Genomic DNA, 144,179 nt, shown 5'->3' with positions numbered 1-144,179 from the left:
AAAACAAATTAAAGTAGAGGCCAGTGTCCTCCAAGTGTAATTCCCTGTGCCCCGACACATGGTGACGAAACTCCACCACCGCTCCAACCCAGCCCCCACTGCAGCCCACCCCTTCCTCTCACCTATCTAGTTTACAGACATCCAGTCCCTTTCGTATAATCTACAGAGCACACGCCAAAAGAAATTGCTATGTTAAGAACCATACTTCAAAAAAAAAAAATCCTGTCTTTGAAGCAACCTCTCCTTTTTCATTTCCTTCTATGTCAGACACCACCTCTGAGATCTGCCCCTTTTCATTGATGTCAGCAAGAACTGACCTCTTGTCGAGCTATCCTGGATCCCTCCTGTCAGTTCGCCTTTGACCAGAAATACCTCTATAAGCAAAGAGGGAAAGAGAGCATTTATCTCTTTTAAAAAATTCCATGTTCTGTGTTCAAGGTCAGTTTCCCAAAGATCTACTAGAGGAGCTGGAGGGGGGCATTGGGACAACCTGCCAATGGAGTCGGGTAGAAAGTAGACAGATGAAATGCCACTTTTTCACATGCGAACAGTGGCAGAGGGATTTGTTTATGCCTTGTCATGACTAGACACCCCAAATACCATCAAGCCTGCATCAGCAATTAGGTCTGGGTTTTGTCATTGTCAGTCCCTCTGGTATTCAGAAGAGATGCTGGCTCAGGAGGGCCAGCAGAGTTTAATTTCCAAATGCATCTGAAATCCTTTAAGCCTTTTGTTGGAGCCGTTGCAAAATCAGAGTGGCTATAAGCCTTTTTTTTTTCCCTCCAGTGGTTACATCATAGTCACCAAGACGAACACAACTGACTCTTTCTCCAGAGAAACGTTGGCATTCGTGGTCCAAAGGTTAAGCATGCTGGGGCTTGGCTGGTTGAATTGCATTTTATTTGAGAGCACAAGTGAGTGCAGGCTGAGCTCAGCAGCCCGCTGGGGAGTGGGAAGCAATTGCTGGTTGTTCTTTCTCCAGGGAAGGCAGGCAGCATATGGTGTGCTGCCTGTGACACAAACGGTTAATTTCCACCAGCTTTTCTGTGGTTTCAGCAACTCTCTGCATTAGAAGGCACAGGTTCTTTACAATTCCTTCCAATGTCTCTCCAAGTTACTTTCAAAAGTCTCTGCTTTTGTTCTGCTGATTCTCTTTCAGTGGCTTTGTTTTGCTGGGGAGGTAAACACTTGGCTTGGGATTGAGGGGGGATTTAGCTGCTGTGGGTTCCTTGCTGTCTTTATCCAGGGTCTCTGGAACAATTTTTCAAATCTTAGGATAATCTTAAATGTTGCATACTCTGTATGTATATGCAAACAGTGCACCGTGGTGTGTGTGCACACGCATGCACACTCACCCCCTTCCAAGTAATGTTCAGCAATGATTGTAGAACTATATTGGCCCATATGGAAAAAAGATCAGCTGGAGCAAGGACAAAATACTTGGTGATGGTGGTGGTGGTGCATGTGTGCGTGTGTGTGTGTGTGTGTGTGTGTGTTTGTGTGTGTGAGAGAGAGAGAGAGACAGAGAGACTAATAGCTGTCATTTCTTGAGAAATGTGTACACATTAGATGCACTGCTAAGTACTTTACCTGAGTTCTTTCATTTGCTTCCAAACCTTGCTATCCTCATTTTACAGATGAGCAAATTGAGGCCTAACTTACTCTAGATGTGAACCCAGATCCAAGCCAGATTTTTCTGACACAAAAATTATGCCTGGTCATAGTGTTCTTTTTTTTTTTTTTTTTTTTTTTAAAGGAGATATAAAAATCTTTTTTTTTTTAATTTTTATTTATTTATGATAGTCACACAGAGAGAGAGAGAGGCAGAGACACAGGCAGAGGGAGAAGCAGGCTCCATGCCGGGAGCCTGACGTGGGATTCGATCCCAGGTCTCCAGGACCGCGCTCTGGGCCAAAGGCAGGCGCAAAACCGCTGCGCCACCCAGGGATCCCCTGGTCATAGTGTTCTAATGCTGATCAATAGCATACACTCTCTTCTCATTTTCTCAGAATTCTGCTTTGTTAGTTTTTTTTTTTTTTTTTTTAGTTTTCTTAGAGAAAGAAAGGGTGCAGGTGTATGTGAGTGGGGAGGAGGTGTTGAGAGGGAGGGGCAGAGGGAGATGGAGAGAGAATTTCAAGCAGACTCCCCACTGAGCATAGAGCCCAACATGGGGCTCAATCTCATGACCCTGAGATCATCATCTGAATGAAACCAAGTATTGGATGCTCAACCAATGGAGCCACCCAAACGCCCCAGAATGCTGTTTTTTAAGAAGATAACTGTCATTGCTTTTGCATGGTAATAACTCCTGAGAACAATGGTAATGATAATAGCTATGCTGATTGGTACCTTGATGCATCAAACACAACACTTGGAGCTTTATACTCAGTATCTCACTTAATGCTCATAGAAACGTGCATGTATGTAAAAAATAATACACATTATTCCTACTTTACTGATGAATGAACAGAGGTAAGATATTATGAGTAAGGAACTTACCCTAGGTAACACAACCAGTAAGTGGCAAATTGGAATGCAAACCCAAATCAGCTGATTCTGAAGTCCTACGACTTCCCAGAGCCTGTTCCATGCTTTCTTGTTTTCTTAGGGTAAGAGACCAAGAGGAGCATAGTTGCTTGATGATTTTCCAACTTATCACTGTGCGTGCCAGTACCTCATTTCTAATATATATACAGATTCATGCATCTGACACACAGCATCAGGAAATTTGGAAAGATAAATGCTTCAGAAAATGAGAAACAAGCGTTTACTGAACTTGTGCTGTAGGCCAGGCAAAATGCTGGGTTCTAGGAATATGAACATTCAAAGGAACCCAGAGTATCATGGAGAGACTGACTCCAGGACAGACACTTCCAACAGAATTAGTAGTGAGTTTAGTGTGGGGCTACAGAGCACTTTCCCAGACACGGGGCATGTAATGCAATTGAGGATTCGGGATGCCCTGGTACCACATTCTCATTGATTTCAAATGCTCAAGTTTTGCACAGTTAACACAATTTCAGAGGGTAACAATGTTTTTGGCACCTCATGAAACTGAGAAACAGAACAACTATAGAAATAAATGAATGAATGAGTGAATGAACTGGACCTTCCTACTCAGAAAGTTTCCCAGGCCCCTCTGTTCCTGCAGAATGGAGCTAGCTACTCAGCCAGGCCATCTGTGTCACAAGACCCCACTCTGCCGGCCCCTGGATTCCCTTTCAAGGACACCTGCACAGTTTGCTGAGTAGGCGATAATGTTGTAATGCCTCCCTTCCAGCCCCAGGTGATTTGACTATGGTGGATAAGGAGACTAAAGACAGCCATTGAGAGCCTCTCCCTCAACACTTCATCCTCTGAGACCCAGGGATGCGCATCTTTGCTCATCATCAGATTTGAGAGACAAGTGGCTACACTGGACTGGGCCCTGAGAACAATAAACAAATAGAGGAAACCAGTCAGGGAAAAAGAAGGTAAAGCAGACAATAGAAGTAGAGCTGGTATCTCACTGCCCCTGGAAGATGAAGTAGGAACCCCCAAAATATCCTGATTTCCTACAACAAGGTTCAGTGGGACCCAGTGACACAACAAGTTTCAGTGAGACCCAATGAAACTTCTGGAATTCTCTGTAGTTCCCCTCTTTTAGGTTAACCAATCCTTCCATGTGTTTTAGCTGGAGTGGGTTTCCTTTTCTTCCTACCACAAAATCCTTGACAAGAATACCTTCAAGTCCCTCTTTAATTCCCTATTTTGCCTGAGAAACCAGACCCAACCAGAGCTATTCGTTACCCCCACAAACGCATTTAGCCTTTTGCTGCCTCTTCATCTTGGTTGATAGATTATCTCCACTCAGAACTCTCAACAGCTGCATGTCCAGGTGTCCACATCCCAGCCAGCTTTCAGCCCCAGCTAGAAATTTCCTCTATATGGCTCCTTAGAACCCTCCTGGCTCACAAGTGATCTCTCACTTCTTCAGTGGGCCTTGTATGCATGTTTCCTGGACCCTTCTTCAGTGGGCCTTGTATGCATGCTTTCTTCCCTGGCATAGAGGTATTAGTGAACCCAGTTTATCTTTCCTAGTAGATTGTAAGCTGCTAGGGGCGGAGACTATCATCTTAATCTTTCCCACACTTCATCAAGATTTAGCACACAGTAGATGCTCAAATGCTGGAGTGTGTTGAATAGTGAATTAGTGAATAATACAATAGAATTAGTAAATAAAGGAACAAACTCAATTTACCAGATATGAACCCAAAAGCATAGTCAACTAAAAAGTGTCAATGTTCCAATTCTGCAGGGAAAAAAAAAGACAAAGATTACATCAATCATATAATCAAAATACAGTTACAGTATGTCAGAGATCAGTACAAATTCAATCAAATCTTGAACATAATCTCTAAAGTCTCTTCCACCACCACAAAAAAAAAAAAAAATCTGTACCTAGATGATTTTATATTATATAACCTACAGTAGTCCACAGAAAGACCTGCGGCAAGGTATCAAGCCCTGAGATGCCATATATTTTAAGTGACTAAAAGACAATCCAGTTAAGAAATACTGGAATCAAAGAATTAAATTTTGCTTGACCAAGAAAAAAAAATAAGACAATCTTCTTATCCATTCAGCAGAGTACTTATCACCAAATGACTTGGTATATCATTATTTCTTATGTCTATTTGCTTATTATCTCTCTCCCACTGCAATCGGGGATCCACCAGGGAATAATCTTTCTTTCAATCACTAGTGTATCCCATGTACCTACGTTTGACATAGAGGTGACATACAATAAATAATTCTTGAATGGATGATTGAATGATGAATGAGTAAGATATATAAAAACAGAGAAGATGTAGCCTCTGCCCTCAATAAGCATCCAGATGTCTTTGGTGCAGAAGACTCTTTCATGCCCTGCCCAGATCTCCTTTACCAATGGTACAGCTGGCAGCTGCCTTCTTCTTCTGAGAATTGCCCTTAGTGGATGGGAATACCTCTCCAGAAAGCCCTAGGAGGATGCACACTAACTCCAGAGGTGGCCTGTAGTCAATGACTGACTGATAAAGGAAACCAAAAAAAGTATCTCCCCTTGCCTCAGCATGGGGAAAGTTCTGTGGTGTCATTTACCATCTAGACTTTCTCATGGGATCAAGTGAAAATTAGCCTTCAGCTGAATACATATCTTATCTGTTCTTCTTCATCCTGCCTCTCTTACTCACTCCTCACAGCCATTACCTGAGAGCATTCCCTCAATGAATGCCCACCACAAAAATTCCTATCTTGGGCTCTGCATCTCAAGAACTAATGCAGAGCCTGAGGTAGGGATTATCTTCTATCTACTATGTATCATGTACCGTTTTTTGAGATGTTATATCCATATTGAAATTTAAATTGATTTAATCTTACTTCACAACCAATTTTTATGACAGTTACTATCATCTGTAAATTGCTCAAGCTGATAGAGGCTAAATAATTTGCTTACATACATTCTATGTGGTTAAGGTGGATTTGAATCCTAATCTACCTAACTCCAGAATTTCTGTGCCTCATATTATACTCCATGAGTTCAGGAGTTCATTCCCATGTTTCAAAAATATTTTTAATGACAAAAAGAGAAATAAGTGAGATTTTGTGGCTGACTCTCTGTTGGCCAAGATAGGCAAATAATCACAACTGCCCAATCTTTAGAATTCAAGATAACCAGGTCATCTCTCTTTTCCCAAACTGGCTCCACCTTCACATTCTATTGAATCAGACTTAGGAGTTGACACATTAAGAAGTTCTTCAGTATTTTATTGCATCAGACTTTTAAGTAAATTCCCAACACCTTGGGAAAGCAGTTATCCGTTGATTAAGGCCACATAATACATCTTCACCAGAAGGAAGCATTTCAAATTCTTTACCTATGCCTCAGACTTTCAAACTGTTATCTTGCATGGATCCACAGCTTTTGTCCTTACTGGGAGAGATGAATCTCTGATAGAAACCTTGTTTTGACTCCTGTCTGATTCTACTGACCCAGAATGAGGCAAAAATATGTGTATGTGAAGAGTGAGCATCTTTGTTTGCAGCCTCATAGACCATGTTAAAAATGGAATTTGGAGTTGGGGTGCCTGGGTGGCTCAGTTGGTTGAATGTTAGACTCTTGGTTTGGGCTCAGGTCATGATCCCATGGGTCATGATCTCATGAGTGGTGAGATTGAGCCCTGTGTGGGGCTCCACACTCAACACAGCCTGCTCAAAGATTCTCTTTTTCTGTTCCTCCCCCCACTCATTCTTTCTCTCAAATAAGTAAATAAATCTTTTTTAAAAAATGGAATTTGGGGTAGATAATATGTAGAATTAAAATCACTAAAGTATTTAAAATTGGGAGAAGTGGGCCATTTGGACATCTATTTTCTACCTGAGATACTTGGACTGCTTTACTTATGGAGCCCATTTCTTTTGGAGGTGTACTTTATTTTTATAAAGGATATTTTGAACTTCTAAGCACTTTTAAAATTTTTTGCTAGTTAAGAAATAAGGAATAAATAGTAGGTAGATATATTACAGTCCAAATGTGGGGTAGAATGATAAAATATAAACATAATACCCATAGAATGGGAAATTATATTAATATTATGGCTCAAAGATATTTCTGATCCTTTCCATGGAAATAATAAAAAGGAATGTAAGTTCAATTATGGATTTCTGTACACTTTCTATCAGTGGTATTCTTTGTTTCTACCAAAACAATACTCTAGATTTTCAGACCCTATTGAGACTTGATTTGCACTTGGCAACAGTAGACTTCATATCAAAGAAGAGAATACAAAAAGAAGATTTCAAATATGTCTCTAGTATAAAAAAGGAAAATTGCAATGTGATCCTGGTATATAAAAAACAAAATTCGTAACTATGTCCTATTAATAGATATGGGTGTTTTTCCTTGTTTTGAACAATTCCATTCTCTAAACCTGAATCTCCCAAAACAAAGATTCTCAAGCACATATTTTTTGTTTTAATGAAGGACATTTGGCTAGTAATACCTCAAATAATGATTGTAATGTGAAACTCAAAAGACAGTGTTATAGAGTGAAGGGCTCAGTGCCCCTGACCTGGGGGATGTGGCTTCCAGCTCAAGACAAACTAATTTTGTGATACTTGGCATTTTACTTATTCTTTCTTGGTTTCAGTTTCTACAATTGCATTTTGAGAGGACTGAGCCAGACAATCCCTAGGGTCTCTTCCAACTCTATCTTTATTTGAACTCACATGTATAACATTAGTTTAAGTACATTGGAGAAACATATCATAACCTCTGTAATAATTTTTCCAAATAAAGTGGTTTGTATTTCTCAGAGCATTTCTTTTTAGGCTGTGGCAATATGATAAAGCATAACTTTTCCCCCCAGAAACATATGTCATGCTAAGGTCTGCTCATAGGAAATATATTGGTATTGTTATTGAAAGTATGTTGAGGCCAGATATGTGAACGATAAAAATATTATGGACAGAGTGAAAGGAAATTATACAAGAGCAAAGATCTGGGTAGCAACTCTGGAGAATTACTCGAGACTAAAAAGATGCACAGATGACATAAATCTGGAGAAGTCAGAAGTCAGGTCCAAACCAATCAGCCAATGCAGGAAGGTTAGATCAAGAGCTCGTGGTCAGAGTAGACAGAGTCCAGAGTCTGAGATCAGAGAATGGATATTAATAGCACTGAAAAACAGAAAACATGAAGGAGAAGTCAGATTTTAGGGCTTTTTAATTTATAGTTTATTTCCTCTCTAGGCTGTTTATATTTATAGGTAGCTACGTCCCCATGGTACTCATTGTAGTCAGAATAATGTGAAAAGTACACTGATGAAGTAAGACACTCCCTCAAGTAAAATACTGACAAAGATTTTGAAGGATTGATTTCCATCAAAGAGCATCAGAAGAGTAAGCTGATTTAGAGATACTGGAGGTAGGAGAAGAGATGAGATAAGAAAGGAAAAAGCAAAAAAATAAATAAATAAATAAATAAAAATGAAAAAGAAAGGAAAAAGCAATATGTCTTTCTTAGACACTTATTTTGTCCTAGTCCTGTATGGAAAACAAGCCACTCCCTACTTCCCTTCACTCTCAAACAAAGTGAACCAGTTGAGCTAGCACCAGGGAACATGATCTGGGTAATGAAGGCTAGGCCACAATCCCTGTGCTTATTTGAGGACTCCACAGAGTAGCTGGCACCTTCTTCACCTCTTTCACAGACCCTCTTAGACTGTCCACCAGAGTAGCATAGAAGGCCATCCAGATAAGAATTCTCTCTTACCATCTCCATCTGGCTCTGTGTGCAAATGCTCTGGCCCATCCCTAATTCAAAAAGAAAGGCTTAAGAGAATAGTTGTTATAAGAAGTACTTGGCAACATAGAAGGCACAGAGGATGCAACTGAAGTTCCTTTTTCTGAAAGAGAATTCTGCTGCATCAATTGGCTATTTGGAGAGGGATATTCTCATTTATATTTTAAATAAATCTTCTAATTGCCCTGTGGAGAGTCTACTTCAGGAGGTAAGAATGGAAGCAGAGAAACTAGTTAGGGTGCTTTTTCAGGAATTTAAGTGAGGGAAAGTAATGACTTAGAATTCTAATGTTCACCTATATCTGTTTTCCTTACCATCCACACACGAAAGAATGATACTTCCTTATCCTCTTTGCACTTGGATGGTACCACCTGACTAGTTCTGGTCAATGGATTTGTGGCAGAAATGGTGTGCATCACTTCAAGATCAGAACAGTTGATTGCTGGGTGAGACCTTCCTGTGACTCTTATCCTCTGTAACTGTGGCTGGTAACATTCTAGATTGTGCATCCTTTTCAGTGAGGAGCCTGCAGTGAGGAAGAAGTGGAGCAGATCTCTCTGCTGAAATGCAATGGACATGCACCCAAGTGAGAAGTAGACATTGGTTTTTCAAACCACGGAGATCTGGGGGTTGTCACCCCCGTAGCATAATGTAACATATCCTTATCACTACAGATACTAACAGTAGAAATCGTGGAAATGGAATCAGATTTGGGATAGCATCCAGAGGTTTGACAGATGGGACTTTCTGGCAGATTAGAGATAAGGGGCCAAAGGAAGAAAAATTAAGGATGAGCACAGCACACTCATGAGCCCATAGCTGGCATCGTGAATCAATTATAGCTCCATTCCCACTCAACTCAGCACAGTCTCACAATCCCTGTGAACATAATGCCATAGAAATGTACTAGAGTAAGAAGAGATGGATGACATAGCTTGCTATAGCTGGAATTTCATGGTCTCTTGCACCTTCTAGCTCTAACGGTTTTCTACTCTATGAGGGACTTAGAGACAGATGATTAGAAATGTTTTATCATTGGGTTGGGACAAAGCAAACACAACCAAGGTCACTTCAACCTCTCCAAAGGGTAAAACTGAGGACATTTCTATACCATCACTAAGAAAGTCAGGAAATAACCAAAGCATTAAAAGAAAACTACCTCAATAAATATTTAATGATAACCAGAAATCAGAAAGAAAGATCTAACTCTTCTTGCATAATAGCTGTTGGTAGATTTAGGTGCTCAAAATACTTTACCCCCAAACCAGTGTTTGATTGGACTAGATTTAAAAGGGAATTTCCAAAGTCCTTTGCTGAAAACTCTTGTTTTCAAACAGGACTATGGCTCTGATACAAATTGTGTGACTTTGGACAAGTCACTCTAACCTCTCTGAGTTTTAATTTAGTCATTTATAAACCAAGAGTAATACTGAGGGTTGTTTTGAGATTTAAATTAAATAATGTGTATAAAACTCTTTGGAAACTCTATATTGTGAATCTAATATGCAAAATTATTAATATTTTTAAAGAGTAGACTGCAGAGGGGTTTTCCTTCTCTTATTTCTGAGCCCTCATATAATCATGATGAAACTACAGAGGAAACACCATCAATTCTCAAATCATGAACAAAGGCATTTCCAATATATCACAAGCCCTCTGATCCCACATAGCAACTCATGTGGGAGAAATTAAATCACTATTCACTCTGCACATTATCAGAACTAACGAAATCAGTAGAGCATGCTCTCATTAATTCAAGTATTTGTTAAGCAGTTTGTAGTAATAATCACATAGACTAATCTTAGCTGCATTCACCCCACCCCCAAAAAGCCCTACTTCCAAGAGGCTGAGAGAAGAAATATATCTGAACTTGGTTCCCAAACTCACTCCAACACCAATTTCTCAATTTTCTAGATTTTAACAATGAATGACAGCTGAACACCTAAGATACAAAGGTGTTAAACGAAGAAGAGAAACTCACCATAAAGAATCTCTGAGTGACTTTTCAGATTAACCCAAGTACACAACAGCAACTGAGTCACAAAGTTATATAAGACGTGCTACAGCTCTGTCACAAGGCTGCCATGAAAAATAGTATAAACTGGTGAGGGTAACCATTTAGGAACATGTTTAAATCCAATAATGGGTGTGATACAATTTGAAAGAGTTTCTCTAATTAGGTTCTGAACAAATATGACCACATCTTGACTTCCTTCTCTTTAGGATATTCAATAACTTAGAGAAGATGTGTAATGTCTAATTATTGAAGTCATTTGTTTTAATTAACAGCTAATTGAGTCCTGTTTTTTTTTAATATCACATTTCCTCTTTGCATCTATCTCCAGGTCTACACAGCATAAAGCAATTTAAAAAGCAGAACAATTATATAGCTGATATGGGAAAGTTAACAGATAGGGCACATCAAACTCAGATCTACTTCACTGAAAATTATCTGAGGGCCTGTTGTAGTACGAATTCACGTGACAGTTTCTGGTTCTCCATTATGACAATGGTTTCAAGAAATACTTATTGGGCACTTATAATGTACGAAACTCTTGTGTTAGATACTAGGAATGCAAAAATGATTTAAATTTCCCTTCTTTGGGATGCCCAGGTGGCTCAGTGGTTGAGCATCTGCCTGTGGCTCAGGGCATGATCCTGGAGTCCTGGGATCAGGTCCCGCATTGGGCTCCCCTCAGGAGCCTGCTTCTCCCTCTGCCTGTGTCTCTGCCTCTCTCTGTGTCTCTCATGAATAAATAAATAAAATCCTTTAAAAAATAAAATAAAATAAACTTCACTGCCGTTAAAGTACTTAGAGTCTAATGAGAAAGACAGACACAAACACCATATTGACACAATGTAGCAAGTGTTTAGAGATCTACAGGTGACACACAACTTTCAACACATCTTGGCTTCCTCAAAGAGATGCCACCTGAGCTGATTTTCCAAGACATGAGAATTAGCCAGGTGAATAAAGAAGGGAAGAACATTTCAGACACGGGGAACAGCCTGATGAGAAGAAAAGTAAGAGCCACAAACTTGAAGGCAATGAAGAGCTCAACTTTGGATGAGTTGTGGGAGAATGAAGTGAACCTAGCAGACATATTGATGTAAAAAACAAAAACAAATTTCAGGGGAGAGTTATGGGCCAGGCATATAGATTTGGGGATCATGAACTGCTGAGGAGGAAAGGAAGCCAGAAAGACACGTGAAAGGAAAAGATTAGCAACCTGAGGAATACCCAAGCTTCAGGGGCAGGAAAAGGAGGAAGAATTCTCAAATGGGCAGCAGAGAAATGATCCGAATGACAGAAGAATGGCAGGAAAGAAATCTACCCCGTTGAAAGTATCAACTAGTTTCAGCCTAAAATAATGCTCATTCTGTTAGCAATATAAAGATCATTTACAATCTCTTAGAAAGGAATTTCAGTGGTGTGGGGTTTGGAAGAAAAAGAAGAGGAGTGAATTTGGATTGTGTTTCTCAACTAAGGAGAGAAACGAGATAAAGGAACACTAGGTCAAAGCAGGATATGATTTTAGGCTGGAGAACTTAGAGGATATTACAAGATAAAGCTTAAGAATCACTAGAAAGTAAGAGGTTGAGTATGTAGAGAAGACAGCAGATGGTGGAAGGAGTGGGAACACTTCTAGAAATGTGAAAGGGTGAGAGCATGGCCTCAAATATGATGATTCTCTGAATAAGAATGATGCACTGTAAGAAATGCATCTCACCCAAGACCCAGTACACACACACAATCATAGATGTAAAAGTTTAGGAGGCAATATTTGTCCTTACTACATGCTACATACCCTGAAATTTTCTTTTCTGCTTTAGTTTACTTCATTAACAGTTGCTGGTCACAACCCACCAAGTTGAGTCATGCCCTACTAACTGATCAGGGCCTAACATTTGAAAGGACACCAGAATGAGAGAAATAGCTTTCCATCTCTAACACGTCAATCTCTAAATCTCTAAATCTCCCCCAAATTAGAAGAAGATAACCTTGGAAAGAAATGAAGATAAACCTATAGTCACACAGAGGTCGGTGAGGCCTTTCAGGTCTTAAGGCTTCATATTTCTTCAAGTAGGAGCTGAGGTGGTCTGTTGAAAATGGGGAGAATGAAGTCAGGGAGTGGAGGGTTATACCAGGGGTGGTAGGAGGTTTAAGGAGAAGAAAGAAGATTTAGAGAAGTCACCAAGGAGAATAAAGGGGGATGCTCTGCCAACAGAAGGGAAAGGCAGCCCAGCAGCACTGGGGGATCATTGAAGCCAGAAACCGAGCATTTTCTGCGTCAATGAGCTTTGGTGGTTCTACTGATCGGACTCTCAATTCCACCGACTTGTCTCACTTACTACTCTTTCACAAGAGAATCTAGCAAATTCTCAACAAATTGTTACTGATTGAATGTTGGCTCAAAAATACTCTATTTAGACGAGCTGGTTCACTGCCTGAGTTAAAAATGTCACATTGGCCATTTCAATTCCTGTCTCGTGTGCAGAAAAGATACAGGGCACTTTCTTCAGCTTCTCCTCCCTACCAGCACCACCATTAAGGCTGTTCTCAGAAGCTTTTGCACTCAGAGAATTGTTCAACTGTCAAGTTGACAGCACTAAACATGGCACTTGGCACCCTGTAGGTGCAAATTGTTTATTGATTGGCATCTAGTTTGCAATATATTGTGGAAGTATGCTATATAACCAGCCTCTGTGTTTATACTGTTTGTCCAACAGAACAATACTTTGCGATGAAACTGTGACTGTTTGAAACAATCTGGCTCCATTCATTCATTCAAATATTTATTGAGCACTGACTACGTGCCAGGCACTATTCTAGGCATGGGGATGGTGTGTGGAAAAAGAACGACATGGTCCCTGCACTCAAGGAGCTAACATTTTCTTCCAGAGAGGAGAGATGTGTTCTATTTTGCTTTGCTTCGCGTTGTTTTGTTTTTTGGTGGGGTGGGGTCAGGGTGGGGTGGACAATAAAGGTACAGGAGGAGAGAACAGCCTGTGCAATCTTAAAACTGGGTACAACACGGAGCTTGGTGCTGGCATGTTCCCGGAACTGAGACAAAGCCAATGTGGCTACAGCCCAGTGACGGAGAGGACAGGCCCAGATTGCGGGCCTTATAGACACATCAAAGATATTCATCTCTCTCCTAAGAGCAAAGGGAAGCCATTTTAGACAGGAGAATGATGAACAGATTGCCATTCCTGGATGCACCTCAGAGTCTGAGTGCTTATCCAATTGTTTATCCTAGTGAGGCATCTCAGCTGGCAGATTAGTCCGAGATCTGGTTTCCGCTTTGCTTTGTTTTGCTTTTGCCCCAAATGCAAGTGTTGCTGAGCAGGGTGGCATTTTGAGCCACTTCCCTTCCACCCTCACATTTCACTTTAGCTGCCTGGGGCCCTTTCTGCTTCTACCCACTCCAACTTTCAGAGTCTCTGGGGGGGAATTTACATCACTTAGAGCCTGGAGTTTACAGAGCAGATACCACTGAGCACTCCAGAAGAGTTTTTAGAGGCCAGCTTAAATTTCAGCAGCACAACATAAAATGGTATGGATACATTTCCCTTTGTCAGAGTGGAGGGGTTTTGCCTCCACGCCACTCCACAATGCTGACTGAATTCCAGAGGCAAAATCTTGGAACTAACTGCATGTTGCCTTCTCAGTTTCCTTCTGATTTCCTGTTGCCTGGGAGCCTCAGAATCCACAGGAGGGGCTCGCTTCCCTTCCCTCAGCTCCAGAGGTGCCTGCAGCTCTAGGCTGGTATGCAGAAGGGCCCTGGGAAGCGTACTAGGCTGCGTGTGGCAAGAGAAATGCAAGCCCCTGCATCCTGCACAGGGCTTGTGTCTGGTAACTGCAAATCCCCAGGCTTAATGATTAATTAGAATGAGAACAGAGTCCTGCTCAAGGTGGTTGTCAGTATTCTAGCACTGCTTGAACTCGGGGGAGCCCACCTGCCTGTGGAGGAAGGAAGCTATTGTCACCTTAGGAGAAAAAGCAGGGCTGTTACTTTTGTAATTAACTCCACTCCACTTGCTAACTTTTCTTTTTTTTTTAAGATTTATTTATTTATTTTAGAGAAACAACAGAAGCAAAACGGGCAGAGGGAGAGGGAGAGAGAGAATCCCAAGCAGACTCCACTGAGCACAGAGCCCAGCACAGGGCTTGACTTGGGACCCGATCCCATGACCCTGAGATCATGACCTGAGCTGAAACCAAGAGCCAGACACTTAACCAACTGTGCCATGCAGGTGCCCCCGCACTTGCTAACTTTTGATCTCTGCCTCTTATACATTCTGAGACTATCCCTAAATTCTAGGAAGTTTTGCATTTTCCCTCAATCCTTTGTACCTATCAAACCAAATGTTCTTTAATCTTTAAAAAAAAAAATTTCTGTGATTGTATCAAAATGCAATTAAACCTAGCAAATGGACCTGGCTCTGAGTCCAAGCTCTGTGTTTTATGGCTTTGGAAATCTAAACCTCATAGAACTTTATTTTCTCAATTGTATAATGGTGGCAATAATAGAAGTCACCTCACTGGGATGTTCTGAGGATTCAATTAAGTGAGATAATGCAGGGTGCCTGGCTGGCTTAAGCGGTAGAGCATGTGACTCTTGAGCTTTGGGTGGTAAGTTCGGTTGTAGAGATTACTTAAAAAAAATAAAATCTTAACCAAAATAAAAGGAAAAATGAGATAATGCAATGTCTGGCACATCATGTGTACTCACTAAAGATTAACTGTTATTATTGCCCTCCACTAATCTATGCAGGAGGGAATTATCTGGAGGTCAATCTTCTATAGAAATCTCAGACACTTGGGGCACCTGGGTGGCTCAGTCAGTTGAGACTCTTGATTTTGTCTCAGGTCATGATCTCAGGATCCAGGAATCAAGCCCCGCATCAGTTCTGCTCTCCGCAGATCTTCTGCTGGAGGATTCTCTCTCTCTCTCTCTCTCTCTCTCTCTCTCCTTCTGGCCCTCCCCCTACTCGCTCTCTCACCCTCTCTCCCAAATAAATAAATATATATATTAAAAAAGGGACAAACACTTGAAAAAGATCCAAAGTTTGTACACTGCAGCTCAGTTCTGTATATTTGTTGGTAGTGCAGAACTGAGACAGGGTTTTTATCAGTTCTAACAGGCAAAATTAGGAGGTATGGATAGGGCTGAATGCCACCTGCTAGATCCTACTCTGTGTTATGCAGATGTTTATCAGGACTGTGCACTCTTCCAAATAAATGGATTCATGTAATGGAAACACCAATATCCTTTATTTAGAGTCAAAATGCAGGGTAAGGCTAGTCACAAGCCAGTAAACCCAGGGTTCCAAATTTCTAATTTCCTAGAATCTGGTGAAATCCTCCCAGACACTGCTGGTGGGTAGGTTTGGAAACAACACTCTAATCAATCCCATGCTCCATCCTTGTCTGTAGCTAATTCCACAGCCGAGTCCTCTCCTTCCTGTGGCTAAAAATCTTCTCACTGGGCCTTCTGGATGCTCATTTCTCACCCTCCATTGCAGTGACTCACAGCTTGTTTACTGAACATTGGATGGGCTTCTGGGCTCTGTGGAAAGTGTTCCAGAAACACAATGCCTGTCCTTAAGTTCCCTTCAAATCTTTTTGTTAGTAAAATTTTACTTCCCCCTGTCCCCAAACATACCTGGTTCTTCCCTGCCTCCAGACCTTTGCTTGTGATGTTTCCCTCCCAGCTCCCAGGAATACCATTCCCATCTCCTACTCTCTCTCCCACTGCCCATTATTTCTCCTTGTCAAGATTCCCCATATGGATTTAAGCTCAATTCAAATGCCATTCCTCCTAGTAGAATTTCCCTTATCCTCCCATATCCCTCTTCCTCCTCTGAATTCTCAGCTTAGAGTCCTTACCTCCTTCAGAGAAATACTTGCAGTACCATTTTCTGTGTATACACTTCTCTGCTCTAATTCAGTACAATGCACTAGGAAGAGTATCCATCGATCCATCCTTGTGTCTCTCACAATGCCTACACAACTTAACAATAGACACTGAAGGGTGAGTGACTGAGTGAATTCATTCATTCAACAAATATTTATTCACTGCCCACTGTGGACCAGATACTGCTCTAGGTACAGGGGATATAGAGGTGATTAGACAAAGTCCTTGTCCTTGTGTTCACATTCTACATGAATGATTTCCAAAATTGTTTAAAAGGAAAGACATAGGATATATACATCTATTTTAATCTATAATAAAATAGATTAATCTATTTTAATCTATAATAAAATAATCTATTTTAATCTATAATAAAATAGATTAATCTATTTTAATCCATTGTTTGCACAAGACAATAAAGTATTGCACCTTTTCATTATTCCTATACCAACTTTTCCATTAACTAATACTTAGCTTAGACGACTTACCATTTACTATTTACTATTTGTTGGAAACTCTGCTAAGTGTTTAACAGAAAACATTTCAGTTTAGCCTCACAACAATGCTAGGAAGTAGGAACTATCATTACATTAGAAGAAACCATGACTCACGAAGACGAAGTAACCTACATAGGCACAACAAGAGCATAAGTTACTGAGGAAGCTGTAATTTGAACTGCACTCTACCTGTCTCCAAGGTGTGCTAGCTACCAACCACTGTGTTATACCACTATAAACTTTGGCACAAGAATTTCAATGCCAGCAGAGTAAACCATGTAACCCACAGTTTGCATTTGCTGGTCTTCTACCAGGTACAGGCTCCCTGAAACCAGGCTTCATTGCCAAAACTTTGCACACTTCTTTTGATATACGTTGTCAACATTTCCTCCATGAAGGTCAACAAGTTCCATTGCTACTTGAAATCATATTTAGAAAAACATGATTCCAGCAGTTCCCTTCTCCAAAGGTCATGTAATTAGGGGAGTGGCAATCGTTAACTTGGGGTTCACTATGTCACACGGAGGGACTGCTTAACCTCTTGGCGAGATTGCCACACCCCACATACCAAACAGTGCAAACTACTTAAAGTGTTTCCATTCTCCACACACTGAGTCAATGATTAACTTGTAAATTACATTCTAAAAATTCTCACTATTTCAACATAGATGTCACGACTGATTTATTTTGCATCATCCCTTTGCTAACCAGACCAGGGAGAATCAGTTGATCTTAGAGACAGATTCAAACAGTCCTTAAAACAAGGTACTGGACAGTGAACCTCCTGAGTAAAAAGACTCTTTCAAATGTGTATCTTTACTGACTACTCTATGTCTAGAACATGTCTAGAACACACTCCTTGGTCAACAAATGTCTATTAAATAAACTGGATAAATAAATTATTTACCTTTTTAAGTCGCTCTGAAAATAATTGAATATGAGATATACAGTGTGCCCAAAAGAACATTTACCCTGCAGGTTTAAAAAAAAAAAGTTTTATTCCTTCCTACTTAAGACCTGTGTTGCATGGGGCATCTTGCCCATGAATAAACCCTTTACAGTTACTGAATAAGAGGAATGATGCTATTTGGTTTGACTCTGTGAAGAAAAAAATAGGGTAACCTGGTGGAGCACCCAACACAGTGTTGTACATAGTAGGTCCCCATTATGTTTCTTTCCTCCAAAAAGGAAAATCCACTTGTTGGATTGCATTTTTTTTTTATATATAAAACATAGATCAAAAGAGTTAGATTACATCGGGGATGCATTGTTATTATTCTTGCTTGAAAATTTTTGCCTTTTGGAGGCAAAGGGTTATCTGTAATTTTTTAAGTCTTTGATGGACCAGTGATAAGTGCTTGCCAGGTAGTTGGCCATGGTACATTATCTAGCAGTATAGGTTCTTATGCTGCTTGAAACATCTGCAGGACTCACAGTAGGACTGGGTGTAAGTCAGTTTGGCCCTTTAGCTCTGAAAATTTCATAATGGAGGGAGTTTCAAGTAACCAGAAGTTCCAATCATCCCACAGAGGTGAGTGTTATTCTCACTTCCCATAGCTTTTCATCCAGTGATCTGATCTGTTATTTCCAGATATCTTGGGGTCTGAATAAAGGGGAATAAAGAAGCAAGATACCAAGAAAACACTCTGGAGTGCCTGAAACATAAGAATACAAAGTCAGTTCATTTGGCTTTTCCACCCATTTCCGTGGGCTTTGCCATCAAGAGTACCTTGAAAGGCTGTAGGTAAAGCTCTGGGTGGAGTTGTCCGGTACATAGCTGGCTCTCACTAAATCTTACTTCCTCTCCTCACTCTCCTCCTATAAGAGATCCTCATACACACCAACAGTATTTGGGCAAACCTAAAAGTTGATCAAAGAAAGAGAAACAAGAAAGTACAGTGCAGTGGCTTTAGCAGCTGTCAAGCTATGTGGCTTTGGATGTTTTTCACTTGAGTTATTGAGTGACAACCACTTGCAAGTTAATTATCTCTCTATATCCGTTTATCAGTTCTGTGAGATGGGGCTTGTTATCCTCACAGTTACAAATAAGGACAATGATTATCAGGAAAGTTAGAAAGTTCCCGAGATCTACAGTTTATGAGTGCAAAAGCTTGATTAAAATCCAAGGTCTCTTTAACTACAGGTTATGGTTCTTCTCTCTATACCTCCTGATCTTGGCTCTGAAAGTGGCATCTTTAAGATCTTGTCCCAGCTCTAAATATCTACATGGTTTATTACTTAATTCATTTAAAAAATAGATGCTCTACTATGCCAGCTGTAGCTGAAGAATCAACATGAAATTTAAGATCTATGTTGACACATACACACACACAATAATCATAATGCAGGACGGAAGCAGGAACAGTCACTAACTTCTGTACAGAGAAATTGGTCTTGCTGAGCAGACCAAGAGAGACTTCCTGGTGGCGGAACAACAGGATCTAGACCTCAAATGTCTGCTGAGTGTTCAAAGCAAGAGATCCTTCTATTTCCCAGGGGCCGAAGCTCCCAAGCTTTTTCCATTTCTCCATTAAGGTTAAGAAAATTCCTCTGTGAATGGAGAGCTTAATATTATTTTGGACAATTCAAAGGCAAGAGAACTCCAAGTACCCATAATAAAGTGATTTCCAAGTCTTGATTTTAAAGGCCACAACATTTAAGGTTCAATTCATCTCAATTCTTTCAATTCATCATTTTTCTCATTTCTTCTATAAATTACACATACATCAATATTCAAGTAATACTGAGCTTACTGTCAAGACGTTCCTCTCAGTTTGTGAAGCAAAGGGAGAGAGTTTAGATTTCAAACCTTTGTCAATTAACAGAACTCTACTTGGTTAGAAAGCATACAAAATTAGCAAACAAGAGTACCACTCACCGTGTGCCGGGTGTGGTTCTAAGTGCTTTACATATATTATTCTCATTTAATACATACTATCATCCTATGAGATAGATACTATTAATATTTACATTTTACAGATGAAGAAACTGAGACTCCATGAGTTAAATAATTTACCAAAGATCACTCAGCTATCAAGTGTCAGAGCCCGGGTGTAAACTAGCAAAGGCTGGTTCTAGAGAATGTGCTCCTCACCATTATTCCACATGATAGGCTTACCCAAATGGATTTACCTGGTTTATTGCTTTTAAGCAATAAAAGGAGAAAAATTAGCATGATTCTAAATATTTGGGGAAAACCAAAAGTGTTGTTAGTTTGCTTGTTTTACTATAAACTTTTGGCTTCCCAAATAGTCAGTTTAGTGGTCTAAATTTTGTAGGCTGACATTTGAAAATTATTGTTAAAGTATTTATATTGTTCTTTTCCTAACTGTAAATGTAAATGAAGGTCATTATAGAAAAAAAAATTTTAAATATAGACTAGATAAAGAGGGAAACAAGTCACTTATGAGATAACCATATTTACATTTTGGAGAATTTACATTCTTGTCAATTATTTTTTCCTGTGTATATCTAGGTCTTTGCCTTCTGAATACACAGATTGAAGATCATGGTATCTTCAGCTCAGCACCTCAAGTTTTGTCCATGTTGTGTTTTGTTACTAAAATTTTTTTCTAAAGACTCATCTCTTTTTCTTTTTAAGATTTTATTTGTTTATCAGAAAGAGAATGAGAAGAGAATGAGAGACCACAAGAAGGGGCGAGCTGCAGAGACAGAGAGGAGAAGCCAACTCCCCACTGAGCAGGAAGCCATATGCAGGGCTCAATCTCATGGTCCTGGGATCATGATCTGAGATGAAGGCAGCCATTTAACTGACTGACCCTAAGGTCTCATCTTAATAGTAGAAAAAATATTCCACCAAGCGGATATTCTAATTTATTTAATCAAACTTCTGTGTTAGGCACTCAGGCTATCTCTATTTCCCTTGTTAAAATAAATGCTTCCATAAACATCTTTGTACATTTTGTTAACAGCATGACTTTTTTTAGGCTCTATTAGGATTGTATCCTATTTACTTACTTACTTAAGTAATTAATTCTGCAAATACTAAATACCCATGATAAGCCAACCTGCAGTCAAGGGGCTACTGTACTATGGTGTTACTGGCTCAAAAGGGTGGAATATGGTTACAAATCTTATACGTGTGGGCAACTGCTTCACTTGAAAATTGTTCTGGTAATTTATCCTACATAAACTGCTGGAGACTGCATTTTACTGAATCCTATATGGATTAAGGATCATATTTTCCAATTTGAAAGGTGAAAAATTATATTTCATCATCGCCTTTGTACTTTTTTTATTTCTAGTAAGGTTATACCTCTTTTGTATATGTATTATTCATAGATGTTTAATTTTTAAACTCTTTTTCAGACTTGGTCTAATTGAAGAAATTTCTCATCTCATATTTCTTTATAGCTGGAGAAAATGCAAAAATACTCCCTGAAAGCCTTAATGTTGCCTTTTAGTACCCATAAAAATCAAGGTCAGGCTTTTAATACATCTAGCTCTCAGGAGTCTGGGCTATTGGAAAACATTGAAACAGACCCACTCTAGAGTTGAGGGGCTCAGAATGACATGGACAGGGGCATTAAACAAAATTGGGCCAAAGGTATAAAATCTGTTGGTCTCTGGGAAGTTAAACACATGCTGTATCAACAGTTGGAGTTCTTCTTTTTACAAAATATTTTTAAAATCCCAGGTTTGTCTCTAGGGCTAACTGCAAGTTGACATAACTTAATTAATGTAGTAATGTTACTTAAGTAATACGTGTGTCTTACTGAATCCCATATGCATAAAGTACTTCAAGGTACTTTAAAAAGCATTTTTGTAACCTATTCTCAGAAATGACATCCCTTCACCTCCACCATATTCTATTAGTTAGAAGTGAGTGGCTGGGTCCTGTGATCCCAGGAGGACATGAATGCCAGGAGGTAGAGGTCGTTAGAAACTGTCTCAGAGGCTGCAAATTACACTTTAGCCTTCACGGTCTTATAAGGGACTTTGTCTGTCTTGTTTGCGACATCACCCCTAGCACCTCAACTTGAACTGGCATACAGTAGGCATTAAATAAATATTGTTTAGCTAATTAACATATTAATCTGATAGATTACAATAGACTGGAAAAAAGCAAAGTCTGTGAAGTCAAACAGACCTGACTTAAATTCTCATTTTTGCCACTCAGTAGCCATGTAATCTGAACATATCCCCTCAATGTCCATAACTAGAAAGTGAGGGTAATAACTCCCTTGCAGAATCTTTTACAATTCACTTTGATCATATATACACAGAGGTATACATATCATACAGATTCACTTCATATCATCTCTATCTATCTACCTGGCTTTTCAGTTTTTTTCTCCACCGCTTGCCTAGCACTTTCCTTAGCATGGAGTAAGAGCTTGATGAGTGTGAACTGTAGGAAGGAATCTTTTATTCTTTGTGACCCATTTCATATGGGTCATATATACACAGAGGTATACATATCATACAGATTCACTTCATATCATCTCTATCTATCTATCTGTCTATCACCACAATTCAAAAAATAATTCTTGGGACACCTGGGTTGCTCAGTGGTTGAGCATCTGCCTTCGGTTCAGGTTGTGATCCCGGGGTCCTGGGATTGATTCCCATATCGGGCTCCCCACAGGGAGCCTGCTTCTCCCTCTGCCTGTGTCTCTGCCTCTTTCTCTCTGTGTCTCTCATGGATAAATAAAATCTTTTAAAAAATTAATAATAAAATAGGACACCTATAACAATATACTGTAATAAATGTTATGTGAATGTGCCTTCCCAAAATATCCTACCATGCTGTACTCCACCTTCTTCTTGAGATACTGTGAGATGCAAAGATGCCTGCATGAGGAGTGGAGGTGAGTGACACAGGCACTGAGGCAGAGCATTAGACTACCATTGGCGAAAGGTCAGAAAGATCATCTGCTTCTGGGGGGCTGTGTGATCCCTGGTAACTTAAGCTGTGGGAGAAACTGCAGATAAGAGGGGACAACTATAACAAACCTGTGGCAACACAATGGGGACTCTGAGGAAGCTCCTTAATTCAGGCACTCTGCTTAGGTAAAAAACTCTTTGAAATGGGTCACAAAGAATAAAAGATTCCTTCCCACAGTTCACACTCCTCAAGCTCTTACTCCATGCTAAGGAAAGTGCTAGGCAAGCGGTGGAGAAAAAAACTGAAAAGCCAGGTGGTCTCATGGGAAATAACAGGGTAGGGCGAATAGATGGGTGTGGATTTCAGAAGAGGGAAGTTCAAGGCTTGGTTAGGAGCTAGTAGCGTGGCTAGAATATATAAAGTGCAGGGATGAGGGGACCTTGGCAGGGGTGAGGGGAAGTAGGCCAGAGGGAACAGGCTGGGTCCTGATGTGAAGAGCCCCACGTGCCAAGCTGAAATGTTTCCTCAGGATTCTGTGGGCAGCATCAAGCTGTCGAGGTGGTATGTAGAGGGTTGATGTTATCAGATCTGTGTCTACAAAGATCCCTCGGGCACTTGGGTTGTACATATAGGTTGAAGAAGAGCACCATGTGGCAATTCTTTAGGCAAGAAATAACAGAGTCCTGAATCTCAAGGGCAAGAACAGTGAGAAGATGGGGAAGGATTTAAGAACTAGATGGGAGGAAGAAGCACTATAAAATAACAGGGATGCCTGCATAGTCCCAAAGCATATGTAGACTCTTCTGAGTCACCTGCTCTACCCCTATTTCACAGGTAAGAAAACTTTCTACTAGAGAGTTCAAGTAACTAGTCCAAGATCACACAACTGCCAGCTTTACCTGCTCTGAAGTAACACCAGTAATTTGGATAATTGCCATACGGGTTAATTTCTCGGGGCCACTAAAACAAAATACCACAAATTAGGTGGCTGCTGAAAACAAGAGGCTAACGTCCAGGATCAGGGCGTCAGTAGGACCACACTTCCTCTAAAACCTCATGGGGCACCCTTCCTTGCCTCCTCCTAGTTTCTGGTGCTTTGCTGTCAATCTTTGGCATTTCTTGGCTTATGGATCCTCTTCACATTATATTCTCCCAATCTGCCTCTGTCTTTGCACTGTCCTCTTCTTATAAGGCTACCACTTCTATTTGGTGGAGGACCCACACTTTTCTGGTGGGATCTCATGTCATCTAATTACACCTACCACAAATCTGTCCTCAAAGAGGTTCACATTCGGAGAGGCTTGGGGGTCCTGGGGTACCTAGGGTTCCATTCAATCTCCCCACTCCTCCCTTAGTGGGTAGGGTGGGGAGAACACAATTCAATTCAACCTGTAACACCGTATCAGGTTGTCTGCTGCAAAAGGGCATTCTCTTAGAATAAATTGGCTCTCCTTGCCTCAATACAGGTAAAGATCTCTTAGGACCTATACACCTATACATGGAGGTCTAGTGCTTCAAAAATAGGCAGGTCTTGACTCTAGTAAAGGTAAATCCACTTGGATTCAAAGAGATTGGAATAACAGAGGAAGACTGAGGTAATCTCAGACTCTGCTTCAGGGTTTCCCCCTCAGCATTCGCACCCTGCTGTCCTAGCACCGAGGGATCTCTCACAGGTCCCCGCGCCTGGTCACAAGCTATTAGTTTATCTGTCTGTAAAGTGGGGAGAAGGTAGCTTCTCAATTCTTTCTCCATGGTGCAACAAGCCTTGGGTGAACAGAGAATCCGTGACATTTTATCTTCCATGGCAAAAGCATTTTTCAGGAGTAAGGCCCAGTGAAAAGAATCAAATCTTACCCTTCTGTAGTCTTCTTGACTGCTGACTACTGAGGAACAAGAGTCTAAAATAGCTGATTTGGCCGTGAGCAGGAAATGCACTCCCCCACTTCCTCCCGCCTCCCTCCTCCTCTGGGCACCACAGCTGCTCTGACCTCTAACCTGCCCTGGGGCTTTCACATCCCCACCCAATCCCAGCCTGCCCAGTCTGCAGAAGACCTTTCTCAACTCCTCTGGGCACCAGGAGCGTGTCCCCTTGAAGGGTGTTCAGATGCTGAAGGGGAAGAATGAAAATAGGATGAGTTCAGATACTTCTCAGTTACATCTTTCTTGTAAAGAGTGCCAGGGCATTTATAGAAGTATTTGGAGGCCCACTGTGTTCCTCTCAAGGCTCCCAGAAAAGTGGAACTTAGATCACACCAAAGCACCTTCATCTGAGCTTGGGGTCATTCAAACAGAGCCTGAACAAAATTTAATTTTGCTCTGGCGGTAAGGATTTGCGGAGCAAATTAATGCTGGAGTGTAAACAAGGCGTCTTGAGTCAGCCTAAGAGACTGTAAAGGACAACCTGCTTTCAAAGCTTGGAAGCAATCCTTTTACATGCTAATTACAAACCCTTCGGTGTTTGTGAAAGCCAGTTCCTCTGGGATTTCTATTTGCCAACAAGTTGTTTATTTCCAGTTTAAAGGAAGGGAAGGGTCTATGAATTATTGAGCAGCGACCCTGTGTTTTGCCTGTACTGGATGAGAGATTGCTTCTCTTGGTTTTAGAGGCCATCCTTGGACCTAGCATTGCCCCGGTCCGCACCTGGGGAATGGAGATGTGACCCAGGGTGCAGAGCTGGCAGGTCCTGGAGCTGGATTTCAAACCCGGGCAAGCCTGGACGCCAGAACCTGTGGGCCCATCTTCTGCATGTTATCAACCTTCAAACATAAGTCTGCTTCTTCGGAGAAGGACAATCATCATATGGTTTCACTCATACATGGAATATAAGAAATGGTGAAAGAGATTATAGGGAAAGGAGGGGAATTGAGTGGGAAAAATTAGAGAGGGAGACAAACCATAAGAGACTCTTAACTCTGGGGAAACAAACAAAGGGTTGTGGAAGGGGAGGTGGCTGGGGGGGATGTTGACTGGGTGATGGGCACTGAGGAGGACACTTGATGGGATGAGCACTGGGTGTTATACTACTATATGTTGGCAAATTGAATTTAAATTAAAAAATGCAAAAAAAAAAGTCTGCTTCTTTCTAAAGTATATTCCCAAATTCAGTGTTCTTAGTATTTCAGAATGGTCTGCCTCTAGCCCAAATTAGCTAGCTCTTGTAAACTCAGCTTTCATTTCAGTAACAAGGAGAAGGAGGCATTCAGCCAAGAAGCAAGCTGTCAGAGGAGAGGGAGATTGCAGGTCTGGGCCAACACATCCTAGCCTGTGGTGCTTCCTGAGCTCTACCAACCACTCTGCAAGAAGATGCAATGGAAAATCACTCCCTCTTTGTTATATCTTTTTTTTTCTTTGGGGAAGATGTGTTTTCAGCACTCACAGGAAAGACAGACTGCCTGTGGCTTCATGGTGCAGGCCAGGCAGGCGAGGATCCTGCCTGGGAACATAATAAAGTGCGATGCCAATGCCAATGCCAGGTAGGGAGGTTTAACCCTTTGTGACCTTTCCAGTACTGCTGGCACTGTCTATGAGGTCAGAAAACCCGACAACAGTCAGAAGATTACAGCATGGTTTTAAAACTGCTACGGAGGTCTACCCTCCCCCACCATGAGGCAATATCTACAAGTCATATCCTTAAACTTCCCACTTAGACTTATTTTTAAACCATACACCAAACACATTTTAGTGAAATTGGAGAACTGGAGCCTTTGACCCAGAAATGAAACAGCCCTTGGCTTCCAGACTGCTCGTCATGAGACAGAAGACTTGAAACACCAGAAGCAAGTTCAAACCCTATAATGTGCAGTATCACTCTTTAGATGTGCCAGGAGCTGCCCAGCAGCACATAGTGCATGAGACAAAACAAGTTTCAAACAATTATAAGGCGCAACATATAAATCAAGCATTTAAAATATTTATTGATCCAGAAATGTTTGAGGCAAAAAAAAAACAAAAACAAAAACAAAAAAACTTGCATCCTGGGGCTCTTATTACCCCCATAGGACTGTTTGGATGCAAATAATCTTAACTGCTTGCACACCCATTGGTACCCTTCACCTAAGGAGCCTTTCAGCCTCAGCTTCAAGTGCAGGGGAAGTGCAAATAGCCTCTGCACTTCAGAGTGGAGTTTGCTTTGCTAGGAAACCGTTGAGCAAAATCCCAGCACGCTCTGATTCACTCAGGCTGCTGATTGGCCGCTCTCCTGGCCGCTGACATCATCCTGTTGCTGGGTGGAAACTGCTGCACCGCCGTCCATCCTGCCTGCAGATTCTCGAGAAGGCGACCTTGTACTCAACAGCGAAATCACATTGTAGCTCAAATGGAACGCTCTCCTTCTGCGATCCTTTCCATCACCTTAGGCCTCTTAAATGAGAGCACGCCTGCAACCCCCACCCCCACCCCATAACGTTGCAAAAGCTTTTGCATGGCACTCTCTCCTCCAAGCTACCCAACCCAACCCCCTTCTAGAATACCTTCCTTCTTTGAGGGTAGATGGTCGATGTTGTCTACATCTCCCAATGAGGCTGGCTTTCTGATCGGTGTATGTTTACTTTTATCAACAGAATTGAAGTCTGTTCTTAACTGCTACTGTGGATAGTGAGCAGTACTTCGGACTTTCTGTAATAAATGCTTCCCCAACTGTCATTCTCCTAGTGTTCTGTGAGCCATTGATAAAGGGGGAAGGGATGGCAAAGGCCAACTGGGGTATTTCCCTTTACAGTTTGCAAAGTGCTTTTTACATTCATCCTCATTTGTCCCTCACAACAATCCTATGACTAAGTATATGGCTTCCTCCCTTTTATAGATAAGGAACCAAGCCCCCCAACATTAAATTCTTTGCCAGCCACATAGTCAAAAATGACAAAGCTGGGACTCTAACCCAGGCTTTCTGACTCTCATTTCTGAACTTTGTCCACTCAGACATAGCATCTTTCAGCCCAGGGAGACTTTAGTGGCTTGCAAAGGTCAGTCCAAAGTGGCTAACCCAGTGTCAGAACTGACCCAGCAAACCTCATTCTCTGCGCAAGACCCTTTCTTCTAAACCTCTTGTGAGCTCTCAAGACACCATTATTCAGGTTTTCTTTAGGGATGCTCTTAGATACACATTTATTTTAAAAATCCCTAGGCTTTCACTTATTAAGTGAAGCTTTAAGGGGAAAAAATAGCAGGCTAATATTTCAGATGCACATTTGCATACATTACATAAGACTTCTATAAGGGGTAAGCTTTTCTAGTTGCAAGGTTTATTTTAAGTTTTAATGGAATGATTTTGACAGAGTAGAAATAGCAGGCTTCATACCAGCTCAAGTAACTTAGGTGGCAGAGGCATTTCTGCCGTGGAAAGTGGGGCTCCTCCTCATCTCATCTCGGGAGGAAACACTGGATTTCTCTTGTTGATCTCCAGCTGGGATGATTAACCACCATTTGCCTGGCTTTCATCTTGCCTGGCCAGGGCTTTGCTTTCATCTCATTCATTGCTCCAAACCCTTGCTCTCTTCAACTTTTTTTTTTTTTAAGATTTTATTTATCTTTCTGAAAGAGAGAGAGTTCGAGCACAAGGCAGGGGGTTGAGGCAGACTCCCCACTGAGCGTGGATCCTGACTTGGGGCTGGATCCCAGGACCCTGAGATCATGACCTGAGCCAAATTCAGACACTTAACCCAGTTAGCCACCTGGGCGCCCCCTCTCTTCCACCTTTTATGCACATTTGAAATATTTCAGCTTCCCTAAGTTATTTTACATAGGCAGAGAAAGAAACCACCGAGTTACTCCTTGGAGCCCATCACATCTGGTTTGCTTAGGCAAAAACAATACTCCCTCAGCCATCCTGAATTTTAAGGAGACAGACTCCTTCCACAAGGACTTCAGAGACTTAAATGTTGGAGGAGGGGATGAGAAGCGAGGGTACAGATGACTCAGACCTGAAACTGTAGGCGTTTATTTTCTATCTTGATCTTTTGTGACTGCAAGCACAAAAACATAGTACTGTGACTTCTGTTCTACAATTTAGCTGATCTCCAGGTACTGTGAATGCTTCCATCTATCCTCCCAATAGTTACCTTTCCTCCCTTTGGGTACATTATGGGACTATGTGTCCCACTTAATACTCATGTATCCTGACTCCTGTGTGCAACTTCCGTATACATGGGTCAGTCTCTGAAATTGCTTCATTTTACACTGCTCCGATGTTCAGGTTTTCACTACCTGTGGAAGTACAAACTTACTGATGCTGGTCTTTCTGTGTTATTTTAAGGTAACACAATTTTTCATATTGAACAATAAAATCTTGGTCTAATGAACTCTCTGGAGTGAACCTGGGCAGTCTCCACATCCAATGCTTCCCACTCCCTCAAGTGAATGCACCACACCTTTGCTCCTGCTGTCCCTTTGCAAGGAACGTTTGTCTTAAAAAAGGCACAGAGTTAGCACTCAGTAAATGTTGAAGAAAAAAAAATCCTATGGCCACATAGCTGGTTGGTGGTGATTAAAACTAAAATTAGATCCCAACCTCACTTAAACAAATATTTTTTTTGATAAAGAAACACATTAACGTAGGTTAAGACATTTGTACAGTATCTAGCCCATTCTAAAGCTCCAGGCCTGAAAACTCTCTCCTAGGATTCCAGGAGCTGGATCATCCCTTTCTCTTAATCCACCCAACTCCCTCTCCCTGCCTTTTGATCTCCCCTAGGAGATTCATTTTGCCTAGAAAGTGACAGATAAAATCAAGTCAACGAGCATCCATCATGTTCTGAGCTAGATGATCTCCAAAGGCACTTCCAGCATGGCCCCCTGAGTCCCTGGGCCTTGCAAAACTATACTCAGGCTCTGGAATCAGGTGTCATTCAAACCTCAGCTCTGCAATATAGGAGCATGCTGAGAAGAGGGACAGACCCCAATATAAACGTGCAGATCATTTTACCTCCCCCCATCTGTTTTATACTTTTATTTACAAATCAAGAGTAGTCACAGACGCACTTCTTATATAGATGAGGATTAAAGAGGGTGAAGTCCATATCACAGAACTGAGAAGTGGGATGTAGAAGAATCCCAATAAGTGTTACTGAGTATTTTCACCAAATGGACAAAAGCTCAGAGGCCGGAAGGGAAAAAAATCAAGGTAACGAGGAATAAAATGAAAGCAAATTTCAATAATAAGTGAGTATCTGTCATGGCTCTGTTAAAGAAAAAAAAAGTGAAATATGCTGAGATAGTATGAAAGATTAGATGATTAACATCAAAAAGAAGGATTTTTGTTGCTGTTGTTAATGAGCTTTGCCAAATAAAACTGTGGCTTTTATTAATTTGGTAAGCCGGTTAATTAGAGTCCTTTTGGCAAAATCCAGCCCTTTTGATATACTCTAGAGATGAAATTGGGGATCAGTGATATATAGAATCTCTTTTCTCCTGACTTCACTGCATCACTTCCAGAACCTCTAGGATAAACTAGAGAGACAAAAATCTTTCACAGGATATCAGAAAATGTTTCCTTAGAGTGAAGCTTGTGATACGGTGGCACTGACTCTGGGGAATGAGCAGGAGCCGGCATTACTAGCTCGGGTAGACCTGGGAAACGTCTGAAGGGCTAAACTTCATATTTAAATCCTGGAAACTTATCAAATGACCTGGCTGTCTTGGATAGTTTCTGCAAGTCCATAAAAAATGATACAGGTTAAGTTCCTGAACGAACGTGTACTGAGTGAGCACCACACACAACACACTGTGCTCCATATGGGAAATCCAGTGAAGAGTAAAAGAGCTCTTTTACCTTGTTGGGTACCCGACAAGGGTAAGGCACAATGTCACAAGTACAATGTCACGAGTACTGTGATCCACAGGTGCCATGGGTTCCTAGCAGTAGTGTACTCCTCTCTGGTTACAAGCTATGGAGGTGCTTCCCAGGAAAAAATACCTCCTGGTATCAACACGCATTGATTAATCAAACAGTAATCACCTAGAAGGGAATCTCTAATACAGCCATGCCAAGGGGACTCAAAGTTCCTCAGAGACCTGTCATCCATTTTAAACGTAGAGTCTTAAATTAGCAAAGAGAAGACATGTTTATCAGATCTGCATATTGCATCAAGTTGGGAGAATGCTAGTGAACTGACGACTACAGCAAGATTCAGAAAGATCTAGCAGGCTGGGAGGATGGCCTGAAACCAATAAAAATGTAAAAATTTGTATTAAAAAACCAAATATATAAAAACAGGAGGAGAGAGAACTGACTTGGAAGCAACCTGTGTGAAAAGACATAGGGAACGATGAACTGGAAGCTCTTCCTTTGACTATAAGTTTCTTTAGCTAAACCAAATGTCATTACTCAATCGTTAAGGACAGGGATCACATCTTAAGTATTTTAATCCCTCCTTCGCCCACCATAGGGTCAAATACAGAGTACCAGCTCTATAGAACTTTCTTTAAAAAGGGTCAAAAGGGAAAAAGCCTAAAGCAATAGGGCTTCACAAAGGAGTGGGTTGTGGTTGAGGCCACCAGAAAAGGCTGTCGGCTCTCTTCTTCTGCACAACCTTCCTGATGCTGCTCTGGGCTTTCTCCTCCTGTCTCCTGAAGCTGAGAATCAAAAGCAAAATCCTCTCCATGTTGCTTTAACTTGCTCAGGGAACCATCCCCTGAACCTCAGCCCAGACCAGAGCCCTCTATCACACACTGCTGGTTCCGACCATGTGGGAACTTTCTAGCATTTACTGCAGTCAGTTAGCCCTGGCACAACTGTGTGCCATCCGCCTCCCTCGCTCCAGTGTGCTCCCTGTGAGAGCCGGGGTGTTGGCCATCCTATGTCTTCACCACTGTATCCCAAGTACCCAGACCAGTGTTTCTCAAACATCAGTGCCCAGTGCTCCTATAATAAAATGTGTAACTGCATTCAATTGTCCATTTTTTGCACGTAATTTAAGTTGGTTGACAACCATTGGTTATTAAAAACTCCCAAGCAGAGGCGCCTGGATGGCTCGGTGGTTGAGTGTCTGCCTTTGGCTCAGGGCATGATCCCAGGATCCTGGGATCGAGTCCTGCATTAGGCTCCCCACAGGGAGCCTGCTTCTCCCTCTGCCTGTGTCTCTCCTCTCTCTTTGTGTCTCTCATGAATAAATAAAATCTTAAAAAAAAACAACACAACAACACCAAAGCTCCCAAGCCATTCAACCCACATTTTACTAACCTAGTAAGAATTCACTCAACCAGAGGACTTTTGTACATTGACCTTCTTTATTCGTTCTTCAAAAAAAAAATTTATTGTATTGAGGATATAACAATCAGAAAAACTGTCCTCATGAAGCTTACAATCTCATGGAGCAGGCAAATAAGTAAGAAAGCAATTGCAAAGCAGGTGACAAGCATGTGAGGAAATAACCTAACTCCATATTACCGCATCCAGATATAAAAAGATCAAGCGAAAGTTTCATCAAGCTTCTTCACAACATATCAGTTTTCTTTTTTAACTCAACCGGCTGCCTCTCTGAGTGATGATACAGAGGGGCAGAAAAACTACTTTTTGCTGAAGTAATCTCAGTGTTTCCTTGGCCCGCAGAGGAAGTGACCCTATCCACTGGCTTGGAGCCCTCAGCTGCAAACCTAGCAGATACTCATGGACGTCACATCGTGGAAACAGTGGTCACCGCCTTCAGAGCATGGAAAACAACAGATGTTTTCAGATGAGGTGAGCAACTCCTGATAGGAGCTGGATCTATAAAGAATAAAGAAGGAGAAAGTGAGGAGAAAAGCAGTATCTCGATTCCCACACCATTTAATTCCTTATGTCACCCAGACTTCCGACGATGGTCTTGGGTTGATGTTTAGTTTCTACCGTGATCCCTCAAGGCGTACAGCCTCTCAGATGTCACCTTTGCTGTGACACATTCTTCTCCATCTGCAGTGACATGGCATACTGTCCTTCAGAATCCGCCGTAAGTGACGAGGTGTGGGTGATACTCCTCTCTCCGGCAGAGAATACCAACACTCTATCTTGCTTATCTCTCCAGCCTTGATCCTATACGTCAAGTTAGTCAGGTCCCGAATGATGCCAGTGGTAGTTGGGTTACAAAGCTTACCAGAATTCTGTTCTCTGCTTTTCACCTGATTTTTAAAATCTTTCCTGTTGCATATTGAAATCTTAGGTGCTATGAAGACACACACTGCACTTACACAGAGTCAAGGAACATCTAGGAAACTGCTCTGGATTATTTTGTTATCCCTTTTATAGGAAGCACAGATGTGCTACACTCAGGTGATCTAAGAGGTGAGTGGTTGCATTGTAATTGCCCACATTGTGGACCCGGCCGGGCTGACATTTTAATTTGTCTCTTTTGTGGCTTCCATTATCCTGGGGACCAAGGTATGAACGTGTCTGGAATCACAATTTGTGGAAAGTTAGTAAAATTCTGGAACAGTGCCAGTACCATTCAGTGCTTGGGATGGATTTCTTGGAGACTCTCCAAATGTATGGGTTGTCCATTTGTGCCATGTGGCCAGACTTGAGTCTAGAGGAGACAATTAAGATGAAATTATGTTTACTGCAGCCTAGTGGCACAATGGAAAAAAACTGAGGTGAGCGGTCTGAAGAGGGTGGCTTCTGTGTTTTAGAAGACTTTAGAAGGTTCCACAGAGGAATGCTGCATGCATGGGGTGAAGCTTGCAGATGCTTAGAAAGCAGTTACTATATAAATATAAAAGATGATTTAAAGGGCAAATGATGGCTGAGGCTGGAAAGGCTCTGGGTTTTGGCAAATGTGCTGTCTACTGAAAGTGAAGGTAGATCAGTGTGATAAACAAAAGCAGGCATTCTGGTTCAGCCTGGGCTGGTAACCCAGCTTCACCACTTGTTGGCTGTAAGACTCTCAAAACGTTCACTTCTTCTCAGAAAAGCAGCAGCATCTTGAAGTTAGGGTTAAATTAGGTAATACATACAAAATGGTTAGCATAATGCCTGATGCTACAAAGTGTTCTGGGAGCCTTATAAGGAGGCAATCTAAAATGTTATCTAAATCCAGTGGCTTATAAGGCTTTTGGTGTCTCAAAGCTCCCTGGGAACTTGATGAAAACTATGGGTCCTTGTCCCTCAGGGGGAAAATGCACATTTACAAAGTTTTCATGCAGTTTTAGAGAATTCAAAGTCACAAGGCTGTACAACCATAGATTTTAGGTTAAGATCCTTTGTTCTAGGGCTAGGTCCATTCCAAAAAGAGGGAGAAATTCCTCCATTTTATTTATTTTTTATAATTTTTGATGATTTATTTTTTTTTATAATCTTATTTTATTTTTAAATATGTCATTTATTTATTCATAAGAGGCACAGAGAGAGAAGCAGAGACACAGGCGGAGGGAGAAGCGGGCTCCATGCACCGGGAGCCCGACGTGGGACTCGATCCCGGGTCTCCAGGATCGCGCCCTGGGCCAAAGGCAGGCGCCAAACCGCTGCGCCACCCAGGGATCCCCAATTTTTGATGATTTATAATCATAGTTCCCTAACTTTTTAGATGAGGAAGGGATTTTAGCTCATCTAAGACCCCTCCCCCATTTTTTAGAACAACAGCTTTAAAATCCTAAGAAAACACTTAGTGTTTCAGATAAACAGGGAACTCTATCAATTTCACATTTCTATAATTTAAAAAATAAGTTTTCTTTTTATCACCTTCATTTTGAGATACTCCTTAAGATGTATTGTATTTCCCTTCTGTTCCTAACCCTGTGCTCTGAGATACATTTATAGCCCTCAGAAGCTAACGTTCATTCAAAGCCCCATGATGGATGCAATGACCATTTTCTCTGGGTATTTTAATATCAAAACCTAGGCTGCTGTACCCATTTGATATTGTGCTATTTGTTGGACTATACTGCTTGAATATAATTTTATCAGGTAGGAATTTGTATTATCAGAGTTACCAAGCTCCTATGATGGAACAGGCTCTGTTCCTTCCTCCTAGGATCCGTGATTGAATAGAGGCCAGACAGAGACATGTGCCCTCATGCAGGTTCTAGTCTAATGGGCAAAATGATCTTTTCTTTTGGATGGATATGACTGGGGTTGAGATTCTATTCATGGGCAGGAACAGAGGTAACCTGCCAGTTTTTAGCCAAGTGAATGTCACCAAGGCCTCCATTACCATACCTCAAGGACACCTGCCTTCATATACTTAGACAACAGTCAGCAGTACGGGCAGCACTAAACACAGAATAGCCATGTGTGTCTGGGCAAAATCCCACCCATAACTTTGCCTGGCAAGAGCAAGAACTAGAGCAGTAAATAGGCCATATTAGGGAGGTCATCCCTTGGTTTTTCACTGCAAAATGTTTTTAAGCACTTCTATTTTGCTTCCAGGATACTTTGGGTGACTTTTGAGGAAAATGTGAACAACAGAGCAAAGATCCTCGGGTTTAGCAGTTTGCTGTAGTGAGAACAGAGCAGGGGATGTGGCTGACAATATGGAGAAGAGACGGATTAATTCAAGGGATAGGAGCCTGAAAATGAAAACCTAGAAGTAGCTCAGATAAGTGACAGGGCAAAAGGCAAGAGACATTAAAAGGCTTTGAAATCCTGTAATCTTGTTCAAGTTGTTTCCGGAGCCCCAGAAACAGTGTGACACAGTCAGTGTAGCTAATGTGTCGCTGGGATCCAGGGGCTCTGGGCGATTCACCTGATGTCACTTAGAATAGGGATAGGATGATGTTGTTGCATTCCAGAAGGCAAAAGACAAAGACAACAGAGTTGAGGTGGTGCTGGCAGGTTGGGGCTAGAGCCTCCATTCACCTCAGCTTCTTGTCTTGTTTAGGGGGACAGACAACTGGTCTTCATTCTGAAGCTACTTTGGATGGCACCAGGGTGCTCCAGAAACTATGGCACCAACAAACCGACATATCTGCCTTCCCTTCTCTGCTTTTTCTACCTAGAAAAATCTTACCCATTTTTGTTAACCTCCACATCTAGAACCTTACCCTTGCCTGGCTAAGTGTATTCCTTAGTTATTTGGGAAATAGGAGACAGTGCTCTTGGCATTATCAGACTTTGCCTCATCCCTTTTTTACCTGAGATGTCACTGCACAATGGGCCAAGAATGACATTGAGAAAGCAAAATATGTTCATGACATCTGAGGAAAGTGAAATCAACCTCAATGAGTTGCATCATTTGCTCAATCACTTACCTATGACTTGGTAATACAGTGGCCTTTCTTACATGCACCCATCATTTGCAAGCCACAGTATTTTTGGCAGATGATTTGCTTATCTCTTGTCCCAGTGAATGCTTTGATAGACAACAATATATATATCCTGTATCCCGGGTCCTTGTAAATAATCAGGAAATAAATAAGGCATTTTGCCTGGTGACCAAGGCAGATTCCCAAGTGGGCTTCTATACACAGAGGGCAATTGTAAAAGGCAAAGATGACAGAACCAATGGCTTGGTCCATGCTTTATATATCTTGCCCATTACACCACCCAGAGGACCCTCTCAGCCCAAATCTATATTTTAAAAAACCAGACCCATTAATATAGCTAGGCTCTTGCTTGAGTCATATACAATACACCAGGCATATTATCTTTCATGATTTTGTTCACAATACAAAAGGTAGTTGCCTCCCACAGACTAAAGCTGTGTTAGTAGGCAAAACTCTTAAAATATTTTGAGGTGCTCTGAGATTTCCAGCTCTTCAATGTAAATAATATGAGCTGCCAAACTGCAATTTTTCAGTTAAAACTTTAAATAATAATGATGACTGGCTATCTCTAGCTTAGAAAAAAGAATTTATTCAGCACAAGACACATAAACGGATATACGTATGTATGTGTGTGTGCATACACTCGCCTATATACATGTACAAGCCTACGTTCCAGAGAAGATCATCTTTCTTCACCTAGAGATTAGAATGAGGAATACATTGCTGTCATCTCATTTCTCCAAGCACTTAGCTTCTTCATTATTCGACATTATCTCTGACATGGAGTTCTCTATCTTGGAATGTGGATTGGATAGGCGAATAGAAAACAAAAACGTTCTTTGCAAACACAAGTGCAATAAAGATGCTTGATGATAAAAAAAAAAGATGCTTAATGATAAACCTTGCATGTTATCAAGTACTCGAGGCCCTTTTAAATCAAAACAAGCAGTGGTAAATGATAACAGGAAACCAGAGTATTAAAATTCAAGTAAATTTCAATCCTCTTGGGAAGGAGTATGATTGTTGTATGGAACTTTTTAAAAATAATGATAGCTAACATTTTCTGAGTACTCATAATCGGAGGGTCATTGTTCTATGCACTTTACATATATTCTTTCACTTAATCCTCAAAATACGCTATAAAGTTAAGTACTAAAAATGAAATTTGAAGAATTTTTGAAGTGACTAGATTACACAACATTGTGATAAAAGAAAAATATTTTCAATTTCACTCTTACAGAGCTCTTAGACAATATATTCCAGGTCACAGCTAAAATTATCTTTGTATAATATGTGAATGTTTCCATGTGTTTCCATTCCTCAGCATTCTAGGTCCCAATAGACATGTGCATCTCTGGATGTTCATGCTTTCTTGGAGAAATAGAAAATGCAGAGTGACAGGTCTTGTTTGTACAGAATAACAGTAGAGCTGCCTCATCTACAGCAAGTCCAACATAACCAAAGCCTTCCAGTATTGCCCAGAGAGAAGCCCCATTTCCTTTGGTCCCCCATCCGCAAAGTTTCCAAAGTTGTGGCAAGGCACACCTGCAAAGATGATCCTCATTGATAAGGTGAAGTACCTCCTTCATTTTCCAAGGGCTTAACATAGCCTGAGAACTATTTACCTAGGAGATAGAGAAAGGGTCAAGGGTTGCTAAGCTGAGAATGAGCCCAATGTAAAGGAGAGAAAGAGAGAAGAGGGAGGAGAAAGGAGACAGATTAAGACTGATCTTAGGAAGGAAAAGAAGCAGGGACTCCTGCACAGACAAGGCATATGAGGCACAGGAATGAAAACCAAGAAAAGCCCAGATCTCTGAAGGCTAGGGATGGGCTCTACAGAAACAGGTCAGGCATTTAGGCACCTTCCACATCTGGCAAGTTGAAGCAAATTAAAACACTTATATGTGGGGATACCTGGGTAGCTCAGTCCCTTAAGCATCTGCCTTTGGCTCAGTTTATGATCCCGGGGTCCTGGGATTGAGCCTCATGTGAGCCCCTCCCCCGCACTCATGCTCACTCTCTCACTCCCAAATAAATAAAATTTAAAAAAAATTTATATGTATTTATATTTCCAAAACAAAATGACCTTCTAGTATATGCCTGGCCTGGTCTCCTTTATGCCCCATGAAGACCACCGCAGTGACCTTTAACCTGCAAACTGACACAAAGCCACCCTCATTCACTTTATCTTTTTCTTGGCTACTTTGTCCTGGGAAACTTTTGAGGAAATTGAACTTTGACTTCTGTTTCTTTTTACTTTTTAAATAATCTTTTTGGTTCAAAAACCCTAGACTGTCATTACATGGGGCCAGCAGGCATTAAAGTCTGAATGAAGGATAAAGAATGGGAAGGGCGGAATCCCTTTTGCAAAGTTTTCTTCACACAGACACATGAGAATCACTTTGGCATTGAACGTGAAGGGGAGAAGCAGTTTGGGTAAAAGATGACTGATCTCTACTCTCCAACCAAGAGCGCAAAAAGTTTCTAAAAAGTTTGAGGTTTATGCAAAGCAGTCTTTCTGAATGAAATGCAGGCTGTAAGAATTTTTTATGTGCAAAAACTAAAATGGGGTTTTCTGGCCCAGTGAGTTCTAGTTCTTTCTTTGGGAATGTCTGACTTTCACATCCATTTACTAATGAGAACTAAAAGTAATATTTCACATTTGCATATGCTTGACATGGAAATGAAGGAAGACTGTCTCAGTGAGTCTTGTTTGGTTGAAAGAAACAGAGGTACACTCAAGTTACTTCCCAAAGTTCGCAGCGGGAAGGAGATGACACAGGGGAAGGGAATCCTTACAAGAACAGGCAACAAGGGCTGGACCAGAAACACACCAGGACTGGAGGCATCTCTAAGTACTAGTGTTTTAGTGCCTTCATTTTCTTTCTTTCTTTGCATTACTCTGGCTCCCTCAACCTTCACTCTTTATCTGTTCTGATCCTTCAAAGTTTGAGCCTGCATATGGTTCACGGCATCCTCCCACAATCCGACTTTGCTGCCAACTGGCTGAGTGTCTTAGCTTCCCATTGCCAAATCCCCAAGAGAGGCATCTCATTGGCCCCAATTATCATTTTAAGCTAGTCACAGATGGCTGGCTGGGTTACAGAATGGCTGTCTTCAAATCAAGTGTCTACCTTTTGGTCCACTCATCGGAGAACAAGGGGCAGACATAGCATAGAGCATGACTATTTGGAAATAGGCCACAAGCAGAAAGATTTCCTTAGAGGAGGATTTGGATGGGACAGGGTGAGATGAATATCTCTAGTTTGCTGGCAGATTATGTGGAAACCAGTTTATTCATCTTCCTTCTGAAAGGAGCTAATCTCAACTAATCACAATAGACCCGGACTATTTGTGACAAGGCACCTGAGAGTGGCAGCACCGCCTTCTTTCCTCTCCTCTTTCCCTCAATTTTATCACCTTTAACGCCACTACCTACATCCAGCACTCTAACGCCACAACTGACCAAATGCCTAGGAATCTTCAGACTTATTATCAAAACATGAGGAATTTCAACTTAGGGTGCCAACAGTATTTTTCATATTCTAGAACCACTCAATTATTATATTTTAGAGTAACATGTCAGTGGGCAATAAAATATTAGAATAGGGAGGGGCACCTGGGTGGCTCAGGGGTTGAACGTCTGCCTTTGGCTCAGGTCGTGATCCCGGGGTCCTGGGATGGAGTCCCACAACGGGCTCCCTGCAGGAAGTCTGCATCTCCCTCTGCCTATGTCTCTGCCTCTCTCTCTGTCTCTCATGAATAAATAAATAAAATCTTTAAACAAATATTAGAATAGGGAAAACACATACGTCTCTGCCAGCTCCCATGGCATTTATTTTATTAGGATCCAATTAATACAGATGCCCAAACTACATTTGGTGAATGTTAGAAGATCTAACTCAGCTGACCTCACCGTTTGGTAACCTAATATAGAGAATTAGTTCAAAGAACATTTACAATAATGACTGATTATATAATGCCAAGGCAGGGTTGCCTAAGACTATAAACCGTGGCATCAAGCAAATATGAATTCAAATCACAGCTGTCTTATAATAACTGTGTGACTTTGACAAAACTGCTAGTCCCTATTTGGATATAATAATAACCACTCCATAGGGGTTCTGTAAATATTTAGGCAAGATCATGTTTATAGTATTACTTATAATCAATAAATATTTAGATAAGATAATTTAGGCATCAGTTATTGCAAAATGACTGGCACATAGTAAGCACTCAATAAGTGGTAGTAATGGTTTCTATTACTATCACTATTTTGATTATAATATCATTACCATGGGTGTTGTGGAGATTGCAGAATGTAGATAAGAGATATGAGGATTATCTTCAAAAACTAGAGTCTTAAGTGAGATGATAAAGATGTACATATTAGAAGTGGGGCATTATGTAGAATTTGCACATTATACAAGTGGAAGTCAGCAGAATGGTGGACTAAGTGGGAATTGTTATGTGTGAAATAATGATGTTTAGTGATGGTCTTTAATCAGGAAAAGGAGGTTCAAATTCTGGTGAATTTTCAATAAGGATAACACCTCTTCAAAAAGAAAGGAGGGATTGCTCCAGTGTAAACGTTTATCTATTGTAATGTAAAAAGCCAGGATGCCTAGGATTTTCATAACTGGAAGGTGAACTCTATTCAAAGCATTGAGAATTGCAAATGGAAAGGACCTACTGGATGGAACACATGGAAGTCTCTGTCAGAAACTAGGGGACAGCCCACTGCTTGAGTGTACATTTCACTTCCCTGGGGAAGCCTAAGCCAGGTTAGAGTCTCCTGCTGTATATTCTCTTCCTGTGTTTTACCTACGAAAATACTCACTACATGTGAGTATTTACATACATTACTTCTTTAAAGTCCATCTTCTGAGCTAGGCTCTAAGTTCTGTAAGACCCTGACTTACTATTCATCACTTATTTCCGCGACTAGCCAAGTTCCTGGTAGGTGGTAGGTACTTCACAAACATATGCTGAGTGAATGAATACAAGAATGAACTAAGTAATGAATGTGGAATTCAAAGGTGATTTCATCATATACTCTTCTGCACTGTTCTCTAAAATTTATAAGGGTTAGTCCTGACTTCCTGTTGACATTATAAATTGCACTGAGACACAGCAAGGATTCTGTATCATATGCCTCTACCACAAAAAACATCCAATTACAGGCATAAATCCTCAGAAGGTCTTTCTGAGCTCTTTGCTAATAATCCTTTTTACTACTCTCCGTATTCTATTTTCTATACCAATGCAGAGATGATACCTCAGTCTCACTGTTAGATTTTAAGCAGGTCTTTTGTTATTTTTATTACCAGGACTTACTACATGGTAAAGGTCCCGTACATAAATAAGTGAATAAGGGAACATCTAATCACTATATATTTCAAAGCATACTATCCAAACTTGTAGCCTTCTAGAACCTCACAAATTGTTGTTGTGATTCCAAACTTGCAGTTCATGTAGAAATAGTTACCTCAAGCTAACATTTTATCTTTGAAATTGCTGTCTTTGTTGTTACCATTCACACCAATGTTGAAAGTTTCTTCTTGCTAATGAGGCAAATTTTCCCTTTGCACAGAAATATTTTTTTAAAGGTTTACTTATTTGAGAGAGAGAGAGAGAGTGTGTGTGTGTGTGTGCATACACACATGCATGCATGAGAGGAGGAAGGGGCAGAGGGAGAGAGAGAATCTCCAGCAGACTCCCTGTTGAGTGTGGAGCCCAGTGTGGGGCTCAATCCCAGGACTCTGATGTCATGACCTGAGCCAAAACCAAAAGCTGGACGCTCAACTCTGAGCCACCCAGGCGCCCCTGCATAAAAGCTTTTTTACAATTTAGGATAACTTGAGAACTTTTCTTGGTAAAAATAACATGTTCTCTTGCTTTCTAGTTGTTTTCTAGACTCTAATATATCTGATCATTTCATCTAACAAGCTTTTCTGAGCACCTCTTAGTTTCTAAGTATTTGAATTACTCCAATGAATAAGATTCATCCCTGAAAATGCTCAGTCTTCATGTACCATAGTCATATTCAGAGAGTCTGAAAGTTGAATGTTGACTCCTGCAAATCCCTCACAATAAACTACAACTGCATTGAAGACTTCTGAGTCCACAAATAACTCTTCTGTACTCCCATCAATTAGATCCTACTCCCAAACTTCCTTACTGTCATGTGGATTTTTTCTATTTTATTCATCCATGTTCCTTTTTAACACCTAGACAACCTATTTCACAACAATCTTTCTTGAAATGTGGAACATATTTCTCTGAGTTTCCTCATCTCTAACAGAAGGATATTGAGAATTTGGGACAATGAATTTGGCATACCAAATAGACAAATAGGCTAACAAGGAGAAATAATCCCTGAGTGAACAAAGGAAAACCCAACACAACTCTGACAATTTTGAGAAAACTACTTGTATTTTCTCCTTGCCTTCTTGAAGAAATTCTCCCACTTCTCTTATATCCTACTTGCACTAGATTCTCATGGAAGTACTAAGACAAAACAGACCCACGGAATTTTAGAGTATGGAAAAGTCTTTGCAACTCTCTACTTCAACGTGAATTAACCACAAATATAATGAAGTTTAAGCCTCAGGGTTCATTGTTAGCATTGGCCCTGGGAGAGGTCCAAGCAATGTGTTCACATGTTCATATTTGTAACTAAATATCAAAAGTAAGCTATTTTAATCATTATTGGCTCTGCAGCCCAACATACCTCCTTAAAACTCCCCCTCATGCTAAAGGAACTGGGAAAGCTGTGGGTATTTTTGTTGATCTGGCTAAGGAGTAGTTGAGACGGAGAAACCATTGGCCTGGGTTTACTGAATTATATCCACACATATGTGGATCACAGCCATTTCAGTGTGTGGTTGTTCCTTTGAGTTGTTCCAGTATAAGGACAGATTCTAGACAGTTCCACTGCCCATTAGGCCCATTTACTGGCATCATGTCACAAAGATGTAGGACTAGAGGCTGTTTCATGATGCATATATATCTTAAGGCATTTAGCACTGGAAATGTATGGTAGGGAAAAGATAAAATTATCTTTCTATTCTCTCTAGAGAAGATAATATTGCAAAAATAATTGTCATATGAAGAGGAAGTGAGCCAAAAAATGTAGGAAAAATGCAATAAAGGGTAGTATCAGATAGTTAATTAATAAACATTTATTTGGATTTTGTGATGTTTATGATATTTTTACCCTTTTAAAATTTGTTGTGATTTTGTTACTGATTTTAAGTCAGTGTTCATTTCACAACTAATTTGCGTCTATAATTTTACATTCTTTTCTTTAAAACTCATTATATAAGCTTAAGTCTTCCTAAAACATGGATTTGGCCTTGGCCCTACTTAATCACCACTCCACATTTAACAGATGAGGCCCTACCATATCACATGGTTCACAGTAGTACTGAACTAAACTTTAGGTCTCCTGACTTTCTGTCCATTGCCATTTTAACCCACATTATCTTACTTTTGAGAAGTAACCCAACAATTAATGATCTCTACCAAAATAAATAAATAAATAAATAAATAAATAAATAAATAAATAAATCAAATTAAAAAATCCCCTGACCACAGTATATAATAATAGTAAACACATAATATAGCATTTCTTACATGTTAGGCATTGTTTGAAAGTGTCTTACATATAGCTCATTTAATCTTCAAAACAACTCTGTGACTAAGCTAATATTAGTATCCTCATTTTCAGAGCAAAAATTTATACATAGATTGGTTAAGTGAATAGAGCAAGGTCATAGTTTGCTGAAAGCATGACATCCTTCGTATTGTGGAGCTAGCAGCAAACATTTTTTATGGCCTTACAAATATTCTAGTGTGCATTATTTCACTCAATCTTTACATTCACCAGCTAAGATATGCAGCATTATTACTCCATTTTAGACACGAGAAACAGAAGTGCAGAGAAATTAAACAACTTGCCCAAGGTCATATGTGTAGTAAGGGGCAAAGTCAGTACTCAAATCCAAGCCTGACTCCAGGGCTAGGGCTCTTCGTCTGTACATGATAATGCCCATCAAAGAAGACATCCTCAATGTCCTTTTATTATTGTCACATTCCCTATAGTCCCCAAAGTTTCAATTAGAATGGGTATGTGGGCCAATTCAATTAAGAAGCGGGGTTAGCAGCATAAAGGACATTGCATCCTCTCCCCCCTTAGACAACTATCCTCAGCCTTGTGTAATCCCATTGTACACATACACATACACACAGACACATTTGGATCTTAGTGGAATATTTGTTCTTTGGAAAATGAGCTTTGGTAAGAATTTTCTTGGTGGAGATGAGGGTGTGTGTGTGTCAGGGCATGTAACTATCATGATATTCCTTGCATCTGATGCCTGTCCTCAACTTTTGCTGTCCCTTAGAGATGGCAAATTTATTTTTGATTCATATTCTGTGATAAAGAATGACAATCAGCAGCCCAATGATTTAGAAAGTTTATAGAGGTGGCAAATCCCTACAGATGGCAAGAAGAGAATGTAAAGAAAGTGGCAAAAGTAACCCCTAGGGAGTGACAGAGACCGCCGTATAGTAGAGAGTACTTGTCCAGAGCCAGGAGAGCAGGTACTGGGCTCCAGCAAAAGGTTGTCATGAAGCAATATGAGCTCGGTGTGACAATTTTTCTGTGATCTGACAATTTTTCAAGATAAACTGGAAATCTGGATTTGGGGTGTAAAATCTCCCAACTTATAAAAATTTTAAAGTAATTCAGTTTTGTTTTTTTTTTTAAAGCACTGTGCTGGCTGACATTGTGTAGACCAAACAACCAACAAGAACCCCACATCTGTAGGCTTCTCCCTGCAAGTCTGTTTTGTATGGGGTTAAATGCAGGGACCTCTGAAATGGGAAATTACAAGAGATAGCCGAGAGAAATTTGGATCTTGGTGGAATATTTGTTCTTTGAAAAATGAGCTTTGGTAAGAATTTTCTTGGTGGGAGTGGGTGACTCAGGGTGTGGGATGGAAATGGGCACTAAAGCAGTAGTCCTTTTGGATCAGATCCTTTTAATTTCTCCTTTGGAGTAGTATTGGTTTGGGGCCTTGAAAAAAAAATAGCAGGAATCTAATTAACAGCTCAAAGGGAGCAATCAATTTACAATTGTGTGAAGTGCAAATTCCTTTGTGCATGAAACAAATTACAGTATTCACAAATTTGTAAATAATGCAGCACTTTCTGCTATCCAAATGCTTTGGGTCCCCCCAGGGAGAAGGAGAAAGAAGTCTGAGAAGGCAAAATGTTAGAAAATGACCTATTGTCTCAAGAAATGGAGTTTAAAAAAACATCTTTAGTAACTGATTTTTTTCAACTGAATCCTTATTTAGGAACTCTAAAGGGGCCCAGTCCTTAGGTCAGTAGGAGAATATCTAGAGAAGTAAACAATTTCACGTCCAAAAGTCACAGCAGGTTATTAACAGGGTACCTTCTTTCAAAATTACTGAACAGGAAAAGTTGCCCCCAATCCTCTCTACACCATGAGTTTGTAGCAATAGCCATAATGACCATTATGTTCAATGTCAGAGAAATAATTGGTGACAGATAAGGACAAGAATCCAGCCGATCTGCTCTGCAGCAAAGGTTTTGGGAACTGCTCAATTCATAAATATTTACTGGGGCCCTTTTATAAGATGTTATCACTGTTATTCAAGATTCAAAAGATGCCTTGGAAGAATGCATGGTGTATTTAGGAAAGTAAGAGTGAAAACTTTTTTCCCCCCAAGATTTTTAAAGCACTTCTCTTCTGGTTCAGCTAGGAATTAAGAATCCAAAGCAAATGTAAGTTCATCACCACCCTCAAGGTGTTCACAGTCTAATGAGAAAGGAGAATTTAAGCCAATCATTTCAATACTGAGATTGATGCTAAAGAAGAGATAAGAGGGTGACACCATAGACAACTATGACAAGTGCTTGACTGCACCAGGAGATCTTTCAACAGGAGATGAAAATCACCAGGCAGAAGGGAGAGGGAAGCATTGGAGGTAGAGGTGAGTGGACTATTTATGGGCTTGATGTAGGAGAATGACAGTTCAGATTTGTGCTTTCCAAACGATTCTCTCCCCTGTGTTCTCATTCACTGTGGGATGAGTACAAATTGGTTAAGCCTTTCCACAAAATATTTTAGCAAATTGTAACAAGAGCCTTAAAACATATTCACATCCTTTCAGTTAGAAATTCCATATCTAGGAATCAGAGGTGCTGCCAGAAACTTATGTATGAGGAAGCTTATCACACAGCATTATTTATAACCATGAAAAACTGGAAACAGTCTCCATGTTCAATAATGGAGTAATGGCTAAATCAGTTATGGAACATCTGAGCCATATGATTTTATGCACTATGTGGGGGGAAAAATCACATTTTAAAAGAATATTTCAAAACAAGTGAAAATTATTTAAAAAACAATGTAAAAACAGTTAATAAAGTATCATCCTAATTTTGTAATAAGTTAAAAAGTAATTCTCAATGTTGATTGTAATTTTCACCCATATCTTACTTTTCTGAAGTTCTTTCTTGTTTTATACATACTAGACAACAAAAGGGAGGGAATTTCTCCCTGTCCTGTGTGAAATCAAAAGAATGGCTTTTTGTTTTCTTCTGTCTTGAGTGTGATGCAGGATTCACAAGTCACTTACTCTCTTAGGTCACATTCTCTTTATGATATCCAGGATGAGTAGAAAAGGAAGGGAGGCCAGGTAATGAGTGGAAGAGAAAGGAAGGATCCAGAAGGTGAATGTTAGAGTACTCAGGTGAGTAGAGAACAAGGATGATAGGAGTGAAGGTTGTGAGGACCAGAAGAAAGGGTGGTGGTTGTGTACTGAAAATGAGTTATTGGCTTGAAGATTTCAGGGTTGAAAATATAGACACATATATAAGGGTTCAATATAAGAATGTCACAATGTAGTACATAGTCAAATGTCAAAAAAAATAAATGGCCCTCTGAACAAACAATAGAAGTCTGGAGGAGTCTGGTGGAGAGATCCATCCTTTGGTCACATACATGTATCTGACCATGTATCAGTGAAGCTATTCCTCTAAAATCTCCATTTAGCAATCTTTGTCAGAGGGGGTAATGGTAGAGATTACACTATCTTGGCCATCCTTTCTGGGGAATTTAGTTACTGAAGAGCTTAAAGAACTTCACTGTGAAAGGATTTTAACTACTAAGAGGAAAGGTTATATGAAGAATATGATAGAAAACAGTCTGACTCTAAAACACTATTTGAGAAAATTCAATCTCTGCACAAAAATTCACTCCATCCTTCAATATCTCCTATCCTTTAAAATGTATCCACATAAAATCTGCTTTACAAGAGAGAACCAGCCAGGAATATAGCCCAAGAAATTTACCACTAAATGGGGACACATATGTGTTTCAGTTCTTAGGAAAACTGTGCCTTGTTAACTTTCTCCCTGGATTTCTTGGTTGTCTACACTGAAGAGCAGGTGGTGATTTCTCTCCTTACCTAATTTTCTCGCTTTTTACAGTTTCTGTTAAGCACTTTCCCCACACTACTATTCTAGGCTATATATGTCTACAACAGCATCAAGTGACCTTTAGCTATCTCTGGCTAAATGGATCAACACATTTACCCAACCACATAACTCAGACCCTTCAGGGGTTTTCCAGTCAATTTTAATTTATTTAAACCTGACACTGGCAGATTTCCACTTCCTTTGTTCCTTGTGTAGACTGGGTTTATGTGTGTTGGTCTCTAAAAGGGACAGAGGAGGCAGCTGTTGAAAATGAGATTGACAGTTTTAACCACACAATTTGGTCTAATAGCTTTGATATGCTAAACTTGCTAGCTCCTCCAAGTGTACCTTCCTGATTTTGCATTACAACGCCACACTGAATCCCTAAGGAAACCGGGGAGGTTTTTTGTGTGTGTGTGTGTGTGTGTGTGTGTGTGTGTGTGTGTGTGTGTGTTTTAATTAAAAAGAAAAGAAAGAAATGCAAACCAGCGAAACCGTTCTTTTACATTCTCTCCAGATTCATTCTGCGGACTGCAGGCCTTCACAAACTCCGGTCCGCTAGAGACCTGTATGAAAGGAGAAGCTGAGAATACAGATCGTGTCCTAAAGATCGAAAACAGGTGATGTCATAAGGCACAGTCCTGTGCGGTCACCGCCAAGGCCTGTGGGGATCTGGGGCTCCCGCGAGCACGGAGCTCCGCGCCCGAGGGCCAAGCCAGTTATCTCCGCGGCCGGGAGGACACCGGGGGGACCCGGCACCAATCAGGCTCCTGCTCGGCGCCTGCCTTTGTTCTCACCGGGGAGCAGGTTTCCGTTCCGGGTGTCTCGCGTCGGGACCCGCACTGGACCCGCACTGGACCCGCACGAGCGCTGCTGGCTTCCTCGGGAGACCTGCCCTCTCCTGCGCCCCACACTCTGCCAGCCAGAGCTTCCCCCACGTCCATGTGCCCTCTCTCCCTAGAGCGTGCACGCCAAAATCCTGACTCACCATTTTTAGCTTTGAAGGAGGCAAGTCCAGCCCCATAGTTTACAGACGAATTGTTCTCTGAACCCTCCTTCCTGAGCCAGCCTCTGAGCTATCCGTGCTTCGGATCAACTGCCTCAGAGAGGACCATGGGGTGGGAGGATCAACCTGTCTCTGTGGCCATCTCCTGCTGGACAAATAAAGGAACTTTCCTTGCTGAAAGGACTGCGAGAAGGTGCTTCAGATGGCGGAGGAAACCGCTACACTAGAGAGGTTTCGTGTCTCCCCCCCCCACCCCAACTCGATTAATGGTGTAAATACATCTCCAACATCTACCCCTGCCTCCCGCCCGTGTCTCAGGTAACTGGTCTTTTGCAAAACAAGGCTCAAGATAAACGATGCATAAAGTTCTTTGAGATCCCTGGGTGCCAAGGGCTACGTGATTGCAGTCTTCTGTACAGCTAAGCTAAGATTCTGGCCGAGAGGAAGCTTAATCACTGCCCTGACACTGTGGACGTCCCCAACCCTTCTCAAGAAACCAGGAAATATTTAGCTCAGTTTTAGACTCTCTAGCCAGGCTCGAGCGCCCAGCTTTTTATCTCTCACTGTCCTTACCATTTTTTTGCAGGGACCTAGGGAAGGGGGCGTGGCTCGTCTCCGGGGCGGGGCGGGGCTTCCGGCGGCTATTTGCATACGACACACCCTCTCCGTCCCATTGGCGGAGCCGCTCCAACTGTAATCCCTTCCACCCCGCTACCTAACTCACCCGCCATCTCGCTCCAGTGCCGAGCCTCGGAGACAAACTTAACTTGCCCAGAGATTCAAGGCGTCCTCGGCCTCTGTGATTGGCCGGCGCCGCTCCCAGCGGGCTCTGGCTGCTCATTGGCTGCGGGCGGGCGGCGCGGGGGCGTGGCCGGGGCCGTCCGCCGGCGGGAGGGGGCGGTCCCGGAGCGTGGAGGTGGTGAAGGTGGCGGGGAGGCGGGGGCGGGGCCGCACTGAGGCGCTGCGGCGGCGGCGGAGGCGGCGGCGGCAGCGGTGGCGGCTGCTCGGCCTAGGCTGGCGGGGGCGGGGGTCTGAGGATGGGGGCGGGAGGAACAACGGGCCGGTGAGGAGCAGCCGCCGCCGCGGTGGTCGCCTGAGGCAGCGCCGCGCACGCTCCGGCCGTCGCCTCCCGCAGCCCGCCATCCCGCCCGGGGGAGGCGGAGGCTGAAGCGCGGCGGGCGGCAGGCGGCAGGGGACCGTCCGGACCCGCAGCGGCGCGGGCGGCCGCAGCGAGCGCGGCCCCGGCCCCGGCCCCGCCGTCCGCCTCGGCCCTCGGCGCCCGCAGCCACCATGCACCGGGGCGGCAGCAGCCCGTCGGCCGCCGCCAACTACCTGCTCTGTACCAACTGCCGGAAAGTGCTGCGGAAGGTACGCGCTCGGCCGGGGGTGCAGCCCGGGGGGCGCTGCCGGCCGGCGGGGCTCGGGCGGCTCGGCCCCCGGGCGCGCGTGGGGCGAGGCTGGAGGGGGACCCCGGGAAGGGGGGCGTGGGCGGGGGTGGAGGTGGGCACTGCTGCCTTTCTGTCTCCGCGGGGACAGATGCTGGTCCCGAGGGCTTGGGGATTTTTTTTTTTCCGCATTTCTTTTTTGCAGCCAGGAGTCTGTTTCTGGGCTCCCCTCCGTGCCCTGCGCCGGCCTGGCCCCCGGGCGGAGGGCGGGCGGGCGGCCGGCACCGGCGCGATCCTCCTCCCGGAGCCGCGGATGGAGGTCGGTGTGCAGCCCGAACAGCCTGCTCTGCTCGGATCTGCAGGAACCTGGCTCCCTCTCGGAGGCGGCTAACTGTCGGGGGCGGGGGGGTCGTTCGGTCGCTTCTGCCTTCCCCGCGCTCGCCCTTAACGCCGTTTGCCTTCCTCTGACGGTAGTCCTGTGTCTGTAGTGCAGTCTTGGACGGAGCTGGGGAAGCAGCTTGAACTTTATGCCCGTGGGAAGTGCTGATGGACCTTACATGCTGCTGGGGCTCGGGGGACCTGGAGACTCGAGGTGGTCGAGGGTTATCACTCCTTAGTGCTCCCCCTCCCCCGCCCGTGTAGACCCGGAGAACTCAGAGGTGCAGTCAGCGTACTGCTTCCCAGACTGACTGATGGAAAGTTTACTCCAGGATTCTTCAGCTTACTTGGCTTAATCACTCCGTTAAGGGGTGGGGGAGGGGAAGGAAAAGAGGTCGCTTTAGACAGAGGGAAGCTTTTTCATCAGACTTGAACAGCCTCCGCTTGGTAATGCTATGATCAGTTTTTTTTTCCCCCAAACTCGATTTTTACATTTCATTAAGTGGAAGCAGTCGTTGAGATGCCCCTGTTTGTCCAGTACCAATGAATTAAAATTGCTGAGCTGTGCAAATGCATCGGGACTGAAAGACTGAGATGAATACGGTACCGTTTTTAGTCAATTTCTCTAAATACAGTTCTATTGGAATTGTTCTTTATATATTAAAAGTAGAAAGAAATCATGTAAGTAAGCAAGCTCAAATATTTGCGCTCTTTGTCCAAAAACTGTTTTTCTTCCTCTGTGGGTCAGGCCAAGTGCCAATCAAAGTTGTTTTTCAAGCCTCTTTTTCCCTGCAGTAGGGCTGCTGCTTTTCCCCCCCACTATTTTATTTGAGAGCGTGAAGAAAGCAAAGGAATTGCAGATTTGAAGTTAATCGAACAGTTAAATATGCCTTAAATTGTGTTTATTGGACATGTTTCTCTTGAAACCGATTTTTATTAAATGTGCATGTTGAGTATGTGCAGTTATTTTTTTCCATAAACTCGGATCAAATTACAGTTGATACTTGCTCAGCTCATTGTAGGGCAGTTTGTGAGAAATGTAATGGATCAGAAACACAGATCTGCTTAGTTGAATGTTAACTCTTTCACTTCAGGGTCAGATGTCATCCAAACCGAGCTTTAAATATATATATATATATATATATATATATATATATATATATATATATACACACACACACACACACACACAATAATTATTATTTCCTAACTTCAAATGTGGTAAGTTATGTCTTTAAGATGAAAAAAAGATGTTGCTTGAGACACGTTTGATTAAACTCAAGCCTGGTTAAAATAACAGCTAGGGAGGTTTTTTTTGGCGGGGGGAGGGGTTGTTTTGGTTTACTGAATAAGAAACAAAAGAACTATTGACTTTGGCTTCTTTTTTTTAAAGACTGTCAATTTGGTAAGCTAATGAAATGTTTGGAGGTGATATTAGGCTTCACAAAATCTAGTTTTTCTTTAAAGAGAATCATGGCTATGGATCCATCACATTTTGCTGGCGTTCTTTGTAGCTTTCTCTTAGCTCTTGGGAAACTATTTCTATTTACCTAGAAAGAACATCCTCACTTCTAGTCATTCTTAAAAGAAAAAGGTGTATGGGAAATGGACATTCACCATTTTCATATTTTGTGATTGCTATGTACCTTTGCCAATATACCAGTTTTTAGTAACTCCAAGATGTTTAATATTGATTCATGCAGTAGCATGAAATAACTTTAGATGGAAATGGGATTGTTTGAGCCAGTTCTGACATGACTTGGTCACATCTGTAGCTTTTAAAGGGTGCTCTTCTTAAGTTCTCTTAAAAGATATCAAGTGTTTAGCATTTTAAATTCATCATTCTAAAAATAGCATGTAAGAATTTATTTCTAATAAAGGTGGTTTATTTTTGATAGAAAGTATAGAACTTGGAAATTCATCTCCAACTCTGAAAATGTGATTCTTTGAATTTATCTTATATTTTCTTCTTAATAAAGTGTTCAGTAATAACCAAGTGAGTCATAGCATTTTGAATTTTAGTTCAATGTAGTTCATAAGGAAGAATGAAACTCATGCACACTCAGTGTGAATTACTCTCGCTGTAACAATCCTCATTAATGATGGGGGAAAGAATCACCTTTTATGGGGCAGGGAACCTTTTTCTTTAAGTAGCTTAATTTGTTGCAGTGTGTTGAATTTGGGGGGAACTTCAAAAGGAACTGGCTTCATCTCCAAATGGAATAGCTTGGTTTAGCCCAATGTCTGAAAATTGAGTTATATATTATATGAGAGTCACATTTATTATTAGAAGGGCCTTTGCAACTTTGATGCAGCGTCTTCTAAAATAGAAAGATTTCCTAAAATATTGAATATCCCTAGTTTGGTATCCTAGGTTAGAAAAGGAATATTTCCCATATGGGGAAACAAATGAACAAGCAAACAAAAACTATCCTCACATATATAACTCCTGTTAGGTCTAACTTGTTCTGTTATCAATGAAGTAAGTCAATAAAGTTTTTAATAAAAGAGGAAATGTTTCCACTTACTTTGGAAAAGTGAGTGAGTTTTGAATTAAGATACATTTTACTTGAAGAAATTCCAGGGACAACTAGGTAAATTTCAAAGTGGAGTACCAAACTGCATTAAGAAAGGTAGGTAACTGTCAGTGCTCATCTCCTGATGAATAAAAGGGGGCATATTGCAATGTTCTTTGAATATGGAGAAGCCAGTGCTACTGAAGTGAATAAAACTGCACTGTAAGTTAGGACATTTAACACTTAAAAATTCTTAATGTGTTTAGGTAGTTCTAGTGATAGATCTTTGTTGGTTATTGCATCTTTCCACTTTGTGTATATAATCACTTATTTTGGCAACTTCTGATGGGTTTTTAAGTGAAAAGACTGCGAGTATAAAATGGGAAATATTAAATGAGCCTCATTTTTATAATTGAAATTGTCAGTTGCAATTTTATAAGTTTCGACCAATGGAAGGTGGTGGCTTTGACTGATATTGTAGCTATATGCTTGGTTAATCAGGTTTCTTATATATATCTTTTTGATTGTCAAAGCCAGTTTTTCACTTATTTAAGTGAACTAGGCAGAGACCAAGCAATGAATTTATGATAGCAAACCATTATGCAGAGGGAGCCCTAAAATGTTTCAGTGTTCAAAATGCAAGAGTTGGATTGTATTTTTAAGTACATTTAAAATTGTTCTTAAGTTATAACTTAAAAATACAGCTACCTAAAAATGTTTTGCCAAATTTTAACAAATTGTTTTAAAACTTATCTTTTATTATAAGATTATGAATAGCGCAGGTCTTGAATTAAAAACTTGTTCTGCTACCTTTGTATATGTATTTGAACTTTTTGATTAATATGATAATGATAAGAGAGATAGTCATTGATTTTGATTATGAAGGCTTTGACCTTCAAAAAAAAATCCTTCCCCCACATATCTACTCAAGTTACATTTCTACTGTTATATTTTTACTTGTTGACAAGCTTATTAACAGTAATTGTTACTTTGTAGCTAAAACACATTAGAAATCATTGTTTTGTATATTTATATGTTGCATAATTTGGGTGCAATTAAAATTTCATTTGTCAAAAAGATTCTGCTGTGACTCCCACTTTCCTACCACCAAATAAGTAAACTGCTAAAACATAACTGCTAATGTAGTGATGCTGGAAGCCACCAGGTGTGCCCATGGTCTCTGATAGGTCTTTTACAGGTCTCTAGTAGGTCTTTTAATTTGGAGCAAATTAGTTACTTTCTTTGAAGCCTAGTTTTCTCTGTAAAATGTAGATAAATTCTATTTGACTTAGAGGTTGCTGCATACATCTAGAGAGGTAATGTGAGTTAAACTCCTTTGTAAACCATAAAGTATAACTACAAATGTAAAGAAAACGTAAGCCTGTTTATTTTCCCAGAATACCTTAGTTCTTTGTGAGTTGTAGCAATATATTCTTTTTTTTTTTTTAATTTTTATTTATTTATGGTAGTCACACAGAGAGAGAGAGAGAGAGAGGGAGAGAGGCAGAGACACAGGCAGAGGGAGAAGCAGGCTCCATGCACCGGGAGCCTGACGTGGGATTCGATCCCGGGTCTCCAGGATCGCGCCCTGGGCCAAAGGCAGGCGCCAAACCGCTGCGCCACCCAGGGATCCCTGTAGCAATATATTCTAATACATATTGAGTAATTTGGTTAGTCTCCTGCCCTTTTTAGTTATTGGCTGTAAATGAGAGGTAAAGATATTATGCTTTGGTTAGAATAAACATACTGATTTTTGATTTGCATATTTCTACTTATACCTATTCCTCCCCCTCTTACATAGTAATCTAGTACATTGTTTTCATTTTTTCCCAATAATTAAATAAAATGAAACTGTCTTATTGACACTTTAGCAGATGAAGGAAATTAGTATTTAGTTTGAAAAGACTAAGAGTCAGAATTGATTATACTTAATAGAAGTTGGGCAAAGAATTAATAATTGTAATTTAGGAGAAAAGTTTTAGGAGTAAAAGTGTCTTAATCTTTTCTCCCTATCTCTATCCCTTCTATCCTTTTTGAAAGTTTTGGGTTATGACTTAAGTTTGTCTAGACTTTTACAATTTTTAGAGTGCCTTCACATTGTCTCAGTTGATTCTTACAAACAAAATTTTAAGCGCCTTGATCTCTGTTATACAACTAGTAAAAAAGTTCATTTAATTCTTAGAATTGCCTTTATAATAAAATGATATTCTAAGGGTCCCCTGCAGTACTGAAGCTGCCAGGAAATAGCCTCACATCCAGCTTTAGATTCCCAAAACTCTCCATCTGACCATTCTTTCTCTTACTAGCAACGATAGTTGTCAGTGGTTCCTCAATTTTCAGGGTTTCTTGTCTCATTTTTTAGCAAACGTTTATCAAAATCAGACCTCAATAAAAGATCCATTGAAAGTGCATGCTAGATAATAGATTTTAATATAATAGGGTATAGAAAGTTAAGTTTCCTGATAGGGTTTCAGATTCACATTGTAACTAACCATTAGGAAGCTCTACTTGTGGACTTTTGGTGTGCTATCAAAGAATATTCACAATTGGGGATCCCTGGGTGGCGCAGCGGTTTGGCGTCTGCCTTTGGCCCAGGGCGCGATCCTGGAGACCCGGGATCGAATCCCACGTTGGGCTCCTGGTGCATGGAGCCTGCTTCTCCCTCTGCCTGTGTCTCTGCCTCTCCCTCTCTCTGACTATCATAAACAAATAAAAAAAAATTAAAAAAAAATATTCACAATTAACTCTTTCATTTCCCAACTTCTTATGTGTATGAGGCCAGATTTTCCTTACATAATTCAGTCAAAACATCATAACAGATTGAATACAGAATCAGATATGAAATTCAGCTGTCTTCTGTTAAACAGACACTAAAGAGATTTGCAAAAACCTAAATGTCACTGCTCACTTTTTTTTTGTTTTGGAAAATAAAGTTATTTTCATAAAAATATGTGCCTTCTGTTAACATGGAATGGATTTATTATTTTAAGTAATTTAACATTTTCTCAGTTTTAATTCCTAATACAGTAAATATTGAGTTATAGCCTGTATGTAAACAAAAGGTCTTCTGGTTCCTCCATAATTTTTAATTTAAGAGCTTGAGGGAGTTCTAAGACCGTTGAAAATAGCTAAGCCAGAGTTCATGTAAATGTACGGTACATGTAAATATAATTCCCAGGAGTCCATGTGGAAAATAAAAGGCTAAATACCACTGACAGAAAATGTAGATAAGGCCAAGCCAGACAACTCTATTTTGTGTGAGGATCACACAAAAAAGTAGCCAGGTGAGCCTTTTTTCTTGAAAGCTGAGACATGTGGGAGAAGCAACAGAAGAAGAAGAGACCAGAAAGAATCAGAGAAGTGTCAATGTAGATTGCTGATAACAAGCATTGTTAGAATAAAGAAAAGCACCACTGTAGAGAGGAATTAGGACCGCTCTGAATGTGGGAGTCCCTAGATTCTGCAATCCTCAAAGACAGGGTTTTTTATATTTTATGTGGAGGGGATGTAGTTACCCTGTCCATACAAGCTATGACACACAACAACTACCTGCAGTTCCTGAAGTCATGGGGATAAGGATCTATTTATTTGATTAGATCTAGTGAGACCTATAAATGACTACCAGTTTCTAGACTGTCCCTAAGATATCACTGTGGTCAGGGCAGGGATGGGGGAGGAGGTGGGATTCACCATATAAAGGTAAATATATGGCAAAGTCAAAATGTTTAGTGATGCATCCCACACAGCCTTAAATGTGTAAGTATGTGTGGTATAAACTATTTAAAAGTATATATCCTATACCATCTAAACTTACAGTTAACATGTAGAAATCCTATTTGTCTTTCAAAAATCTTCTTCAAGACTTGTGACATCTCAAAAGCACTTCCTAATCTTTAAACTGTTGTCCTTTTTGTCTTCTCAGGACTTCTGTTCTGCCCAAAAATATACTGCAGTTTTCACACTTAGCAGGTTAAATTATAATTAACAATTATTTACATCTGTCTTTCCCCTACTAGGTTTTCTCTTATTTGGGATCTGGTTAATAGTTTATTTTTAGCAAAATTAGAATTCTGATTTAAAAATCTATCACTCATAGATATTGGCAATATACTTATATTGGGTAGAATGTAATCTGATATAATGAGAACTACTCTCATTTTCCAAAACATGTTTGATATTTGTCTGATATGCCTTTACGGTCATATTTTGTTCTCTAGAACAACCACTTTGAGAAGTTCAGTGGCAAAGATGATTTTTATCATCTTTGTGGCCATGGGAATGTTTCAGTGAAAAATCCTACTTTTTGGAGGAAGTTCTAGTAGGGAGGAAGAATGTCAGTTCATTAAGAGGGTCAAGACACAGGCCTTAGCTATTGGTCCTTCTCTGAAATGCAAAATGGCCACTGCTTTGCTATGGATGCATGTTGTACCTTCTGGAATGTGCTAATGTTCTGTAAGGGATGGCAGTTTGGGAGTACTAAGGACAGACCTTCAAACTTCGAAGATTCTCTGTAGGCCACCTCCTAAAGTTCTTTCACATATTATTTTGGCTAAGGCTTTCCTTCTTCTACTTCCCCCAAGTCCTTTATTTTGGAAATCTCCCAAGCCAGCTGTGATCCTGGTGGCCAGCAGGCACTCCCTTGGTAACTGAACCAGAGAATTATTCCTGGGCCTAGACTGCCCCTTAGTTAGCTTTTACTTTTTTAGATCCACCCAGAAGTGAGTCACTTAATGGTCCATGGGTTAAGATATTGATTGCCCCCCTGAGGGACACATGAGTATTATGGGATATTTAATGGTGGGTTGGAATAAGTTTGCCTTTTCTTGCTCAAAGCTTCTAATAACTAGTAACAGGCATTTTGCCTTTCATTTCGTGAAGAATGTACTGAACATAGCATATATGAGTAAGTATGACCAAGTATAAAAATGGCTGATTTAGGGCCGTATTATTTCTTGCACCAGAGATTTCTTAAAGTATATACATTGGAGTGAGACTTATTTTTTTCTATTAATTAACAGCTGCTTGTAATGGAGGTACATATTCTCATTTCTAAAACATTTTATCTTTACATCTTCTATTGCAAAGATGAAACTAGTCACTTGAAGAAATGAAATCTCTCTTACCAGTTATAGATTGAATATTGAGAAGGCTGAAATTAACCTCAAGGCTAACTAAAGCTGGATTTCATGGAAGATTATTGTAATTATCTGAGATCATAACTCTTGGTTTGGAAGTGCATTTTATAACGTCAGTAATGATACTAGTTTCTTTTGAATACCACCTATGTACCATAGACTGCTAAATATTTAAACCCTGCATATGTATCATATTTAATCATCACAGTGAACCTATAAAGGATTGTTACTCACATTTTATGGATGAAGCAATTAGAGTTCAGAGAGCTTTAGTTACTTGATTAAGGTCATAGTACCAAGAGGTGGCAGATTCAGGATTTGAAACCAGGTCTAACTCCAAAGCCTGGCTCCTTATACAGATATAAACACTGCATTTTCTAACATTCCGTGTTTTCTATATGAGAACAACTTTTACAAAATATGAAATTAATGAAACTTAATAGGACTTGATTACTCAAGAGATTAATAAGAGATTTCAAATTCAGATATTTTCTACTACTTTATTTTTACATTAGAAATGCAAATTTCTTTAAATGATTAAATCAATTGAGAAACAAATTGAGGTTCTCATTGACAGTTTTGACCTATCTAATTAGCTCTTTTATCTATGTCTGTTGTTAATTATACAATCATTCTTCCTAATCCCAGGATGTGTTTTTTTCCCCTATTTTTCCAGCACTTTATCCTATTTCTTTTTGCCAACCAGTCATTCATTAGTTCAGTAATGTTGATTTATTCAATACTGCCAACATATCTGACAGAAGACATTGTCTGGTAACATTTTGAATTTAAGTGTTTTGTTTCTTGAATAAGGACTTCTAAGAAATGTTCTCAGTTTTTAGTAATATTTTGCAGTAGGAAAGAGTTATTCGTGAAGATAAGAAATAACATGAATGCTCATTTCCACCATTCATTTTGGCTCTCTACAGTAAGGTGACAATGATACTAAAGGGAAGCACAAATCCCCTGGGAATGGTGTCCTGCAACTGGCCTCCCCCATCTACATTTTGTATGCTGTGTCTACAGAAGGTTTACAGAGGAGTTTCCAGTTTACAAAGGGTTTATGTTGAGGAGAGGAGTTTGTGGGAAGATGTGGTTCACTAAAGGCACCTCAGCCCTAAACCCTTAATATTAAGATTCTTTTATATAAACCTTTTTGTATAATATATTAATTGAAATTGGTGACTTCCCAGGTAGGGTGCAGAATATCTGTCTGTGTTAGTTTTATTTTTTAATGGAATATTACCTATATAGTTAATAATCTTGTAAGCTATTGTTTTATATCAGGTAGCTATTAAGATAACCACAAGGCCTAGGTTTTAATATTATTTAGGCAACACACATTGTTGAACACCTGAGATTAGCATGAATTCGTAGGTGTTCATTTATGCAAGAGACCTACTTCGTATTTAGTGCCCTTAAAAATGAGGAAAAATGGGCAACCCGGGTGGCCCAGTGGTTTAGCGCCGCCTTCAGCCCAGGGTGTGATCCTGGAGACCCGCGATCAAGTCCCACGTTGGGCTTCCTGCATGGAGCCTGCTTCTCCCTCTGCCTGTGTCTCTGCCTCTCTCTCTTTCTCTCATGAATAAATAAATAAAAATCTTTAAAAAAAATGAGGAAAAATATATGTTTAGACAAACAATGTAGAAACAATTCTCGTTTGCTAAAAATATATACATTGCCATTTTATGCTTATTCTTTATCTCAACGTTACTACCCTTTCGTGGTCTTCATACTCTTTTTTTTTTTTTTTTAAAGATTTTATTTATTTGACAGAGAGAGGGCACAAGCACAAGTAGGCAGAGTGACAGGCAGAGGAAGAAGCAGGCTCCCCACTGAGCAGGAAGCCTGATGTGGGGCTCTGTCCCAGGACCCTGGGATCATGACCTGAGCTGAAGGCAGACACTTACCCAACTGAGCCACCAAGTGCCCCGGCCTTCATACTCTTAAACAGACAAGAAATATAAAGGCTGTTAACATTTGTAAGCCACTCACATACCATATGAATATCTGTCATTCATTCATTTATTCATTCAGGAAACCTCAAATGCTGATCTGATGTAGATGATAGTACAAGGAATTTGGCATCAGAGGCCTAGATTAGGTGATCTTTCTGAATTGTATCTGCTCATTACTAACATAGATAGTAACAGTACCCATTAAAAAATACATTTCTATATCATGCTAACTATACTTTCATTGGTGTACAAAATTAATCAAAAGCCGACTACTAATAATGCATTTGTAAAAACATCTAATTAGAATGACCTATTTAGTCCCTGGATAGATAACATAATTTGGATGGATCTAAAGTAAAACTTTTTAAAAACTTTGTAGATACTAAATATACTTGAAAGTGCATTAGTCAGGTCATTAAACACTTATAAACACAGAGTGCTTTTTTTACTTCTTTTGAAGTAATACCTTGTCACACCTTGTTTGATTTTAGAAACATTATGTATCACATAGCCTTACATTTACATTTTGAGAATTTTGCAAAACCTAATTTATATAAATGGTTTGGATTGATACACCATAATGCAAAACTAGTTACTCAAGAGTCTGAATGTATTTTGTGTGCTGATTAGAGTCCTCATGTTAGGATTTCAGAGCTCTGTCATTCATATTATCTTTGAGGTCTTGAGTGAGGAGACTATATGATAGTTCTATAGACATTTCATTTGACTACAGATAGGCAATGCAACAAGCATAGTACTTTTTCTATAGTAAATTTTAAAGTGTTGAACTCATTGTCATATTCTATTAAAGTCCTAACTACTTTCCTTCATTTAACATTAACATAGTGACACTCAAGAACTGTGTCATATGGTAAGGAAAACAAACACATACTCCAGAGCTGACAAGGGTGGTACCCAAATGCGGAAATGTATGAACGTTGGTATGGGCAGTGTGTGTAAGGGGAGGGTAATTCAGTGGAAGCAAACTCCTCCTCTGGTGAGCGGAAGTGATGTCTGTCAATGATTTAAAAATGGAAAATCATTAATTATTCAGGATACTTTTTAAGATGATGAGATTTAAACATTTCACACCAAGTATTTAGTCAGTGAATGTAAAATAGCACCATTTACCATGTTAGCACATTTGTACAAGTATCAGTATATGATGTCCTCCATGGTTGAGATCTAATGATATCCAGAGCAATGACACAGCCCATACAAAGTGCAAGATTCAGACCCTATTCATTCAATCAGAGTTTACATTGAAGTGAAGACTGACAGCTATGCATTTTAATATCCTGTGCTTCATACTAGATCTGGTAGGGAGTTCTTTTGACCAACTCTTGTTATGATTGCATATTGTTATGATTATATATGGGGGAATTAAATGTACATAACACAAATAATGATATATATGGATGATTAGGCTTATCTTACTCTTATATTTATGAAGTAAATATAAAATCTGATGCTCTTGGTTTTGTTTTGTTTTTTAAGTATAATCAACATACATTATATTAGTTTCAGGTGTACAGCATAATGATTAGACAGTTATATACATTGCAAAACAATAACCACAACAAGTCTAATAACCTGTCATACAAGGTTATGACATTTTTTTCTTGTGATGAGCACTTTTAAGATTTATTTTCTTAGCAACTTTCAATTTTGCTATATTATTCACTATAGTCACCATGCTTTATATTACATCCCCACTAGTTTATTTGAAAGCTGAAAATTTGGACCTCTTGATCCACTTCACCAGTTTTGCCCACCCTTCCACCTTCTTCCCCTCAGTATCTTCCCTCTCCACCAATCTATTCCTGTATCTGTGAGTTTGATTTTGTTTTGTGTGTTTATTTTTTTAAATTTCCAGAGGTAAGTGAAACCATCCAGTATTTGTTTTTCTCTATCTGATGTATTTCACATAGCGTAATACCCTCAAGGGCTGTCCTTGTTGCAAATGACAAGTTTTCATTCTTTTTCATGGCTGAGTGGTATCCTATTGTGTATATATACCACATCTTCTTTGTACGTTCATCCATCAATGGGCATTTAGGTTGTGCCCTTCTCTTGGCTGTTGTAAATAATGCTGCAGTGAACATAGAGGTGCATATATCTTTTTATATCAGTCTTTTTGGTCTCTGATGAGAAATACCCAGAAGTGGGATTGCTGGATCATATGGTAGTTCTACTTTTAATTTTTTGAGCAGTTTCCATACTGTCCTCCATAGTAGCTGTATCAATTTACATTCCCACCAGCATATACAAGGGTTCCCTTTTCTTCATATCCTCAATGACACTTGTTATTACTTGTCCTTTTGATATAGCCATTCTGACAGGTGCAAGGTGATATCCGATTGTGGTTTTGATTTGCATTTCCCTGATGATGAGTGATGTTGAGCATCTTTTCATGTGCCATCTTTTCATGGCCATCTGGATGTCTTTGGGAAAATGTCTATTTAGATCCTCTGCTCATTCTTTTAAATTGGATTGTTTAGGGTTTTTGTTATTGTATGAGTTCTTTACATATTTCAATATTAACCCCTTCTCATATATATGGTTTGCAAATATTTTCTACCATTCAGAAGGTTGCCTTTTTATTTTGTTGATGGTTTCCTTTGCTGGGCAGAAGCTATTTAGTTTGATTTGGTCCCACTTGTTTATTTTTGTTCTTGTTGCCTTTGCTTTTGGAGTCAGATCAAAACAAAAAACAAAACCCCACTAAGAATGATGTCAAGGAGCTTACCAACCATTGTTTTCTTCTAGGAGTTTCATGGCTTCTGGTTTTACATTCAAGTCTTTAATCCCTTTTGAGTCAATTTTAGTGTATGGGTTAAGATAGTGGTACAATCTCATCCTTTTGTATATGGCTTTCCAGTTTTCCCGGCACCGATTCATGAAGGGCTTGTTCTTCCCCATTGTATGCTCCGGCCTCCTTTGTCATAAATTAGTTGACCATATATTCTTGGGTTTATTTCTGGGCTCTCTATTCTGTTCCATTGATCTATGTATCTGTTTTTATGCCAATACTATATTATTTTGATTACTATAGCTTTGTAATATATGAAATCAGGGAGTGTGATCTTTGCTCTTTTCCTCAAGATTGCTTTGGCTGTTCAGGATCTTTTGTGGTTTCACATAAATTTTAGGGTTGATGCACTTGGTTTTAAAAAACAAATCCTATTATGTAAAAGCAGCTATTAATGGAAAATACTTTTAATTGATGGTAAGCTTTCAAAGGTAAGTACATCTATGTGTTTTTCATTTGTTTCATTTACTAATGGTCTTTATTAAGCTATTGCAGAGAACATGTTTGTCAAAATGGCAAATGGAAAGAATTGATCATTAATGAGTACCTTGATGATAACTCCATTTAACTTCAGTTATTTATAGAAACAGTGGAATTTTTAAAAAACTGAGTAAGAAACTCAGAATCCTACTGTCAATGTGCTACCAGGTGTTATGTCTTTTGTTTTAGTGTCACTAAAATTTGAACCTGTCATGACTGGGCATTTAGCAATTTAGCTTTTAATAAACCACAGTGTTACCATTTATGCAAGGTACTCCGATGTCATGAGAATGAAGTAGTTTGTCCACTGGCACTTCTAACTTGCCCATCACTTTGTCGGTGACAGGTATGCATTTCATGACCATAAAATACAGGAGTATATTGTTATTTTAAAAGGCTGTTTCCTTTTATTCTATCCTTATAGTCATTTTCATGCATTTTAGTGTTTATGGATAATTAACTATTTGACAGAGCTGTAGAGCACTTGAAAACTAAAATGCAATGTGCTGTCAGCTGTAGATCAATCAATTCAAGATAAAGGATTTCTAAAATGAAAATGTAAGTCAATGGGAAGCTAGATTGGACTCAGAAACTTGATACATACCTTTTCTGGAACATAGGTAATGCATAATTGGTTTATAGTCATTTCTAAGAAAAATTTACATTCAAATACTAAGTTCATCTGCACAAGTTTGTAGTGGATAGTTGCTCTTCAAGGCCAGTTGAATCCACAGGAGACACAGCCATTTTTTCTTGGTCATGGTTTGTTTTCCTGAGTGTCAGTGTAACCCAAACAGCTCCCTAACCACTGGATAGCAAGTTTTAGGAATTAACTTGGTTATGATAGAATCAATATCCTTTTCAAATTGCTAAGATTGACTGTCCTCCCCCAGCCCCACCCCCGAGACTGAAGCTATTGTTTTATTTAAAATGGTTCCTTTGGGAAAGATTAAAATGATATATTAAAAGAATAACAATTCTATAAGTTAATAAGTTTGTTTAATGCCTAGGGCAGTGGTTCTTGAAGTGTGATCCTGGAACCAGCAACATTAGCATCGCCTGGGAGTTTGTTAAAAATGCGCTGTTTGGGGCCCCAACCCAGCACTGCTGAATCAGAAATTTTGGAGGTGAGGCCTGCTCATCTGTATTTTAACAACCCCTCCAGGTGATCCTGATGCACTCCTAAGGATCTAGTACCACAGGTCTACAGTTATTAACCAGATGTTTCTACAAATCAAAATAATGTGTGTCCATTTTATTTCCAGTATGCATTATCAATTGTTTGAGAAATATGGTAAAAAGAGGAAATTGTTTCAAATTGAATCAATACAAAATCCCTATTTTTTATAGATAATAAAGGTAGTACCAGCTCTAGAATCAGAAATATTTCTTTGCCTGTTTAAAAAGATAGAGATTTGAGACCATCTAGTACAAGATGCTCTCACCTTAAGAAATATAATGTCTTATTTTATTGCTGCTGGATTCTGAACTTCAGCTTAAGGGGGAAAAAAAAGAGTTGAGTTTTAGAAGCTATTTTATGATTGAAAATTTTCTTTTTAATTTTATTTATTTATTCATGAGAGACAGAGAGGCAGAGACATGGGCAGAGGGAGAAGCAGGCTCCATGTGGGGAGCCCTATGTGGGACTCGATCCTAGGACCCTGGGATCACGACCTGAGTCAAAAGCAGATGCTCAACTGCTGAGCCACCCAGATGCCCCCTTATGACTGAAATTAAATGAAAATATCTTTGGGAATTGCTTGTTTACATAAAAATAGTGTTTCAGCACCAACATTGATAGACTTTGGTGGGCCTCACCATCTTATATTATTTTTATTTCACAGAAGATTGATATTTTAAGGTTTCAAGGAGAAGATTACCTTGGACATTTTTTTTTTCTTAAACAGAAGGAGAAGTGGTAATATTTGTCCTAATTACAGGTTTAGGATTGAAAGATTGGGTGTTTTGTTTCCAGTTTCTTAGACAAATTTAAACATGTGTGTAAATTATGGATATTCCCTTTTACCTGTAAACTAGTAGCTTACTCTTCAGGTACAAATGGGATGTCAGAAAGCCAAATCAGGAGATCTGAAAATTAACACAAAGGAAACTTAAGGGATGTCTGTGATATGTGGGCTCTTTATAAATCCAAAGGATAAAATGGTTGCTCTTTGAAAGACAAGATTGTCTCGGCTAGTGGCAGTTCTTCTAGGATAGTAAATAGAAATAATTTTATTTTCTTATTTGGTTGCATATAATTTTGAGGAAAAGGGAATTTTTCTCTTATTGTCTCTAGGTTGGTGGTAAAATCTAATCCATGTTGATCTTTCTCAGGAAAAATAACGAACTGCATTCAATTGCCCTCACTCCCAAATTCCCATTTATGTGTTTGCTGCTCTAGAAACATATGTAAATTACTTAATTCTAACCCATGGAGAGTGATGCTTTTCTATTGACCACTTTTCTATCCTTCTGTGAGGAAAGGACTAATATAGTACCTTAAATAGAACTGTCTCCATGGCAATGGGCAGTCAGCTTTTGACTTTGAGACTCATAAAAAAGGAAATTTAGAAAGGCATTTTCATGGTCTAAAATAGCAGTGCAGCAAAAGTAAGGTATGAGAATATTTCCTGTCAGTTATTGCATGTCTGATTAAGCTAGCATAACATACTTTTTTTTTTTTTACATAGCACTTTTTCCGAACACTTCACAATGCTACTATACAACAGTTCTTTCCTTTAGTTAATGAGTGATAATTATCATCTTCACATTAATGGAAAACCTGAGCAGCTCAGATGTAAGTTTAGGATTGGGGCCTCTGCCTGAGGAAAAAAAAATGGGTTGCCTGGCTCTAGTTGTAATTTTATTCTCATAAAGAATAAAAATACTAAATTATGGGTCATTCTTGATTATATTTAAATAGAATTCTCTGGGGGAACACTGGAAGCAATGACAAGATTAAAAATAAAAGCAACACTTCATGCCTATTTTTTCCCCCAACTGCTTCCTATAATTTTGAGTCTACAGATAATTTCTTTTAAAAAGACTCTACTGGCAACCTGCCTGCCTGCCTTGTTTCTCCTTGTATCCACACCCACTGAAGAGGTTCTCAGTGTTGGGCCACCAAGCTATCAGTAAAGGTCAGCGAGAGTGCTGTTGAGCCAGGGCTAAAGAACAAGACCACATTATCATTTGTAATCTTTTGTCTTTTCTATATTTATTTCCTTCTCGACTAAGCCTTATCTCAGTATAGGGTTTATTTCCAGTTGAATCATCTCTTACCTTAATGTATCATCAGCAAATGGGTAATAGTCTGAGGTTACTCTTAATGAGGGAATTGATTAAACAAGTATGTGGCATAAATGCAGTGGAATATTGGACAGCTCTTGGGATTAGATCTATGTAGTGAAGTAAACTCATGTCTATAATAGGTTATTGAGTGGAAAGCCTAGGTTTGTTTGTTTTTTTCCCCCAGAGGATATGAAGTTTTCATTTTCATTTTTAAAAAGGTAAAGAGATATAGAAGGGTGGACTTCAGGGGCACTTGGGTGGCTCAGTTGGTTGGGTGTCTGACTCTTGATTTCAATTCAGGGCATGATCTCAGGGTCCTAGGTTTGAGCCCCAGGTTGGGCTCTGAACTGAGTGGGGAGTCTTCTTCAGATTCTCTCCCTCTCTCTCTGTCCCTCTTCTCCCCCTATACCTGCATGCTCTCTCTCTCTCTCTCAAATAAATTAATTCATTAAAAAGAAGAAGAAGAAGCATGGACTCCAAAATTAGTAATATCAGTTCCGGGGTGATGGGATTACTGGAAATTATTTTTATTATTTACTTTCCTTCATTGTCTGTTGTTTATTTTCACAATAAATGTGTGTTTCATAAAAATTTGAAGAGCTAGTACTGTTTTGAAATAATAAGTAGAACAAATAATTTAAGTGTAGAGAGCAAATCCAAAATGAGATGGTAAATTAAAGGCCCAATTGAGACAAAAACAAAAGGTCATAGATTTAATAGATATCCATAGTAGCTGTGGGTAAATTGCCAAGGGAATAATAATGGGTGTGTAGGTGGTTAATAAGGATTCAAATGTGTAGACATCGATGAATGCAATCTGGAAATGAATGGAGGTATTGTAGCTGTTTGGATAGCAATTTCCTCTCTGTTATCATATCCATCATGCCAGGATTTCTCTTTAGGAACCTGATATACTTGCTAATATTTAAACAGAAAATTGGTTTTTTTCTCTTTGATTTTGAATTCAAAAGATAGCTGCCATTGTATTCTATCTTAATACCACATGGTAGATAGACTTGTATAAATTCCAAGAATTTATCAAATATTTAATTTGAACACTATATATTAATCTAGAATTGTTACTTATTAGGATCTGAAGATAGGGAAAGATGGTTATTTTATGAAATAATTTATTTTTTAAAGATTTATGTATTTATTTGAGAGAGAAAATGTGTGCATGCGTGCCAGCAGGGGCAAGGGCAGAGGGAGAGAGAGAGACTCTCAAGCACACTCCCTGCTGAGCAGGAGCCTGACTCAGGGCTCCCTCTCAGGACCATGAGATCCTGACCCGAGCTGAAGTCAAGAGCCAGACACTTAACCAACTGAGCCACTCAGGCACCTCTGAAATAATTTAATTTGCAAGTACTTAATATTTACATTCCAGCATTTTTGTAAGAATGAATACACACACACACACACACACACACACACACACACACATATAATACGCCCTAGGTTTTAAAGAGCTTACTGTGTGGTTGGAGAGAAATGTATTTTTAAAATAAATGTGAAAGGAGATAAAAATGAAAAACATATTATTTTGGCTTTTTATAGATACTTATCAATTGTTACTTTAACAGTTGTGAAGGCATGAATACAGTGTTGATCATCTAAATACAGTGTGTGGAAAAGACTAAGTATTAAATGGCTTTGTTATTTTCAAGGCAGAATGATGTGGTCTTGGTGACTATTTTAAATAATTTTTTCAATCTAAATTTTAATTCTTAAAAATGATCTACTCATTAAAGAGTATCTATAACCAATTACTGTGATGATGAGTGTTTCTCAGTTAAGTGGCTATATTTTCCAATTCTGTTTTCCATTTTTAATTGTCTGGGTCATTTGTTGAGCAAGATATTTAATTAAGGGACCACTGTGAGCCAATTAGTAGCTTTGTAAATCCAGTCTACTGTATAAATCTTTCCTTTAACTTGTTAGATAACATTTAAACATTTTGACTTGTTACATTGTGATCGGTGAACTCACTATTAGCTAATTCTAATAATAGCAAATATGTAGTCGATAATATGGCACTGTTTTATGAAGTTTACAGGTATTTACTCATATAATTATTCTCACTACCTGTTTTAATAGCTTCTTATTTACCCCATGGTGAGGAACTGATCCTCAACTCTGGGTCATGGGGATGGCCAGACACACAACACCCAGCATTGGACAGATGAGATCAGCAACTTGTTATATATACTCACAGCCCAGGGCAAGAAAACACTGCACACCACTCAGGGCCACATGGAGGTTGCATTCATGAGTGAGCAACAATGGCTGTGGGAGGGAGGCTTTGTCACATGAAGAGGTTGAGATGCCCCGGGGTGCCTGTGGGAATCTATGATTGGCTTGTTTGAATAATTCCAAGGAATCACTCAGTGAGAAACTGAAACCACCTTCTCAGGGACAAGCAGGAATGTACCTGATACATATGGTAAGGAGGGTTGTTTGGCCTGGGGACCTTATCTACATGAACAATAGGAGGATGGGAATTTGTAGTTAGGCTAATTGAAATCCTCCTTATTTTATCAAATGTCAAGGCAGCCTATAATATGGAGCCTCAGTTTTAGGCTTTGCACCATACAACCTTTGATGTAGGTGTTATCCGCATTTCATGGATGAGGTTATCAGATACCCCAGGTAGCATGCTTAAAACTGTATCAACCATACCCTCAACGATCTTCCTATATTTACTTTCCCTCATCCTAGATAGAGATTCTCGGTATTCAAAGATAACAGAAAAGCATATAGAAATGAACCAACTCAGTGTTTTTGTTACTAATTGCCAAGTTTTCATCTAAGTGCCCTGATGGCTTTGTTTCATTTCCTTTCTAAGTCTGTAAATTCCAGTGTAGTTAAATACGTTTGCATTTCTTGACTGAGGTTTGCTAGACATAGTTCCTACCAAGAAAAGCGATAGTTTTGGTTTTCCTCTTTTAAGAGTCTTTGAAACAGAATATGGATACCCTGGATTTTATTCCACCTAGACTAGAGGGAACGGTCCACTGGTCTTCATTTCTAAAGACTAGTGTTTCTGTGAATAAGTTATATATATTTTTAAAATATTTTATTTATCCATTCACAAGAGACACAGAAAGAGAGGTAGAGACGCAGGTAGAGGGAGAAGCAGGCTCCATGCAGGGAGCCCGAAGTGGGACTCGATCCCAGGACTCCGGGATCATGCCCTGGGCTGAAGGCAGTTGTTCAACCGCTGAGCCACCCAGGCGGTCCAAGTAAGTTAATATAGGATGTCTTTTGGCTGACAGAAATTTTGCTGCTTTACTTGATTACAACTTTAGAATTTGCAGGCTTAATTTGTCACTACTGTTTCACAAACATACTTTAGAAGTATTACTCAAGAAGTTATTATTATCTGAGATACAGATCCTATGTTTTTACACTAATGATAATCAAGGCATCTCAATTTTCTTGATAAAATTATCTTTTTCTATGAATCTGGTTTACAAATAATGCAAATCTAATTACAAATTGCCTAAACTCTGTTTTTGTTCTTTTCTTTTTTAAATAGGGCCAAATCTTTGATATGAGAAGACAAGTATTTATGTATAGAGTATTATTTGTAGTAAACTATATGACATAATTAAAAGCAGATTATCCATGTTTAAATTTCTCTCCACCTTGCCTGTGAACTTTGTCAAATTAAAATTTTTTACATAAAACAATTTAACTTGTATGGATTAAAGAATCTTGAGTCTGATATAATAGGATAATGGTAAATATTTAGTCTTACTTTCTGTCTTAATAAGAGCTGTGAAGTGATGTAGTATTAGAATGCAACATGCTGTCGGTTCTGCTATAGCACTTAGGCAAATTTGTTCCAATTGTTGTGTAAGGGAATGACTTGAGCATAATGGTGGATTTTGCATTTACTTTGTGCAATTTCATCTGAGGTAAATTCAGAAAGTGCACCTGTCTGAGCTAAGCTACCTAGGTCATGGGTATGACCTAACATACCCATGTACCTCCAACAGCTGCTGTGTACCTCAGTGTGCCAGTGTTCTAGTTCCATCTCTCCTCACTTGGTGTGAAGCTTTCCATCCAGTTTCACATCATATTTCCACTGCTTTGTAACTCAAAAAGTGGGTGTGGGGGGATATACTAACAATAAATTAATTCATTTCTTCATGAAGGTCTCAGGGAAACATAATCCAGACAGAAGGGAAATTAATAAATCTTGTCAGAATTTTTTTTAAAGATTTTATTTATTTATTCATGAAGAGACACAGAGAAAGAGTCAGAGACATAGGCAGAGGGAGAAGCAGGCTCCCTCCCAGGACCCTGGGATCACAACCTGAGCCGAAGGCAGATGTTCCACCACTGAGCCACCCAGGTGTCCCCTTGTCAGAAATTCTGTCTAAAATTTTAATATAGGACTGCTTTTCATTCTGTGCCCACTATATTCCTGACCCAGTAGTAGGCTTTTTCTTTGTACCTTATCTCATTCGATTCTCCTAATAATCTTACAAAGTAGAGATACCATCTCCACTCTATGAAAGAATAAATTGAGGCTTGTAGAGATTAAATTATACCTGCTGCTTGGATGGCTACAGTATTACTGTTATAATGTATTATTTTCTTTTTCTCTGGGGAAATGTGTATTTTTGAAACACTTGTTTATCTTTTCGTAATAAGAAAAACACAATCATCTTGTTCTCTAAATTAGAAAAAACACTTTCTGAGGAAAAATTTTTGTTAGCTTTTGTGGAGAAGGATACCATAGCCTTATAACATTGTAGAATATTGCCATTCAAGGCTTACGAATCTGTATTCTGTGTTTTGCCACTATAGAAATACGCATTATTTTAGTGCTTATCAGTGAAATTAAACTATAGCCTCTGTTCCATATAGCATCCTTATTTGAAACTTTGGTTTATTTCTCTAAGAAGTCAAATAATAGCATTAAAAAATACAAAAAAAATTATTGACGTCTGAAATGCAGAAGTCTGCTTGGTATGTTAAAAGTATTTACAAATATCTGCCAACCAAATTCTGCTGCTTAAATAATCACACATCTAGTCAAACTGATTAAAAATAATAGCTTTATTTACATGATGGGTAAGAATGACTTAACTTTGCCAAGTTCATTTCTGCTCTTGATCATAATATAAAATCACCATTTGATTAGTCTTTAAATCCTCTAAAACCTGTGACTGGACAAGTTCTGTTGGTTTGGAAATGTGCTTTGTCTGTGTGAACTTAGTCTTTAGGTGTTGGTACCACTGCTCATTGTGCCAGAAGAATGGGATTGTTCCCACTCCAATACACTCATCTTGGAGCAAAGATGGTCTGGGGTGCAACTAAGAAAACTACAAATCTTTGCTTTCAGAAGTAAAATTAGGCTTTGAAGAGCTATCAGTAAAAACTCATGGGGAGTATCTGTGGCTTCAACCTTTCCCAGTTGGTTGTGGGTTTTTTAAGAACCTGGTTGCCATAGTTGGAGGAAGCAAAAGCAGCCCATGTGGGTGAGAGGCATGGCACCCCTGCCACTAGCCAGCGCCAACCAGCCATTTGAGTGAAGCATCCTGACCTAGTAGTCAACCCATAAACTCGGATAGTTGTACATATGTTTGGCATAGTGGTGATCTATGACTTTTCTTTTAGAAGAGAAAAATGTATTTTTGGGGAGAGCATTCTAGTGAAGAAATAGCTGTATTTGAAGACCTGTTAAGATTGTATGAACTCCCTAAAAAAATAAATTATGGAAAATGAAGTCTCACAAATATATATAGGCCTAGTAATCCTTAATGGTGAAGCTAAAACTCTACAATACTTTTCTTATAGAAATATCTGAGAACAACAAGTCCATACATCATTTTGGGAGGACTTTGAAAAATCATTTACAATAATAGATTATAAAAGTTTTTAATCTTATAAAGTGATATAGATCCTTATAAAAATTGATTTTTTAATTTAAAAAAGTTTTTAGAATATAGTATGTCTTCTCAACTGGATCATTGATACAAAATATAAAATGTAGAACATTGAAAAAGTTTTCAGATCAATTTAAGATGAATACCATTCTGTTATAAAAATATTATAAATTACATAATACATCTGTAATATGACTTATTTTCTAATGTTGTTTTCATAACATTTTTCCAAAAGTTGAAATGTAATTGTACATCTATATTTATTTACCTGATGTGTCCTTGAGGTCAGCACTTCTGCTTTGTCTTTGTACTCCCAGTATGAGGCCCAAGACCTTCCAAATAACCTTTTATTTTATTTTATTTTTGAAAGATTTTTGTTTATTTATTTGATACAGAGAGAAAAAGTGCACAAGCAGGGGGAGAGGCAGAGGGAGAGGGAGAAGCAGACTCCCCAACACAGGGCATGACTTCTGGGCCCTGGGATCATGACCTGAGCTGAAGGCAGACGCTGAACTGACTGTACCACCCAGGTGCCCCAATAACAACCTTTTAAAAAGATAATATCTCTTGAAAGAATTAATAGTTCTTTATAAAAATCAGTGTTTAATTTGAATCTTAGTAAGGTTTAAATATACATGACATGTTTTTCTTCTTTAAATTGTATTAGAAGTTATCAAAACTTTATTTTAATAATTGCCATTTACTAAATGTCTGTTACACATCAGGTGCATTGCTAGGCACCATTAAGAAAATTTTCATAAAAAATACATCAAGCTATATAACAAAAGTGGAAAAAGTAGTACATCAAATCTCTGAAAGCCATCACCAAATTCAATATCGGCAAGATTTTGCCACTTTACTTCATCAATCTGATGTTATTGTTGCTGAGGTAACTTCAGTTAAATCTCAAAGCCATTTTCTCTTACCCCTGCTACATTGGCATGCATTTCTAAAATATATGAATGCATTCTTGTAAAGCTACGATGGGACTATCACACCTAACAAAAGTGGCAATAATTGCCTGATACCACGTAACATTTCATCTTTTTAGACTTGACTATTTCTGACTTCGGTCCACTAAAGCTGTTTTTGAAGTCTCTCTTCAGATTAGTCTCTCTTCTTTTGTTGTTCATGATGTTTTTTCATGCCTTAAGCCAGTTGGGTCAGTTGTCTATAGAATATTTCATCATCTGGATAGTTTTCTATGTTTTCTCATGTTGTCTTTTAATTTGTGCGTCTAACCCTCTGTTTCCTGTTAATTTGAAGTGTGGACTAAAAGCTTGATTAGATTCGGGTTCAAGTTATTTTTGACACATTGATATTTTTCTCATCCTTTTCTATGACTCGATCGATGGTTAGATTATTAGAATTGAGATTGCTGGGTCAAAGGATAAGTGCAAATGTAATTTTTCTAGACATTGTCAAATTCCTGTCCCTGAGAGTTGTTGGATTTTTGCATTCCCACAATTTTGGGAAGTGTCTGTTCCCTTATCGTCTTGTCAGTAAATAATATGTTGCCTAACTTGGCTTTTTGCCAGTCTGATATATGAAATAAAATGTTTGCTTTTCTCTTTTTATGAGTAATTTCTTCTTTTAATGCCTGTTCTTTGTCCTTTTTAAAATTCGGCTTTGTTTTTTTCCTCTTGATTTTTGGGAGCTCCTTAAACAATTAGAGAATTAACTGTTGTTGGTGTTAAATTTCAAGTATTTGTCATCTGATTTTGCTTATGTTTTTGTAACATGTAAAAGGGGTGTGTGTGTGTGTGGTTTAATTACCAGTTTTGTTTTTTTTTTGCTTCTGGATATTGAGTCATAATTATGAATGTCCCATTGGTTTGTGAATCTGTTCATGTGTCAACACAACTCTTACTTATAGAAATGTATTTTACTATATGGTAGGGGTAGCACCCCTCCTAAATTATGCTTCTCCTACAGGATTTTCTTGGTAATTTTTATGTACTTTATTGACTGAAGATTTATTTATTTTACAAATAAGAAAATGAACACTTCCATGAAAGTTCTGTGACCATGTAGTAATGAGAAAAACAAAACATCATAATTGTTCTTAAGAGCTTCTTAATACTTGTCTTAATATGTAGGTAAAATGTGGCAATCTTTTTGCAAATGACTGAAACCATTTATAAGGATACACAATTAAAAGAGAGACCAGAGTGTATTGGAAACATTTATGTCAATCAGTGGTTCCCAAAGCGTGGTCTGTGGACCTTTAGGCCTTAGCACAAATCAGAGCAGTGGCATCACACTATAATGGTAACCACTGCTTTCCTCATCACGCTGTATTCACAGTAAAAAAGTCAGTTTCACTCAAGAATATTCTTGATGGGACACTAGAGATTATATATTTTATTACATCTCAACCATTGAATACTTAATTATCTTTTAAGTCTCTCTTTCAAAATAGAGAATATGCACAAAGCTCTTCTGCATGTCAAGGTATATGGTGGTTATATCCAGGCAAAGCAGACATGTCACTGAGTTGTGAGCCAAACTCATCATTTTTTTGCACACATTTTTACATGAGAGAATGACTGGTGGTTATTCAGACTTGGGCATCTGGCAGACATTTTCACAGAAATTAACCAAATGAGCCTGCCACTTTAAGGAAAACAACTGACAGAACTTATTGCCAATGATAAAATTCGAGCTTTCCTGAGAAAAGAATTTTGGAAAACTGGTATCCTTTATCATGAGCTTGACCACTTCTCAGTACTTACAGATGTCTCTAATGGGATCCGTGGTGGTATTAAATTTTATTTTCAATATTATATTAAATGTGTCAGTATTTTAAAACCCTGCAAAGCTCAGGAAGCCAATACTTTCTTTTTTTTTTTTTTTTAAGATTTTATTTATTTATTCATGAGAGACACACACACAGAGAGGGAGAGGCAGAGGGCGAAGCAGGCTCCATGCAGGGAGCCTGACATGGGACTCAATCCCGGGTCTCCAGGATCAGACCCCGGGCGGAAGGCAGTGCTAAACCGCTGGGCCACTGGGGCTGCCCGGAAGCCAATATTTTCTTTCTTTTCTTTCTTTTCTTTTCTTTTCTTTTCTTTTCTTTTCTTTTCTTTTCTTTTCTTTTCTTTTCTTTTCTTTTCTTTCTTTTCTTTTCTTTTTTTCTTTCTTTCTTTCTTTCTTTCTTTCTTTCTTTCTTTCTTTCTTTCTTTCTTCTTTCTTTCTTTCTTAGATTTTATTTATTTATTCATGAGAGACACGCACAGAGAGAGAAAGGGGCAAAGACACAGGCAGAGGGAAAAGCAGGCCCCATGCAGTGACCCCAACATGGGACTTGATCCTGGGATTCCAGGATCATGCCCTGAGCCAAAGGCAGACACTCAACCACTGAGCCACCCAGGCGCCCCTAAGCCAGTGATTAACTTTATAAAATCATATGTGGGTAGATGATCAATTCAAAGTAAAAGCTAATCCAATGGGTTTTAATGTAGCAGAGAAAGAAGTTTATTGATAAGGTTTCAGATTCCACATTGCAACAAACTTTTAAAAGCTACCATCCGCCCAGTTGTAGTACCAAAGAATGTGCAAAATTATGTGAAAAGGCTATTAAAATACACCTTCCTTTTCAATTTTTGAGGCCAGATTTTGTTCATTTGTACAATCACCACAACAGCAATAGTTTGAATGCAGAAGCAAATATAAGACTCCAGTTCCTTTTAATTAAGCCAGATATTGTACCAATGTAAAATAACGCTCCCCTTCTCAGTGATTTTTTTGCTGCTGTATATAGTCTCAAAAAATTCATTTGTGTTAACATGTAATGGGTTATTACTTCTGCTTTTACTTAAAAAAAATACTTATTTATTAGTGAGAAAGGACAAGCATGGGAGAGAGGGAGAAGCAGGCTCCCTGCTGAGCAGGAAGCAGGACCTAGGGCTTGATCCCAGGACCCTGAAATCATGATCTGAGCTGAAGGCAGATGTTTAACCGACTGAGCCACTCAGGTGCCCCTGTTTTTACTTTTAAATGAATAATACTTCAAAATGTTCTTTGGTTTAATTTCTTAAACGATAATTATTGATATTATTTACATAAAAGCTTTTGGGGTCAATAATTTTTAATATAGAGGTCCTGATACCAAAAAGTTTGTAAACCATCCATTTAAATGAGCATAACAGGGGCACCTGGGTGGCTCAGTCAGCTGAGCATCCGACTCTTGGTTTCAGCTCAGGTCCTGATCTCTCAGGGTTAGGGAGTCTGCTTGAGGTTCTCCCCTGCCTCTGCCTCCCCCTGCCACCCCGCCCAACTCGTGCATGCTCTCTCTCTTTCAAATAAATAAATCTTTAATAAAAAAAAATGAACATCATAACTCATGATTTTAATTCTGATTACAATAGATTTTAAATTTACCTGTGTACATTAAAGCCAATTTGGTAGTTCTTCTTTATAGATTTAGAGGTTGATACCATCTAACTTCATAGAAATGAAGTTAATGAGAATTCATTATCATTTTATTATTCAGATCAGATTTTCTATTCCAGGCAAAAATTAAAACATACCAGTCCTTTTCAAAACTAAACAAAAACTTGTTTTTCTTTTAAATTTCATTACAACTGAAGTTAAATATAATTCAATGTAAAATCAAACACACTTTAATTTGCTCAGCTGTTGTGTTCCTGCAAGACTGTGTGAAAGGCACTTTCTCAACGTAAATTAGCATGAGTTTCTTGTTATTTTTACTACTCAGTGTGTAAAGTGGTTAAAATGCTTACATTTTGTCAATCTCCAGAAATCAATTGTATTTAATGTTTTTTTCCTGATTCCTCTAAGCTAAGCAAGTGATCTGCATTTTGTTAATCATTGTGTTTTGAAAGATCTGGAAACTGTCCTGGCAATCTGTGTTCCATTAGAGTAACCTAAAGGCCTTTTGATTTTGTTACAACCTAGGTGGTAGATGCTGAGTATAGAAATTTGAGTTAAAAGTATGTTTCCCTGGGGTGCCTAGTGGCACAGTTGGTTAAGTGTCTGGTTCTTGGTTTTTTTGCTAGAATCGTGAACTCAGGGTCTTGAGATCAAGCCTCCCAACAGGCTCAATGTACAGACTCTTTCCCTCTCCCGCTCTCAGAATTCACTCTCTCCCTCCCTCTCCCTCTTCCTCTTCCCCTTCCCCTTATACTCTTTCTCTAAAATAAGTACAGCCTTAAAAAACAAAACCGTGTTTCCCTCATATACAAGGGAACTACATTTATAGCATTTTTTTTGTTTCTCCAAAAGACTAGTAGTATCGACCATGTACTATTATGAGAATATTATGTAACTGTAATTGTCTCTAATGGAAGTCTTACTTTCTAAAACTCCCGATTTTAATTTCTTATAATCTAATTAAGACCTAACTTTAATAATAAAACTTTCAAAATCAAGGAGAGTTTTTATTATTACATAATACAAAACTTTAAACACTGTAGAGAAGTAAAGCCCTTCTTAATACTTTTTTGGGGCTTGGGGAGAGATCCTATAATTGGTGGTAGAAGTATATTGTCTATATGTTAATAGAGACGTATTGAGTTTAGGTAGTTATTATAGACTTGCATTATCTCAGATACAAAGAGTAATAGTTCTCTCCTCATCGTCTTGGGCTTGAGCCCAAAATTTTAATAGCATTTTCAGCAAGTGTATTTCTTAGTTCTGCATCTCTAAAAAAGAAGTGCTCAACACTGAAAAGCTTATATAGGAGCCTTTGTTGTTCAGGATTAGTGTCACAGCATGTAATAGCATTATTACTAATTTCTAGAAAATATTACAAATTATAGGAATTTGCAGATATTACTTGTTTTATAAATATAAGAAAATAAATAGGAAAAGGTGTCCCATAGGGAACCAGGGGGTACAAGGAAGGAATGGATTGATATCCAGCACTGTGTTTGTTAGTTTAACTTACTGTTGTTTCTCAATAAGAATACAGAGAATGGCCTCAAGTCAACAGGATGCTTTTGCCCTGTTGAAGGAAGGGAAAAAGGATAGAAGAGCCTGTACCAGACTCTTGTCTCCTTAGTTCAGTTCAACAAGTATATATGAGTACCCTATTATTTTCATGTTGCTGTGCTGTAATACTACAGATATTGTATCAGAAATTGATCCTTCTCTTTAAGGAGCTTCTTATTTGTAAGGAGTGATAAGATAATACCCTATGTTAATAGTTACAAGAAAGAGAAACACAATTGTGAACCTTAAGAACAGGTTTTGGGTTTTTTTGTTTTGTTTTGTTTTGTTTTGTTTTTTAAAAGATTTTATTCATTTGAGATAGAGTGAGAGAAAGGATGATCAGGGAGCAGAGGGAGAGGGAAAAGCAGATTTCCCTCTGAGCAGGGAGCCTGACTTGGAGCTCAGTCCAGAACCCTGAGACCGTGACCTGAGCTGAAGGTGGATGCTTAACCGACTGAGCTACCTGGGCACCCCTAGAAGAATAGGTTTACATTCATAGCAGAACTTGGGAATTGGTAGGAGTGGAGGAAAGACCAAAGGAGATGGTATTTGAGCTGGGTCTTAGAGGAGGAATGGGTAGAATTTCAATAGACACAAAAAAGGGAAGGCAGAGAGTCAGGAAGTGCTGGTTCAAACATATCTAAATTCCACAGAATATGGAAAAGACCTGTCAAATTAGAACCACTGATTTTTAATATATAGGTGAATCTAACTTGATAGATTTATACTACTCTGTGGCATTAGGAAGAAAGTGAAAAAGAGGGTTGTGTTCTTTGCTGCTTGCCTCTGGATGGCCTTGGACATGAACAGGATTTTAGATTTATTTCCAGTTTAAAGGATTAGCTAGTAGTATGATGCTACTCATGTAGTTTAAAGACTAGCCTAGCCCCATCTTTCATTTCATTTCATTTCATTTCATTTCATTTCATTTCATTTCATTTCATTTCATTTCATTTCATTTTGAGAGAGAGAGAGATCATGAGCAGAGAAGAGGGGCAGAGGGAAAGAGAATCCTAACCAGGCTCCATACCCAGTGTGGGGCCCAACATGGGGCTCTATCTCAGGATTCTGAGATCATGACCTGATTTGAAATCAAGAGTTGGATTCTTACTGACCAAGACATTCAGGCATTCCTCCCATATTTGTTTTTAATACTTCTACTTATATAAGTTTGTGTCACTCTGTGATTGTACAGAGTGCTAGTGGTCCTTTTGTTTTTACAAGTTTGCTATTCATGGTCAGTATGTAAATAGAAAAACTTGCCTGCATTTTGCACAGAATTCATCATGTGTTCTAGTGAATACATTTAAGAGATTTTTGTTACTAATCATGGGAAAGCTCATTTAGAAATTCAGCTATACTATGGTGCAAATTTAATTCATTAGCTACCCTTTATTATATAGATATACCTATTTAATTATTTTATTGATGGGATGAGGCTCATTCATATTCACATACTTAAGTGCATCTACTATAGCCACTATTATTACTGATATCTGCTAAATGATAGTCATATTCAGTAGGTGAGTTTGTCTGTCTTTAGGCCCACTACTGGTAAAACAAATTTACCGAACAGTTCTACCAAACAGCACACCGAGGCAAATGGCAAACCTCGGCACACTGAGGTTTTTTGTTTATTTAATGAGAGTTACTTAGTCATGATGTCTCATTTCTTGGAACTCATTTTTTGAAAAATAAACAAAAAAGATATTGTTATTCAAATGATCATTACATAAAACTTTCAGAATTGGACCAGATGTTTGCCTCACAATGTAGACTATATCAAGTTAAAATACTCAAAGGTGAACAAGGCACTATCCAGGCCTACCTGGAGCTGACAGCTTAGCAGGGGAATGAGAGGTAAAGAAATTACTATAATACACTGGGCAGGAGGTGCCTGGGTGGCTCATGCGGTTAAGTGGCTGCCTTTGGCTCCCGTCGTGATCTCAGGGTCTTAGGATCAAGCCTGCATTGGCCTCCCCACTCAGGGAGGAGTCTGCTTCTCCCTCTCCCTCTACTCCCCCCTCAAATAAAAAAAAATAAAACCTTTACAAAAAATACACTGGATAAGTGCTTTGCTTTTGGTGGAAGTGTTCTGAGATTTCAAGGTAGGTAAAATTTTAGTCAATGTGTGTTGGTAACGAATCGCTGAAATTCCGTTAACAAGGTCTTTGCATTGTTCTTCTAGTGGCTCCAGCCATGGTTGGAGCTGTTGTTGCTGCAAGTATTTGATAGGCTGCATTTCACTTGGTTAGTTAAAAGGAGTCCCCTCCTGGTCTAGGGCTCTGAAAAGGATCTCTCACCTGTGAAGGGAAATTTTGAGTGCCCTGGGGAGCATCAGTGCATTTCTGCCATACCCTGCAGTGCCTGGTTGGGCTCCTGATGCTTAGTGGTTCTTTGCGTACCGTAGGTCCAAGTAACAAGAGAGATTTGGGAGTGATTTGAAAGATTCTCATCCTTGGTGCGGTTACCATTCTCTGCTACCAGATCTTTTCTCATGAAATGGCCTTAGTTAGATCTCAGTTATCCTGCAAGCCAATACATACTTTACCAGTATCCTGCAAGCCAATACATACTTTAATCTAGTGTAGGAGAGGTCACAACTTTGTTAAATTATCTTTTAGGCCATTTGGGGGTGGTGGGACCATAATGTATATTCCATATCATTACAGAAACTTAAATTTGAGTTTACCATAAAATTACCAGTCTATTATAATTAATCTTAAAGCCTGTTCTTTTCTCATGGAGATAATGGTAGAGTTTTTATCTCTGTGTTCCTTTCCATTTGCCCTTTTTCTCTGAAATATGTCATATCACCAATTTCTCTAAACCCAGTTATTATCCCTGAAATTGTCTGTCAAGGAACAAAAAGTTGGCATCACCATTATCTCATAGCATAGAGCCACCTGTCCATCTGTGCCTTTCTGCAGTGGTTTGTGCCAAGTGTGAGACACCTGTGAAGAATAGGAGACTCAACAACTGAAATATACTATTTGTATTGATCATTGGAGTTGGCTTCCTTATCGTCACACTTAAAAATTTTGTTTGGGGAATGTGTTTCATTATGTAAGATGTTTTGCCACTGTTGTATGTTTAATAAAAACCCATGTCAAAGATATTAAACTACCTTCTTGGATTTATTTGTTTGTTTTGTTTTAAATAGGCTCCATACCCAATATGGGGCTTGAACTCATGACCCTAAGATTAAGAGGCACATGGTCTACCACCTGAGCCAGCCAGCTGCCCCCTCAGGATATTCTAAAAAGCTAAAGGATCATTGTGCACAGTGGAGTCAAATTTCTGTTTTGCCATAATTTTTATATGTTGAAGATTTTAAAAACCTCTAAATATCTCTCTGTAAAGTTAATGGTACATATTATTTAATATTTTTCTCTCCTGAAAGAGAGAAATTCATAAGCAGTTTTTATATCTTAATAAATAGAAGGTGCATGTGTTTTGCTTTCCCATGATACTGGCGAGATAAGGAAAAATGAAATTTAATAATTTAAAAGTATTTAGGAGCAGGAAGTGCAGCACCTAATTCTCCAGGGTAGTCAGCTTTTTAGGGCCAAGTGATTTGTTGATCACCTCTAAAAACTCACAATTTTAAGAATTCCTGACTTCCAAGTATCCTTAACTTGCTAGAGATTAATTTATATAAAGTTATCTGGTAAATTGCCTAGCTGTTACATGTCAAAAGAAGCAGTTTTCTAAAGATAATTAATCTTTATCCTTTCAGTGTTTTGTTTTCTAGCAGATAATGATTTAACAGGCATAATCTCCACTGATGAATTTCAAGCATAATTTCTTTCAGCTATAATAACACATCTGAAAAAAGAAACTTTTCTCATGGTAGCATTCTTGACCTTCCAACCCTTGTAAAACAATCTTAGAACACATAACTGACAGAGTCTTAGTTCCTATTTTATAGCTAGTTTCTTTTCTTGATTGAAATTATGGAATTTTATGGAAAAAAATTCAACAAATCCTGTGACTACTGTCTAAGACATTTGAAAACAAAGCCCAATTAAATTTACTATTGTCTAAAGTTTCTTAAGATTGAGACACCCAGGTGGCTCAGTTGGTTAAGCATCTGCCTTTGGCTCAGGTCATGATCTGAGAATCCTGGGATAGAGCCCCCAAGTCACTTTGGGGCCCCTGCTCAGGAGAGTCTGATTCACCCTCTCCCTCTGCCCCTGCTTGCGTGCTCTCTCAGTCTCTCTTTCTCTCTCATGCTCTGACTTGAATAAATAAAAACTTAAAAAAAAATCGTTTCTTAAAATTTTCTATAACCTTTTATTTTTTAACATTAAAGTCAACATTTTAGAAATTTTGTTCTATTTAGATAGTGATTTGAACATTGATATCAAAGATTCCGAAGAATGGTATCTTCCAACATCATTGTCATTATAGTTAACTTGTTGGTTTTCTAGTTTTAATATGCAAATCCATTTTTATTTTATTTTTATAGGTACCTTTTTTTTTTGAAGGTTTATTTACTGATTTGAGGTGAGGGCAGAGGGAGACAGAGAGAGAATCCTCAAGCAGACTCCCCTCAGAGTATGGAGACGGACATGGTGCTTAATTCCAGGACTCTGAGATCATGACCTGAGGCTGAAATCAAAAGTCAGCTGCTTTGACCGACTGAGCCACTGAGATGCCCTTAAAGTTACTTTAATGCGTGTTTATTATGCGCATGTTCATTTCTGAAATTTTAACCATTTTGTATTTTTGCATCATTCCAGTTGCTAAAATCAGGATTAAGTGAGGCTGTGGAACAATGCTGTACCATAGATACTTCGGTGATGACTAGAAATATCCTAGCTTTGCATTGTGCAGCATGACACTCACTAGCCACATGTGACTATTGCACTTTCAAATGTAACAAGTGCATTAGGGCACTAAATTTTTAATTTTATTTAAGGTTAGCCTAAGTTGAAATAACCATATGTGACTACTGTAATGGACAGTGCAGCTAAAAAAAACCCTCAAGGGCTAGTTTTGGGATTTTAGATTTTCTCTAATTTTTTTTTTCATTTTTTAAAGTAATCTCTATGCCCAACATGGGCCTTGAACTCACAACCCCAAGATCAAGAGTCATATGCTCCACCAACTGAGCCAGCCAGGCACCCCAGGATTTTAGATTTTCATAGAAGCAGAACAAGGCCATTGTACAAGATTTGCTAGTATGATCAAAGCCATTTGTTTCTGTAGAGTAAGTATCAGCTTTATACTTAAAAACAGGAAAATATGGCAGTATTATTCCTCAAAATTACTGTGGCTGCAGGTGACTTTCACTTCTAGAACAACCCTTGAGTTCTCTTTGTTTAGAAAATATAGCTATTCTAGTTTGGGATATTTTGTTTTGTTTTACAGTAGGGACAATTGGCAGAAGAAAAATAAAACTAAGACCTTAGTATGTATTATGCTTTGCATTTTTTTATGTGTTATCTTCTCAAAGCCTCCCCACCCGTAGGAAAGCTAAGACGTTGAATTGACATTATTCCTAGTTAGGAGGGGAAACTATTTCTCAATTCTTATGGCTGAGGAGGGTGTGTGGAGAGGATGACTTAAAGATTTAGTTGGGAAAAGGCAGTTACAGGATTTGGCAACTGTTGAATGCAGGCTCCTAGGATGAAGAGTCCAAGATAACTTGGCGTTAGAGCCAGGGCCACTGGTGCATGCAGTGATTTTATTCAGACAGGAAAGTGAAAAGGGACAGTGGGTTTGATGTGGAACATTTTTTTTAAAAAAGATTTTATTTATTTGAGAGAGAGGCACATAAGCAGGGGGAGGGGCAGAGGGAGAGGAAGAAGCAGGACAACCACCTCCCCATCCCTCTACCCTCCCACCCCCAACCCACTTGCTGAGCAGGGAGCCCCATGCCAGGCCCCATCCCAGGGCCCTGAGATCATGACCTGAACCAAAGGCAGATGCCCCAGAACATTGGTTTTAAACGTGTTGATTTTAAGGTGTAAATATTATAAACAGATGACTTCACAGGCAGCTCAGAATGCCCCAAATCCAGACCCAAGGGCCAACAAGATCTCCAAGCTAGATATAAGATTCAGGAGTCAGTTGCCTGCCTTGCTCATTTTCAGTTCACATGTTCTTTTTTCTCCACCCCCCCCCACCCCCCCCAGTACAGGGACTATCACACAATTCAGCCAATTTGGTTTTGTGGAAAGAAGGTGTAATCCCTGGAAGAGAATACTCACTTGAGAGGATGAATATATTTTTTTAAGATCTTATTTATCTATTCATGAGAGACACAGAGAGAGTCAGAGATAAACAGAGGGAGAAGCCTGTTCCCCGCAAGAAGCCCCATGCGGGACTTGATCCCAGGACTCCAGGATCACACCCTGAGCCAAAGGCTGACGCTCAACCACTGAGCCACCAGGTTGCCCTTAGAATGAATATTAATGAAAGAAATGCAGGGGATGTCCAGGAAAAATGTAAAAGTGGTCAAAGACTAAGTAGGATGGGTGGTCCAATGTTATAGAAGCAACCAAGAGTGGACTTGTACAGAAGACAGATCTGCATCGTGAATCCTGCTAGGAGGCAAGAAAGCTGGTGATTACGTAAGGAGCATCTCAGCTGGGATCTGAAGTGTGCTTACATAAAAAGCACAAAGTAGTGGTTGCCAAGGGCTGGGGGTTGAGGGGAATGCAGAGTTGTTGTTCAATGGGTATAAAGTTTCAGTTATGCAAGATAAAAAAAAGTCCTAGACATCTGTTGTACAATGTACTTACAGTTAGCAATTCTGTACTGTACGCTTGATTTGTTAAGAGGGTAGATCTCATGTTATGGGTTTTTTACCATAAATTTTTCAAAGGAAAAAAAAAGTTGTTATTTTTCGGGAAACTGTTACATGAGCAGACATTGAGACAAGGATTCTTGGAACTGGCTGATTTTGTTGGTTTGTTTTTCCTGAATTGCCCTTATCCGGACTCACTCTTAATTTCGTTGAGAGCGTTTCCGCAATGACGCTAAAATGCTTGGTTATGGGATTAGTATGTGTGATCATCAAACTGATAATTCTGTGGAGAAATCATTTATCATTTCCAAAAAAACACTAAAATGCCTAAGATATGATTTTTTTTAAAAAAATTGAAGAGTCTAGAACAGTGCCATTTGGTAGAACCTTCTGTGTTAGCACAAGGGAAAGTCTACACTGTCCTTTATAGTAGCCATGGGTACATGTGACTGCTGAGCACAGGAACGGTGACTAGTGATTGAGGAACTGTACTTTTAACTTTATTCAATTTTAATTAATTTAAATGTAAGTCACATGTGATTGATAGCTACCGTACAAGGCAACACAGGTCTAGAGATTCAGATTGTTAATCAAGGGTATGAATGAAGTAGGAACTCATTCCTGGACATTTTGGATTTGAAATGAAAGCTGAGGAAAGGTGTTACAGGGTATTACAGGAGAACGGAAGTTCAGCTTATGGTTTTAAGATGAATCTTTGGGATATGGTGCCGTCCTCTTTCTTTTGGGTTTGACCTAAACTTTCAAAACATACACCAACAACGTAGTTGGGGGAAAAAAAGAACTTAGAAAGATGAATTCATAGTAGAATTTGTGAGCTGCCTTGATCACTTTTTAAATTTTATTTTTCAAATATATTTGTTTATATTCTTATAACTATATGAAGCAGCTGAGACAATAGTAGAATCCTCACCAAAAAGGTGCTCCTTTTACAGAAGCAGGAAGTAGGCTGACTATTTCAGGAGTGGCACCATTTTAAAAACCTAAGCGAAGAAGGGTACATCATGGCAAAACTTAAAAATGATGTTAGTTTTCAGGGTTGGCTCCATTGGTTAAGTGTCTGACTCTTGGTTTCAACTCAGGTCATGATCTCAGGGTCATGACATCTCCCCCTGCCCCCCACACACACTTATGTGCTATCTCTGTCTCTCTCTCAAATACCTTAAAATCTTTAAAAAGCAATGCTGTTAACTTTTCCCTTCCTTTTAGTGTTTAAGCAGCTCTCTTAAGTCAGGCCACATCATCCCCTCCCCCCCCAGGCTATTGCAGTAACTCCCCACCGGAGATGTTTTTGTTGGTTGGTTGGTTTGTGTTAGTCTTCGGCCCAGGGGCTATGTCACTCCCAGAATTATATTATTTAAAAAATTGTTTTCTATAAAAAACTGTATTATTATTATTGACTATATGACACATCTCTACATAAGAAGTTTTACCTCAAATATGTATCATGAAAAGTTCCCATCACATTTTTGGATGCTTTTTTTTTTTCACTTTTAAAAGTGAATGGGTTAAGTGGGCATTTTCTCAGCTGATGAAAATAAAATTGGTAAAACATTTTTGTTAGCACTTATGACCTAAAAGGATATCCACATCTAGGATTCTTCCTAAAGAATCTATCCTAAATACTGTAAAACCTGTCATTTGTACAAAATCTCTTTGTACAAAGATACTCAGCATTATTTATAATAATAAAAACTGGACATAACTTTAATGTTCAATGAAAGAGGAATGACTAAGTGGCAATGGTTAAAATGATGTCTTCCCACATCACCTAGTGTATGTATCTGCTCTGAAGTATGTCAGAGGCCGAATGGTTGGTTGGTTGCATGCATTTCTGCCAGGCTAGTCCTTATTTGTATCCAGCGTGTTGTAAATACCCCATGAATTATTGCTGACTAAATGACCAAATGAATGTCGACACAAATGAAATTGAGTTTTTGTTGCTTCTTATCAATTGGTCAAAACGAAGAGAGATATTATGTTCTTTGAAGTACAGCAGCACACAGTTCCATTTGTAATGAAGACGTATTTCAGATTTAAACATCTGTTCCAGAAAATATTTTTGTAGGTAAAATAATAATTTCAAGCATATAAAGATGTATTCAATTGATAAATGCATCAAATAGTGATTTTTATAAACAAATCATATTACTAATGCATCATTCTTTGTCTCCTCCCAAAGTCCCTTTGTACACCTTCAGTTTTTTGCTCCCTGTATTTTCTCTCCGTTTTACATATATTTTTATAAATATAAATAAAAACCTTCACTTATCTTCCTATTGGCATTTTCCTCCTCAAACCTGTGATAGGTCCTCACAGTCAGTTTCTCTTAACTACTTTATTCATTCGAAACGATTCATCATCAAGGAAATTGCTTTTCACATATGACTGTGTTAGGCTATATCATATAGAGAGTATTTAAAATTTTGTTTTCTATAACTCACAGAGGTAGCAGAGGAAGAAATCTATTATTTTCTTCTAAATTTTTTTTCTGGGTTAAACTAGATTGTGGTTGATGTAGACAGGAAATGCCGATATTAGAAATTCTAAATTACTCCTTTTTACATAGAGTCTTCTAGTATATTTGACCAGTAGGCTAAAGATGTATGTGTCATCCCTTTATAAATACAACCTAAATGCCTAGTTCTTTCTGACACTTGAGCAGGTTTAGATGATCATTATTCAATATATTTGTTCTGATAGAATTCTGAACATTGATGGAGATTATGTGCCATGGTCATGAGGGCAGGGACCCTTTCTGTTTTGCTTGCCCTGTACCCCCTGAGTCTATCAGAGGTGATCAGGTTCTAAAAAAAAAAAAAAAAAAAAAAAATCATTGAGTGTGCCTTAGCTGCCTGCCTACTTTTGTCAGTTTGTTTTGTAACTGCTGCTTGTTGAAATAAGGGATTGGAATAACTGTTTTGTGTTTGGCAGGCTCTTTAATTTTAAGGAACAAAAAGGATTCTGGTTACCTTCTAGAGAGTGGAGTGAAGGATGGAAAAGAGGAAAAGACATAGGAGAGCCCATGATTAGACTTGATTTCCTCTAGGGACTCCCTAGAAACACTGGTGCTTTTGCCCTTAGAAGCAGTTATCTATTGTTGCCTTTTCTAATGCTGCTTTACTGTGTTCTCTACCTCTGCCTTCTGAGTGCTATGTTGTTGCTCTTCTCTTTATCAGAATGCATTGGTTTCATACACCTGTAGTAACTCTAGAATCTTTTCCTTTTTTAAAGATTTTATTTATTCACAAGAGACATAGAGAGAGAGAGGCAGAGAAATAAGCAGAGGGAGAAGCAGGCTCCCACAGGGGAGCCTAACGCCGTACTCAATCCCAGGACCCTGGGATCACAACCTGAGCCAAAGGCAGACGCTCAACTACTGAGCCACCCAGATGTCCCTAACTCTAGAATCTTAAATGGTCCAGTGAATTACCCTCAGTTGTGTTTGGGCAGAACTTTTGCATCAGGGCACCCATAGGTTGCAGATAAGCTTCTGTGCTGGTCTAGTCTGCTATGGCCGGAAACAAGGTCATGTGAAGTAGATGTTGCCCATTTTGGATAAGGAACCATTTTAGAGTCACTTCCTCGCTTTAGAAGTTTCCTGAGGAGGGCTTGGTGACACCTAAAGCTTAACATACTACTTTCCCAATAGACCTCTGTTCTCATGCTCTTCAGTCTTCCAAGCATTCTTTATAATCTTTGTAAACCATGGCATAGTCTCTGTTTTGTTTTTATTGAAGTATAATTGCCATACATTATGTTAGTTTCGGGTGTACAACACAATGATTCAACATTTGTATACATTGCAGAATTATTACCATCATAAGTCTAGTTACCATCTGTCACTATGTACACTCACACATTGTTTTGGTCTTGTGATGAGAACTTTTAAGATTTATTTTCTTAGCAACTTTGAAATTTGCTATACAATATTATTGACTGTAGTCACCATGCTGTACATCATAATCCTGTGACTTATAACTGAAAGTTAGTACCTCTTTAATCCCCTTCACTAGCTTGCCCACCTCTCCACCCTTCTGCCTCTAGCAAACACCAGTCTATTTTCACTATCTAGGAGTTTGGTTTGGTTTTGTGTGTTCATTTGTTTTATCATTTGGATTCCACATGTAAGTGAAATCTACAGTGTTTATCTTTTTCTAACTTAGGTCACTTAGCATAATATCCTCAAGGTCTGTCCATGTTGTCACAAATGGAAAGATTTCTATCTTTCTTATGGCTGAGAAGTAATCCATTTTATGTATATAGTATACCATGTTTTCTTTAGCCATTCATCTATTCATGAACACTTAGAATCTATTTCCATATCTTGATTATTATAAATAATGCTGCAATAAACATAGGAGTGTATGTGTTTTTTCAAAGTAATGTTTTCCTTTTCTTCAGAAAAATACCCAGAAGTAGAATGGTTAGATCATAGAGTAATTCTAATTTTAATTTTTTGCGGACCCTCCATACCGTCTTTCACAGTGTCTACGCCAGTTTGCATCCCTCTAACAAGGCATGAGAATTCCTTTCTCTCTACATCCTTGTTAACACTTGTTTCTTGTGTTCTTGAGTTTAGCCATTCTGACAGGTGTGAGGTGTTACCTCATTGTGGTTTTGATTTGCATTTCCCTGATGATGAGGGATGTTGAGTATCTTGTCATGTGTCTCTTGGCCATCTGAACGTCTTCTCTGAAAAAAAGTCTATTCAGATCCTCTGCCCATTTTTTTAAATTGAGTTTTTTTTTTCTTTTGAGTTATATGAGTTCTTTATATATTTTGGATATTAACCCCTTATCAGGTATCTGATTTGCAAATATCTTCTCTACTGATGCGACATTATAGATATTACACTTAAATGGGGATAACCAAAATATTTTTTAATTAAAAAAATTTAACAAAAAAATTAAAAACTTCAAAAAAAAAATCTAACAAACATGCCATTAGTGATCTACCACTTAAATAGAGTAGCAAGTAGAACAATAAACATTGCTATATTCTCCATTTCTTACATTAAGTTAACCTCTATTTCTCCAGCTTGTACAGTTTTCTTACTTAAAGCTTCAAAACTTTATATTAGATATGTTTATTCCTATTTTGTTCAGGAAAAAACCCCACAGGTCAAGTCATCACTTTAGGGAGTTGTGTGTAATCCTCTGAATTCAACCTTTCCTGGAGCTTTCAGATTGAGCACTGTTAGTGCACTAGTGTACTATTAGATATGATTTTATTATGGAGATCGAAAGTTTTTAGTCTTGTCAAAATGAGCTAAAAATCTCTGGTGCTGTAGAATATGACTGAGGGAAATGAAATTTGGAAGTGCATTGTGTATCCAGCACTGGAGGAGGAGGTTATTACCCCATTATCTTTTTTTTTAAGTTTTTATTTTAATTTCAGTTAATGTGCTGATTATTTAGTGTGTATACACACACACATACACATACAAGTGTTATATTAGTTTCAAGCATACAATATAGTGATGCAGCACTTCGTACGTCACATGATGTTCATCACAAGTGCACTCCTTATCCATCACCTATGTCACCCATCCCTCTGCCCACCTCCCCACTGGTAGTCATCAGTTTGTTCTCTCTAGTTAAGAGTCTGTTTCTTTATTTCTCTCTCTGTCTCTCCCATTTTTTTTTCCTTTGCATGTTTGATTTGTTTCTTAAATTCGACGTAGAAGTAAAATTGTAGGGTATCTGTCTTCTCTGAGTGACCTAATTTGCTTAGCATTTTACTATCTAGCTCCATCCATGTTATGGCAAATGGCAAGATTTTCATTATTTTTTTGTGGCTAATATTCCATTGTATGTACATACCACATTATCTTGATCCACTTATCAATTGATGGACACTTGGGCTGCTTCTGTATCTTGGCTATTGTGAATAATGCTGCTATAAAAATAGGAGTGCGTGTACCCCTTTGGATTAGTGTTCTTGTATTCTTTGGGTAAATACCCACTAGTGCAATTGCTGGATCATAAGATAGTTCTGTTTTTAACTTTTTGAGGAACTTGCCCCATTACCTCATTAGCCGTATGGATTTTTGTGATCTGAGAACCGTCCCTTATTTTGATTTTACATAATTCTGTTTATTCAGTTTGTCTTAGTACCTCAGCAATAAATTTGTACCAATTTAACTTTTCTTAGAAAGTCACCATTAACACAAAACCTTTCTTTTAAAAATAGGATAAAAGAATCCTAGTATCTCAACCTTTGACAAGAGGACCAAGTGCCTTTATTCCAGAGAAGGAAGTAAGTTTATCTGTGTTAAAATATATTACGTGTTTACAAAAAAGTGACTTAATTGTATCAAAGAATATCTCCATTTTTAATATGGAAGTAAACCTATGTTTTGCTCTTGTTCCTTATTTATATGTCAGAACATAGAGATATTTTCTTTTGAACTTCACTTAAAAGTTTGTGTATTTAATAATCTGCCTTCTTATTTTAGAGTTAGTTGTACTATAAGGCTAGAAAAATGTAAATTTTACCATTTTTGATTTCAAACACAACTTTTCTGAACAAAGCTGCTAATAGTAATAAAGTTCTTTTAAATAAAGTTTAATATCAACCTGAAGGTTTTAGGTTTTCAAATGGCCACTGTTTCATGGTGATTTAGTATATTAAGAAACTATATTTTGAAATGAGAAAGGGAGTTTCCCAACTAAACCTAAGCAAAACATGCCATGACATCGTTAGTAGTTGTTTGGTTGATTGGTTCTTAGTCTCTTGGGCAGAATGTCAATGCAATCTGTATAATCTGTACCTTTGGTGAGAGTGGGAAGTCAAAACAGTAACTGCAAGAAAGAGAGGTCATAAAATACAATGCAAAAGAAATTCTAATTAGTAGAAGAGTTGTGCCCATTTTGTGGGTGTAAATCTTTATGAAAGGTGACAGCAATGTGCGGGATTTCCTTGATTCCTCGATGCCTCTCAGGTATATGCTTAGGTTAAGAGAAGCTTAAGAACCACTAAATTGAATTTTTCTCTGCTAGGAGGAGTTATTAACTTACTGAATACAATGGTATATACTGATTTCACTATTTACTGTGAAGACATTTATCTTAAAGCACCAGCATTATTCCTGTATTGTTCTGAAAGTAGTCAATAAATGTACAGAGCACCTGCCAGGCATTGTCTTAAAAGAAGGGATGAAGAGAATTCAAAGATACATGCCAGGTCATGGGCAGAGTCAGTAGTTCATCTTTATTTCACTTTATGAGTGACCTTACCATCTGGATGGAAAGGTGGAAGGAAGGTTAACAGTAATGTTTTGGGAACTCAGTATCTCTAGCTGATCTAGGTGGCCACCAGTCATTAGAGACATGGTTGCATTTGTGCCCATTTCTCCCTACAGCATTGGGGCCACTGTTGGCCGAGAGATTACCTCAGATACATAAAGACTTCCTAAAACACAGTCATTTTCACAGTATATATTTGAAGGTAAGCTGGTTTGCAGGAGCCACCACTGTTTTCAGGACCTCTTGCATCCGTTAACAATCTCTGGCATCAGTTAAACAAAAGAAACTCTGCTGGGGAAAACAAAACAAAACCAACAAATATTCTACATTTAATTACATGTGGTTGATCTGTATCTTATTGTTTTTACCATCACTTGGTCCCTGTAGTTGACAAAATGGGGGGAAATGGGCAAATGAAAGTGTACTTGGCTTTATAACCAGCTGAACTGAAATTGCTTTTTGACGCCATTGTAATTAACATTTCCTCACAGTTCACACTTTCCAAACATTCTATTTCCTTTGGGATTAGATTTTCCTCAGTCAATAGTGCCTTTGTGTAATTTGTACTTATTTTTCAGAAGAGACTGTGAAGCCAGCCTTAAAGAGTAAACAGAGTTTCTAATAGCAGTATGGATCTTTGGAAAGACCATTAGTCTGGACTTTAGAAAATCTGGATTCTGGACCAGGCTCTGCCATCAACTCAGAGCATGAGCTCGAATTTAATTTTGAATCTGAAATAAGGAATGTATTCTTAAGTCCAGAATTCTAATTCTAAACTATCAATAAATAATGAACCAATCCTAGAAATATTCATCTCATGTCCATTAATTTCCACAGAGCCGGGTCCTTTTACAAGGTGCTAATAAGCTCTTAACACCTTCAGAGCCAATTCTTGGTGTGATGCCCAAGCTGTCATTGTGTATAAGGCTATATATAAGAATCTATTTTTGAGGAAGCACTTTTGATTCCCTAAGATGGAGGATGTCCATTTTAATCACTAACCTTGTTTTTAGTAATTAATACAATAGACTAAAAATAGGAATGACAATATTCTAGTGCCATTATTAATTTTTCAATTAAATTTTCCTACATATTATCATATTTTCTTTTTTTTGTCCCTCAAAAGACTTCAGGGAGCTTTTCATTTTATGTTGAAATAAAATAAGCAAAAGATCAGGCTGAAAATATCTGTCTTAAAAGAAGGTGATTAAGTATCATCACAGGCAGTTGAGATACAATCCTAACTATAGGAATCAAATGCCACCGCTTTTGCCGCTGCACAAATTGGTATAATAATAGGCCAGGCAAGTGGGCCCTGAAAATTTTGCCTTATGTGCCTGGCGCAGCAGATGGAAGCTGCTTTTCTCCAATTTCATAGTTGCATGTTTGATGATTTGACATTTGTTGTTTAATAAATTGTGGTCCCAGAGCCAAAAATGAGTGGTGCTTTCTTTTTTATTTCTGGTATGAGCAACTGCCTAATCTCAGTGTCTGTTCGTATCAAAAGAACATTCATTTGCCTCAAGAGTGGCATAATGTATGTAAACAAAAAAGCCATGACTTCTCAATGATCATTTTGTGTGTCTTCACTTGTAAGGTTGTCCAAGCAAACACAGTGGATGAACGTACTAACTTTCTTGTGGAAGAATACTCTACATCCGGTCGGCTGGACAACATCACCCAGGTCATGAGTCTCCACACTCAGTACCTGGAGTCGTTCCTGCGGAGCCAGTTCTACATGCTGCGCATGGACGGCCCCCTTCCTCTACCACACAGGCACTACATTGCAATAATGGTGCGCCTGCTTCCCGCTTGCCCCACTTCGCCTGATGTCGCCCTTACTCCTCCTTTCTCCTACCAGTCTGTGTGTGTTGGTGTGTAGAGCGAGGTAGAATTTTCTAGAAGTAAGAACTGAGGAAGCCTGTAACCTTTTGGATATCATGGGTCTTGGATACACGTCGAATGTTCTAGGCATCTCAATGCACTGAATGTTTCCCCTTGAATTTTCAACTTACTCTCTTACGATTAATGATGTTTGTAATGTCCTAAGGAATATCCCTAGCATCCCACAAGTTTTATTTTTGCTCTTGATACTTTGTTTTGTATAGTTAACATAAAATGGTCTGGCGGTGACATCTGATTTACTCATTTTACACATGAAGAATATCACTAATCTGGCCAGATAAAAGTATCCATCAGCACCAATGGAAAAAATTTCTCCAATGAGTTCTAACCCTGCAAAGTATATAGTACTTGGTGCAAACTAGTTAACTAGTTAATGTCTTGGTGGGGGTGGGGAGAGAATTATAAATTGGGATGAGAAGGTTAGAAAGGAGCAGTTTCAGGGGTGGATCATTTCCAGAGAAAAAGAAGGATCTGGCCCAAGTGCCCTGTTGTTGGGAAAGTTTAGGAGAAAAGCTGGACTGGTAGAGCTAGCCTGCAGTTAGCAGATTAGTTTTTCCCAGGTTTAATTTGATGATCTTGTTTATACTCTTAACCAAAGTTTTAACAACAACAAGAAAAGGGCAGCACCCTATGTCCTATCAGCCGACAAACATGACCAAGAGTGTATTCCAGCTTACAATTTTGACGACAGTAAGGCCGAAGGCAGACTTGTAATGATCGCAAACTAAGAAGATAAGCAAGATACAGAAAACAGAATCAGTAGATGGTATTATTTTCCTGAGAAGCAGTGCTAGGGAAAGGAGCGGTGAAAAGCCTGCTTTGAACGGATTTCCCGAAACCATTGGTGTTAAGGCTGGTTTTGACTGCACAGGAAGAAAGGTGTCATGGAGCCTGTCCTAGTAGGGCGATGTTTCCAGTAAGACCAAAATCACTGTTATTTTAAAGGGGGTAAGAGGAGCACCCAAATTAGCATGCATTATGAATCAGTAGAATATAAATTAGTGAGATTTTATTGTGTTTTAAATAGAACATAGTTTATATCATTTACCATCATGAAATGGACATGTATGTTCTTGTTCTTCACAACTAGAAAGTAGATTCTAGGTTAATCCATTCCCTCTTCTGGCTAAGGACGTAACTATCTACATGTGACAGCTGTTCGCTTAATACAACTATCAGCTACAAGTATTGATTCAAGAATCTGTGGCATAGGGACACCTGGGTGGCTCAGGAGTTGAGTGTCTGCCTTCAGCTTAGGGTGCGACCCTGGGATCTGGGATCAAGTCCTGCATCGGGTTCCCTGCATGGAGCCTGCTTCTCCCTCTGACTGGGTCTCTGCACCTCTCTCTCTGTGTCTCTCATGAATAAATAAAGTCTTAAAAAAAAAAAAAAGAATCTGTGACATATTGTGATAGAAGTTTTAGCAGGAGAAGGAATCTGTAAGAAAAGAATTATTGGTTATTAAAACTATTAAACTCCAAATGAATTCCTGTTTGTTTAGAAATAGTAGAGTAACAACCACGATTATTATTATTATTATTATTATTTTAACAACCACGATTATTGTATCAACTGACTCTTCTTGTGTTTTAGGCTGCGGCTAGACATCAGTGTTCCTACCTAATAAACATGCATGTGGATGAATTTTTGAAGACAGGAGGTATTGCTGAGTGGTTGAATGGTTTGGAATATGTACCACAAAGACTGAAAAATCTTAATGAAATAAACAAGCTGCTAGCTCACCGACCCTGGCTGATCACGAAAGAGCACATTCAGGTACTGAGAGCTGTTTTAAAATAAAAAAGAAATTTATTATTGATTCTAGCTAAGAGTTCATTTTTCTTTTTCTTTCTTTTTTTTTTTTTTTTTTGCTTAAGACTTAATTTTAAATACTTGCATGTTAGAAACAAAAAATAAGATATCAACATGTAGAAGAGAGAAATATAGAAAGTCTGTGGTTTAATCTAGGTACAAATAGAATATTCCTCTTCAGGTAATCAATAATTAACTGCTTTCATGAGAAATGTTGATTTCTGTTTTCAAGCAAGAGGTAGAACAAAGGAAAACTGGTACGATAGGCTACCTGGGTTCTCGCACTTGTGACCTTGAGTGAATTAACTTCTCCCAGCCTCGGGAGGTCCCCCCTCTATGAAATGAGGGGCCTTGATTAAATGAGTTCCAGACTCTTTTGTAGTTCTAACATTTCATAATTTTAAGATTTGGAAATTACAATTTTGCAAATAAAAAGTGACTTGCCAACTGGAGTGAACACTTAAGTGCCTCTGGAAGCTGGAGCTTAGATGAGAAACAGAGTTGCTGGTGACTAGAACACTTGCAGGTGGAAAGGAGCTTCTTTCCATTCTTTCCAAAAGAAAGAAAAATGAACTCTTCCAACTCAGGAGAAACAGAGTTGCTAGTGACTAGAACACTTGCAGGTGGAAAGGGTGGGGCCCTTTGTAGGATATCCTTGGCATGGTGCTTGGGCTTGGTAACTACTCAATACATAACAGCTGTCACTAAATTATTATCAGAGAAGCCTGAGGTATTTAAATTCCCTGCTTCTGATGAGCAGAAATGTCATTGGTTTTGTTGATCCTCTTCTTAGGCTACATTTTTGTTCGTTATTTGCTCAATTAAACCAAACTGAGCTTTTTTAAGTCTTTGTACTCTCAGAGATTGAGTACCTGGGAATCTGTGAAACGTAATGCTGCCCTGAGGTTTACATTCTGATTTGACAGTGTGTTACTTAGATGAAGAATTAATCATTATTTTTATGTCGTATGTTAATTACTTCTGTGGTGGCTCTAAAAAGATAGACCCTGCCCTTGAACAGGCTTGGATTCTAGGGGAAGAAAGAAAGAGAGGTAATGACCAATAAGCACAGCACAATGGTTTATGGAGATATGGGTAAAAAGAATGGGATAAGGAAGTTGCGTGAAAGAGGTAACATCTGAGATAGGTCTTGAAGAGTAAGTGGGAATTTTCAAGTAGAGGAGGGTATCCCAGACAAATAATAGAGTGTGAAACATTATATGTTGGAAAAGTAGCTAACAGCTTCAGGTTACAGAATGTAGGGAAGGTTATGTGAGGTGGGGGTAGGAGATAGGAAGAAGTGGGAGCATACAGAAATAATTCGATTTGGCCTTTCGGAGGTCCTTTGTAACCTTAGTGAAAGTTGCTTCAGGAGCTTGCTTTAAAAAAGAAAACAAATTACAATGAATTAAAAAAAAAAAAAACAGAAATGAAGGTAAGATGAGAAATTCAAGATGAGTATCGACTGTCTATTCTTTCAGGTTTAATACTCTTGGAAAGCCTGACAGAGGCATTGTAAATGCTACCAGTTGTTTTGGAAGGCTTTTTGGCAGTTTTATCAAAAGTCTTAAAGTGTAGTTGCCCTAAAAATCCTATTAGGAATTATTCAAAGCTATAGCATGAAGATGCTATTCATAATAGCAAACAAAAAAAACTTTAGAGTCAATTTGAATATCTAACTGTAAAGGAAAGCTTGCAGAAGTAGTAACATCCATTGCTATGGAATATACAGTCCATGCTTAATATAAGACAGTGTAGCCTCATGAAAAATGAACATGTCAAAATGTCAGGTTTGAAAAGCAGAGAAAAAATAGATGTGTTACTCTGATGATATAATTATGCTTATAAAAATAAAATATGTATAAGTTATATGAAGGTGATAGAATATGATTAATTTTTCCTTTTCTTTTTCCTGAGCTTTTGGTGATATATTAAATTTCGTGTGTGTGTGTGTGTGTGTGTGTGTGTGTGTGTGTGTGTGATTAATGGAGAGTAAAGCATAAGAGGTTTATCATGGGGGTTTGGCTGTGAAGTGAGTCAAATTAAAGTGTCGATTTGTGAGGAGCAGCAGGATGTGCACACACGCACATGTACACCAGCAAGATAGGACACTGATGGGAAACAATCTCTGATGGATTCGACAGATGGAATTGGCTCTTGGAGAAAGTGAGGATGCAGACATCACTGTTTTTAATGGCTTCCCTTGTGATTCCATCATTCAGCAGGAGGTTCAAGTAAAATAGCATATAAAAAAGTGCTTTGAAACTTTTGAAGTTCTTAGTATTCTACGGTTTCTATCATCAGCTACAGGCTCTTTCTCCATCAGGAAGCTGTCTAAACGTTGACTTACTGAATTGGATTTTTATGTGACTTTTAAGATAGTCTACCTAAAAACCTTAAAATGAGCAGCTTTTCTAGGTAATCTTTAAAGTCTCTTCTAGCTTCTGTGTTCCTTGATATTCTGAAATATCTTATTAAAATAACATATGTAAAAAGTGCTTTGAAAGCAGAAATTTCATTGTACATATAAGAGATTTAGAATCTACAACATAACTACGCTGTTAGGTTTGACAGTTGAATGTAATTATTGTTTGACCAAAGCCGTATCTTTGTTATACAAAGCATTTTTAAAAGGGAGTTTTAAGTTTAATTGCTATAAATGGACATAAAAAGTTGGTAGATTTTCCATGCTTTCTAAAATTGCTGTGTAGCATTCTGTGATTTTCATTCTCACTCTGATTTGCTTTCTTGTTTCAGAAACTTGTCAAAACTGGAGAAAATAATTGGTCTCTGCCCGAACTGGTACATGCTGTGGTCCTACTGGCACATTATCATGCTTTGGCAAGCTTTGTTTTTGGTAGTGGCATCAATCCAGAGAGGGATCCAGAAATCTCCAATGGATTCAGGCTAATATCAGTCAACAATTTCTGTGTTTGTGATCTCGCTAATGATAACAATATAGAGAATGCATCCCTTACAGGCAGCAACTTTGGGGTTAGTTTTCTGGACTTTGTTTTTCTTTACTATTTTGCCTTTAAACTTCCCAACATGAAAAATATCTAGAAAGAATTTGACTAAACAAGATATCATATACTTGAAATATTTCTGCACAACTTTTACTACTATAAAAATTTAACTTGTATATGAAGTTTTGAATTATCTTAAAGAGGCTTTTAAAGCAAATTGATATTATTACAAATTATAAGGCTGCCTCACTGTTTAAAATAAACTATAGGGGCAGCTCGGCTGCCTCAGCGGTTTAGTGACACCTTTGGCCCAGGGCGTGATCCTGGAGACCCAGGATCGAGTCCCACGTCAGGCCCCCTGCATGGAGCCTGCTTCTCCCTCTGCCTGTGTGTCTCTGCCTCTCTCTCTCTCTCTCTCTCTCTCTCTCTCTCTTTCTTTCTCAAGAGTAAATAAATAAAATCTTTAAAAAAATAAAATAAACTATAATTTAATATACACCAAATGCTAGAATTCTAGGTTAAATATATTTATAACTACAACAAAAAAACTCATACTTCTGAAAACATTTGAATATGTCATATGATTTTGTTTGGAGTTCACAGAAAACCCACCTGGGAACTAAATAACTATGCCCACTGTACATAATAAGGTGGCACTGGAAAAGTAGGGACACTTACTAGAATAATTCTTAATATAACTGACACCCAACATTATCTTACCTGGCCCTAGATTGTCGATTCTCTAAGTGAGCTAGAGGCCTTAATGGACAGAATGAAGAGGCTTCAGGGAGAGAGGGAAGATGAAGAGGCATCTCAGGAAGAAATGACCACTCGCTTTGAGAAGGAGAAGAAAGAAAGTCTTTTTGTGGTCTCTGGAGACACTTTTCATTCATTTCCTCATTCAGGTGAGCTCCCCCACTCCTCCTGCCGCCACTGTCTTTACCTTTGAGTTATTACATCCCTGATTAACCACGATCCATATTTTCCATACAGATCCATAAAAGCAAGTCTACTACCATGTTCCTCCTATTTACTCCTCCTACAGCTCCCCCTAATGCTATTGATGCATCCTTGAATACACTCCAGGTCCATTGGCGAGGGACTTCCAGCTTTGTAGTCCACCCTCATCCTGGGTAAAATGTGATTCAAAGCCAGAACAGTTGCCTACAATGTTAGATAGGGATACCTAGTTCGTTCTACTTTTGCGATGTTTTGAAATGATGAGTGAAATCTTGTTTCAATAGATAAATTAAAAAAAAAAAACATATCTCTGCCATTTTTTGCATGTGGGGAGTATGTGGGAGGATTGTTCTCGCACTGCTACTTTTCCAGATTACTTCTAAAATTACATTGTACTTGCATTTGCATTTCTTTGGAGACATCTTCAGCATTTTATAAAACTGCATTATTTAGGTCATTTTCTTCTGTTGAATTTGGAGGAATTCATTCTGTATTAAAAGCTAGACATCTTTGCTCTTGTCTTAAAATGCACTTTTTCCCCCTCTAATACTCTAAGAGACTTTGAGTTAGGCAACTTTGCAGTTATGACTAAAAAAGATCTCGAACACCACAGAGTAAATTTTATTAAAATAGCATCAGAGCACCTGGGTGGCACTGTCAGTTGAACGGCTAATTCTTGGTTTCGGCTCAAGTCATGATCTCAGGGTCATGAGATCAAGCCCCTCATCGGGCTCTGCACCTAGCAGGGAGTCTGCATGAGATTCTCTCTTCCACTCCCTGTGTACCTCACTCCTCTGTCTTTCTTTCTCTCAGATAAATCTTTAAAAAAATAGCATTGACTCAATAGAAGGCTGAAACCCTCCAAAGTCATCAATCTACATAACATTTTAAAAATAGAGTTTCATTGGTTTAAAAAATGTTTAGTCTTAAGACCAGACAGTCTCATAAATTCCAAAGGTAACTGATTAGGCCATAACTTGTTTGTTAATTTTAAACATAGCATTGACCAGTAGTTCTCAGAAGTTTCACCAGGAAGAACAAAAACCCCTTTTATCATCTCCCCTGTGGTCTATTTTATGAAAGATTTTATCCACTTCATTGACTATATTAAGTTCTAGTTTCTCAGAGCTTCTAAGCAGCAGGAAATCCCAAATAAAGAAACTTGATGTTTTACTCATTGGCTTAGTATCCATCCTACAAACATTTTATTGAGTACCTTTTATAGTCTCAGCACTGTACATAGCAGAGTGTGAGCAGTATATGAACCTAGAAGAGGATCCTGAATCAAGTCTGGGTAGAGGAAGAGTGTGCAGAGGAGGGACCATAGAGGAAGACTTCCTCCAGCCATTGGACTCTATGTCTTAGAGACTGGAGTGCAAGGGAGTCGGTCAGTGGCTGCGGGACAGGAGAGTCGATGGTAAACAACCAGCAGAGCCATGGCACCATGATAAGGAAACATGATGCTGGACAGAGACACAAGGGGGCATAAACCATGAGGCATGTAATGCTACCACATAAGCTGGTTAGGTAAACAGAGAGGCCTTACCGTGATAACCTTCCTAAGCTTAAGGAGCATGCATCCTGCCATATTTTGGACATTTCAAGCTAAGAGGTCTGTAAAACCTCCAGCCTGGAGATGTCTAGTACACTGCTCCTTAAACTTTCATTGCATGTCAGTCACTAGGGAATCTTATCAAAATGCAGATTCCGATTTACTCAGTCTGGTCTAGGACCTGAGAGACCACATTACTGTCATTCCCCCAAGTGATGTCAGTGCTGCCAGGATACAAACCACAGTAGCCAGGGCCCAGCAGATGATCTGAAGGGTCAGGAGAGGCTTTTAAACTCAAGAGGAAAATTTGGAAATGATTGGCATATGATTGGGAGTTAAAATCAGAAGAGATGTTTATAAAAACCATCCAGAGGGAACGCATGGGACAAAGGGAAATCATAAGCCTAAGGTGAACCTTCAAGGTAAACCAAGATTGTAAAATGTAAACATTTTTATTAAGGTTGGTAATATCTATTTGCTTTCAGACATTAATTTTTAAGAGCTTCTCTAACATCACTAGAGCTGGAAGGGTATAAATATTTTTATTTCTCTTAGTCATTTTTTAATACTTAAAAAACACTGTGTGTGTGTGTGTATGTGTGTGTGTGTGTGTGTTTCCTTTATTAAAGCTCTTCTGAGAGCTGCTTTTGTTTTGTTTTTTTATTAAGTAGACTCCACACCCAGCATGGAGCCCCATGTGGGGCTTGAACTCACAACTTGAGATCAAGACCTGAGCTGAGATCAAGAGTCAGACACTTAACTGACTCAACCACCCAGGTGCCCCTTAAAAATATATGTTGGACCCCAGTCTGTACTTTCTTGGGCTCTTAAGCAGGGAATCCTGCCTTCTACAGTAGTGGATTTTGACTAGCAAGTCTTAGGTCCTAGCCAAAAATTTATGTTCTAATTTTGACAGAAGAGGCTGTATCATTTGTAAATCAGTCAAGGAAATAAATCATTTCATTGTTTACTCTTAACCATTCCCAGTATTTGCCAGTCCCACAAAAGTAACAGAAAAATGACTCCATACAGTAGCTAATTGGGTCCTTTTTATAACCTTACCATGTTTTGAAATGGAAATAGAAATGTATTTTTTTTCCATAATGAATTTCTTGGTTTGACCTGTGTGATAAAGCATTCCAGATTCCATGTAGAGATTCTAAAAATAGCTTTTCAAGCCTTTTGAAGAAAATAAATGTTTAAAATGTTCTACAGAGGTAGTATTCTATAGCTTGGTAACAGAGTTTACCAGGTTTTATTCTTTTTTTGTTTTTGTTTTGAAGTTAGAAAACTATTTCTTCACTGTAATAGAGGGTTTTTTTTTTTTTTCTGTATTATGTTAGGGGCAGCAGAATGCAGCCAATGTGCAAAATACTATTTCCTTGTAGTCTAGACTTTGAAATATTTCTTTAGATATAATTAAAATTGGAATTTTAGATTTGTTAATCAGAGTGCTAATTTTAACTTCTTAAAATAAATTTGAAAAAAAGTATTTGTAGGGGCACCTAGGTGGCTCAGTCGGTTGGGTGTCTGCCTTCAGCTCTGGTCACAATCCTGGTGTCCTGGGATTGAGCCCCACGTCAGGCTCGGCAGGGAGCCTGCTTCTCCTTCTCCCTCTACCCCTACCCCTGCTTGTGCTCTCTGGCCCTCTCTCTCTGTCAAATGGATAAATAAAATTTTAAAAAATATTGTACTTTGAGAGACTTTTGTACATTTCTTTAAGTGAACAAAATTGCCTAGAAGACAGGTCTTGATTGACTCCTAATTTTAAAATGAATAAATGGTTATTATTCATGGGATAAATTGTCTCATTTGGTTAGTTACTCATTATTGTTTATTTTTAAATGTTTAAAAGTCATATGACAACTTGAAAATGTTTATGGACAAATCAAAAACTAACATCAAAATCAAATGAACTAGCTGGGTAATCATCAACCCCAGAGTCTATGTTTGCCCAGTATAACCAACTGGTTGTGCAGTGTGGGCAGTGAGAACACATCAGGGGAGAAACTGTTTTGCAGACTTCAGTTATCACTCACTGTTCTTGGTTTGATTTTACTTCACAGCCCACAAAACTCCTAGTTTTCCTAGCAGCCTCAGTGAGCACTAACTACATTTTCAATTTTTTTCCTTCATTTCTGTCGAGTATGCGATGGATTGAATTAAGGAAAGCATAACCTCATTCATAAATGTGAAGAGACAAAGAATTGAAAATGCCATTTTCCAAGTGTTTCCATTTACTCAAAAGGACTTCTGCAGCCTGAGGAGACACGTGGTAGTTATGGGTTAGCTAGAGATAGGCCCAAGATTTCCCTTTAGAAAACTGAGTTACTTAAAAGCTTCAGATCAAATTAAGTAGTTCAGTGTTTACATGTTTTCCACACCATCCTAAACTGATCCACATTGTATTTCTTACTGACACTCAGGACTGACAGGGTATTAGTAATTTAGTTCTTAAGAAGATATTTCTTTTTGCATTACTGAAACAAAAAATAGATATTAAGTACAAAACATAGTAACTGGTATATAGTAAGTACCCAGCAAATGTCAGTCTCTTCTCATTATGGATAGTAAAGAAGTTAGGTAAGAATTTTAATATTTCCAAAGTTTAGGTATCCTGGGTACTTGACCTTTCCTGCCATTATCAAGCACTCTATTATAGTCCATGGCAGTGACCTAAAGCAAGGCTAACCCCTTGTGAAGAGAATAATTCTTGCTAGGATTTTCATGAAATAGCAAAGATTAAGGAGAATGAAGGCAAATTAATTTACTGTGTCTTTTGGATGAATTACTATAATTGCATTATTTTTTTAAGCCTCTCAACACTGTCCAGTTAAGAATTAGTATTTTATGCCATCAAGTTGCTTAACTGGGTCACCTGGGTGCCTCAGTGGGTTAAGCGTCTGCTTTCGGCTCAGGTCATGATCTCAGAGTCATGGGATGGAGCCCTGCTCAGAAAGCAATCTGCTTCTATCTCTCCCTCTGCCCCACCCCCGCTCCTGCTTGCACTCTCTCTTTCAAATAAATAAAATCTTTTAAAAAATTGTTTTAGAAACTAATATTTCTTTATTAGTTATTTATTAAGTTGTATTTATTTGATATTGATTAAAATACTTAAGAAAATACTGTTCTTTGCATGGAAGGAGCTTCTTTTTATTTTGAAAACAGTATGTTCATTTTCTAGGTAGCAAGTAGTAAATAAAGGTTGTTCATTCCCTTTCAGTAGTTGAGATCAGAAAAAAGTAATTATAAAGTCAGACTATCCATAAAAAAAAAAGTGAGTTCGAATAATCTTCAAACAATTTAACATACATTGGGCACTTAACATTGTTCAGTGGTAAATTTTTAATATTATCAAGTATACAGAAGTCAGCTGTCTTAAAATATTGTTGTAGTCTTCCTGTCTTCCTGAATGTCACTTTTATAATAGTCTAATCACAATCTCAACACATTGTTTACCTCATACATTGTATGCCCTTTTTATTTCCATGTCCACAGAAAAGCACACATACGTTAGGTGTAAAACTCAATGACTTTTCTCAAACTGACCCTTTCTATTCTAGCGCCCAAGTCAACTCAGAATAATGGTGGTACCAGAAGGCCACTTTCTTCCCTGTCCCAGTTCCCTTCCCAGGCCTTCTCCCACAATGCCTCTTCATGAGCTAAAAAATGAACTAAATTGAAAAAAAAAAAAAAAACTAAATTGCACTTGTTTTCACCATGAACACATCCAGATGAAACACCATTGAATTTTAACAAAAATCTGTCTTAATGTTAGACTTCAGATGGTCTTTCACCTTCATCTCTTCTCTTTCCCTACAGCCCACTTCATCCCACAAGAGTTTAAAAAAAGTTTAAGCTTTATACTTATATATATACATAGAAATACATATTCAAAGCTCTGTGCTATTTTCATTTTCTAAATAAGTAAAGCTAGTGTATTGATTTTTTGCTATTACTGATTAGATATTTCAATGTAGTCATGTTTTTGCCCAGACAACTACTGGTAAATGTTACGATTGTCAGTATTTGGTAATGAAATTAAATTAGAAACTTAAGCCATGAAGTCAAAATTGTCACTTCAGAAATCCATGGAAAAGCTAAAAAGTTGAGGGCAATGGAGCAGTTTCATTGTTCTCTGCACAATTTCCTTTATTCTGGATTGTTCATTATTGTCCTTAGATTTTGAAGATGACATGATTATAACATCTGACGTCTCTCGATATATCGAAGACCCTGGTTTTGGGTATGAGGACTTTGCCAGACGAGGAGAAGAACATTTGCCAACATTCCGAGCTCAGGTATAAGATGCCTTAATTCAGAGAAATTAGAGAATAAATACTGTCATTTTAACTGTGAAATGTTGAGATGTAAGTACATTGATTTCTAAAGAAATTAATGGTCATTTTGATAGTCTGTGAATCTTTTGATGTAACCTAGTTTTTGGCCTAGTCTAATTTGATCTCCCAGGAGATGAATTTTTATTTCAATGTTTCCTCTCTAAGAAGGCAAAAGGAAATGTCTTACTCAGTTACTTGCATTATTACATGTATAAAATTGTATACCAATTTTGTATAAAATTCATACCAAAAATTTTTTTAGAGGAGCAGGGAGGAAATCAAGTGATAAAGTTACATTTATAATAAAATGGCATTTTGTAATAAAACCATAGACCAGTAGTTATGGGCTTAAGTGCTACCACACCCCCACCCCTAGAAAACAGAACGACAGTAGTGATGTGGCTCCTAAAGAAAGTAGAAGTTTGAATTAAGACAGACTCCTTTGCACTTGTTTCATATGATCTGCTGTGTCACTGAGTAGGTTTGGTCACATAAGAATATTCTCAGGTCTTCTGGGGTTCTTCCAGATAAGGGTATAGTTTGCATAGTACACGACAACAGGAGGTGGCCAGAGTTCATCACCAGCATGTCAAACCATGGACCCCACTGAGGGAACTTACATGGCATTTTGATCTATGAACTGATGTGAAGGGTTCCTAGTAAAGCTATCAGCTTAGAATTAAATATGAAATATCTTCATGTACTTGCTTCAGTAGTTACATTTACTACAAACATGGAATTTAACTGGAAAATGCCCATTTTGTAACTGGATACAATTTATTCTTTTAGGACTATACCTGGGAAAATCACGGGTTCTCCCTGGTGAACAGACTTTATTCTGACATTGGACATCTTCTTGATGAGAAGTTTCGCATGGTCTACAATCTCACCTATAACACTATGGCCGCCCATGAGGATGTTGACACAACCACGCTGCGCAGAGCTTTATTTAACTATGTTCACTGTATGTTTGGAATCAGGTATGTTCATTGCTGAGACAGTTTTAAACATTTCTAAATGAAAATTCTGACATGAGTCCTATTTAGTGCTATATAGTACTAGGGAGAAAATATTACATGTGGACTTCTGATTTGGAAAAATGACTTCCATTTTATAGAAAAACCTTTTTTCTTTGTTTGACTGTTGGGAATCTTAGCAGGCACCTGGAAATACAGTACTAAGACTTTACTGAGGGAAAAAAAAAATCAGTAATCATTGAGGGATAGGATAGCATCAGACTCAATTTAAGAATCCTTCCTGGAAGAATTAAGCAGCTAAAAACCTTTCATTGTGCCCCATTAGTTCCCTGTAATAAATGCTGGTTTGTTTGTTTATTTTTAAAGGAATGGTAATTAGGATATAAATGAAACTAAGTTAGATTGTGTCCTCATAAAGCTCACATAAGAATATTGAAATGAAACTCTCAGTCAATATAAATTAATGGCCTCTAAATTTAGAAAATTGGCATTGAGAGGGCAGTGAGTAAATGAGTGAATGAGATAGATTGGTCTAATCAGGAAAGCTTTTTGGGGAGAATGTGCCTTTTTGAGCTCGGTTTTGAAGGCAGTTATGGAAAAAGAATAAATTCCCAGTTAAGAATACATTCAGTTTGACTCTACTATGTTCTTTCTAATATAGTATCAGAAAGCCTTTACGGAATGGAATTAGAATTCAGTTTGTTAAGCAAAGTATTTTCTATAATTTTCATTTAAAAAAATTTTCCTGAAATATCAACTAATAGTCAACCATTCTACCTAGAAGATACTGTTATAATGGTAGTTAACTATGCTATTTGCTCACTTACCATTCCGGACAGTAAGTTAACATACAATCATCACATTTTAAAACACATTTAATATACCTACCTAATCTAGGAAGAATAAATACTAACAATATAATTCAATTGTGATAAATTATGTTCAAGACAATAAAGGACAAATGTTATGGGTGATTATATTTATCTGTTAGATGCCACCAAATAAAACTCGTATAAAATCTTTGAATACTTACTTTTAACTAAGCATATGTTTCAGTTAAAAATTAACTGAAAATACAGAAGAGAAATCCCATGAGCTCCCAGTAGTCTCTGTGCCCATTGACTCTACCCTGTCTCCTCTTTTATTACAGATAAACTCTGTAGCCCTGTGTACCTGTATACAAACTCCCATCTCCTTCCATTTAAAGATCCCTATTCTAGAGTAAAGATGATGTGGTGTGTGTATATATATGTGTAGCATATTGTATATACGCATATATATATTGCGTATATGTATGTGTGTATACACATGCACACACACAATGGAATATTACTCAGCCATTAAAAAGAATGACATCTTGGCATTTGTGACAACATGGATGGACCTAGAGAGTATAATGCTAAGTGAAATAAATCAGAGAATGACAAACACCTTATAATTTCACTCATGTGGAATCTAAAACACAAAACAAAGAAACAAGCAGACTGATACAGAGAACAAACTGAGGGCTCTTGGGAGAGGGGGAGGGGAAGGGTATCAAGAGGTAGTGTTCCAGTTATAAAAGAGATAAGTCACGGTGATGTAATGTTCACCCCAGGAATCTAGTCAATAAGATTGTAATAACTTTGTATGGTGACAGATGGTAACTACATTTATGGTGAGCATTTTGTGAAGTATATTAATGTTGAATCACTGTATCATGCACCTATAACTAATATCATATTGTATGCCAACTATAATTAAAAATAAAAATTCCAGGATGCCTGGGTGGCTCAGCGGTTTAGCGCCTGCTTTTAGCCCAGGGCATGATCCTGGAGTCCTAGGATCGAGTCCCACATCAGGCTCCCTGCATGGAGCCTGCTTCTCCCTCTGCCTCTCTTTCTGTGTGTCTCTTATGAATAAATAAATAAATCTTTTAAAAAATTAAATAAATAAAAATTCCTGCTTCTGGGGGTGCCTGGGCGGCTCAGTCTATTAAGCATCCAAATCTTGATCTCAACTCTAGTCTCAATCTCAGGGTTGTGAGTTCAGGCCCTTACTTAAGAAAATAAAACAATAAAACAAAATTCTTCCTTCTCCTGCAGAATCAACTTTACCTCTTTACTTTCTCATCAGTATATACACAATGCTGTGAATTCTCTCATCTTAAAAAAAAATCCTTTCTTCATCCTTCTTTTCATTCTGGCCCTTGCCTCATCTTTCTGCTCCCATGCACAGCACATCTCTTTGAAGAAGCGTTGTATATACTTACTGTCACCATTTTATCCTCCATTTGCTCTTGAACACACTAGGGTACCATACTAACCAGACCACTCCCAGTGAGGTTGCCTTTGGCCCCTGTATGGCTGCTTCCACGGCTCAGTTCCCATCACATTTGATTGGTCAGTAGCATGGGCCACAGTCCATCACTCCCTCTGCCTCCATACACATTGAGTCCAGCCTCTGGGCTCCTGCTGGTACTTCTCCTGGCATAGGCTCAAATGGCAGCCTCACCCCCCTCCCTAAAACTACAGTTCCTCTTCTCACAGCCTCATTTCCCTTTCCCTCCACAGCAGTAAACAGCCCCTGACACCTCACATGCTAGATTTTTTGTGGTTTTTTCCTTTCTTCTCCAGTAGGATAGAAATTCCATGAGACTAGGGATTTTTGTTTATTCTGTTCATCCATGTATCACCAGTGCCTAGAAAGGTACATGGAAAGTACATGGCATATGATAGGCATTCAGTAAATATTTGTTACAACATTTAGTTAATGAGTTTTTGGTATTTAATTGCTATACAATAAACATCTCTTGATATAAACTGAGAAATCAGAAATTTGGGGGGCACCTGGGTGGCTCAGTCAATTAAGCATCTGCCTTCAGCTCTGGTCATAATTCTGGGGTCCTGGGATCGAGCCCTGCGTTGGACTCCCTGCTCAGAAGGGAGTCTGCTTCTCCCTCTCCCTCTGCCCCTTCCCCCTCTTGTGCTCTCTCTTTCTTTCTCAAATAAGATTTAAAAAATCAGAAATTTTGACTTTGTCATTTTAAAACTGTTGTCATTTTGCTCATAGGTATGATGACTATGATTACGGAGAAGTTAATCAATTACTTGAACGAAGCCTGAAGGTTTACATTAAGACAGTGACCTGCTATCCTGAAAGAACCACCAAGCGCATGTATGATAGTTACTGGCGTCAGTTCAAGCACTCAGAAAAGGTGTGTTTCATGATGATGTTACAGACACCTTAGGTACATTCCAATGTAATTAGTAACGATCCTGCAAATTACACAGGAAATACTAATAAATGAGTGCCATTAAAGAAAAGGAAGTGGTATCATCTGGCCATCTTTTAAAAAGATGTTAAAATTCCAGTCTATTGAGTATTAACTATAAATTTTGGTTATATGTTTTGGCCAACGTGGTGTGTATAGTAAATATGTAGCGTCAGCCTTTGAAAGGCTGGATCTGGATATTGATATTTTTAAAGTACCTTTAGGAAAATGTCTAATGTTCTAATGATAATAAAAATCAAACCTACCAAGATGTATTAGGTGTGATTGTCCCAGGCCTAGAAGGTATCTCCATTTAGGGAGTAACTAGCCATTAGAGTTAACCTACTAGAACAACAGTTTCTCATTCCAATTTGGTAATTGACTATTTTGACAATACAATGCGTGATGTTTGAGCCAAGTGTGTATATACCATTATAAAAGAATATTTCTTTGGATGAAATATATAGGAATCATTTAAGACCTAATAAATGTTAAGGATCTTTACCAACATTATAATGTAAGAACTACCCATAAATCCTAGGTCTTTTTGACAAGTAAGTCCAAGAATCTTCCATTTTTTACCACTTTACAAGCTTTTGAGAGTAAAAAAATCTCTTTAGGGTCCTAATAATCACTAATTAATTCTATGACCTTGGCAGAGAATGTTATGGCCTAAACCTAACAGATTTCTTGAAGTCTTAGAGCCAGTCACACATTAGATAAATAACCCATTTTACTGCCAGCATCTCTTCTCAATGGATCTTTATGCCCTGTTTATATGTTTACATTAGATTTTCTTCCTTTAATGGGTTGTATCTAGAAATTTTCTTTACTCATCTGGGGAATATATCTAACAGTATATATAACCTGTAGAATGTTTTCAAAATACATATAATTTCAAAATACATTTCTTTGTAGTGAATTTCAAAAATATGTAGGTATTAATTTTAACCCATCAGCTGGGGTCTATCTCCCTCAAAACTCAGAAGCTGTTCAGTTATTTCTGAAAGATTCCAGGGAAGCTGTGCAGAAATAATAAGGACCAGACACTGATTACAGACTGCTTTCAGCTTCAGGTTTTCACCTGAGTATCTTTCAAGTCCACAGTAAGAAACGTTTTTAAAAGCTTCCCAAGGAATGAACATAGACACTAAGAAATGTCGAGCTGATTTTTAGCCATGTAAGATTTTACAACTGGAAGCAAGTATAACTTGCAGGCAAGTTGTCATTTATAAAAATATTTTAAAACAGTTATATCATAATCCAGAAGCTTGATTACATAATGTACATCTTGACATAATGGTTGGTATCTCACAAGGCTTTTGGAGGTCATTTTTCCTGCTCATGAGAGACATTTCTTGTTTACAAACAGTTTTGCAAATGAGCCCTTACATCATTTACCTGCATCAATATGCCTAGGCATGTCTGCGCAGACATGTCCATGTCTGTACTTGTGTCTGTATAAACCTGATGAACCTGTGTGAGTGTCCCATATGTAAAAAAAAAAAAAAAAGTTTTGGCAGCTGTTTACAGTGGTCACTAAGGAGATGAACATTTTTATTTCTAGGTTCATGTAAATCTACTTTTAATGGAAGCACGGATGCAAGCTGAACTCCTTTATGCCCTTCGTGCCATAACTCGGCATTTGACCTGAAGCATCGTCAGCCAGCGAAAATGTCATATGTGTGTAAAGCCTTTTTTCACACAAGATATACATCAGAAGCTGTTTGTGATGTAGCATCAAACATTATTCAATTCTCTAATGTCAAAGTTTAGCCGTTCTTTTCGGCGGCTGTCATGTGCAATGATGTGTTTTCTTTTTCTTGATGCTTAACATTACTAACAAAAGCAAAAATAATACTGAGGAGCACTACTTTGCATTGTTTTATAGTTGGATTTTGGGATACTGATCATAAATCATGAACCTGGTTTATTAATGCTTAACTTCAGCGCTTTTGGGTTTGTATGTATGTTGTATTCTTTCCTTTTTTTTTTTTTTTTTTTAAATAAGGAAAAGCGCTTACAATCTGCTCAAGCAATTGTTCTTCAGATATTGGAATTCAGCACAGAATGGCCTCCTCTGGCCATTCTAAACTTTTAATGTTGTGTCCTAAATCTGGTGGAGGAAAAGCATGCGCTTTTGAACTAAGCTGCTCACAGGACACATTATCTGTGTCCCCAGGAGATAATTTGTCAGGCACTGTTTGTGGTTTTTCTTGTTTGTTTGTTTTTGTTTTTGTTTTTAACTGCTATTGGCGATAACGTGAAATGTGATACAGCCATTGTCCATAATTTAATGTGAAATTAATCATGATGAATTCTATAGCATGCTACTGAAATGCCAAATTCAGCTGTTTTCTTTCTCTTCTGAAAAAGGAAGTTTCCGTTTTCCATATCAGATGTATATATGAAAAGTGGAATTATGCACAATCCTTTCTATCACCGACAGCCATCCTCAGTCACCGAAATAATCAGTGCTCACAGAGCTGCTCACAGTTCATTCAGTTGGCACATACAAACTTGTCCCCACACAAGATTGACCAAAAAGTTTCTTTGCACATTTTTCTTTTCTCATAGTGTTTTCTATATTGCAGTAAGCAGAGGAAGGTTAATAGACTTGTATTTTTTCCTGATAGGCTTTTAGAACTCCTTTCCTGTGGTTTTTCTTAAAATAGGTTGAACAGTTGAATACTCAAAGGTAAAAAATTGTGTTTCTATGCATTAATGTGATCGAATAGCAACAACAACAAAAAAAGTGCAATATGTTGGGAAAAAATACTCTGCTGAACATTCCCCCCATTATGTCATTGCAGAAGTGTCCTTTTGAACAGAGCCATAAAGAAATTTGGTTCCAATTTCTTTATCGCACTCAAGGCTTTTGCCTTACTGGGGTTGAACAATATTATTTTCCTAATGCCAAAGCACCCCCTTCCCCAGGAAAAAAAAAATCTCTTTGGACAACTGGTTTAAAAAGATATCAAGTCTTAGGGGAGGAATAAGCATCCAAAAAGTCACATTTTCGCATTGGTTTATGTTGCTTGATTAGACTATCTTCACAGAGCACAACATTATGTGTTTATAGCTTTAATTTGTATTGTGTTAATGAACCAGTGAAGTGCCTAAGAGATGCTTACAGCTATCCAGTAGGACACGACTGCACTGCTTAAACACTTTTTTGGTTAATTAAGGGTGACTTGTACACAAACATGCTAATTTTTTAAAAACCGCTCCATTTTTTTCATAGTAAATAATATCATCAAAATTCTCCATTAGAGTTCCCACAAAGATTTCATCTTAGACTTACTTCCTTACTTGTTATATAGGAATTTTCTCCCATGAAAGAATCGTGGATGAGTGTTTTGTTAGATCATTTTGCCCTTGCATTCATCATTCTTTTCTGGTACAACATGTTAGGTTGCTTTCTTTTAGATTTGATTTCAGATAAGAAAACAGAAAGATGACTGTAAACCTACTAACATGAGGTGGTTCTGCATTTTTAGAGACCAGAATCTTGTTTGAAATCTTCCATGCGAGGAAAAAATTACTAATATTTTTTAAGACAGGGTGGTTTATTTAAAGATACTATTCAGAGAATTCTTGCCAGATCTCTTCTGTTTAATTGCATATACCATATGTTGATTTTATTTGGCATCCCATTATATGGATGGTATTAACTGCAAGGAAAGTAGGAAAATGACAAAACATGGATGATAGCCTAAATGTTAATTTAGAACTTTCAAGTTGAGGTTATCTTTTATTCTTGATATTGGGGGGGGGGGGCATGTTATTTCCTACAACCCTTTCAGTTACTAGCCCTATATTGTTGTGCAGGTGACCTGTATTACAAGATTAAAAATGAATGGAATCTTTATAAATGGAAAAGGAGGAGAAATTCTCATAGAACACCATATGAGCTTTAGACCAAAAGGGGAAATAAGGTGTAAGTAACTAAAATGGCCACTTAGTTTTTGTCTTTTATTTTTTTTTTACCCCAGAAATGTAAGTAGTTTGAGTTTGGGTTTTGGAAATGATTAGTGCCTTTCCTAGATCTCTTTTCTATCAAAGTTTCTTTTTAGCTCAGCATTGATCTGTCTCATCAGTAATCAGGAACATAAGTCGACTTGGAACTTTAAACAAAGACAAAACAATATATATTTATGAACCTCAGTGAACCAGCTAAGAAAAATTGACTTGCGGAGGTGCTAGAGCACCTGAGCTACAGCATGCACAGCATTCCAGGGTGTGAATATCATTTTGCAGCAAGTTTGCTGGGAACGTTCTCTAATGCAAACTTGAAATTCTGATGTGGTTTTCCAGGGTGGTATTTTTTCAGAGTATTGAATTTACTATGTAGTAATTTATAGTATAGCTTTTTATATTAAAATGTGATATTTTTAAAAGAGATATCTGGTTCAATTGGTGTAACGACATGATTATACAATATGCTGACCTACACCTTGGAGCTCACATTGTGCCAAACTTTAAATGTGCAAGTGTACTTGGGAAAAAAAGCACATGTGAATGTGAATTCTCTAACTTCATTGCTTATCATGTTAAAATTAATCTAATAACCCACTGATGTATATGCTTGATTGATATCTGTTTACTTACCAGCTTTGGTTGTAATTCATAATTTCCCAGATCACCTTAGGAAATACCTGAATACTCTCTTATCAGAAAGTGAATCTGTTCTGTAAGCTGATCGCTTGACTGTGGGAGTGGCCCAGCAGCTGCCCCATTCAGCCCTTCAAATTAGACCTCCTCAGATGGGCTTGTGATAGTTAGCAGAAAAGAGGCTTTCTGAGATGAGACCACTCATTACCTTCTTTACTTTTTTGAACCAAGCATGTTGTCTCAGTCTCAGGAAGAATCTTATCCCATCTGGGGTACTTTTACAATAAAAGATGGCTAATGTGGAATCTGGGCCACGGCCTTGGCCTTTAATTATGGCAGAGCAACACAGGGCTGTTTTAGAACAGAAAACTCAGTGGAAGCTTTATATTGAAACCATGTTTGAACCAGAGCCCCTATTTTAATTGTGTTATAAAGTCTCCTAAAGTTCTTAAATTCTTCTGAAGATTAAATAACATTATTCCAGAGCAGCTTTTTTCCTTTTTCCACCTTATAGAGTTTTTTAATCCAAAATACAAGATTTTTATGCCCACGCAAAATAAAATGATCAGCAAACAATTACAGATCTATACTTAAAAATAGCTCACCACTTTAGTGCAGAGTGCATACATAGATAACAGTAAGATTCTTTTAAACTCTTAAAGACAGTTCATCAGGGGGAAAAAATAAATTTCAGTGCATGTTCTAAAAATGATTTGTACTGTGACAGTAAAATGAGGTTTTTGTTTTGTGTTGTGTTTTGAAGACAATTCAAAACCATTCCTCTGGAAAGCAAGACCTTAAACTCTTCTCTTTATCTAACAGACTTTTTCTTCTTTTATGCAAATAGGCGGTCTTGCATGGAGTAAAAAGTATGCAACAGTAACGTTATATGAACAGTATCTGAAATTTTCTGGGTAGTATAATTCCACAGCACCCTGAAAGACAGGTGGCCCCTCAGTTCAGATCAAGTGCAAAGTTACTTAATTTGTCCTCACCAGAATCTATTCTTGGTGGCCATCATCTTCATCTGTGTTTCCCTACTGTATCCCTCTGGAGACTGAGAATTAAATTACGGAGTCTTTCCTCAGAACAGTACTGTAACATGAATGTATTCTTCTCAGTCAACAGAACTTAAATGCCCCCATGTGTGGAGCTTCTTTCCATGCTAATTGGGCCCAGTTAGCAGTGTCCGCTCAGGTGAGACCTAGAACAAAAACAGCTGGGGTTAAATGGATCCTAGAGGCAGAGGCAGAGCCCTGTGAAAGGAAAAGTTTTTCAAAGAACACGTGGAACATCACACTGAGTGTGGCAGTCCTCAGCATCGTACACCTGTTGTAAAGGAACATTCCCCTCTGGGAGTTCCTACCTGCATTCAATCCACCCTCTCCTGCCTGCTTTCTTTCCCCCAAGTGCCTCAACCTTCTACATGCTCACTGTCCCCCCACTTCCCTCAGCCTGTCTTGGTCTGCAGGCCTTTTCACAATCCAAACCAAACATCACCAGCCACCTGCTGAGTGTCACCAGCATTCTCTTTTCTGAGTTACTTTTCCTCCACTCATTAAGAATATGACTTCATCCCAGCCCCGCCTAAGTCCTTCAACCATCCAGCTACATTTTGGCTAAGCTTTGCCCTGGACACCCTACCAGATACTATGCGGCACTGAGCATAAGCCTGTCCATCCCATACCGTTCTAACTCTTTCCTGGCTGCCAAAATATCATGCTGTCCTCTACCTCATCCCCAAAGAGCCTATAAATTCAGAGTATCCAACCTTTTCATGGATTTACTCTCTGTTGTCCAATAATGCTACTTCCATATTTTAATAAATTGTAGGAGATTTTTGCCTTCTATCAGAGTAGAAGTCTTTATATTTATACATGATACAGAAATGGAACTATTTCTACCATGCAGAACTTAGCATTTAGTGGGACTTTAACATGATTGAGTTTACCATCCTAACCTGGATCTATATTAGGAAATAAATACTGGTGTTAGTCCAAGTTATCTGAATGTAAATTTAAGATTCTCTAGCAATCCAGAGTGATCTGTAACCCTTCAGTGGATCAGGACATTTCTGGCGTGTAAATGGGTGGTGTTTCATTGTTTGTTATTGCTTGGGCCTTGAAACACATTTCTAATATAAGGACATAGTATAAAGGATGTTGCTGTGGTCCCATCAGATCACACGAGCCCACTCGATACAGAACATAGATAAAGTACCACACAATTGGGCGCATGAGAGTTTGGACAAGTTTTCCTGGGTCAGATTAAGCTTCTACCCCCCATTCCTACTGTGTTCTCAAGCGGGGAGAAAAGTATTTATGGGATGGAAAGGGAATGCATTGACTTTGTAGTCTTGTCTTCCCCTGGCTGCATTCCAGGCATATCCAGACTGCGTCATTAAGGAACACGTGCCTAAAGGAGGAAACCACTGTAGTCCCTCCACTCTGGCCGATGTGCACTCTCTGTGGTTCAGGGATGACAGCCCTAGTCAGATTTCTAACATGGGGCATGTTGCTCTACCGATGGCTGTCCCACCTGATGATGAACCACTCTGTGTGGAAGTACAGATTATGACAACCTGTGATGGTATCTGAACGCTTCACGTTCTGTTCATGAACAACCCAACCTGACAGCAGAGTCTAGTCAAATGGCTTCAGGGGCCCAGGAATGGATCGATGTCTCATTTAAGAAATGAGACTTCATAAAAGATGTTGAAGGGATGGTTTTTATTAAATCGTATGTCCCAAAGTGTTCGTTCTAGCTTTAAATTCATTCTGATTTATCACTATGAAGCAGAGAATTGAAAAAGGAAAAATAAGGGGGTGGGGTGGGGAGAAGGAATATCTGATTTTTTTCCAATGCTTGTGGAAATCTTTGAGATAATGAAAGGCATACTATAAAATAGCCTTTAGAACAAATACCCCGTTTGACTTATAGCTGATAGGACCACATCAAACATTAGTAAGTATAATAAATATAATTTTTGGTATATGAATTTTGCTAAAACAGTCTATTTTTCTTGTACCTCTCAGTTGAACCTCTTAAAAATGAATGTATCATTTCCACAGAAAGATTATCAAAGGGAGAGAGAAACTCTGGTCTTTAATGCTAAAGTGTTGTTCATGAATTCTGATTAGCTGAGTGTGTGCATTATGACACTTAGCAAATGAAAGTGGCTATCCATCTCTTTCTTAAATTAATCCATCTTTACAGATTTTCCACGGACTTCCAAATCTCATAAGGTTCAAAAGGAGGGATAAAGGAAACCTATTGGTTGGATAGGAAGATGTTTCCTTTGTCATGTTGAGAGACTGTTTTCTCCTTTCTGAATTTCACTAGTTCTCTAAAATAAAAAGCAGGAGTTCAGTGGTACCCTTGCTCATCACGGAAAGTGATCCAAACTCTCTATCTAGTATGCATTGTCTTTGCATCCACAGATCTTCTCTGAAAGAAAATACGATTTTTCCCTTCCTCTTTCTCTTCATATCTACTCTTTTCAACTCAAGGTAGACACAGGAAGCAAACCAAGCCCATCTGGCATCTTCTCCATGCTAATAGAATAGTCACATCCACATGCACAATCTGAGTGAGGTAAAAAAGAACCCCATCAGGTCAACTCGGAACATGGCCTTGCTCCTTGGATTAGCTCCTTCAAACCTGAAAACTTTCCTGGTCATGGAAGAACTGGATGTATCCTTTAGCTTATGAAATAGGATTTGAACTTGAAATCTCTTTTTAAAAAAAAAAAATCCTGATTTTTGCAGGGCAGCTACATAATGAATGTATATATTAAGACTTTGTAGCTGAATTGCACATGAAATCAGATTGCCAACTTGTTACTTTCAATTTTAGACATCATTTTATCCTTCAGTTGTGAGCGATATATGTAGCATGCTGTGAAATGTCTATTATAGTTCTTTAATTCATCAGTATTAATACAGATTTATCTTTTGCGTTCCTTGGTACTTTTTATTCAATGTAATCAGAAGCTGTGATGTTTTGCCTTTGTAGTCCTGTGTTTTGTTACTGTAATTTTTTTTTACGAAGCACGTGACTTTGGACTAATGTGAGGCAGATGACATGATCTTTAAGACTGCTATATATATCAGTCTCTTACTATATAAGGTTTTCAATTAGAATAAGCTTTTATCAAATAGATCATTGATGCAATTTAGGATTCACACAGTTTTCGGCGTCAAATGGCAGTCCTATATTTATAGTTTCAATTCTGAAAATAGCAGACTTGATAAACAGCCACTTTAAACTTGTGCTGGCAAACCGGACCCTGCTCTAGATGTAGTAGTCTAAGGTAGTTAACCATATAAGCCTTTTCAACTATTATGCCCTCCACGGGAGTCAGCAGTTAAGGAGATTATAGAACCCATGAAAGCTTTTTTGTATGTATAAGTAGGTTTTATTTTTTTCTTATGTTGCCGATTTTACAATTCTGACTAAAGCTGACCTGAATGGATCAGTTTATGTGTAATATTCTAGTGCTTTAATGGCTTTTTTTTTTTTTTTGAGGGATGGGTAATATTATTTGAAGAGATGCAGAAGGAACTGTTAGTGGGTCAAGACAAACACATTTGAAATAAAGGAACTGTGTATTAAACATGTTAACAATTCATAACTGCACTTTTTATGACATTTTGAAAATCTATTTATAGGTACAGAACAATGGGTTTTGTTAAACTGTATCACATTTATACTTGCAGAAATTTATTTCATTGTTATTAGTAGGAATTTTATTGGTTCAATAAAATTGGCAAAACTGAACCCCGATTATTTGCTTTTATATGTGTGTATATTTACGTTGGAGTAGCATTCTTGCCTAAGTTTGTTTCTGCACCATGATTGAGATGTGCTTTTGGAAAGACATCAGAATTGTAAGTCTTTTTTTTTCCCCCTTTATTCCCGACCCACGGTTTTTTGGTGACATTTCTCACAATCACTTGATAACCGCATTAGTGGAATATTGCAATAATGTAAGTGGTGCCAAATATATAATTATTGTTACCTTTTTAAATGGCCATCGTGATCGCCGCAAGAGGCATGTGCCTTTCATGATTGTCTCTTGTTAGCCAAGGCAGGGAACGGGAAAGGGGCATTGACCCTGGGGTCGGAGCCCAGCTTCAAAAACTTGGAAGTAACTTCATCTCTGTGAACCTTGGTTTCCGCCCCACAATCGGAGGAGAATACCTTCTTGACATGTCTGTTTGAGAATGAGGTGAAATGTCATCATGTTACATTTGAAATATACAGAAAAGTGGTGGATTCGAATGGCTGAATGAGAAAGCCCAACAACAGCATTGTTGCTAATTGAAATAAAGAGGTGGGAAGGAGAACAGATGGGGAAGGGCAGGATACACACGTGGAATGGGCAGTGATAGTAAGGTGCGAGTAGATACATCAGAGCAGCTTCTGGAAAGCTGCAGAGGATGTATAAAGCCTCTCATGCAAGGTTTTCCAAGGGAAGTTCTCATTTCGGTTCATGCTGGTGACCTGAAAATGCATATCAAAGGCAAGAGCCTGGGGAATCCCTGGGTGGCTCAGCGGTTTAGCACCTGCCTTTGGCCCAGGGCATGATCCTGGAGTCCCAGGATCAAGTCCCACATCAGGCTCCCTGCATGGAGCCTGCTTCTCCCTTTGCCTGTGTCTCTGCCTCTCTCTCTCTTTCTCTGTCTCTCATGAACAAATAAATTTTAAAAATCTTAAAAAAAAAAAAGGCAAGAGCCTCTCCCTTCATGCTGCATGTCCAGCTGTCCCACAGGGTGGGCAGAAACCAGCTCCTTCCTGATTAGAGTCTGACTCGATAATGTGCAATGTCTGGGGGAGAAAAAGGAGACACATCCTGCCAACTCAGCAGCCTGGCCCTTCCTCAAGACGTTCCCCAATTCAGAATCCTCCTTTTTGATGCTGGTTCCCTGGGAATTCATTAACGATGTTGAACCATTTTTAAAAGGGAAATAAAAGGCCATGTTTATGTGTCTGCTTGGTCCTTCCACATGCATGATCTCATGTACTCCTCAGGATAACTTTGGAAAGAATCGTTGCCCCATTTTACAGATGAGTAAGTTGAGTCTCAAGAGAGCTTTTCTTGCCCAAGTGTTGGCACCTGGAATCGGCACAGTGAGGGTTTGAACTCCAGTCTGTCTAATACCACTTCCTCTACTGAACTTCCCTACCTTTATTCAGCCTGTCTCTTGAGTGATGATGTAAATGCTATCAACATGACATTTTACTTAAAGTGAAAGGACAGTCCCTGCTCCAAACAGGAGGTTAGATAACCTTCCTCTCTGGCTAACTTGCAACTTTTTTAATTTTAAAAAATCGAGTTTTTTTTTTTTTTTTTTCCCTCCAGTCAGGAAGAGGTGCTTTGATTTAAAAGATGGTCCTGGAGGGGAAGGTTCCCAGACAATTATATCCAACCAGTACCTGTAAATGTAAAGGCTAAGAATTTCTCTCAAGAGAACAAACATGATTATAAAGACGACTCCGGAAAGCTTAAAACTGTATTGCATTTCTGTTTTTAGTACCATTCTATTCTATGGTGGTAGTTACCAATTCAAAGCCATAGTTCCTTTCTTTTTGCTTTTGTTTGTTTGTTCAAAGTCATAGTTTCTAATGCACATAAATAACTCTCTCACTCTGGGTTGAGTACAGCTAGTGCCAAAGAATGTCTCCTCTCCCCAATCTCACATCCTTAACATGTTTCAAAGCACAAGTGAGCCAAACTTTTCCATAGAACTCTTTGAAAGACAGCTGAGAGAAGACTTCATATCCCCTCTTGCACCAGCCTGCTCCTCAAATGAATGTTAACACATGCTTCGTCTTCATATCAAGGTGAAATTTAGGAAGAGGAGCCTGGTCACAGAACTTTCCACCACCCACTGACTCGCTTGTTTGCTTGCTCAGAGACAGTAGTGAACCCCTCTTCTACACCACTGCACAATCACGGTAGCCCCCTGCTGACTCCCTCCTGCCCTGCTGCTGCAGCCAGTTTCATGCTGGCACTGGCCAGGTTCCCTGGGGAAGCACATCTGGTGGCCCTAGACAGCTGACATCTGGCCTACAGCCCCGGGGCTGCCCCGAGTGCTTGTAGTAAGGATGCCAGAGGGACTTGCCCTGCCCTTGCACTGGGCATGTGCAGTGCTGCAAGTTGCCAGCCAACCCATGGCCAGTGACTAACGACAGGATGGATGCTTCCTTCTTTCAGTCTGCCAGGCCATGGCCTGGAGACTCAGAGACCCCAGAATCAAGTACTAGTCCAACTCTATCACCTTTCCCTCTTTTCCTTCTCCCTCTCCGTCCTCCACTTTCTCCAGATCTCCTAAACCAGGGTCTCTGGCTCTGCTTCCAGGATACCCCAGGCCAAGATAAGACAGTATAAGATAGGAATTTTGAAAACCCATCCTGGAATAAATTCAAATCTCAACGCCAGCATTGCCAGCCATCTGTCCTTGAACAAGTTACCTAATCCTGTGGTTTCTCTGATTCCTCATCTGGAAAATGCAGATAACAGGATGAAGGCGGACAGAGCCCCCTGTCCTTAAGAAAGGGGAAGTATGGGTGGAAGAGGGTAGCAGTGGCACATCAGGCAACAGAGACAAAAATAAGGGGATGGTTTGATAGTTTTATGGAGTCATAAAACTAGCCATTATTTATCAAGAATCTTCTAAATGTTGGGAACTTTGAAAACATCATTTTATTATAATCACCCTACAAATGGGAATGGCCCTCTGTTTAAAGAGTTAAAAAAAAAAAAAGTAGGTGGAACAAAATTAAGTAACTTGTCTAAGGCCAAACAAGTGGCTGGTAGATCGGTTCTCAGGCCAGTCTAACTTTAGTTGCTATTCTGTTTCTTCTATGCCAAGTAAAGCGGTATTTCATTGTGTTTGGTGTTCTCGGGGAAGGTTTGGCACTCCTGGAGTTGCTAAGATTTGGATTTGCAGAGGTTGAAGAACAACACATTCAGGCAGAGAGGACAGAGGAAGCAAAAATGCAGCGTGAAATCTCCAGGCCATGAGCGGAGGGCTGTGTGTTAGAAGATGAATTTGGAAAGGGCCATTTGCTCAGACCACGCAGGGTCGTCGAGGTTAGACTAAAATACTTGCATTTATTTATTTGGAAAGGGAGCTGAAAGCCATTTTCAATAGGTCTTGAGCACAGGCGTGGATGTGCCCCACTTTGAAACCACGGCATCTCCTTGACAACCAGAACCTGATTAGAATTTCAGGACCTCGTGGAAACAGGATGTGCAAAGTAAGGGGAATGCCATCTTTGGGGGGTTCTCTGCCTATCTGGAATAATCTCCAGAGTATTTTGGCACATCCCCACTGGGGGTGTACACCAGGCTTTTGTGGGTAAAGTATAAGATCCTGGGAGTGCACCGTGGCCATGCGAGGCCTTCCCTTCCCATGCAAGGCTCTCCTGATACCCAGGCCCAATCTGACAGTTGTTAGAACTTTATGCCTTCTAGCTAGGCAGTCTAGACTTGTTTGCAGAGTCTATTTCTCTTGAATCTGGGTTCATCTGGTGGCTTTACTTAGCCAATTGTGGCAGAAGTGACATGGTACAAACTGCAGACCTGGGTTCTAAGAGATCTTGCTTGCCTCTGCTCTGTCTCAGGGTCCTGCCATGTCTGGGCCCAGCCTGGCAGAGGATGAGAGGCCTGCAGCAAGCTGAGTTGTTTCAATCGCTCTGGCCAAGGCCCTGGGTGGAGAAACCCACCCAAGATCAGTAAGTCATTAGCTTACCTACAGCTGACTGTTGACTCACTGAGCCCAGTTTAGATCAGCAGACTCTCCCAGACAACCCAGATGCACGAGCAAAACTCATTCATTCCTTTTAAGATTAAATATATATATATATATTGGGGGGGGGTGTGTGCATGAGCAGGGGAAGGGGAAGAGGGAGAGGGAGAAGCAGACTCCTCGCTGAGTATGAAGTCCCACACAGGGCTTGATCCCAGGACCCCAAGATCATGATCCAAGCCGAAGTCAGATGTTTGACCAACCAAGCCACCTGGGTGCCCCAAAACTCATGATCTCTTATTGAGCACTATAGAGGTTCTGTGGCTGTGTGTTATACAGCATGATTGTGGCAATAGGTAACTGATAAGATGTAAATGCTGGGGGTGGTCAATACTACATCCCAGAAAGAACTTGGGTTGGGAATTTCTTTCTCCTGTCTCTGTTTATTAAGTATGGCCTCAGGAATACAAGGATTTTCATTTACATCTTTAGAGTGAATATAGTTAGCTACTTCATAATCAGCCCTCTGTTCATCCCTGTCCTCAGAACGTCCATCTTTCTGGGGTTAAAATATATCACATTCCTATTAATCTTTCTTAGGTCTTCATCCTCAATATCTGGGACCTTAAACATGACTGTACCCATAATTAGACTGGTGAGTTCGGGGCAGAAATATCCAAACTTCAGAGCATAAGAATCCCTGAGGAACCTGTTAAAGATCTAGATTCATAGAATCACCCCCCAACAGTTCTGATTTAGTGCGTATGGGCCAGAGGCCAGGGACCTCCATTTTTAAAAAGCTCCCAGGTAACTGGTGGCCACTGGTCAGACCTTGAAGGAGAATGGCTGGGGCATAAGAACTTTCCAGTTCTGAATGCATTAAAAACACAAGTGCATGCCACAGGGTAATATTTGAAGTCTGTGAAAAGAAAAAGAAAAAAAGCAAAGTAAACTGCAGAAAGACAAGTGGATACAGAAAGTAATCATAAAATCACTAATGGGGGCAGGATACAAGGAAAAGGAGTATTTTCTGCTGGCTTGTCAGTGAAGGTTTCTGCTATGCTTTACTCCCACGGGTGGAGTAAATTGATAGTTCTCCACCACGACGCACCCAGAATCACCTGGAGACTTTAAAAACACCGATGTCTGAGAACCAATCGCCCACCCTGAGATTCTGATGGAATTAGTACGAGTTGCACCCAGGACATTTGATCTTGAAACCTCTCCTGGGGATTCCAACATCCAGCACACTTTGAGAACCAGTAGGCAAGAATTCGAAACACGTCCCACTGAGCGGATACCTTGCTAACCGTGGAGACAGTGGCAGCCTGGATTGACCGCACTGACCTGCAGACAGACTGGGGAGAAGACAGATGCGGCAGAGATGCAAAGGAAGCCCAGCTGCTCCTTGCAGTGGGATCTCAGAAGTGCTGGGAAGGTGAACGCAGAAACACACCCGTTTCTCGGGACCCGGAGGAACAGGAGGCAAGTGTCCATTCTTGCCTGTGAACGGAACACTGGCAGATTGAAGTTATTGTCGATTTCTCTACGCTTTTATATCTGTATTTCTATGGACCTAAATGTCTGTATGTGCACTTACAAGTACGGTCCACGAGCTACTTGTGCCTTTGTCATTGTTCTTCTCCTTATAACTCTGTGGTAAGCATGAAATATGTCCATGAAGATAAGACATGGGGGAATCTTTAAAAATTAAATGGACCATGCTAGATTTCAGTCTAAACTGAGGTTCTCAGACCCTCTTTCTGAGCATCAGAATCTATAGGGAATTGTCTTCATTTTTTTTTAAAGATTTAATTTATTTATTCATGAGAGACACAGAGAGAGAGGCAGAGACACAGGCAGAGGGAGAAGCAGGCTCCCTGTGGGGAGCCTGACGCAGGACTCGATCCCAAGACCCGGGGTCACGACCTGAGCCAAAGGGAGATGCTCAACCACTGGGTCACCTGCGTGCCTCAAGGAAATGCCTTTAAAATAAGTATTCCCAGAAATACCCAGACTTACTGGATTAGATTGAAAGGTAAGGGCTCATATGGTTTCCCTGTGGATAAGCTCCACACATACACTTTTTAAAATGTACTCGGCATCATACTTCAAAAGTCTCCTTTTTGAGAACCAGGTATGTTTTGGGAGCATGGGAGCATGGTATGTTTGGGGATGCCCTTGGAAAACATTATCCACAGTTACATGGCCTCAAATCCACTCAAATGGTTACGTGGCCTCAAGTCCAAATTGACTACCTACACCCTCTCTGTGTTCAGTATATGACTTGGACACCAGATGGCATCCAAGGGCTTACTGAGACACCGGGAGGTGAGCAGGGGAGGGGATGGTTGAGGGTTTCAAAGACCCTGCACCATGACTCCAGGCACCAGGGGTGGTGGTGATGGAGGCAAGTTAGCTCCTACAGCCCTCTCTGCTTCCTGTACTCTGATGGGGCCTCTGGCTACTCAGGGCTGTATCCACCTGACTTTTCCAAAAGCAACAAGTCCCTTCTCAACCCATGACAGTAGATTCTAACCAACTCTTTCCACTGAGCACTTTTTATTAACAGGATTCTGTAACTAGAACTCTTTCTACTCAATTCCACCTGTGGACCCCAAAGGGATTCAGGAGAAGGTAAAGTGCCCCCATATTCCAAAATGAAAGGACTGGCCACAGAGCTGACCCCAATCCTCTTTGTGAGCCTTCCTCCAGCCCCACTCTTGGCTACAGAAGAGCCCAGAGAGGGGAGGCAGGAAGAGAAGATTTCTTTAGAAAGAACCAGGCTTGAGTCCAGCTCCCTTTGCAGAGACCACTCTGAAGAATTTATACATAGCTTGTAGAGTTTAGGGAAGCTTGCAGACTGCTATGCAGCTCCAATCTAAAAGAAAGCCCACAGCTAAACGGCGGCCCGAGCTTCCCTTGAGCAAGCACAACTGCCCCTCCAGCATCTGGCATGGCAAGCAGGTCTGATCTCCTTGCAGGCCCAGAGAAGACTGATGGGTAACCAGGCCGAAGCATCTGGAAGGCACACTAAGAGGGGGACTTGCCAGAGCGAGGCGTCCCATCCCGCCAGCACAAAGGCCAGACTGGGGTGCCTGCAAGAGACCACTCACAGAATATATCTTCTGAGTCCACCTGCTGTGGTCCGGGCTGTTGGCTTTTATTGTAAGAGCAACAAAAGTGACAGCAGAATTTTAAATTGTGTATATGGAGGAGGGAGGAATGATAGTAACCTGATCAGATCTTCATCTCAAGAACATTCTGAAGGGAGCATGGAGAATGGAGGGGTCCAGAATAGAAGTGTGAAGACTGGCTCAGAAGGCGGTCAGAGGAGTAAGAGGAGCAGGGAGCACAGACTTGGGAGTGGGGGTAAACAAGTGGCAATAGAGGTGGTAAGAAGGAGATGGATTCGGGGACATGCGAGAAGCAGCAGTGATCAGACAAGGTTGGGGCAGACAAGAAGGAGTCAGGATGACCCCCAGCTCCCCACCTGCCCCAGGTTGCTGCCTGCTGGAGCCCCTTACTCGAAGAACACTGGGAAGGGGCCAGGTCATAGGGAAGAGGTCATGTGTCTGTGCCTTGGTCACTGGGAATTTGGGGTGCCTTTAAGACATACAAAGATGTCATGTGGGTGACCGGAAGCTTTGGACACAGGTGCGATGGCTTAGGAATAAGAGTGAGGGATGAAGATGACCGAGCCAGCCTCGAAGGACCCAACATGAAGGCCGGGGCAGGAGAAGGCACTTGGCCAGGGAAGGAGCTAGCAAAGGAACGCCCAGAGATGCAGGCAGAGAGGCCATGTGCCCCTTAAGTCCTCAGGGCTGGCTACCCAATAGGAATAAAGAGACATGTGCCTGGCCCACATGGAGTTTTCAGTCCACAAAATGACTGAACCACAAATTTGAGGAAGTGTTATAAAGGGAAAGGCAGGGAATAAGGGCAATGGGAGGGTAGTCAGGGAAGGGTTGTCAGAGGAGGCAACACTTCTGCAGATTGGCAACTGCACTGGGATGCTAATGAGAGGCAGCTGTTCCAAGGCCACAGGGTCCAAAACAATCTCTTAACTCCTGGATCAAAGATGCCAGTGCAGGGTGAACAGAGAAGTGCTCGGAGAGCCATGCTCCCTGGTGCCCACTGTCTGCTTCCCCACCGGAGCCGATCTTCCCTCCCCAGCCACTTACCTGGAGGAGCTGAGGACCCCTGGGGCCGCACTGACTAAGTGTCTTCGGCCAGTGAATGTCTCCCACAAGAAAGGGAGAGGACTGGGACCCAAATCCCTGGCTGGCAGCGAATGGGCGGAGGAGAAGGTACCGCAGGCCCTGGTCTGATCAGGTATCAGGGCTCTGGGCCACAGCCTGAGGACAGGTCCAGCCCACCTGCACTCACTCACCCCCAAGGGTGTCAAGCCCTTGTTCAAAGTGAAGGGGCCCAGAAGGTGTCAGGTACCACTCAACGCTGCCAGCTGCCAAACTGTCTGCGAAGAAATGCTAACTGGGATTGTCATGGTGATTCCTGTGGTCAGGGCACCAGGGAGTCAGGTGGTCCTGGGGGTACAGCCCAAGAGCTACCCCGTCCAGGCTGCCTGAAATACACCCCGGACTAAAAGTAAGCTTTTCCACCCCAGGACCCCATCAGACAGCTTTATTGGATGCCTTTAATTTCATCCTTCTCAGCGTCAACAGCATGGTTATGATTCATGTGTAACCCCATTTAACAAGGCAAATGGGAAGCACTGTGTGAAGGCAGCAGCCTCAAACACTGGGAGAAAGCACCAAGTCACGGCCAGGAAAGCACTTAGGCTCTGGACTCAGATCCAGATTCAAAGTCCAGCTGTGCCATCTCTGGGGGCCACCCCTACTGATCCAGTGCCCTCGGGCAAATCACACAAGGTCCACCTTCCTTCTTGTCTTCCAGAACGGCATACTAGAACTTACTGGCCGGGGATGCTCTGAGAATTCAGTGACATCGTGCCTGCAAAGCACTCGAAGTTAATAGTCACAATCATGACACTAGAACTGACTGATCATTTCCAGTACCCCACGCACAAAGTGGCTGACACAACAAATGAATGAATGACCTAGGATGCAGAACTCAAGGCCTTTCCGGCCCCACCTCTCCACACCCCTCCCTACGCCCTCACTACCTCCCCAGGCCAGACTTGAGTCCTTGACTCCAGCCACACTGGCCTCTGCTCCTTCTTCGCAGACCCTGCCTTCTCTCCTGCCTCCCACCCACTCGCTCCAACTGGGTCGGTTCCCTCCCATCACCTCTGTCTACCCAACCCCACTCACCTCTCAGGTGCAAATCAAATATCCGGGGCTCTTTGAAGCTCCCCGGCTGCCCGCAGGCCCTCAGCTGCGCACTCCTCTGCCCTCTCGTGCGCTTCCTCCATGCCTGGATGAGAGCAGTAAGCACAAGTGCCAAGCACTGTGCTGAAGTACCTTCACTTTTTAAACTCATCAAATCACCACAGGAACCCCATAAGGCAGGTTTTGTATTTAACTCTGCTGATACACAATGTGAGGCACAGAGAAGACAAGTAGCTTGCCCGATGCCACAGAGCCCACAAGCAGCAGAGCCAGAGCACAAAAACCCTGGCCTTCTGACTGCAGAGCTGGTGCCATAGACACCACACTGCACCCCTTCTCCCAGATGCAGGGTGTCCAAGCCCAGTTCCTCCGTGTCAGGTGGGGAGAGCCAGGGGGACTGTGTTTCATTCACTTTTGTGTCCACCTGGCCCCAGCGCTGTACCTGGCATACAGCACATGCAACCTCCTTCCCCCAAGACACTAAATAGATTATTAAAGGAAAACCACTAATCCAGGAAAATTCACCCATGGGTCCTGGTCTCCTTTTTCTGCCCCTGATTTCTGATTGGGAAATTCTGCTCTGAGTCCTGTCCAAGGGGCCAAGTACAGTCTCTTTGAAGTTGATGTATAATAAAGAACTTCTAGTTCATCCAGTTGTTTTTTTTTTTAAAGCCAGTTTTCTCCCCCCCCCCCCCCCCCCCCCCCGCCCTTGGAGAAGTCTGGAGCCTAATTCTAAACAGAGACATAGCATTTGTTGTGACACCTTTTCCTGCTGAGAGGAAGGGGTCCTGTTTTTGAAGAAAAGAGTAACAGCAGAATTCAAAAGGCAATGGGGTTTCCAGAAGGGTCCCTCCTTGGCCAGGCAGCTCCAGGAGGCAACTGTGGAAGGAGAGGAAGTCAGCCAGAGGGAGCTGTGTGAGGGCAAGCTGGCTGCAGAGCAGCCCTGGCGAGGAGCAGAGCCCCTGGCTCACACCTCTCAGCCTGAAAGGAGCTGGGGATCCAAGCAATCCCGAGCCACGGACGGTACTGGAAAAGCCTTTGGAGTTAGCAGGACAGAAATGTTGCCTGGCTGGCGCTTGCCACTTCCTTTGCCCCCCTGTTTAGCACCTAATTCAGTTATTTCCGGGATTCTTTCCTTTCCTATCAGACGTGGATCAGGTCTGGGGCCAACTGGTCCTTGACCCAAGTCCTCCCTGTTCCTCACCACCCCCTGCTCCCCGCCCCCCAACACACACACTTAGAAACAAAAGGTACGGCTTTGCCAAGATTCGATGGCATTCCTTTCAAAACCCCAAATCTGGTTCAGCTCAACATGCGTAAGAGGAGGCCTTTGAAGGTGCTATGGCTAATTTTCTAATAAAGCAGAACTATCCGGCAGATCGGAAGCCAAAAAAAGAACAGACATCTTTCAAATTCAGGTCCTAAAGCAGCTCTGCTGAAAGTGGATTTTTGAGCCCAAGGCTCAAACTCACGCGGAAGCCTCAGATTTGAAAAATGTTTGCAGCGAGAATGGGGAGGGGACCTGGGAGGTGGTAAGGAAATGTCGGGCAGGGGGGACCCTGGGGGAGGCTGGGGCTCCCAGTCTGCAGTGACCCTTGGCCCTGTTGGGAAGTGGATACTGAGCACATCTTCACACTAAAACTCAGGCTGGAATTTGAGGGTGTCCAGCATCAGGTGCCACCCTTTGAGTGGTTCATCACCTCACCGAAGAGGGGGAGCCAAAAATAAGCAAATGTCTAGAGACAAAGGACTTGGCACATGGTAGGGCCCTCTCAGAGTCACTGCCTGTCTTCTCTTCGGGCTGTTGGAGAGGAAGCGATGTAACCACTCTCAGTGTCCGTGGGCAGAGGAGTGCCCTGACCCCGGAGTGCGAAGAATCACTGGGAGCCTGAGTGGCCAGCAGGTGCAAGACGGCCAGGGGTGTGGTGGCCATGGTGAGCGGGCACTGGCTGGTGGACGAGGGGGCAGGGGGAGGAGGGCCGCATGCTCACTCAGCGGCGCCCAACGCCAGGCCAGGGGGTCCAGCTTCACCCAGGTTCCAGGTGTGGATGCGTGTATTTGTTTGCTTTATGCTTCAATGGGGATGTAGGACATATTTTCAACATCTGAATTTGAATGTCTGGGTTGGCAGTCACTCTTCATTTTGCATTCAGCTCCAGGCCCAATTTCTCCTGTTGATCACCTCATTCATACATTGATGTTAGCTGCCCAGGGCCCCGTCAGGAATTAAGTTGGTGGTTATGGGTAGGTCACAGGAAAACCGAACACTGTCAGAATGATGGAGATGCCATGCCAGAACTCACACTTACAGGTATGCCTGGCATATCAAATCCAGATGCCTGATGAGGTTGGACTTTCAGGTAAAAAACAAATACATACATACATATATATATTTAAGATTTATGTATTTATTCATGAGAGACACACAGAAAGAGGCAGAGACACAGGCAGAGGGAGAAGCAGCTCCCTGCCGGGAGCCTGACGGGGGACTCGATCCCGGGACCCCAGGATCATGCCCTGAGCTGAAGGCAGACCCTCAACCACTGAGCCACCCAGGGACGCCCCTCTGCCCTTTTCTACTCCTGTGACTTGGGACAGACCATGTGGCTTTTCCATCCAGAGGTAAAGTTTAGTTTTGCCTTTTGATGTCCTTTTTATTTTAATTGTTTTTTTCTTTCTTCATGTCAATTTTAGGATTCAAAATAATTTCTTTCTGAGTTACAAACGATGGAGGATGGAAGCGAAAGATGCTCTCCCTTGCTTGGATTTCTTCAAATCACCTTGCTTTGCTTTGGGGCGGGGAGGGGGCTCAGCCTTCCTCACACACCCTGAGATCCGGGCTCCCTCCAGGATGAGGCATGTTTCCTGGGCCTCTGTTGCCATCTGCAGGATCATTTGGGGGTGAGTTCAGTGACCCTGCGTGGGCCCTGGAAAAAGAAGGTAGCAGCGGTATGAGGTCCTTGGGCTTCCCCAGCTGTCAGAGACCTCATGGGGCACAACCTAACCTCATCATCTCTCTGGAGCTCAGTCTCTAGGATTTAATGAGCTGGATGACTCTGGGCAAGTCACTTTTTTCAGCCTATTTCCTCATCTCTAAAACAGTATTTGACACCTATAAAATTGCTTTGATAGTGATTACTGATGGGCCATTCATCCATTTATCTAGCCATGAAGCAAAGAACATGGAGTAAAAAAAAAAAGAAAAAAAAAGCTTTCCCAGAGGAAATCTTCATCTTATAGTGGCATCAATCAAACCCACAGGAAACTGTCCATTTACTGTGACACTTACAACAACAGAGGCATGAACAAAGTGTCATGTCAATTAGGGAGCAACTAACTCTGTTTGGTGGGAACAGGAAAGGCCCACAGTGGAAGGGACATAGGAGTTGGGTTTGGAAAAACACATAGGAATCTACCAGAATTTGGAAGAACATATAGGAGTTGTTCACAATATAGAGAACAAGAGAAAGGCCATTCCATAGAGAGGGAGTAAGGAACCAAACTACTTTGACCTCACTTGTTCTAGGAAGTTCCCAGGGAGTGACTGAACTTTCAGATCCTGCAGCCAACTTAGTAGGAGAGAAGTGAAAGGAGGGAGACTTTTGCTACCTTCAAAGAAAGGAGGTAGCTGCTCACTTTGCCTATGGTTGGGCCCAGCCCTGGGGGGAGCCTAGCATGTGGAGGAGGAAGAGGAGTTGCAAGGTTGGGAACAGAACATTCAGGGCAGGATCAGGAGGTGGTCTGATCCACAGAGTGTGACCGTGGCTAAGTTAACCTTCCTTTCTGTGCTCAGAGTGTTGTTGCAAGATAGAAGCAAAAGTGTTAACACGGTGCCCGACACAGATGTGCTCCAATATCTTAGCGGCTGGTATTACTATGAGATGTTGGCCTCAGGAAGTTCTTTTACCTCACCCAGTGTACTTTCCTCATGTAGGTGAGAATAACAGTGTCTGCTCTCATGCATCCGGAATTAATTGTGAGAATACCACAAAGTCATACAGGCAAAAAAAAGAAAAAAGCCTCATGCCGCCTCTCTGTATCCTGACAGCTCCACATTTCTTTTTTTTAAGATTTTATTTATTTATTCATGAGAGACACACACAGAGAGAGGCAGAGACACAGGCAGAGGGAGAAGCAGGGAGCCCGAGGTGGGACTTGATCCCGGGTCTCCAGGACCACACCCTGGGCCTAAGGCAGCGCTAAACCGCTGAGCCACTGCAGCCCCGCATTTCTATCTCCATCCCAGCCCTCCCTAGACAACCTCACCAGGTCTTGTGTGAGACACCTCAGACTTAGTACATCCCAACTCAGCTTTTCTGTGCCTTTGCCACAGTCTTCCGGTCTCGGCCAACGGCAGCTCTGTCCTTCCAGCTGCTTGGAGCCACCATCCATCTCTATCTATAACACCCCACAAGCAGACAGGAACCTTTTTTTGTTCTAGTTTGAAATGCATACCCGCTGGGTGACCACTCCTCTCCACCTCCAGCCCTCTCCACTGGCCTGAAGCGACACCCTTCTCATCGAAATCACTACTGTGGCCCCCATTTGGCTCAGTGACCTCCTGTCTGTTCTCACCACAGCAACCCATGTGATCCTTGTGAAAAGCTAATGTCCATCCCTGCTTCAAACCCACGAATGGCTCCCGATTCCTTCCACATGAGAGCCAAAGTCCATTAAAATGGCTGCTAAGGGGCACTGGGTGGCTCACTGGTTGAGTGTCTGCCTTTGTGATCCCCGGATCGAGTCCCACGTTGGGCTCCCCGCAGGAAGCCTGCTTCTCCCTCTGCCTGTGTCTCTGCCTGTCTCATGAATAAAGAAACAAAATCTTTTTAAAGAATGGCTGCCAAGCCCTGTATAATTGGCCCCCTTCTAGCAGGTGGGATTTCATCTTCATACGTATTACCTACTGTCTGACTACACACTCAGCAAGTGATCATTTACTGGCACACGGCGAGCGCTCTATAAATATGTGGTGAATGGATGAAATGACCATGCAAGTGCTGAATCGCAGAGTGCTAAGTGCTAGAAAGAAGATGCGCTATGATCCGAGGAATTCATGGGGAGAGAGCCAGAGTCCCCGCTGGATTTTATAGCTCCAGACCCACGGCCTCCCGGGCCAGGGCAGTGCGCAGGGGCGTGCCTGGCACGGAGCGGGCGCTTTCAAAGGCTTCCCGAATTGGCATCAGGTGATTCCTGGAAACAGGGAGGTCTTCCCTCAGCCCGTCCCAGGTGGGCAGCTGGGGACACCCCGGCCGTCCCTGGCCGACTTCCTTGCTGTGTGGAGACTTTGTGGCTCCTTGAGATGTAAACAGCTCTCAAGGGGAGGAGTGACAGGGCAGCTCCGCTGCGGGCCGGAGGCGCTCGGCCCCTCCCCAGCTCCCCAGCTCCCCAGCTCCCCAGCTCCCCAGCTCCCCAGCTTCGGGCAGGTGAGGGCCTCCGGGAGCCGAGCCCAGGCGGGAGAGAACTTGGAACAAGGTTGCCCTCTGCCGGCGGGCCTGCGAAACGGGCGCTCGCGGGGGAGGGCGGGGACCCGCGCCACAGCAGCAGCGCCCCCGCAACAGCAGCGCCCCCCCGCAGCAGCGCCCCCCGCAGCAGCGCACCCCCCCCAGCAGCGCCCCCCGCAGCAGCCCCGCCCCCAGCAGCGCCCCCCGCAGCAGCGCCCCCCCCAGCAGCCCCCCCCCAGCAGCGCCCCCCCAGCAGCGCCCCCCGCAGCAGCCCCGCCCCCAGCAGCGCCCCCCGCAGCAGCGCCCCCCCCAGCAGCCCCCCCAGCAGCGCCCCCCCAGCAGCGCCCCCCGCAGCAGCGCCCCCCCAGCAGCGCCCCCCGCAGCAGCCCCGCCCCCAGCAGCGCCCCCCGCAGCAGCGCCCCCCCCAGCAGCCCCCCCCGCCAGCAGCGCCCCCCGCATCAGCGCCCCCCGCAGCAGCCCCCCCCAGCAGCGCCCCCCGCAGCAGCGCCCCCCCCAGCAGCCCCCCCCGCCAGCAGCGCCCCCCGCATCAGCGCCCCCCGCAGCAGCCCCCCCCAGCAGCGCCCCCCGCAGCAGCGCCCCCCGCAGCAGCCCCGCCCCCAGCAGCGCCCCCCGCAGCAGCGCCCCCTCCAGCAGCCCCCCCCAGCAGCCCCCCCCGCCAGCAGCGCCCCCCGCAGCAGCGCCCCCCGCAGCAGCCCCCCCCAGCAGCGCCCCCCGCAGCAGCGCCCCCCGCAGCAGCGCCCCCCCAGCAGCGCCCTCCCCAGCAGCGCCCCCCGCAGCAGCGCCCCCCGCAGCAGCCCCCCCCAGCAGCGCCCTCCCCAGCAGCGCCCCCCGCCCCCGCGCCCCCCGCGCCCCGCGCCCCCGCGCCCCGGGCCGGCCCCTCCGTCCTAACGGCCCCGCCTGGGAGGAGCACCCGCGACCCTGCGGACGGGCCCTACTGCGAGGACCTGAACGTTTCCTGCGCCGAGTGTGGCCCGCAGCGGCCCCTCCCGCCCCCGCGGCCGCCGGGGGTTCCTCCTCAGGGTCCCGCCCCGGCACTGGGTTGGAGAAATGGCACATGGTGCGCACGTGCCCATCGTGAACCCCCTCACACGTAAGTTCGTACATCTGTGAACTCATCCTCGCACGTTGTGTCCGCTCCACCACCCACGGCCGAGAGCTGCTGCCTCCTCCCCGCCCGGAGCCCCCAGGACTGCGGCTGGCATTCGCTCCCCACCATCTCTTCCACATGCCCCCATCAATACACCCTCCTACTCCCTCCTTCCACCAAGTCCCTCTTTTATCTGCCCCATCTCCTTGGCTGCTTAGTAGCACTTAGGGTCGCAGTGTCGCTGTTTTGGGGGTCCCGTCTCAGGGGCCCCCTGCCTCCTCATTTAGATCTGAGAGGCAGGCCGGCCACTTGGGTGTGCCTCCAGAATGGTCCCCTCCCTTCAGGCTCCGGTTGGCCAGCCACCCCTCAGGACTCCTGCCAGTGGCTCACTACACTGCCTACCCGGAGGACCTGGTCCCTCCCATCCGCTCTGCTAAAGGGCAGAGCCTCAGGGGTGCTGTGAATAATGGTGACCCCCTCCACCTTGGGGAACTGTTGGCAGCATCCACAGGCATTCATGTAAGCTAGAGCCAGTCCCAGACCAAGGATGAGTGCCAAAGCACAGGACAGTGGATGCTGGCTGTGGGGCCGCTAAGGAACCACAGACCAGAAGTATAGACTGGGTGACTCCTTGGAAGAATATTCACAGAGGGGAGTTATTTTGCGGGAGGCAAGAATGAGGTGCTTGAACTCACAGCTCCATACATTACCGAAGTCTCTTCCTACCCCTCCCTTTCTCCACCTGCACTCCTCTGCTTGCATTGGCTCTGGATCACTTCTTCTTGCCAAATGACTCAGTATAGTGGGAAGTTTCGCTTACTTGAGAGAGGCCTGTATCTGTATACGCTACAGGTACCAAGAGCCACAAATAAATAAATAAATAAATAACCTCCAAAGACTGAATTAAATAAATAAAATGCTCAGTACTTAGGAACTTGTCCCTCTGAGATTTGCAATCCTTGATGGATGCTGAATATTTGCATCACCCAAAAGCAAGACCAGCATAATCCATGTGGAGCTCATGGACCTCAGTAATTTTGAGGCAGGAAAATTAAGGGAGAAGTGTGCAGGCCCCAACCTGGCTTAGAATCCTGGTTCTGACACTCGCTGTGTAATCTTGGGCCAGTTATTCAACCTCTCTGAGCTTCAAATTCCTCAACCTCAAAAAGACAATGAATATCTCAGCAGGATTGTTGTGAAGAGTTAATGAAATAACATATTTGAAAGTTTTAATGTACAGTAAGCACTCAGTGTTCATTACATTGTTGGAAGGGTAGCTCTGGGAAATGTGCGGTTCATTTATATCATTCCACCCTGTTTGAATGATGACTGTCATAGTGATTGGCTGTTAATACCTTATCACCTAACAAGCGCCTACCACCAGCATCTGGGAGTAAACAGCTCCTGAATTACTTATTTATAGGAACTTTTCATTGGGTGTGTGGTCACAGCGTGGAATCCTAGGGTAAGTAAATGCTGTACTGTTAGTTGATTCAATCTGGGGCCGTGCCTAAACTCAACAGCATTAAAAATGTACCTGCCTGTGCTGAGGACTTCTGGGCAAGTTAGATAAAGGGACTTGCAGTGTTCGTTTTAGTGCTTTGTTTGGGCTTAGAGCACTGGCTTCTCCTTTTGAAGAAGTTAGGGCCTGAAGTTAGGGCCTGAATGTTGTAGTGTCCTAACAGCAAAGACCGTCCTGGTCCAGGGCTAGGGTTTGGCTCTCCTGACACATCGGCAGTCCCTCTGCTCCGTGATGCTGTTTCCCATTAGAGTTCAACCTGGATCGATTGCTTGATGCATTGGTTTATTCAGCAACCATCTGTTTACTGGGATGCCAGGACAGGAGGTGGTAAGGATGGGGTGGTAATAAAGCCCAGGTGCCTTGCTCAGGACAACCCCAAAGGACTATCCTGGCTTCAGAGCATCCCAAGGGCCTGTTGAGTCCTTTGCTGTGTCTGCAACAGCCCACCTTTTCCTTTGCTTGACCCTGTGTCCTTACAACCTCTTTCAGGTGATGTCGCTGAGCTCACAGAGTGACCTTCCTTTCTGCCGATCTTATCTCAGAGTCTGATTCCTGGGAGCCCAACCTGCAATGTGGAGCTGCCTGGAAGGTGAACTGGGACAGACCTGGGTTTAAATCCTGGCTCTCTCACTTAAAGTGGCTACGTGACTTTGGGCAAGTTATTTAACCTCTAAAAATGTCATTCTTCATCTGCGGATAAAAGATTATAGTAAAGATTAAATGAGTTCATACAGAGCATGAAGTATCTGGATCACTGAAGCAGCTCAATTAAAGAAAGCAGTTCTTTCTTTAATACTATTTCTCATACAGGACATGCCAAATCCTACTAGAACTTACATTCCAAGTTTATACCTTTTTTCAGAACTTATGTTTTTATGTTCTTGAAAATAAAACTGCATCTTTGAAAGGGGTGACTCTGTCACTATCAACGTTTTAGAATACTGTCTTAAGTGAAGCGCAGCTGTTAAGAAATCAGAGGGAGTGCGCATTTGATTGCCATTATATGAGCAAGATAACTGTATGATCTAGCGAATCACTGCAAAATGCCCTCCCCCGGAGAATGGGATATTAACAGTATATACTTAGGACAGATGGTATTTTCCTTGAATGCATATAATAATATCTCTCATCCCAGCTGCTCTTCTAATATGACCTTGCCATTCCTCCATCAACAGATGACCTCCAGTGATTCTTGTGATTGTTGAATGTTGCAGAAACAATGTTCTGGACCTCCGAGGCTAGATTACATGAGACCAGGTCATTTTCTCTGGATTTCTTGTACATCCTTGCTGGACCCCAGCCACCATGCTGTGAGAAGCCCAAGCACCTGAAGAAGTTGTGGTGTAGGTTTCTGCTTAACAGTCGCAGCCAAGAGCCAGCATCAACTGCCAGCCAAGATAGTAAGCCTTCCTGAATGTCCCAGTCCACTGGGCCTTCAGATGCCCACAAGCCCCAGCTAACAGCTGACTGTCACCTCATCAGGCCCCAAAAGAGATGGCCTCATGAGCCCAATCAAACAGCAAATCATGATAGGTAATTATAAAGTATTGTTTTAAATCATTAAGTTACAGGCTGGTTTGCTCTACAGCAGTAGAAACCCAAACTCTACCCTCCTAGGGCTCTTGGAGGAGAGACAATTGAGACATGCATGAGACAACGCAGAAAAATTGATGCTCGTTGTGCTTGGTCAATGATTAATACACTTGGGGGGAAAGGTAAGCTGATTTATATGGAGAGATAGAAGATGGAGGACACATAAGCTCAATACTAAGCAGGCATCAGGGCACTGGGTAGCTCAGTGGTTGGGCGTCTGTCTTCGACTCAGGTCTTGATTCCAGGGTCCTGGGATGGAGTCTTGCATTGACTCCCTACGGGGAGCCTGCTTCTCTCTCTGCCTATATCTCTGCCCCCCCCTCTCTCTGTCTCTTATAAATAAATAAAACCTCAAAAAAAAAAATACTAAGCAGACATCGTCTGATTCAAGATTTAGTGAGCACCTGTCACATGCCAGCCTCTGTATAATCATAAAACTCTGAGTAGAAAGGAATCTCAGAACTCTTCTGGGGAGCCTCCCCAGGGAGGATGCTTCTTCATGTTTGCTTTAATCCAACAGTTACTTATTAACCCCTCCTCTGTGCAATGGTGGTGATGCGAAGCAGAACTATGAAGATGACTAAGACCAAGGCCAGAGCCAAGGGCAAGCATGGGGGCAATGGTGGCCCAGTATCATATCCGTACTTCCCCAGCATGGAATGTGTGAGCCGGCTCATTGTCGTGCAGCTCTGGTTGCACACCTTCCCTGCGCTCTGGCTCCTGCTGCTATATTTTTCTGTGTACCAATTGTATTTTGAGTGGCAGTTCCCGGGCTCTTTGTCTTCTTGCTCCATATCCTGAAGTCGACTGTTTACACATCCACTTACCCCTCTCAGCCCATTATCACCCTTATCAAGGAAGGTAGCTGGCCTAGCACTTGAAAGCAGATTCTTTGAAGCCAGACCTGGGTCTGTTCGCCACTGGGGCTCCAACTCCTAGAGCAAACAAAACCCCAAATGAACAAAAACCAAACAAGAAAAATGAAAAGAAGAGAAAAAAGAAAAGAGAAGAATTAAATGTGTCCCATTATGTTTGGGTCCAGAAAAGCACGAGATTTCCTTCATTCACATTCATTTCAGTTATATGTGCTACCAAAGGGAGCGCCATCCATGTTCATTTCAAACGAAGAGTTTGAGCTGCTTTCTCAAGCTTCAAAGTTTTCAATAGGCTGGCTTTTTAAGAGACAGGTGAAACCAGTTTTGTTTTGTTTTTTTTAAATCCTGGAAGGGTTCACTTTGCATTCATTACAGCCAAGTAGTTAAAAGTTGCTACGATTTATGAGTCCTCACTGTTTCCCACACACAGCCGTTTTATGGCTTCTTAAAATCATCTATAAAAATGTTTCACACACCATGAGCTTCACACAAATATTAGAATTTTTAAAAATTTTTAAAAGGTTTTATGTATTTATTTGAGAGAGAGCAAGAGAGCACGAGCAAGGGAAGGGACAGAGGGAGAATCAGACCCCCAAACCCCAGCTAAGCAGGGAGCCCGATGTGGGACTCGATTCCAGGACCCTGGGATCGTGACCTGAGCTGAAGGCAGATGCTTGACCGACTGACCCACCCAGGCGCCCAGAATTTTTATTTTGAATGATAACCATAAGTTCTGTGTCACAGCTAGGAAAGCCCTTGTCTTCTCTTGAGAAACAGAGAGACAAGAGAATCCACCAGAGCAGAGCTCACAGCCCTCGGAAGCCTACCTTCCTCCTCACTTGACTCACCTGCTGAGAGCACTGCCCCCACCTCACAGGTATTGGGACAGAGCAATTTCACCCCCTTCATCATCAATCAGATCCCTTCTCATCATCATCCTCTTCCTCCTCCTTTGAAAATACTACCGCTTGTTTGTGCTAATGTTTCTCTGCACATCTGTAAAGGTAGTTTATATACAACACAACATAGGGATCCCTTGTTTAGCGATTTACTCTATTTTTTGTTGCAACAATGTATTCACACCCTGGTGGTGAATTTCTGGTGCCAGGATTGGACTTGGAGAGCTGCAGAAGGGACAGAGGTGGCTCTGAGGGGGTGGGACCACCTGTGAGCGTGGGGGGAAAATATAGGGCAGTGACGGCCAAGGGGGGAGTTATTTATCAGTAGGAGTGGAGCCCTCACTCCAGGAGGCCCGGTGGTGGCTTCTCCCTCTTAAAACAGAAATGGGGGAAAACGGCTCCAGCGTGTCCAATACTTGCCTGGTCAACCTCTCTGCTTGATACCTGATGGTCTTGGGGAACTCGGTGGCTGTCAGTTGGGACTTTGAGCACCTGTCTAGGAGTTCAATCCTCTGTTCCTATTGCAGAAATAAGCCAATGGCAGGGCCTGGTGCTCTTGGCAATCTCTAGATAATCTATTTTTTAAGGTTTTTTTTTTATTTATTCATGAGAGACACACACACAGAGAGGCAGAGACATAGGCAGAGGGAGAAGCAGGCTCCCTGTGGGGAGCCCAATATGGGACTCCATCCTGGGACTCCGGGATCACACCCTGGGCAGAAGGCAGATGCTCAACCGCTGAGCCACCTAGGGGCCCCTAGATAATTGATCTAGAAGAGAAGGCAGTTTTGCAGCCCACTGCTTAATTCTCTGCTTGATATATTACAGCCCAAAGTGCTGGCTCTCATCAACGTCTTCATCTCCACCTTGACCCTCTTCATCCCTGGCTGGCCTACAGACTGGGAAAAGAGCTTTTTAAGTCATGCTACTTCTTATTTCCAGAATAGAATTTTTGCTTGCTTCCCCACCTCCCCTCATGTATTTATATTTGATCTCCTTTGGGAATAACTGATATGGGGTCCTTAATCCTTCCAATGTGGAGAAGACTTGCTAGAGGACTTTTAAGGCATCTTATGGCTTTGGGCTCTGGACAGGAAGTGATGGGACCTTAAAAGCCAATACTAGGGCATCATGATAGGCCCACCTGGATTGTAAGGAAGTGTCTAGGGAGTCAAGAGCCTCCTGGATTGAGATTTGTCTTCACAGTTATTGTAGGTCCTCCTGAGTAGGAGACAGATCTGGGAAGCCGTGATTAGCGCTCCTGGGAAGAGGTGCTCCTGGAAAATGCTGGTAAGTTCTCCTAGTTTGCGTGGTGTTTGAGCAGTCAAGAACTGTCCTGGATTGAGATGTGTCTAGAAGTCATGTTGGACCCTCCTCTGGGGTGATGGTTCTGAGGTGTTCTGCTGAGCTGTGTCCTAGGATGAGAAGGAAATAATGACATCTCTCCTAGAGAGAGATGATTCTGTGGAGTCATAGTGAGAATGCCTTTGGAAAGACAAACCTTTATTCTTGCTTCCATTCAGCAATGGTCCCAAAGGCCTGCATCTGCTTTCCCATCTGTGCCACACCCCACAAGCAAATCTCCAGCATCTTCCACTTCCTCTTTTCCTGCTCAGGGGTGAAGATAGCTCACATTCTGGTCCACAGCCTCCATCTTCCTGAAACTGGCCCTGGCAGACTACAGCTGCTTTTTGCAACACTTGCTACTGAGTCTAAAGCTCACAAGGTCACCAGTGGCAAGTGACACATCACACACATGACCACTGAGAGAGGTAGGGCCACTTCCAGGGGAGCAGCAGCATGCCAGGCTTCTGCACTTTAAAGGGCAGGGAGAAGAAACCACAGCAGAGGGTGCCACCCAGGTTCTCAGGTCCCAGGGCCAGATGGTGCCATTAGAGAGTCTGAGGGGAATGCAGCCCCCAGTGGGGGCTTCATGGCTTCAGGAAATTCCTCATTCAGTCCATTGGTTTAAGCAATGCAGTAATAGGATGTTTACCTGCAGCCCGCTAAGCCTGCCTAGATATTAGGACCTCATCCAAGGGATTGATTAGGATATTCATTCAAAGGAAAGAATATTTGTGTGCTGAACCTTGGGAACAAAATACTTCTCAGCAATACGATCTGCTTACATTTTTCAGTAATTAAAAAAAGAAAACTAAATAGATCTCCAGTTTCTTTTCTGATCAGTTGCATTTTCATTCTATTCAAAACACGATCTCCCTCAGTGGGAACAGACTCTGTTTCTCATTAGTGAACAGTTCATTTCTTCTTTGCTCTTTTTCACCGACTCCGTCTCAGCCAACCCACTAAAATTGTCTTCGCTTTGCCTTGTGAAGAAAGAAACGTCATGTCCCTGTGCAATGTTAACATTTGGAGAAATGCCTACACAGTCTCTAATTCCCCAAAATGAGCAACTCTAAGCCTCAATCCCCATATAAGCACACTGAAGAGAGAAGTGAGTTCATGATCCAATCGCCGATCGCTGTCCTTATTTTCTTTCTCCCACCCGGCAGCTTGGAGCCGGAGACCTGCTGGCGCAGCGTGAAATGCTTCTCCAGGGAAGAGCGCGGCTCCGAGGACAAGTCGCCCGTGGGCACTGGTGACCAAGGCAGAAATCTGTCCCTGGACTTCACGCCCAGCCTCAACGGGCTGCCAGTGGAGTCGGAAGAGGGCGCATTGCTCACCCGCGGCAGACAGACAGGAGCTAGCTAGGAAGCGCTTTCCTTGTGCCCAGCAAGGGCCTAAGTCCACCTTCTTGCTCTCAGCCGTGATACGAGCTGGTAACGAATGGATAATTCTCCAGGTCATGTTGTTCTGGGAACGTGTAAGCAAACAAGCTAGCAGGCCAGGACACTTGACGAACTGCTAATCAGAGGGTCAACTCGACCGTGAGTTCCCGGAGGTTGGTTTCCGCATCCTCATCTCCGTTTTATCTCTGCCGACCGAGACACTGAGACTCTCACCGGCAGCTTCTGGGCAGTGGTTACACAGACCTCGAGGCCGAAGCGAGCAAGATGCAGCTCAGGCTGCCAGCGGAGCCAAAGTCCTGGGTCCTTCCCAAAGGAAGATGGACTTTCTCAGAGATGGGTCTGAGCAAGGGACAATACAAGTGTTCCATCTGGACCGTTTTTGCTGTCAACCAGCCAGGGCCATGAGACTCTGCAAGATGACCCGAGCTCATTCTTTCTCTGATGGAGCCCGGCTCCCCACATTTTCAGGGACCACACAGTGTTTAGAATCAATGCTGCTCATTCATTTTTCTGGAGATAAGTCCTCCAGTGCTTTGAAATCAAATGACCCAAAGTAGGCTGGAAATATAGCAGGAAGCCAGGAGTTAAGCACCTGTCCACAATGATGGGGGTTTCTCCTTAGGGGGTTTGGCAGGTAGACCCCTGTTTCACAACCTCACCTCTAGTCAGAGTGGCTGAGTATATTTGTAAATCTGAGTCCCTTCTTAGTTAAGTTTTTTTTTTTCTTTTGGTAATGAGTTTGCAATTTCCCTTCTCAAAATGGAGACTTCTTTTGAAACCCTTTGCCCATTTAAAATTGTTTTGACAGTAAAAAACATAAAATGTCATGTGGGAAAGATTGCATTCATGATCCTTTCAAAAAGATAAACTCTGACTTGATATGACAACAACAACAATTGGTGAGAATGTCCTTCTTAGGCACTTTCGTGAGACCTGTACATATTCAGGATGTGTGCTGTCCATCGGCGTTTCTCCCCCTCTCTCCAGCCATAGTCTGTAAGGTGTACAGTACAAGCACACAGCTGTATTTTTGGTCTACTCTTTGTGCATAGTGGACATGAAACGTCCAACAAATGAATAAAAAGTAGAAACTCTAAGGGCAGATCATCTCACATTCTGCAGCCTAATAACTCTAATCTTATCTCAATAGGTTTATTTTCAGAAGCTAAGGAAAAATATTTGGGTTGGAAGCCCAATCATAAACATCCACCCTCATTTTCAGGTGACACAAAAAATTCTAGAACAAAGATTCACGTTCCCTGATTCTTAACAAAGCACTACCTGCTTTGGGATTGACAGGGAATGTTTCTCTACAAAGAGCACTTATTTATTTATTAAAGTCATTTATTAAGATTTTGAGCTGAGATAGACCTGTGTAGGAGAAAGCTCAGCTGGTTATAACTATGTTCTTGGGAGCTGGACCGTGCATATCAAG

The 144,179-nt window shown here is 40.6% G+C and overlaps 1 protein-coding gene and 1 long non-coding RNA gene across 4 annotated transcripts; one reads left to right on the top strand and one right to left on the bottom strand.

The window, feature by feature from the left end:
• Positions 1 to 31,790: 31,790 nt before the first annotated feature.
• LOC140594426 (uncharacterized) lies at positions 31,791 to 48,525 on the bottom strand. The gene is made up of 2 exons (XR_011995198.1): positions 48,257 to 48,525; positions 31,791 to 32,287 (listed from the first exon to the last, which is right to left on the bottom strand). It is a non-coding gene; the product is annotated as an uncharacterized lncRNA (long non-coding RNA).
• A 721-nt stretch (positions 48,526 to 49,246) lies between these two features.
• SESN3 (sestrin 3) lies at positions 49,247 to 119,264 on the top strand. Of its 3 annotated transcripts, none has more exons than XM_072726216.1 (11): positions 49,247 to 49,642; positions 49,865 to 49,978; positions 91,052 to 91,117; positions 93,704 to 93,901; positions 95,605 to 95,787; positions 98,581 to 98,817; positions 99,520 to 99,694; positions 105,484 to 105,602; positions 106,431 to 106,621; positions 109,670 to 109,814; positions 111,439 to 119,264. In XM_072726216.1, exons 1-11 carry the CDS (start codon positions 49,565 to 49,567, stop codon positions 111,523 to 111,525), a joined length of 1,593 nt encoding a protein of 530 aa, XP_072582317.1. In that variant the 5' UTR covers positions 49,247 to 49,564; the 3' UTR covers positions 111,526 to 119,264. The 3 variants fall into 3 exon arrangements, with proteins under 3 accessions (XP_072582317.1, XP_072582318.1, XP_072582319.1); XM_072726218.1 differs by lacking the exon at positions 49,865 to 49,978 and adding an exon at positions 63,949 to 64,065 and having other exon boundaries at positions 49,578 to 49,642; XM_072726217.1 differs by lacking the exon at positions 49,865 to 49,978.
• The last annotated feature ends 24,915 nt before the right edge of the window (positions 119,265 to 144,179 follow it).

Source organism: Vulpes vulpes, chromosome 11, assembly GCF_048418805.1.
Source record: "Vulpes vulpes isolate BD-2025 chromosome 11, VulVul3, whole genome shotgun sequence".
NCBI classification, from domain to species: domain Eukaryota; kingdom Metazoa; phylum Chordata; class Mammalia; order Carnivora; family Canidae; genus Vulpes; species Vulpes vulpes.
This window is presented reverse-complemented; position numbering and strand designations above follow the sequence as displayed.

What these genes read in the sequence shown, in the direction of transcription:
- SESN3 (XM_072726216.1), top strand. Translation starts at nt 49,565, where the DNA reads ATGCACCGGGGCGGCAGCAGCCCGTCGGCCGCCGCCAACTACCTGCTC. An exon ending in TCCCGGAGCCGCGGATGGAG is followed by an intron (nt 49,979 to 91,051) that starts GTCGGTGTGCAG and finishes TTTTAAAAATAG; the next exon opens with GATAAAAGAATCCTAGTATC. An exon ending in TCACGAAAGAGCACATTCAG is followed by an intron (nt 95,788 to 98,580) that starts GTACTGAGAGCT and finishes TTCTTGTTTCAG; the next exon opens with AAACTTGTCAAAACTGGAGA.